Source organism: Amblyomma mixtum, chromosome 3 (genome assembly GCF_055824585.1).
Source record: "Amblyomma mixtum isolate Tamu chromosome 3, ASM5582458v1, whole genome shotgun sequence".
Classification (NCBI taxonomy): Eukaryota; Metazoa; Arthropoda; class Arachnida; order Ixodida; family Ixodidae; genus Amblyomma; species Amblyomma mixtum.
Genome location: NC_143014.1, coordinates 88,944,650 through 89,088,377, shown reverse-complemented (window position 1 = coordinate 89,088,377; position 143,728 = coordinate 88,944,650). Strand labels below are relative to the sequence as shown.

At 46.3% G+C, this 143,728-nt stretch overlaps 2 protein-coding genes, 1 long non-coding RNA gene, 9 other non-coding genes and 3 pseudogenes across 13 annotated transcripts; 3 read left to right on the top strand and 12 right to left on the bottom strand.

Annotated features, from left to right (window-relative positions):
* Nucleotides 1–41,372: 41,372 nt before the first annotated feature.
* On the top strand, nt 41,373–62,931 carry Rpi (Ribose-5-phosphate isomerase). 2 transcript variants are annotated; one of them, XM_089580053.1, is made up of 8 exons: nt 41,373–41,576; nt 42,608–42,668; nt 44,179–44,234; nt 46,686–46,745; nt 50,985–51,118; nt 53,648–53,789; nt 61,744–61,843; nt 62,604–62,931. In XM_089580053.1, exons 1-8 carry the CDS (start codon nt 41,373–41,375, stop codon nt 62,693–62,695), a joined length of 849 nt encoding a protein of 282 aa, XP_089436179.1. In that variant the 3' UTR covers nt 62,696–62,931. The 2 variants fall into 2 exon arrangements, with proteins under 2 accessions (XP_089436179.1, XP_089436181.1); XM_089580055.1 differs by lacking the exon at nt 62,604–62,931 and adding an exon at nt 62,147–62,436.
* A 6,532-nt stretch (nt 62,932–69,463) lies between these two features.
* LOC149350904 (uncharacterized) lies at nt 69,464–70,334 on the bottom strand. Its single transcript, XM_089576945.1, has one exon. The coding sequence runs from the start codon at nt 70,332–70,334 to the stop codon at nt 69,498–69,500; it is 837 nt and encodes a 278-aa protein (XP_089433071.1). The 3' UTR covers nt 69,464–69,497.
* A 3,602-nt stretch (nt 70,335–73,936) lies between these two features.
* On the bottom strand, nt 73,937–74,008 carry TRNAQ-UUG (transfer RNA glutamine (anticodon UUG)). The gene has a single exon. It is a non-coding gene; the product is annotated as a tRNA-Gln (tRNA).
* Nucleotides 74,009–74,013: 5 nt separating this feature from the next.
* TRNAE-UUC (transfer RNA glutamic acid (anticodon UUC)) lies at nt 74,014–74,085 on the bottom strand. The gene has a single exon. It is a non-coding gene; the product is annotated as a tRNA-Glu (tRNA).
* A 6,637-nt stretch (nt 74,086–80,722) lies between these two features.
* Nucleotides 80,723–81,562, bottom strand: LOC149350901 (uncharacterized; annotated as a pseudogene).
* A 3,336-nt stretch (nt 81,563–84,898) lies between these two features.
* On the bottom strand, nt 84,899–84,970 carry TRNAQ-UUG (transfer RNA glutamine (anticodon UUG)). The gene has a single exon. It is a non-coding gene; the product is annotated as a tRNA-Gln (tRNA).
* Nucleotides 84,971–84,975: 5 nt separating this feature from the next.
* Nucleotides 84,976–85,047, bottom strand: TRNAE-UUC (transfer RNA glutamic acid (anticodon UUC)). The gene has a single exon. It is a non-coding gene; the product is annotated as a tRNA-Glu (tRNA).
* Nucleotides 85,048–91,690: 6,643 nt separating this feature from the next.
* On the bottom strand, nt 91,691–92,530 carry LOC149350898 (uncharacterized; annotated as a pseudogene).
* A 4,530-nt stretch (nt 92,531–97,060) lies between these two features.
* On the bottom strand, nt 97,061–97,132 carry TRNAQ-UUG (transfer RNA glutamine (anticodon UUG)). The gene has a single exon. It is a non-coding gene; the product is annotated as a tRNA-Gln (tRNA).
* Nucleotides 97,133–97,137: 5 nt separating this feature from the next.
* TRNAE-UUC (transfer RNA glutamic acid (anticodon UUC)) lies at nt 97,138–97,209 on the bottom strand. Its single transcript has one exon. It is a non-coding gene; the product is annotated as a tRNA-Glu (tRNA).
* A 7,243-nt stretch (nt 97,210–104,452) lies between these two features.
* LOC149350895 (uncharacterized) lies at nt 104,453–111,341 on the bottom strand (annotated as a pseudogene).
* A 1,126-nt stretch (nt 111,342–112,467) lies between these two features.
* TRNAQ-UUG (transfer RNA glutamine (anticodon UUG)) lies at nt 112,468–112,539 on the bottom strand. Its single transcript has one exon. It is a non-coding gene; the product is annotated as a tRNA-Gln (tRNA).
* A 489-nt stretch (nt 112,540–113,028) lies between these two features.
* Nucleotides 113,029–118,855, bottom strand: LOC149350893 (uncharacterized). The gene is made up of 3 exons (XR_016289475.1): nt 118,507–118,855; nt 117,316–117,389; nt 113,029–113,157 (listed from the first exon to the last, which is right to left on the bottom strand). It is a non-coding gene; the product is annotated as an uncharacterized LOC149350893 (long non-coding RNA).
* Nucleotides 118,856–137,331: 18,476 nt separating this feature from the next.
* On the top strand, nt 137,332–137,403 carry TRNAE-UUC (transfer RNA glutamic acid (anticodon UUC)). The gene has a single exon. It is a non-coding gene; the product is annotated as a tRNA-Glu (tRNA).
* A 5-nt stretch (nt 137,404–137,408) lies between these two features.
* On the top strand, nt 137,409–137,480 carry TRNAQ-UUG (transfer RNA glutamine (anticodon UUG)). The gene has a single exon. It is a non-coding gene; the product is annotated as a tRNA-Gln (tRNA).
* The last annotated feature ends 6,248 nt before the right edge of the window (nt 137,481–143,728 follow it).

Genomic DNA, 143,728 nt, shown 5'->3' with positions numbered 1-143,728 from the left:
TATTTGCAACTGGTCCTGATGGATGAAAGCTCCGTTTTTTTTTTGAAATTTGACTCTGCATAAGCACACACGCTCAGAATAAAAATGCGGTTCTTGGGGCCAGTGAATAAAACGCCCGCTGGTGTCCCGCTTCTCTTTCAGTGCACTACCTTGGCAATGCTTGTACAAAAATTCAGTCCGGTGGTGTCTTGCAAGAGAAGGTGACAATATCAGTAAATGAATAAAAATATATCGTAATTCTGCGAAATTTCTTAAAACGGTGGTATTTTGTGAGGTAATAGCTGTGTTTCAACTAGCAGGGAGATTCATGTTGCACGATCATTGCCATTTCATGAACAGCACAGCCTAGAACTGTTAGAAGCATATAATGCATAAACAGAATGTAATTAACCCGATATTAATTTTATTTTGCGAGAAATAGCTTCTCTCCGCCTACTCCCCCCCCCCCCCCCCCCCCCCGCCCCCTCCCAGATCAACCTTTTGAAAGCTCCCGGCTTGATGAGTGTTCGTTTTCAAGCGAACTAAAATTTAATAATGAAATTTTTGTCGCTGCAATTGCGTATACTAAGCTTATATTTAATGATCAGAGGCGGCCGTGTTTTAAGGCTCTTTCATTTTGTAGAATTGTCGCAGCGGGTGTTCATTACTTCTTTTAGAAAATCCGGAGCGACGGGTTCAGTATACCGGTCACGACAGTTGCATTTGAACGGTGGCGAAACGCGAACACTCCCATCGTTCGCAATTTCGGTGCATCCTAAAGAATCTAAGGTGGTCTAAATAAATTCCGGAGCATCCCACCATGGTCTACGTGCTGCTTTGGTACGTATTAAGTCCATTACTGTGTTTAATCCCACAGGCTTGCAAAAGGTCGAATGTGTGCGCAGAGTCCCTTCCACCTGAAATCGACAGATGAAGTCAATTGCGGGGTTAAACGTCCCGAAGCGGCACTTGGGCTATCAAGGACTGCGTAGTGGAGGGCTCTGGATTAATCTAGACCCTCTGGGGTTCTTCAACGTGCGCTGACACTTGTCGCGCAGCACTCAGGTGCATTTTGCGTTTAACCTCTATCGAGAAGCGGCCGTCGTGGCCGGGGTTGAACCCGGTTCCTCCGACTCTGTAGTCGAGCGCTCTAACCACTGAGCCACCGAGGAGGGGTCGACGGAGTAAGTGCTTTCAGCTGCGGCGTATAGACCAGATTTTTTTACCCTCGCACGCAGGCTGCGGACGCGCGCCTACTCTCGACGCCAGTCGCCATCTGTCGGCGCGCACGGCCCGAGGGACTGCGGGTCGCGCCGGCGCCGCGCATAGAACGCGTGTTTACGTGTTCGCTTCTGCCGTTTTGTGCTCCATCAGCTAACGTATGAGGGTGTGTGCTGTGCGTCACTACTCACATTTGCCCTCTTCCAGACAGTGCTGCGGTTATCTTGTGCGCAGTTACTCGTTAACGTGACATCCGAGGGTAGTCGACCAGGTAGTGTACGGACTGGAAACCGGCACTTCGAAGCAGATTTCTGCGCTGTCGTGTCGTTTGTTGTCGCCTTTTACGTGCGATATCATCTATGATAATATTATGCATTAGAATGTAGATCTATTGACTTGACTCAGTGGAGTAGTAACTGGATAGGCGAGCTGCAGACTGAAGGTTGTCCCGACGGAGCGCGTGTTTTCGATCACCAGTACGTGTTCAGCATCCTTGCGCTGAGCTTGCTCTTGTTCCCATTCAGAACATTTCATGCACAGGATTGTAAGCACGACCGCTACCGATTTCAGCTGCTTTTTCCGCACGCATGTCAGAGGTATCTGGGGGGTAAAGGTTTATCTATAGTATCTTTCTGCTGTTGGTATCTACCTTAGCTTGGTTTGGTTTATTAAGGTTTTACGTTCCAAAGCGACTCAGGCTATGAGGGACGCCGTAGTGAAGGGCTCCGGAAATTTCGACCACCTGGGGTTCTTTAACGTGCGCTGACATCGCACAGTACACGGGCCTCTAGAATTTCGCCTCCTTCGAAATTCGGCCGCCGCGGCCGGGATCGAACCCGCGTCTTTTGGGCCAGAGCAGAGAGCCGTAACCACTGAGCCACCGCAGCGGTGCGGTATCTACATTATTCATAGGAAAATATGCGCGATTTCATTACATTTTCCACACTTAGCCAAACGCCTACGCAACGCTCTCACACGCGGCGAGAGCTCCTGAATAACATAACGCGACTTCGGACCTCAGAATTAGTGAAAGCTGGATTAGCTGCTCATATCTATTCAAGCTTTTATAAATTAAGCGAAAGTACGTTTTTATGCACAAGGTTGCATAAACCATGACAAAATTTGTTTTCTGTTGGCGCTGCGACTCAGTTGAGCTCACAGCGGTAATTTGTTGATAAACTGGCGCGGCGACAAAGCCGTTTGTGGAAGGGGGGGGGGGGGCTTTATGGCCGGCAGGAAGGAATAAGAGTGCATGGGAATTGGAACTGCATACTAGCCGCACACCTAATTCTTGATATTGAATAAAAAGTTTCTTTGCGGTGGAGCACCAAGACGGAATTCGATATAAGCACGAGCGCGTTCTAAGCGCCGGCACAATTAACCTGAATGTCAAACTAAATGTCATTAAAACGCGTCAATGTTATCTCTTTGATAACGTAAATACTTCCTGCAACACAGCCACGCAGCGGAAGTATGCTCGACAATGTTTTTTTAGCGCCCGAAGCGCGCCTATATGCAGGCGCGGCCGCGGAACTGCCGCAGCCCCGCAGTCCCCAAAGAAACGCCCGCACCGCGGCGCGCCAGTCGGTGCAAAATGGCCGCGCCCAGGAGAGGCTCAAAAATCTGGTCTATACGCTCGAATACCAGTCACCCCGACGACAAGCTTCCCGTCGGGCATTGCGCTTCGGCATGCATCTTCAGCACGAGTTTCGCTCTATTAAGGCGGAAGCCTTTAATGTCTCATCGTTGTAAGCAGCAGTTGTCGACAGAAAATGTCACGCTTTTCATTTGGTGGAAACGGTCGTGACGTCACAGTGCGCGAATTTCAAACGGGGCCAATTGTACTTTGGCTAGTAACCATGCAACCACTTGAAGGGATCGTATAGTGATGCTCCAATTAAGTGGGACTGAGCTTAGTTAATTGCTTAATTACTTAATTAGCCTAATTAGCTTTACTAGTCAGGCCATATAAATAAATAAAACCGATTAAGAAATTGGTCGAGCTCAGGAATCGAACCCCGGTCTTCGGCGTGAGAGACGAGCATGCTATCCACTCCGCCAAGCCAGCTCGATGGTTTGGAATGAACAAAGGCGCGTCTAGTGAATACGGTGTCTTCACTCACTCTCATCCTCCTCCATTCCCTTCCCGCGAGGTTTAGGTGCCCACCGACAATTGAGAGACAGATACATTTCCTTTCCTCAAAAACCAATTTACTGACGAGCGAGGCGTAGAACCGAATGGGCGATGGCGTGCTATGGACTCCTTGGCAGCGTTGCAAGACGCTGTCGTGTTCCACTCTTAGGGGCATCAGTGACCAGACTTTAGGTCAAAAAAGTGCCCCCCCCCCCCCTGAATTTTGTGAGACAGTTACTGCGTAATTTCCTTTCCTCAAATACAATTTTCATTTTCTTCAGTACGGCTCCTCTTTATCTATCTTCTTTCACTCCCACTTCCTCCCTTCCTATACGGTGCGGTTCAGGTGTCCACCGAGATGACAGAGAATTACTGCGACATTTCCTTTCCTCAAAAAGCGTTGCGTTCAAAGGGCAAGGCATCGCGCTGAAGGGGTGGTGTTCCGTGGACTCCCTGGCAGCGCTACAACGCGCTGTCGCGTTCCACTCCTAAAGGCGAAGCTTAAGCGTAATTAATTAGCAGTTAATTAATATTCAGGCATAAATCAGTAATTAACCATTAATAAGTGATTTGTCATCACTTAGTAATTAGTAGTCAATTATATGTGACGCCACCGGTGCCACAGAAACAGCGAAGGTGGTGCGGAAAAGGATTCCGCCTCTACCCACTTTAGACAGTCAAAGTGCCCCCTGAATTTTTACAACTGCCGCATATGATAACAGTACCTGTGGTCGCTATACCAAGGCAAATTTAAGGGGAGGGGTGGCCCCAAACGAGAAATTTTACGTAGGAAAACCATGCTGGACTCCATTTTTTTAGGAAAAAAAAGTTCAGGTACTATATGGTACAAGTGACACCGCCTCCTCTAAAAGTAACCTATAAATCCGCGCCAGGCTGCGCCATAGCTTGGATCTTGAAAGACAAATATGAGCGGAAATGTTGAAGACCGAGGTGCGGTAGCTTCACAACTGGAGTCGTATTACAAGTATAATTGAGAGCATATAAAATTTTAACTCTAACTGAGAGCGTATCAAATTTTTTGCTGAATCCATTGCGTGTAGGATTTTACTGCGACTGCCGTACAGGGCACTTTCTTCATTGTAGCACTTCATTGCGTGAAACTTTCCCTTTCATACACTGTCCCATACTCTGTAAGCCTCGGACATAAAAGACCATGTAAGCTGTGGTCTAGCTCTCTGAAGAAGGCTCCATATGTGACCACGTAATCCAGGTAAGTCTGGGAAAGGGGGAGGGGAAGTGGCGGGTCAGATATTCATTTCACATTGCCGGGAGAGGGCGAAATGTCCGCAAGTTGCCCTTCATTTTATTGAAGGAGAAAAGCAGCACCTAGGACGCGTATTTTGCATATTTCTTGAAAAGCAGCGCTCCAAATGCGCTTCATAGCATGCGCACCAGAAAAAATACGAAAGAGTGCAAACTCAGCACTGTGGTTAAACTCGGCACTCGTCTCTAGGTTGCCATGACTGCAGGCACATCGGTGACACAGCAGTCTAAAATTTAGCGACACATAACACCGTTCGGTTTCTTTCCACCATCATCAGAACGTTTCTACAAGGTCCACGTCGATATACTGGGCCCATGGCTACCATCCCAACCTGCCTCGATCGTTTCAGCCTCAGTACATAAGGGTCTGCCTAACGCCACCAGCGAAACCATCGCGACGACCTTCGTAGCAGGCTGGGTGTCCAGATACTGGGCTTCCTCGGTTGTCGCCACTGGCCGTGGTCCACAGTTAGAGTCCTGAACTGTATACTCTGATTAGGAAATGCTACAAGGTGGCACTGGGGCTACTAAACTCCACGCCTATGGCAATTGCATATAGCTCTATACGAGTGCATGTACCTTAAAGAGATGTGGGAACCACAATGGCTCTCGCAACTCCACAGGCTCGCCCTCAAGCTGTAGAAAGCCAACATTAGTATGCCCTATACGGACGGCCAGAGCAGCGCCTCCTCTATATTTACAATGTCTGCCGAGTAGGGCCGATCCAATAGTCCTAGGCCCTCTTCTATCCACCTTTCCTACTTTCCCCGTCGGCTGGCCTTCGCGCCTGCTCTACGTCTGTATAGTCTTCCTGTATATGTTCCCGCAGGGAGGGAGCATAGTTGCGCGTCTGTTTGCCCTCGCCGCTCCGAGCACCATTCGCCGAGAGGCGATCACATGATTTTCGTGACTGTCAAGTGTTCAACGCTCCGCGGAGAAGCTGACTTCCCAGGTGCGGGGCCGAGCGAATTCTTGTCAGCTCGACGCCTGATGTGAGCCCGCGCTGTCGGCCTATACAGCCGGCGCGGTGGCTCATTGATTGCGGTGCTGGGCTGCTGACCCGAAAGTCCCGGGTTCGATCCCGGCCTCGGCGGTCAAATTTCGATGGAGGCGAAATTCTAGAGGCCCCTGTACTGTGCGCTGCCAGTGCACGTGAAAGAACCCCAGATGGTCGAAATTTCCGCAGCCCTTCACTACGGCGTCTCTCATAGTCTGAGTCGCTTTGTGACGTTAAACCCCCCTAAACCATTTGTTTGCCTATGCTATAAAGTATTGTTCTTAGTAAAAATGCCCTTAAGAACCCTCTGACAAGGATTACGTGAGAGATGTGAAGATAGGATAGGCAAAAATCGCATGTAAACAAGTTACGCAAATCTTGATGCCGCGAATAATTTCAGCTATAAGGCAGCAAATCAGCCTGTAACATCTGCTTCAAAAAAATCCAGGAGTCACGAAATGTTTTTATACTGCGACCTAAGTCGAATCTACGAAGAAGGAGTACAAGAATGCAAAGCGGACCGTTAAATTATTTTTTTCCGAACAATAAGGATGAAGCCGGCAGGAAAACTCACTACAGTAATCAACAACTATTATAATATAATAGCTAAGGTGAAAAGATAATGCTTTTTAATAAAAATGAGGAAAGTTAATGATATCAACGTGTAAGAGTACTTTTAAGGTCCTTTAGAGATTCGTCATTTCACTGCATTTAGCAACGGGATACATTTTGTGAAATGCTGTTGGGCAAGCAGTTGAGTTTTAAATTTTTTCGTTATGTCAGACTCGCCTGTTCAATGCATTGGCGTTGCTTTAGTCTGCTTGCCTGCAACAAGCTGCAGAATTATTTTAAGGGGGTCCTATCTGTTTTCGTATTTTCCGGGCATAAATCGCACAGAACACGCAGCGGTGCTAGTAGTGAAAAAGGTAATTCATCGCTATGCTCGTTTTGTTCTTAAGACGAGCACACAGGAAGACAGGACGGGACAGACGCTGTCTCATCCGGAACGGGACTGCTTGTTCATCTGAAATTACTTGTTCCAGAAAGAAAAAAAAACTCGCACGACGTTTCCAGTCTTTTTTCGTCAGTCTGTCATGATTACGATTTGCTGTTAACCTTTGGCGGTTTTTTTTTTCATGCTGTATGCAAACCGTCGGCAAATCACAGATTAGTTTTCAGCGTTACGTTTAGAAACTTGCCATCCAGTACAATTTTTACGCAATAGACGATATGCGAAATTGCTTGGTGGTCTAGCAACACCGCGCCCACAACTTCCGGTTTCCATCTTGGTTCGGGCGAGCTCGTCGAGCTGGTGCATCGTTTGCTATGCGTACTATCTTGATATCGGTATAGCTGTCATGAATCTTGCGTGTGAAATTTCAACAGGCAAGCTTCAGCTGCTGCGTTGTTTTCACTGCTGATCTTTTACCAAATGTAGGTGCTTTCAGTAAGCGCCAACTTCCTCCTACCGCGTCCTGAGCTTCGCATGAAGTCTGGCGCTGATGATAGCCAGAATCGGCACTGGGAAGTGTGTTGGCAAGTCGAACTCTGCGCCACTGTCATTTTAATTCGCACATTACAGCACCGGTTCAAGCATCACGCATTATCATGGCTATTTTATTCCCAGGTGGACGCGATTTCATCTGGTGGGGTAGCGAGCGGTTATTTTGCGCTTAGTGCACAGATGTCCTGACAAAATTCTGTGACAGTGTGAACTTTCGTTCGCGCCAACGCCAGGAGTTTCGTGCATTGCAGTATATTCACACTGGACCCTCGACCAGCTGCGTAATGTGATTCATTTAGTGCAATGTACTTACAATGCACATCCGCGGTTTTCAACGTCACCGTTTCAGAGCCCGGCGCCGGCTGGTTTTCGCCGCAATTTGTTGAAACCGCGTCTTGCTTAAGACGCAGTCGAAGCGAGTATTGCGATGTTGTCAGTCGATATTAACGAGAGAAAAGTGGGCACATATAATTCAAAATATTGTAAGCAAAGACGCAGTTTTTTTTTTTCTTCAGATAAGCACTCAGATTCGACCCCCTGAGGTTCTTTGACAATTACAATGACATCGTAGAGTACACGCCTCTAGCATTTCGCCTTCATCGAAAAGCGACCACCACGACCGGGATCGAACCCGCGTCTTCAGGGTCTGCACCGGAGCACCCTAACCACTGTGCCTGACGAGGAAACTGTTGAAGGATCAGGTTGACAAACTTAGTTTTACTCGACGTGACAAAACTTTTCAAGGTTTCCTGCCACACCTTCTGAGGAGAGTAGACAGACTCACTCAGGCACTATATATTGTTGTCATGAACACCTGAGCTAAATAATGCCCTTCTACACGCAGCAAAGAATCCTCAATAACTCGCAGAAGTAGGCGAGCCCTTTCCGGCGATTTTTCATACCCGCGCGCTCCCCCGTTTCACGTTCCTCCTGCGTATGTCGGTTAAGGGTAGGTTATAAGTTAGATCTTTTCAGACGTCACGCACCTACCATGGCCGCGGCCAGTCAAATCTATGACTGTGGCTAGTTATTTTTGATTATTATAAGTTTTACTCTTTTTTTTCTGAAATTTCGCGAACTTGGTGCACCAAGATTTTTTTTTGCTAAACTGGAGGTTTTTATCTAAAACAATAAATAAGCAAGAACCACAAACTTTTCACACTGCATTCTAAAAACTAGCAGCAGCTACAAAATTCATCGACTTAGCTTTCAGAGATACAGAAATATTTTTGCGCAGACGTCAAGGAAACATAGAACCAGAAGAAATTCGGATGGCGGTTATAAAAATATTTTGATATTCTGTCCAGCTAGAGTATACATTATATGAACACTTGTAAGCATTAAAAACATGTTGCATAACATCCTCTAAATAGAGACTTTTTTAATCCATACTGTTGCATTTGCCCTCTTTGGTTACGCTTAACTTGCAAAATGTTGCAAGGACATGCCTGAAAACTCACAGTGGACATTTATGATCACCATAGAGAGCGCCCAGTTATTCTTGTTGCCTTGAAATAATCATTTTTTTTTTTCAAAACGTTTGCGAACTCGGCGCACAGGAACTTTCTTCGTTAACTTTGGAGGCCCTTATCTCGGAAAAGAAATAAACTAAGACAATAAGCAATTAATACTGCGTTCTATACGAACCTGTCTAATGAGCGATATGATATTCACTTATATATCTTTTGCGGATAAGGGAATATTATTCTTCAAAATTTAAGAAAGCGCTGAAAAGAGACTTGGCACTAAAAATAAAAAAAGATTGCTTGTTATTATTTCTCTATTCTGTGTAGGCATTATTCATTAAATGAGCATTCATGAGCTTCAAAAAAACAAGTTGATTGTTGCCGCTTCGTTGCTGCGCAGAAATTCATGCTTTATTGAATACCAGCTGGTTTTTCAGCCTCACTTGTTGAAAAACGATTTATCACATGCTGCTCGTGTCTGGTGCACGCTTCCAAGGAGGCGACCATCTACAGGGGCTGTAGTAAAGCCATATCCTTCCCGTCATCACGCCGCACTACACCATTCGGTGGTGATGAATAACACAGCCAGCGTAGAACCTGTACGACACGACACGACACGACACGACTGTGATTTGGTATCGCCATTTCAAGGTTATGTTATGTACCAACTGGCCCAGCTGGTTCGTCTCTTGGATTTTTATATTACTTTTCGGCTGACCCCTGTACAGGGATATTTCTCTTCTCTGCGCTGCGCGCAGATTGTTTAAACCTGTACAATATGCAGTCCTGTCCATTACAGTCAAGAACGCACTACAGTTCCGTCAACGACACGGTTTCTTAGCTGGTCGGTCCATACTACCGTCAACTTAAGCATCCCTTATGTTCGAAGTATTTGAGGCAATGCATGCAGGGGAGCAACTCGACGTCGTGTACTGTCATCTATCTCAGCAAGGCGTTTTATGTTGTCAACCATCCACTAATCCAGAAACTGTCCTTGACGGATATCGTGGAGTGTTTCGTCTAGTTGCTCAAAACTAATCGTCAAGATCACTGTTGTTATCCTGGCATCAGTGATAAGAAAAACTTCTCTTAGTACTTTTCAGCTAGTAGCCTTCTTTAAGGATCCTTCTCGCAACACTCCTCCATTTTTTTAACATTTGTTATGATGCCGCAACTGCAATAAAGGGAAGGTGAAATGTTTTTTTTTTTAAATTAGAAGTTTTTCAAGAATTCTTATCTACGAAGCTTCTTGGTAAAGCGTGCAAAGTAGTTTTGCGCTAGCATTTAAAACAGCGACATAATCACAGATTAAAACCGCGGCGATATTCAGGCTTCTCCTCACTGCGGTGGAGGTATGCCGGGAAACTCGTGGGGGCGTAAAAGTTACCGAAATTTCAGATGTTCACTACCTTCGTCTACATGCTGCCTTGCGTTTTCTGATGGCGCCAAACAATGCTTCGTGAGCTTCACCTTCGACGGCATTGGTTTTCTTTTTCGAAACAACCGCTTCTTCGCTGGAAACATAGCGCCGCAGTTCGTGACGTCATCATTGCTTCCTCTGCCTGTCATTGTGCGCTGCAGAGAAGACTGAACACTAACGCTCGTTTAGTCCGCGATTACGTCACCATTTCAAATCCTAGCGCAAAAATATTTCGCATGGTTTACCTGCAAGTTTCACACATTCGGCTGGATTAAACTCCGCGAATTCTAATACCTCTTCAGTTGACTTTTAACTCAGTCCTTATTTCTTCCTTGTGCTCAGGGTGTCAAAATATTCAAGGAGATTACCGTTGCTAGTTACTGCTCTTCAGGAAGATGTAAGCACTTTCAGAAAATGATGAGCAAAAACAACCTTCTCTTGAGCACCGCCAAAACAAAGGTGCTATCCTGCACCCGCAAACCTTTTGATCTGCCTCTACTTCATGCGTCTAAGTTTGAGGACATCGGGGCGACCTTCCATTGACCACTTAATTTCTCTGCCCATGTTCCTTCTCTTAAACAACGTGCTTTTCATTGATTGGATATTGTTTGTAGTCTGTCAAAGGACTTAACTCGTATTCGTTCCTCTGTTGGAATATGTAAATGTTGTTTCAAACTTCACTCCCGTTCGAGGAGCGACGTGAACGAGCTCCACCTGCAACGCTTATCACCCTTCGTCTGGCTCTTCTACGTCTTTCCTTTCCCATATCTGAGCGCCAGACGCTCAAAAACCAACATCGCCTTTCTGTTTAAACTTGTGCATGGCTTTATATCTTGCCCGGAATTGTTGGTTGCTATATACCTGAGAACTCCGCCGAAAGCCACCAGAAGATGCCCCATTCTCTGCACCTCTTCTTGTAACAGGCATTGTACCTTCGTCGTCCTTCTTCTCTTCCCCTCTCCCATGCAGAATGAACGTTGCAGGACGGATAATCATCGCTCAGGGTGGCTTCTCTGTCTTGATCTATACGTGAACCTTTCTCAGCCCCCACTAGATTTAGGTCTATTTCAACGCTCGCTTTATTACTTTTAAGTCTGAAATTCGGAATGCTCTTGTTGGCCCTTTACGTTCACCACGTAATTTTTATTCCTGCGTAGTGGCGTAAGATACCGCTATGCATAGGTGAATGATATGTGCATATCTGGACAGCATGGCCTTCTCAGTACTTCAATTTTCAAATCATTATGCTTGCATATTTTTGCCAAGTTGCTTGTCCTCAATCCTGTTATCACTAGTCATAGAGATTTCGACGACCCACATGCGTTTTTTTCTCTATGATGGTAAAGTAGTATCTATTATGCTCCAATACCTTGTCCGTTTGAATACGAAAATCCGGAAACATTGTAACACTCACATTTTACATTTTTTTTGTTTTTTCAGGAATGACTCCACCACATTTATGCTGCACACGTCTTAGTGAATTATCTTAGCGGCTGTGTAGTGCTTCCGTCTATAATCAGTTCGATGCAATCGTCTTGCAAGAGCTGGGAGCATGATCGATGGCTTCTTCCGTTTCTTTGCATAGTGTACACATTTAACGTCTATTTAACTGCTTTTGTTTCAGTCGCTTGTTGCTCTGCGACTGGGGTAAAGTTCTTGATTTATTTTTCTAACTTTTTTACTGTTGCTGTTATTAACCAGAGCAGTCTTTGCTGTAAGTACCATTTCTTCGAGTTCCTCCAAAAACTGGCCATGCAATGCCTTATTATGCTAACTTTCTGTTCGAATTTGCAAATAATGCAATGTTCGAGTTGCAAAGATTCATAACTTTGGTACTTTCAGCACCTTTCTATTACCGACTTCAATAAAATTGTGATTCTGACTGCTTTTGACATAATCTGCCAGTGCGTTTTGCTCCTTTTCCACAACCTGCCTCACTTGCAGCATTTTTCTGCCTCCCGAATTTCGGGGCAGATCCGCGCGAGTAGAATGCGTGATGAATAGTCGGGAGTTTCCTTGCCCTTCGCCTCAGGTGATCTTGCTGAGCTCGAATCCAGTTTAGTATTCTAGCAGCAACATATATTACGACAGTTAACGACCATATGTTAATGACGCTGATTGCATTCCCGCCATTTAATTTGGCCTGTAGTATTTTTCTCTCACATTCTTGACGTACTCAGTGCATACCTACTTTTTTTACTTTCTCATGCTTGATGTTGTCGAGTTTAAGAACACCCAAGTATTTGTAGGCCTCTGGTTGGAGGAAATAATTGTTTTCACATTGGACATTGCAATATTATCACTATCTTCATTTTTTTCACTTTTCAGTGTGACTGTAGCACGCCAAACATCTATAGAGATACCTGTACTGGAGATGCGTACTGTATTCTTGAAATACTGAATTTACGTTTCTGATTTTACATTAATCTTCGAGTCGTCGTTGTCGAGGAAATGTGAAATTTTGTTTGCACGCTTTGATGTGTCGTCTCCGAGGTTCAGGCTCGTACAAGAATTACGGACAACGAAGTTTTTTTTTTTTATTTCAAACGAAAATCTATTTACAAGGGTACAATACGCACAATGCTCTACGGGGACGGCAAATAGAGATGACAGTAACCACCTGGAAAATCACCACGGATTATGCCTTCCATTCTATAAACTTCAGTAGCCCCGTGCCCGGTACCCACGTGGCCACAAGGGTTCGCACAACAAAACATATTTCTCCTTTCATGAAATGCAGAAAGGGCGTTGTGTACAGGTAACCTTTATATTGCGGCCATACCAACCGATGTCTGAACGTGCGGCTACTTGACTCGCTTGACCGCCTACCAGTACGCTGCCGCAAATGTAAACGTACGCTATTATGTCCGAACACTACGGTTTGGTTCCGACGTCTGGTCCAGGTGACCCGTGAGGTAACGGAAGGCTTTTGTTGCGAAAGGAACACTACGCGAGCCGCCAAGCCATTTCGCGGAGCTGAAGAAAGGCCTTTCTGCGCATGCGCGAGGAACAGTGACGTCACACGGCGCGCCGCCCCCGTCGTTGCGCGGGTGACTCAGAGGTGCCGCCGCCGCGCTTGCCAGTTGCACATGCGCAGTAGCGGCGCATAGCTAGCGTGCCGGGGCCGCCGCTGCCGCGCGCTCTCCATCGCCTCTCTCTCTCTCTCCTCGCTGCTTTCGCAATCCTCCAGGTTTAACCAGAGCTAAACAACTGCCAATTTTTTCTATTAGGAAAGATGCCAACCGCTGCGGCACCCATCCTTCAGTGACCCAATTGGATGGGGAATTCGTGTACTTAGACAACCGGCTACCCTTTGCTCCTGATTAGTAACATTTCTGTGTGACCTATTGCTCTACGAGGTTAAAACTTTTTGCCTCGTGGTTGTTACCTGCGCAGCTTATGGTGGGCTTCCGTGTCTGTATACTTTCGCCTTCCATTAAATAGTTACTAGTCAGGGCGTGTGGTGGCTTCCTCTTTCTTTTGTGTCTCGCCCTGTTTGCACTGTTTTCCACCATTATTGACTAGTCTCACTGCATACCAGAATGGAAGTACGCAAGCTACCGGGACTCCGATATTTTTTTCTCATAATGCAGTTCGGATATTTTTGTTGAGGCTTCTTAGAAGTAGACACAACCTTCACTAAGGCATTTGCGCTCAGAAAGCTGCATATGTTAGCACCATGTGATGAAGTTAAGACTGGCTTGGTCACATGGATGGAATTTCTACAAATATTTCGCAATAATGAGATCAGGGAAATAAATGGGTCCATGCCTCGCTAACTAAACCTCTTCCTCCTGGTCCGAACACCCGATTGATATCTATACATCTCATGCTACTCAGTCGCTACTGCATGCCAATTTTCTTCCACGAGAAAAGTGAAATCAGAGACACTGCCAGTGTGAAAAGGGAATTTTAAGGCATTTCGAGCTTGCACGCGGGGGACTTTCAGATCAAATGTGTAGTAATTCTCACCTGAAGACGATTCTTCACGCATTGCAAGCATGATTCGTGTGTGCGAACCGGAAGGAATTTAAATTTTACTCTAGATTTCGCTGCGGCTGCAACTCACTTTTCAGAGCTGATTCGTATCACGAACTTTCCCACCCGAGGAGTTTCGATTAAATGCTCGGGTTAATATTTCGGCCTTTTAGCGCGCTAGCACTACAGCTTTCACTCCTCCGCTTGGCCGTTGTCTGTGCGATCCCTCTGTGACCTTGAAGAGCTGGGTGGTTGGGTGCCACCCTCCTGGGTGGCAGGTGGGCCACCGCGGTCACGTGACCTACCTTGCGACGCCATCACAACCTGCCAACCTGGCTGTGAGCAAGCTGCCCACCGTGGCAGGTGGCAGTTAAATTAACGATTGGTCGCGAGAGGTTGCTCGGGAAGAGCAAACTGGGTCTTCTCACAAGCCCAACCGGTGGCCGCATCTGCCCTCACAGGGCAGTGACACATGGCTTAACTGCTGAGCCACTGCTCCATGAGTGGTGTGAGCACTCTCAGCGATCTATGAATGCAAACAATGACCAATTCCGTATATATGGTCATTAGCCCATTAACTCTATCGCGTCATAGCGGATCCGCTCGCCGCAAAAACGAGGACCTGTTCTCACTTGTTCACGCGCGGGCGAGGCGGATCCGTCGCGCCGCTGCTGTTTCTCGCTTCTCCACACCACGGCGCTGCTAGCGGCATACACAGATATAGTGAGAAAAGAGCATACATTTACGCTGTCTACATGCCATAAGCGTATGCATGCTTACGTACGTTAAACGCAGGCACATTCTCACTTTTAGTTCAGTGTATGCTAGCACAGACGCAAAATTAAACTCTGCGTGTAGTGGCGCCATCTGGTTGTCAGGGCGGGAACCATTACTGTCAACAAACCGACTCTGCTGTTAAGCCTAGAAGCGGCGGAATCGTCACTCTGAATAAAAAGAGAAAGCAAATTTATCACTTTTACGTTTTCTTGGAGTCGAGGTGAGAGGAAGCGAAAGACCTGTGCCGCATTTCTGGCCAGTGAACGCACTGAAAAAGGCAGCAACAACGAGAATTCAATCCGTAGCGGGGGGTCCGGCTTCGAAGGGCGCCGCCATGTTTGTCGCCGCGCAGCGGAAATGAGTCCAGCCCGATCGTCCTCGCCGCGCCGCTTTCCACGTCGCTCGGCGTCAAAAGCGGCCGAATCCGCTTCGCTCGCCGGATTTTTGGGCAAGTGTGAACGGGCCTTAAGTGTCTGCGGTAGCACGAAGGCCGCCACTAGAGGATTTGGCCGGTCTTTGTCTGACGCCTGGTTGGCCTTGAAAACCGAGGCTCGACTTGAAACCGAAGTGAATACCGAAGTGCTAGCACGCCTAATTCGCATTTGGCCTAACCACTCTAAATCATCCGTCGCTTATTTAATCGCATTCGTCATCCTTGGTATTGTGTTTGATCTCTGGCTTACCTTTACGGTCTCACAGTAGATAGCCTTGGTGTTCTTCGGCGAGGTTGGATATCAAGCTTTCATGACATTGTTGGAAATGATTACGTGGGAATTTTGCTTTATGCTTCCAAAATTTAGGACCAAATCCATTCCATTAATCGACTATCTTGGATGGTGCCTTTCGAATTCAAAGCGTAGTTCCCTTTGGCGTCTCTGCGTGTTTATGGTGCGCGCGTCGCTTGTTTCAGTTGTCAATGAAAATAAAACAAGCTTTCATGTAGGGCGATCTTGCTTAAAACGTCGACAGGTCCTTTTGATCCCCGTTCGTCGAGTCAAGCAACATGAATGAAGCAAAAAACAGGGTGTGTTCCACTCTTTTATTGAACCTCTTACACATCGAGCAGAAATAAAGATTACATATGGAAAACAAGAAAGTATCAATATTATGATACCTAAACTAAGTTTTCTAGAAGAAAAAAGCATTATACATACTGCCTGTCTTTTCTACTCTAAAAATATAATGGCATATATATGCGCCCACTTCGCGGATCAGCGCTCAAAATAAGCGACAAACGACTACATGAGCTACACGAGCATACAGAGGTTGTACCAAAGTACACTTGAGCTTCTCGAAGAACACCGCCAGAGTATAACTGGGAGGCGAGTTTCAGTGGGAGAAGCTAAAAGGCAAACTTATTGAGAAGGAGGACAAGGCCCGACACAACGATCAGAACCATGCAAACCACCGCCGCTATGCGCCTCCACGAGATCTTGCTCTCGTCGGTGTCCTCACCCACGTACAGAGCAACCTGCCCCGAGCGCTCCTCACCGTCGAGCCTGTCGTGCGTTTTGCTAACCGCCAAGCTCCCACCGCTGCTGGTTGCGCGCGTTGCGTCAACGTCCCGTCCCTGTCCTCCAGAAGCCGCGGCCCAGTCCGGAGCATCCGCGCGCTGGCGGCGTGGCATCATTATCACGAAGTCCTGTCTGATCTCGTTGATGATCTTACGGAGACGATCCGTGGATGTCGTCCTCCATGTAGACTGCGCGGCGGCTGGAGTTTCGCGCGCATCTCGACCGGCAGCAGCAGTAGACGACTCGGAGCTGCTGGTGCCCGGAGCTGAGTGTACGGCTGCCGGCTCCGATTCCTCGCCTTGATTCGTGCCACGCTTGGCGCTTGCCGCGTCGAGTGAGGACCCCTCTCTCGGCTTGGATGGTCCGGGAAGTTCGGCAGACCCAAAGTTGTAGCAAGCACCGCTGGTGGAAGGCTCATCTGCCGGTCGCCTTCTGGACCACATCGACATGGCGAGTGAAACCTTGGCGCTTCTCGGAGCGATGGCCTGGCGCGGCTCGATCCACGATCTCTTGGTGTCGAAGACGAGAGTCTTCACTGCGTGCTGTTCTGCTACGACCGCGAACACGCAGAAAGGCCAGATGATAAATTCCTTGCACTTCGGGAAGGCAGAGTACATGCTTACGTCTCTGATGAGTGGTGCCGGAATGTCCAACAATACCAGCACATACAATCGGTTGCCAAACTTTAGGGCTTGATGAAGGTACGCAGTGGCAGAGAGGAACTGGACAAAAGGCACTTTATTCTTCCTGTTGACCGGGAATCTCGGATCTGCTCGGTACACCTGGGAGATGTGATAAGGAGGCAAGTAGTCGAACGCCTTGATGAGGAAGAAAAACAGGCTCTTCAATGGAAAACATCGCCAACTGTCATCGGTTGGCAATGCGGAGCGGCACCATTCGTTGAAGAAGGTGCTGATGTTTGGCCTCTTGAGCATGTAACACATAATGGCCACGAAGTACTCCTTCTTCATCAGATACCATGGATGCGAAGGGTGTTGTTCGCGTCTCTGCTGGTAGAGGAACTCGGCCTCCGCCCATGCCTCTTCGTAGAGTGCGTTCGCTGCGCATTCATATTTCAGAATCCTACTGACATCGCTGCGGCTCAGCGTGCATGCCACTTCGTAGTAGTAGCGCAGACCCTCGTGCTCTACTGAACTGCTGAGCCGGAACATGGCGTTCGATCCTCGCTGCCTCTCGGAGCTTCTGCTGCAGACTGCGAGCTCAGCGCGCGTCTCACTGCGGCCTCCCGTTGTGGCTGCGTCCCACAGTCTTCCCTCGTCCTCTGCGCGCATCCCTCTCCTCCGCTGCCTGCCCAGCCATTCGCGTAGGCCGATCGGCCACCGCAGCGCCACCGAGGCGCTGCCGTCATCCCGGTGTACAGTTGCCCGTCCACGAGGACTGTCAGTCGACAACGCTTCGCGCCTTCCCTTTGCGAGCAAAGAACCTACTAACTCAAGGCGCGCGACAGAGTAAAAAGACAAAAGAGCCTTTAAATATGCCTCCCCAGCCACGTTTTCATTGGTGTTACTGCAGATCAAATGACAACTGACTCAGTGGCCATGAGGCATTCGGCTGCTGAGCCCAAGGTCGCGGGTTCGCTCCCGGCACAGCGGCTGCGTTCCGATGGAGGCGAAAGGCAGAAGCTTCTGGGTACAATTAAGTCGTACAATTTTTTTTTTAGCGTAAACAGCTGGAAGGGTTCGCGAATAGTGTTTTCGCACCCAAAATGAAGGGTGAATAGAGCGATGCCTCCCGCCACCTCACCTCCCTCTTCCAAAAATGTCAGGATAGGTTTTTCTTTATTTATATGATGACGATTTTTTACGTAGCGATTTTATGTGTTTTAGGAAATCCGCGAAGAAGGTAAAGGCAACATTAGTCTCGTCTGGAGAACCGGCGGCCACTGTTTTCCCTTTATACCCCCCAATTCATGCGTAGTGGCGGAGCAGCGCAATATGAGCCCAGAGATTCGCTGCGGTTCTCGCGTGCGCTGCCCATGGCAGCTGAAAAGGGTCAGCAAGAGCGCGAGTGATGCGTCAAATTTGTTCTACAAAATCGCACGCATTGCACATTTCCATTGTAAACGAATTCCAGCTATGAGGTGGGTCCTGCCATGCATATTTGCAACTGGTCCTGATGGATGAAAGCTCCGTTTTTTTTTTTTTGAAGTTTGACTCTGCAGAAGCACACACGCTCAGAATAAAAATGCGGTTCTTGGGGCCAGTGAATAAAACGCCCGCTGGTGTCCCGCTTCTCTTTCAGTGCACTACCTTGGCAATGCTTGTACAAAAATTCAGTCCGGTGGTGTCTTGCAAGAGAAGGTGACAATATCAGTAAATGAATAAAAATTTATCGTAATTCTGCGAAATTTCTTAAAACGGTGGTATTTTGTGAGGTAATAGCTGTGTTTCAACCAGCAGGGAGATTCATGTTGCACGATCACTGTCATTTCATGAACAGCACAGCCTAGAACTATTAGAAGCTTATGAATGCACAAACAGAATGTAATTATCCCGATCTTAATTTTATTTTGCGAGAAATATCTTCTCGCCGCCTACTACCCCCCCCCCCCTCTTCCTAGATCAACCTCTTGAAACCCCCGGGTTGATGAGTGTTAGTTTTCATGCGAACTAAAATTTAATAATGAAACTTTTGTCGCTGTAATTACGTATACTAAGCTTATATTTAAAGATCAGAGGCGGCCGTGTTCTAAGGCTCTTTCATTTTGTAGAATTGTCGCAGCGGGTGTTCATTACTTCTTTTAGAAAATCCGGAGCGACGGGTTCAGTATACCGGTCACGGCAGTCGCATTTGAACGGTGCCGAAACGCGAACACTCCCATCGTTCGAAATTTCGGTGCATGCTAAAGAATCTAAGGTGGTCTAAATAAATTCCGGAGCATCCCACCATGGTCTACGTGCTGCTTTGGTACATATTAAGTCCATTACTGTGTTTAATCCCACAGGCTTGCAAAAGGTCGAATGTGTGCGCAGAGTCCCTTCCACCTGAAATCGACAGATGAAGTCAATTGCGGGGTTAAACGTCCCGAAGCGGCATTTGGGCTATCAGGGACTTGATAGTGGAGGGCTCTGGATTAATCTAGACCCTCTGGGGTTCTTAAACGTGCGCTGACAGTTGTCGCGCAGCACTCAGGTGCATTTTGCGTTTAACCTTTATCGAGAAGCGGCCGTTGTGGCCGGGGTTCAACCCGGTTCCTCCGACTCTGTAGTCGAGCGCTCTAACCACTGAGCCACCGAGGAGGGGTCGACGGAGTAAGTGCTTTCAGCTGCGGCGTATACGCTCGAATACCAGTCACCCCGACGACAAGCTTCCCGTCGGGCATTGCGCTTCGGCATGCATCTTCAGCACGGGTTTCCCTGTATTACAACTGCCACATATGATAACAGTACCTGTGGTCGCTATACCAAGGCAAATTTAAGGGTAGGGGTGGCCCCAAACTAGAAATTTTACGTAGGAAAGCCATGCTGGACTCCATTTTTTTAGGAAAAAAAAGTTCAGGTAGTATATGGTTCAAGTGACACCGCCTCCTCCAAAAGTGACCTATATATACGCTCCAGGCTGCGCCATAGCTTGGATCTTGAAAGACATATATGAGCGGAAATGTTGAAGACCGAGGTGCGGTAGCTTGACAACTGGAGTCGTATTGCAAGTATAATTGAGAGCATATAAAATTTCAAGTCTAACTGAGAGCGTATCAAATTTTTTGCTGAATCCATTGCGTGTAGGATTTTACTGCGACTGCCGTACAGGGCACTTTCTTCATTGTAGCACTTCATTGCGTGAAACTTTCCCTTTCATACACTGTCCCACACTCTGTAGGCCTCGGACATAAAAGACCATGTAAGCTGTGGTCTAGCTCTTTCAAGAAGGCGTCTTATGTGACCACGTAATCCAGGTAAGTTTGGGATAGGGGGAGGGGAAGTGGCGGGTCAGATATTCATTTCACATTGCCGGGAGAGGGCGAAATGTCCGCAAGTTGTCCTTCATTTTATCGAAGGAGAAAAGCAGCACCTAGGACGCGTATTTTGCATATTTCTTGAAAAGCAGCGCTCCAAATGCACCTCATAGCATGCGCGCCAGAAAAAATACGAAAGAGTGCAAAGTCAGCACTGTAGTTAAACTCGGCACTCGTCTCTAGGTTGCCATGACTGCAGGCACATCGGTGACTCAGCGGTCTAAAATTCAGCGACACATAACACCGTTCGGTTTCTTTCCACCATCATCAGAACGTTTCTACAAGGTCCACGTTGATATACTGGGCCCATGGCTACCATCCCAACCTGCCTCGATCGTTTCAGCCTCAGTACATAAGGGTCTGCCTAACGCCACCAGCGAAACCATCGCGAGGACCTTCGTAGCAGGCTGGGTGTCCAGATACTGGGCTCCCTCGGTTGTCGCCACTGGCCGTGGTCCACAGTTAGAGTCCTGAACTGTATACCCTGCAGAAGGGTTGAAATGCGGGCCAGTTGGTACATTGTAAACTGAGAAAAAACCAGTCACACAAGACGACGGACAAGAAGAGAGTACACACCACAACGACTGGTCGAGTCGTTGCGGTGTGTACTCTCTTCTTGTCCGTCGTCTTGTGTGACTGGTTTTTTCTCAGTTTACAATGTATACCCTGATTAGGAAATCCCACAAGGTGGCACTGGGGCTACCAAACTCCTCGCCTATGGCAAAGCATATAGCTCTATACGAGTGCATGTACCTTAAAGAGATGTGGGAAGCACAATTGCTCTCGCAACTCCACAGGCTCGCCCTCAAGCTGTAGAAAGTCAACATTAGTATGCCCTGTACGGACAGCCAGAGCAGCGCCTCCTCTATTTTTACAATGTCTGCCGAGTAGGGCCGATCCGATAGTCCTAGGCCCTCTTCTATCCACCTTTCCTACTTTCCCCGTCGGCTGGCCTTCGCGCCTGCTCTACGTCTGTATAGTCTTCCTGTATATGTTCCCGCAGGGAGGGAGCATAGTTGCGCGTCTGTTTTTTCTCGCCGCTCTGAGCACCATTCGCCGAGAGGCGATCACATGATTTTCGTGACGTCAAGTGCTCAACACTCCGCGGAGAAGCTGACTTCCCAGGCGCGGGGCCGAGCGAATTCTTGTCAGCTCGACGCCTCATGTGCGCCCGCGCTGTCGGCCTATGCAGCCGCCGCGGTGGCTCATTGATTGCGGTGCTGGGCTGCTGACCCGAAAGACCCGGGCTCGATCCCGGCCGCGGCGGTCAAATTTCGATGGAGGCGAAATTCTAGAGGCCCCTTTACTGTGCGCTGTCAGCGCACGTGAAAGAACCCCAGATGGTCGAAATTTCCGCAGCCCTTCACTACGGCGTCTCTCATAGTCTGAGTCGCTTTGTGACGTTAAACCCCCCTAAACCATTTGTTTGCCTATGCTATAAAGTATTGTTCTTAGTAAAAATGTCCTTAAGAACACTCTGACAAGGATTACATGAGAGATGTGAAGATAGGATAGGCAAAAATCGCATGTAAATAAGTTACGCAAATCTTGATGCCGCGAATAATTTCAGCTAGAAGGCAGCAAATCAGCCTGTAACATCAGCTTCAAAAAAATAAAGGAGTCACGAAATGTTTTTTTACTGCGACCTAAGCCGAATCTACGAAGAAGGAGTACAAGAATGCAAAGCGGACCGTTAAATTATTTTTTCCGAACAATAAGGATGAAGCCGGCAGGAAAACCCATTACAGTAATCAACAACTATTATAATATAATAGCTAAGGTGAAAAGATAATGCTTTTTAATAAAAATGAGGAAAGTTAATGATATCAACGTGTAAGAGTACTTTCAAGGTCCTTTAGAGATTTGTCATTTCACTGCATTTCAAAAAGCCTTCGTCATGAGCCTTTGTCATTTCAAAAAGCCTTCGATAAAGTCAGTCATTCTCTTTTACTTTTAAAACTGAGCCAACTTAACATTGACCCTAATGTACTCAATTGGATTCGTGCCTTTCTTAGTAACCGTACTCAGTTCGTCTTCGCCAATAACCACGACTCATCACCAGTGCCAGTACATTCAGGTGTGCCCCAGGGGTCGGTTCTTGGCCCGTTATTATTTCTAATATACATCAATGACTTACCTTTAAAGATTTCATCTAACATGTGCTTGTTTGCTGACGACTGCGTAATTTACAGAGTAATTAATAACACTGATGATATTATTCAGCTACAGACAGACTTAAATAAAACTTATGACTGGTGTCAATCGTGGAAAATGGAATTAAACATATCTAAATGCAAATGCATGCGCGTAACCCGTAACCAGCAAACGAGCCCAGATTATTTTATTAACGACACTCAGCTGAATCCAGTCTCGTCTTACAAGTATCTTGGCGTTAATGTTTGTTCTAACCTTTCTTGGAAAGCTCATATCAGGTTCATTACTTCAAAGGCTAACCGCATGCTAGGGTACGTCCGCAGGAATTTTTCATCCTCTCCACCTTCATTGAAAATGCTATTATATACTACACTCATTCGTCCGAAACTAGAGTACGCATGTTCAATTTGGGATCCTGACACCATCACATTAACAAATGAACTCGAGGCCGTGCAGATTCGAAGCGTCCGTTTCATCGTTGGAAACTACCATCGCACTGCCAGTGTAACAAAAATGAAATCTAATCTTAAACTCCCCTTACTCTCCACTCGCCGTAAGCTATCACGCATTTGCCTCTTCCATAAAATTTACTATCACAATCCTTGCCTGAAAGCCATCTGTGTAAAGGCACCATCTTTCATCTCGCCTCGCATAGACCACAATCAAAAAGTAGCTGTTCCACACTGCCGCACAGTGACCTGCTCTAATTCCTTCCTCCCTAAAACATGTCGTGACTGGAATAATCTTTCACCCACAGCCACCTGTGTTAGCGACACTGCGCGTTTTAAAAGCAAATTACTCGCACTGTTAGAATCAGACCAATTGTGATATGTTGTTTACTCATATATAGACTACATAAGGTTTCTTTTTTGTAACCCTTTTATTTATTTCTTTTTACTCCTGTACTTTTGTTCTCAATGTTTTCGTCCTATGTCTCTAGGATCTTTCAATATTGTTCGTATATATAGCCCTGTTTTTGATCTATGTATTGTTTTCTTCACTGTCCCACCCCCTCTGTAATGTGAAAGCCCTGAGGGTAAAATAAATGAAATGAAATGAAATGAAATTTAGCAACGGGATACATTTTGTGAAATGTTGGGCAAGCAGTTGAGTTTTAAATTTTTTCGTTATGTCAGACTCGCCTGTTCAATGCATTGGCGTTGCTTTAGTCTGCTTGCCTGCAACAAGCTGCAGAATTATTTTAAGGGGGTCCTATGCGTTTTCGTATTTTCCGGGCATAACTCGCACAGAACACGCAGCGGTGCTAGTTGTGAAAAAGGTAATTCATCGCTATGCTCGTTTTGTTCTTAAGACGAGCACACAGGAAGACAGGACGGGACAGACGCTGTCTCATCCGGAACGGGACTGCTTGTTCATCTGAAATTACTTGTTCCAGAAAGAAAAAAAAAAACTCGCACGACGTTTCCAGTCTTTTTTCGTCAGTCTGTCATGATTACGATTTGCTGTTAACCTTTGGCGGTTTTTTTTTCATGCTGTATGCACACCGTCGGCAAATTACAGATTAGTTTTCAGCGTTACGTTTAGAAACTTGACATCCAGTACAATTTTTACGCAATATACGATATGCAAAATTGCTTGGTGGTCTGGCAACACCGCGCCCACAACTTCCGGTTTCCATCTTGGTTCGGGCGAGCTCGTCGAGCTGGTGCATCGTTTGCTATGCGTACTATCTTGATATCGGTATAGCTGTCACGAATTTTGCGTGTGAAATTTCAACAGGCAAGCTTCAGCTGCTGCGTTGTTTTCACTGCTGATCTTTTACCAAATGTAGGTGCTTTGAGTAAGCGCCAACTTCCTCCTACCGCGTCCTGAGCTTCGCATGAAGTCTGGCGCTGATGATAGCCAGAATCGGCACTGGGAAGTGTGTTGGCAAGTCGAACTGTGCCCCACTGTCATTTTAATTCGCGCATTACAGCACCGGTTCAAGCATCACGCATTATCATGGCTATTTTATTCCGAGGTGGACTCGATTTCATCTGGTGGGGTAGCGAGCGGTTATTTTGCGCTGAGTGCACAGATGTCTTGACAAACTTCTGTGACAGTGTGAACTTTCGTTCGCGCCAACGCCAGGAGCTTCGTGCATTGCAGGAACTTGCCACAACGATAATAAAATCTGATGGCCTGAAGCGTTTTCAGAACAATGTTGCACGTACTTTCCAGCTTGGAAATGCGTCCCGCCTTCACAATAATGTAGCTAAATTTTTTTTTCACACTTTCGCCGCCGCAGATATCGAATGTATAGGAATCCTCAAAAAATAAAGCATTTGCACCTCAGTTTTTATTGGTAGGATGTATTGCTTCACAAAGAGCGCATAACAAATGCGGGCGCGATCACGTACGACATTATAAGAAAACATTGTGTGGGATCTTGCAACATTAACCCCATGGTCCAGAGAGATTGCTAGCCCTTCCAGAACTAATCGAACACGGGAAAAACTTAACTGAATAACAAACTAAGCAGTAATGTGCGCATGGTTCTTCGAGTGCGCTTAGTACACCATGGCATGAGCAATCGAGGTTTTTAGATGGACCGCACTGAGTGCCCATGGCCGCGATTCACCTGCACATTAATGAACGTGCTTCTTCGCGACTGGAATACATGCTTGAGGAACACAGGCGTAGGCTCGCTCAAAAAAAAAAATTACCTTCTCTATTACGTTGCTCAAGTATGCGTCTACATATATTCACGCCCGACCGGAGAGTTAATAAATGCACTAAATCGTCTTCTAATTATGATCAGAGGCAACAAAGGCTGTGGTCCGTATCTTAATGTAAACGCAAATCACCTAGAAAGCTTTGTGAAAAATCAGCGCAGAAAGCGCAAGCTGTGCACTGAATGGCGTGCTGACACACGATACCTCACATGGCATTTGCTGTTACTAAAACGGTGGGACAGAGTAAAGAAAAAATAGAAAAGCGAAAAGCTGGAACGCACTTAGTTCTGGCACGCATCGTAGTTTCTTTGCATAGTGGACAAAGCGCATCGTCATTCCACTTTTCAAACGAAGCGCAGCCGTTTTAACCCAACGCAGGGCCGCGGTTTCGTTTTCTGTACCGAACCAACATGGAGGACTTAGTTGTCGGAGCGCCGAGAGATGACGCTGCGCATTTCGAATATCGTCTATTAAACGAAAAAAAAAAAAAGCCCTAGCGTACTACACAGCGAGCTCATGAATGCAGCCCCTGTACGCACGAGAAGTGGCTTTCCCGCACAGCTTGGAACATGCCGGCGGACCTTCGAGCAACTCTGCCGACCATGCTGTTTACGCCTGTAGGGGAGAGTGCCATCTGGCGCTTGACGACGGAAAGCGGACGAAGACTTTTTGAAACGTTCTCTCTTTCTTCGTGAGGCGGCGCTCCGCGTGCCTCGATGCCAGCGCCTAATGATCACCATGCTAATGATCATCAGGCTGCCTGTTAGCCATAGTGTTAATGCTTTCAAGTATGGAAGCGTCATAGAGCGCGCCGTTCGTGACGCTGCTCTCAGTGGCGCTGCTCATCGTGGAGCCGCTGCAGGCGCTAGTTTTAAAGGGAGCCGAGAGAGAGAGAGAGAGAAACTTTTAATTAGAGGAGATTAATTCGCAGGGGCCGGGTGGTCGGGACCCCTAGTCCAGGGCTCCGCTGACGGCAGCTGATTTGCGGACTAGCTGGAGGAGCCACAGAGAGTGCGGTGTAGCGGTGTTGGCACTGAACAAAATGCTGTGGCTGCTTGTTCGAATCGTGTTTGTTCTTTAGCTTCAACGCTGAAATATTCCCGGAAAGGCACTGAAACTGCTTGACGGAAATATGAAATCATAGGGTAAAGGTAGTTAGTAATAATTCTTGCCATATTGGTTTGCAATTCAATCATTTTCAGTAAGGAAAATGGGAGAACGAAATAAAGAAGGCATGGTAAATTTTCACGAGAAGGCATTTTTCGAAACTACCAGGTAGCAATAGCTTTCAAGTCGTAGCTCTACGTTTTGGAGGATAAGCTGTCATCGTTAAGGCAACTAGACAAAAAATTTTCTCTGTCCGTGGCAGCCTGCAGCTGCGATTTTGTTAAGAAGTGAAAAGTGAACTCCATTCACGAATGCATGGCGCAGCAGCTGATGCCAAAGCATTTTGGACGTTCTGCCTGGTCCTGACTATAACCAGGCGCTAATAAAACGATCAAAAACAAAAAAAGGGCTTGAAGAAAAGGAGGCAGATAAAATCGAAATCAAGTCCGCTTCAGGACGTGTTCAGGCGCAGTCACCGTAAAGGCCGAATCACAAGGCGTCTCTTCTGCCTGCGTTGTCGCTCGGCGCCGCAGGAGAGAGCGATCAAACACATGAGGGCGCACGAACTGGCGTCTCAAGGCGGGCGTTAGTTGTGTTCTGTTTCGTTCGCTGTTGTATTCCGCTCTCTATTCCGCTCGCGCACGAGATGTTTTGTCCTCCTCGCGCTTACAAATGTGATTCAAATTTCTTATAACTGTAAATACATCTAAACGCAAGCAAATCGACACAAATTTTATAAATGTAAATAACTATAAATACAGAGAGTTGTAACGTATATAGCAGCAGATGCATACAAAGCATTGTATATGCTATCACTGTATATACCCAGCAAACCACAAACCTCTCAGAGACGTCTAGCTAGTCGTCTAGCTAGACGTCTCTGAGAGGTTCGTGGCTTGCAGGGTAGCTGTAAATATATGTAAATAAATGCACGTAAACATCCCCTTCTTTCCTACTGTCTGTGCAGCGAAGTTCCTCAGCTCCACACAAACGAGCTTAAGATCTCCCACACTTCAAACAAAACTAAAGGCAGCAGTCGTGCTGAACATAATTAACCGGTGCCATTTTACTTCTGCTGCGAGGACACCTCGTCTGCGTTGCGGACCACACCATTTACCCGCGCAAAACAACTTTCGTTAACCATGGTGCCACGAAACGATCGAACGAACGTAACAACTTTCAATGCTAATTCGTCTGGCAAGGAACAGCAATAAGCGGCGCAAACACCTGAAGCAGCGCCTCAAGTATGCCAGCCACCATCCTCAAGTAATAGCCAAAGCGAACGCCTCAGTTCACCTGTGCAAACGGCGAGCAAAGCTACCTCTCCAGCCGATTGGCGTTGGAAAAAGCGCCGCGCCGCGGATGAAGCGAGAGCTGCACAAGAAGGGGTAGAAAGCAAGAATCTGACAGACGCGTGGTGTAGGAGTAGGACAGAGCTATCACCAGAACGATTGCACAGCTACTATAGTTCTCCATAAAGTCAGCAATAAAATTCCAATACGGAAAGGTGTCAGGCAGGGAGACACGATCTCGCCAATGCTCTTCACTGCCTGCTTACAGGAGGTATTCCGAGGACTGGAATGGGAAGAGTTGGGGATAAGAGTTAATGGAGAATACTTGAGTAATTTGCGATTCGCTGATGACATTGTCTTGCTAAGCCACTCAGGACAATAACTGCAAAGCATGATCAATCAGCTAGACAGGCAGAGTAGAACGGTGGGGCTAAGAATTAACATGCAGAAAACCAAAGTAATGTTCAATAGCCTTGCAAGGGAACAGCAGTTCGCAATTGGTAGCGAGGTGCTAGAAGTAGTAAGAGAATATGTCTACTTAGGGCAGGTAGTGACCGCAGATCCGGATCATGAGAGGGAAATAACTAGAAGAATAAGAATGGGGTGGAGCGCGTATGGCAGGTTCTCTCAGGTCATGAATGGTAGCTTACCAATATCCATGAAGAGAAAAGTATATAAGTACTTCGATTCATTTTTAACGCTTACCATAGAAGTATCTCTGTTTCAGACCTGAGAACACGAGCTGGGCTCCCGTCGCTAGAAATGCGCCGCAAACTACACCGCCTACAAATGATGTACAGTATTGTCAACCACCATGTCAAAATAAATTTTCATAATTACATGCACTTCAACGAATCCAGGAAAACGAGAGGCAAGCACAGCAGAACAATTGTAATGCCGCAGGTTAAAACTAACGCCTACCGTTCATCATTCTTTCCTCGAACCACAGCTGAGTGGAACGCCTTACCCTATGAAGTAGCTGACATGCCCTCAGTTGAATCTTTTGTTACAGCCGTGTCATCTTATCTATGATGCTGCAAGTATTTCTTTACAACGCTTCTTGCTTTGCCGTCCGCCTTTCAAAGTGTATTCCTTCTTTCTTTTTTTGTGTGTTTTTTGATTGTGCACATTCCTTCATGGCTGATTGTCAATAGCATGTTTTCTTTCTTTGCCGCTGTTAAACTCACCTTAGCAATTGTTCAAGAACAATGTATCCACTCCTGCTTTGACTGCCAAGAGGCAGTTGGCAGTATTTGACAAATAAATAAATAAATAAATAAAATAACAGCTGTATCCTACCGGTACTCACCTATGGGGCAGAAACGTGGAGGCTAACAAAGAGGGTTCAGCTTAAGTTAAGAACAACGCAGCGAGCTATGGAAAGGAAAATGATAGGTGTAACGTTAAGAGATCGGAAGAGGGCGGAGTGGGTGAGGGAACAAACGCGGGTTAATGACATCCTAGTTGAAATCAAGAGGAAGAAGTGGGCTTGGGCAGGACATGTAATGCGAAGGCAAGATAACCGCTGGTCCTTAAGGGTAACGGAGTGGATTCCAAGAGAAAGCAAACGTAGCAGGGGACGGCAGAAAGTTAGGTGGGCGGATGAGATTAAGAAGTTTGCGGGGATACAGTGGCGGCAACTAGCAAAGGACAGGGTTAAATGGAGAGACATGGGAGAGGCCTTTGCCCTGCAGTGGGTGTAGTCAGGCTGATGATGATGATCACCAGAACGCCAGCACAACGCGACCATGCACAAGCATGACGCAAGCAGTCCTACACTGTAATCAAAAATATACCCAAAAGGGAATAAAAATGGTGGCGGCCACCCTTTTTACTCCATTTGCGAAAACATTTACTCCATGAGTGGGGACTAAAAAGGTGGACTGTCCTCCGTTTTACTCCCATGAGGGAATAATGGAGTTAAAATGAGGATTTACCAGCATTTACTCCAGTCTAGAAAGGGAGTTAATTGTGCCAGATACTCCACCAGTGCCGAAATGGAGTAAAAAAACACCATTTTGTGCAATCCGCCCCGCAACCTAGCGTCTCGTCTGCTTCTGGCCAGTCGTCTGATAATGGCGGTGAGTGAAGACCGCTTGGTTACCATCGTCGCTGGATCTCCGTTCACTTCTACTCCTTCACGGGCGCCTGCCGCGGTACAAGATATCGGCTTGTCGCCGTTTTCCGCTACAGTACGGTACATAATTGAATTGCTCCTGTGAAGCCTCCAGTGCTCTCACCATACCTAACTTTCCTTTGTTTGTGTCGCCACCCCGTTACAGACCCCGCTTAGGCCTAATTCTCACAGGCTTTTTTCAGTGTGGTCCTCGCAATGTATTGCAGCAGATTATGTGTTTCATGAACATAGAACTGTGATAGAACATAATGTCAACCCTGAGCTCTTGATTGAGCTCATGAGACTACATTTTTCCTCAGTCATATTGAAAAGCCAAGCCTTAATGAAGTGAATATGGAAGCAAACACTGCCATTCCAAACTACCATCAGGGGTGTTTTCAACTTTTCTGCTCTAATTTTTAGTCAAATATAGCGTGGTGCATGACCGTGAAAACTACTCAGCGACTCCTTCTGAGTTTTGAACTATGGATTATAATGTTACACCCCTTTATCTACAAACACGGCCAACCAAACGAGCTCGTACAGCAAAGGGAGACGACAAGCAGACGACTCCCACCGCCTACGCCGCCGCTGGGCTTGCAGACGGCGAATAGAATGCGGGGCGCGGAGTTACATTAGGGCAGCGCAGTTTCCCAAGTTGGGTTGCCGGCGGCCCGCAGAGCTACTGCCTGTTTCCACCGCTGTCACTGTAAGAATGAGCCTGAATGAGGATAAATAAACTATAAACATCACGCCATTTTCGGGCTCCATTTCTACCGCCTGTTCCATATTTATCTGTCCGTGTTAGAAAAAAATCTCCTGCGAAAACTAGTGGACTATAGGGCTCAAACGCCGACTACAATGTAGCTAATGATAGTCTTCGTCTTTCGATATTTACTTTAAGATCTAAACTTGCCTGCATTTTCAGGAATCAACGAAAAACTTCATTCGGCTGCGGCAGAACTTTTCGCCCAGGCGAGCAAAGAAGCCACTTTGACAGGCTGCGCCATCTGGCGAGCGGTGAGGCAACCAATGTCACGACTTGGGGCTGGAATGCGCACTTCGCCCGGCTTCTTGGGATGTGCGTGTCGTCTGCTCCTTGAAATTAACACCGCTCGCCAGATGGCGCAGTCTGTCTCACTGGCTTCTTTGCTCGCCTGGACGAAAAGTTCTACCGCAGCTGAATGCAGTTTTTTGCTGATTCCTGAAAATGCAGGCAATTTTAGACGTTAAATTACTTATCGAAAGACGAAGACCATTATAAGGTACTTTGTAGCCGGCGTTTTGAGCCCATATAGTTCAGTAGATTGCGCAGAGGAATTTTTCGTAACAGGGACAGATAAATACGGAACACGCGGTATAAGGGAGTAAAATATTTACTCCCTTTTCACTCCTTAATAACTACCTTATAAAGGAAGTAAATAAAAACACCATACATGTGGAGTAAAAAAACCTCCTTTTGGGTGTGCGTTAGAGGACAAGCCATTTACTCCCTTTTGGGTGTTTTTTTGCTAACAGTGTACCGTCTGGGTAGCGCCGCAGCGTGATAACTAACTGAAATGGGGCGTACCGATGGCTCCCGTTGCGAAGAGGGCGATGTGGCTGGCATTGTAAAAAATAGAGGCGCTGACCAAGGGAAGGAGATACCACGTGATGTCAGGAGGCGCATCAACGTGCACCCAATTCCAAGGAATATGCATCCTTCATATAACATTGAAAGAAGAAAAGGAAGAGGAGCGGCCCCACCGAAGGCATGCGACGAGAAACCTAACACTGGACGCAGTAGGACAAAATAAGGGTGTGATGGCCATCGTGGTCTCAATACCTTCAAGATCGCTGGTCAACAGCGCCTCGAGGAAAACGTCTAACCCGACTCAAGCAAAGGAAACAGCTATTAGCTTCGAATCACAAAGCCGTCGTCCTCACGGACTCAAAGCACGCCTGCCGTAACTTCAATAAGGGGTTGATTCACAAGCTAGGGTTAATTGTCATTGCTTGCTGAGCATCCACCCAGCCAGGCCTCAATCATTTGGCTCCCCGGTCACCTGGAACCACCAGGAGGAAACTAATCCGCTCATAGGCACGCCCGAGCTCATCAGGGGCGTAGCCAGGGGGGGGGGGGGGGGGGGTCTTATGGGGCTTCAGTACCCCCTACCTCCCTCCCCCCCCCCCCCCGAATTTTTTTCAAACTGTCACGTACCGCTGACCAAAACAACCACCGGCGCATGAAGTCATTCTGGATTTTGTCACCTACAATGTGTTTTTCAGACTAGAAAAGACATTTTGGCGCCAACATTGCTAACTCGGGTTGGATTTCGTGGCAACGCCCATGCACCTGGATTCACGTAACGCAAGGAGCCTCATCCTTGCACAAACTTTCAAGGGGCTATCGATGACAAGCGGGCTCGCCGCGGCATCTTGCAGTGGCCGCAGTGTCTACGGAGCCAAGCATTTCAATTCCGAAACTTAACGGGTATAAAGTTCCCATAAACTTTTCACGCGAAAGCTGCACTGAGATTTCAAAAGTCGTGCTTTAGCTTTTCAAATCGGGAACTTAAATTAATTTATCATTTCTATATTTTACACATTTTTGCATATTTCGCAGAACTCCTCGTTTATACATGTGCTCGCTGCTGCGACTAAAATTTCGGTGCAATTACTCGCAATACATGACCGGTGACAGCTGCTGCTGCGCAGTACACTGGAACGAAGGACAGCGTCACTGAGATTTTTTTCCTGGCCGTAGAATATGTACAAAAAAGTAAAGGCTCTTGAACATCAAAGATGCATTAAAATGTTTGTCCTCTACTTGCTCATTTCATGGCCATTACGTTTTTCATATCAGCGGCATGCACTGCTTTGCTGGTTTCGGACTGATATAGTTCTATACTTCGAGTGATTCTTTCTTTACTAATTAAATACGCAAAAACATGGAAGCATTGGTATTAGTTATGTCTGCCACGATTTTTAAAAGATACGAATACATTCTTTTATGTAAAAAAATGCATATTTCACTTGTCCAGACAGTGCATGGCGTCATCTAAAAGACAATGGCATTGTCAATGGCAATGCGGTTATTATACTTGCGTTTGATCCCTCTACAAATTCTATGAGGAGGCCGCGCTTCAACATGAGCCCCCCCCCCCCGAACAAAATTTCTGGCTACGCCAGTGGCGCTCATCTATACCAAAAGTCTACCCCCCCCCCCCCCTTCCGATAACTATCCAGGGCACTATGGCTTAGTAGCTACAACAACGTATGCCGACTGTCTCGCGCCACACAGAACAGCCAGGCAAACGTAATCAACGCCACATAAATTCCTTAATAAGATTAAAAACACATCTCCAACACTAGCTAGGTTACACCAGTGATATCCCACACTATACTCTTCGCAGTGCTGGCACTGAGGAGAGGTAGATAACCTATATCACATGGTGCGGGCATGCCGTTTCAATTCCATAGCTGATCCTATTCCAAACCCCTCGGAGGAGTAGTGAGTAGTGGGAGGCAGTTCTGCTCAGCGATGACCCTAACCGCCATCCTGGTGGGGAGGGCCAACGCGGCAGCGATAACCAGTGGACTGCCGGACAAGGCGGCTCATCCACATGCTCTAAGAAGATTCTGCGCCTATAAAGATGTTTTCAGTCAATAAATCAATTCCCCTTCAAAAACCTTTTGGACATGCTCGGCAATTCGCCGAGCAGGGAGGAGGGCAATTTGTCGAACGCGGTGGCGTTCATAAGAGTCACTAACGAACGTATTGCTAGCAAGAGTTAACCGCCAGATGTTAACCACTACACTTACTCGCTATGACATGTATGGCTGAAGTTAGCGTGGTGAGCTGTCAGAAGGTGGAGTTTCGAATTCCCCCCGAATCTTGAAGGTTTTTCGTTTTTTTTAATCTTTTTTTTGTTTTCGCTTCCCTTTTTTTATTTTGGCCCTCATTTTGCAGTAATGAACTGATTTTTGCATCGGGTTTTGCTACGGCCTGTAAGACATCAGAGAGTCAAGAACCAGTCATCGGAAGAGGAGGAGGAGGAGGTAGAAGAGGAAAGGCGGGGAGGTTAATCGGAAGAATAAGAAGAATAATCGGTTTGCTACCCTACACAGGGGGAAAGGGGTGAGGGGATAAAAAAAATTGGCAGTGACTTAGCTCTGCTATGCCAGGATATACGTAGCGTGAGGTGAGGGCGAGTTGCCCACATCTCGGTGGACACCTGAACCAGAGGGAATGCGCATAACTGCCCTCTTGGAACAGTGGACACCTCAACCGTGCTTTAAGCTAAGTGGCGGTAGTGACAGGTGTGCGCTGCCTGCGTTGACATTGACAACGTTGTGCCAGAAACGCGGCGCTGAAGCCATAGGCCGCAGGCGTTCGTTATGTTCATTGGCATTGGCGTTGACAACGTTTTACACTCCGATCATTTTAAGTAAAGGAAGTGCGCATAATGGCTCCCTGGGTCAGTGGACGCCTGAATCGTGCTTGTAGGTACGTGGGGGGATGAGAGAGAGATGTGGGCTGCAGGCATTGCCAAGGTTGTGCCAGAAACGCCGCGCTGAAGCCATAGGCCGTCGGAGTTCATTGTGTCCATTGGCGTTGGCGTTGTGAATGTTTTACAGTCCGATCATTTTAAGGAAAGGAAGGCGAGCGCGCGCGGCGAGGCACGCCAACTGTGCGTAGTGACGGCACTTGCTCCACACGCATGCGCAGCATGGCACTTCAGGAGCCACGCGAAACTGTTCAACCTCTGCCAGTGTAGCTCACGCTACAAAAATGAAAGAGAAAAGAGAGTAGCAGAAAATTGAAGTCACTACTCAACGTTCGTCAAAGTCACAGTCGATCATGCAGGCCAGAAGTTCGCAACAAGCGGAGCAGTGCCTTGAAGGCCTTCATCGCCGACAATCGCCGCGGCCAGTGGCCGAGAATCTTCATTTCCGTCAGTGGGCGTGGATCTAGACGCTCCAGCGCACGGCTGAGAGACTGCCTTTCGGCGCTGTAGGCAGGGCAGTCACAAAGAATGTGGGATATAGTCTCGTCATACCCGCAGATGGCACGTGCACTGCTATCAGCCATACCGATTAAGAAAGAGTAATGGTTGGTGAAAGTTACTCCAAGCCAGAGGCGACACAGGAAAGTTTTTTCACTTCTTGGTAGGCCGGATAGAAGCCGGATCTTCAGATCTGAGTCCAAGGATTTTAATTAGAATTAGAAAATTGGCCGGAATTCCACGCGGCAAGCGTGGTGTCCCGTGCAAATGCGCGAAGCCTGCCCGCTGCGTCTGATCTCGAAATGGGGATCGACATAAATCGCCGTCGTGGCGAGCAGTCCGCGCGACCTCATCCGCGTGGTGATTGCCTGCTATGCCGCTGTGCCCCGGTAGCCATTGACAGATAATGTCATAACCTTTGTTGATGGCAGAGTGATGTAGTTGTCGAATTTCCGCGACCAGTTGTTCATGGGTTCCACGGCGAAGAGCAGCTTGTAAGCCTTGGAGGGCAGCTTTGGAATCGGTGAAAATAGACCACTGCTGAGCTAGGGCGCCGCTGATTGATATGTGTTCAATGGCGACACGAAGAGCGGTGATTTCTGCACCCGTCGAAGTCTGGTGAGACATCATAACTTTAATTTCTGTAGTCCTTGCGGGGATGACCACGTAGCCCGGAGAACTCATATAGGGTTCACTGAGCCGTCGATGTAGACATGCACCCGGTTTTAATGGGGCTCATGGAAATATTCAAAAGTGACTTGTTTTAGTTCTATCGGCGATAAGTCGATCTTCTTCCTGATGCCAGGTACTGAAAGAAGCACACGGGGATTGTGCAGGCTCCAAAGTGGCGAGGACGGTCTAGAGGCGGTTGTAAACTGGGACGGCAGAATACCGCGATGTGCGTCAATGATGTCTGTAAACGATGTGCGCGGCCTGGTAATAGGAAGACTGGCAAGATGGTGAGAGGGAACCCGGTATATGTGTCGGAAATGTGCCCTCAGTGCGTCGACTGTTAGGTAGGTAGGGACTGGATGCTCCTGGGCGATGAGTACAGATGCGGCCGTAGAGGAACATTTCGGCAATCCTAGGCAGGTCCTGAGAGCTTGAGCTTGAACGCTTTGCAGACTCCGTACGTTTGTTTTTCGAATGTTTCCAAGTGCAGGGAGGCTGTAGCGAAGAAATCCCACGAATAAGGCGTTGTATAGCTGCATCATCGACCGCACCGACGCTCCCCACGACTTTCCCCCAAGAAAGGCGAGAACGTGAGAAATCGCTGTCAGTCTCTTTTTCATGCATGAGATATGGGGGGGGGGGGGGGGGTCCATGATAGATTTCGGTCGATGATTACTCCCAGAAACCGATGGCTCTTTACGTAGAAGAGCATTCATTAGGAATAGACTATAACCACGGTGGCCAATTTGTTTGGAAAAGCCATTAAAAATGCATCAGGAAAAAGCACCAAAAAGTCACGAGAAAGGCAAATGAGCCTAATGTCAGAACTCAATAAAGTTTCTAAAAAACAGTGAATAGATTTTTTCTAAAGGGCAGTGACCAGGTCCTTCCAATAACGGGCAATCGAAAATAGGAACATGCTGTGAAAGGTGGCAATTAAATGACGATTAACACAAAAGCAGTTACTATGACAATAACTCGAAAACTAAAAAGACAGTTTTCGTATTCCTTTAATGGCTGCCCTCTATCAGGAGTTGATAGCTATAAATACCTTGGTATCATAATCACTTCCGACCCGGGAAGGAATCACCACATCTCCAACATTGAAAAAAGGACTGTGCGGAAACTTGGACACTTAAGGTGAAATTCGCCGCAAGATATAAAATTACTTGTTTATAAATTATTCGTTCGCCCAACCGTCGATTACGCGTCCATTGTATGGTATCCTGACAAACAATAGTGCACACGCCACCGTGATGTACGGTTCAGCGCACATAATCTCGAGTAGCTTTGTAGTAGGCGCCATGCGGAACTCCTGGCCGACGACTTTCGAAGGATTCGATCCAGAATTAAGGGTACAACTGATACGAGACAAATCGGAGTTCATGTGTGCGCAGGGGGGCCGCGTATCTGTTGAGTTATGTTACATATAAGTCCATACAAAACACATCACATTTGTGGTCCCTGTGAACTCTTATGCAGCACATATGTGTTCATCCGTGAGATTCGTGACGCGTATGTACTCGTTTACAGCTCATATGAGTTCATACGAGACACGTTTTAACATAGATGAACATATGAACTCGTATGAAGCATCCCAGACAACACCAAACGTCCTGAGGACATCCTCAAATGGTCAGAACGTCCTCATCCCGACCGGGACATTCTGAGTATTTTTGAGTGCATCATGGCTAAATGTGTTCTCACTTTGTACTTTGTTGGACGACTAAAGAATGAAAATTCCTCAAATATCCAACAGTAGTCCTACTGTAGGACATTGGCGTGGAATCGAACGGAGATCAGACCAGCTTTATCTCTCGCACTCGGCTCTCAAGATACCTGTCTACAATAGTGCTTTAATGAAGGAAACCATTGGCACCCAAAAAATTATATGTCTTGAGGAGATACCTTAAGATATTTTTGCTTAAGCCTGTTCTCATTTAACACATGCTTCTGATGGGGCTGAACTGTTTAGATTTTTGAACCATTCGTCTTTTCCATTCAGACAGCGAAATTCAACTCCAGAGAGAGCTATAGCTGTTTCGGCCCTGGACATGGTAAATCCATGCTATGCCTCTTCTTTTTGTTTATTTTAGTTTGCGTCTCTTGCACTAGCTTTGAATACGGCACTCCTATGAAAAGAAGAGCTCTTGATACAAATCCTGAAGTATAGTACTGAAAGCGTCCACGAACATGATCCTCAAGACATCCTAAGTATGAGCAACGGACGGACAAATGGATTCCAGTTGGACTGCTTGAGGACTAGTTGGCGACAACCTGAGGACCTCTGAACATCCTGACGTGGGCATCCTGAGGTCACACTCAGGACGTCTTTGAGTTGGCTGGGCCTATTCTGGCTGCCCCGGCGGTACTCGATGGCGTACGCGTAACGATGCAACGTCAGCGCCCATCTCGCGAGTCTTTCCTGTAAGGTTTTCAGCCTCTTCAGCTGTGTCAGTGCACGGCGCGCTACTTCAGTATGCAGGGCGCGGCCCCCACAAGCGCCAAATACGGTTTGGTTTCGGTGTATTAGGGTTTAACGTCCCAAAGCGACTCATGCTATGTATGAGGGACGCCGTAGTGAAGGGCTCCGGAAATTTCGACCACCTGGGGCTCTTTAACCTGCACTGACATCGCACAGCACACGGGCCTCTAGAATTTCGCCTCTATCGGAATTCGGCCGCCGCGGCCGCGATCGAACCCGCGTCTTTCGGGTCAGCAGCCGAGCGCCGTAACCACTAAGCCACCGCGGTGGGTCAAGCGCCAAATACGGTTTTCGTGACGCTATATAGAACATCTAGCTTGAATGCGCAAAACAAGAACTTCCAGAGGGTACGCAGATGCTGCAGCGGCGGAGTGAGATACTCACGATGAACGGAGATTTCGAACAGGGATTTATGACAAGGATTGGGCGAGGGTGGTTGAATGTGTGCAGTCCTAGAATGTATGCTGTTATCATCATCATCATCATCATCATGAGCCTAATAACGTCCACTGCAGGACAAAGTCCACTCATATTCCTCCAATTAATCTTGTCCTGTGCCATCGATGACCACCTTATCGTCGCAAACTTCGTAATCTCATCCTCCTACCTGTATCTCTGCCGCCCTTTGCTGCGTTTGCCTTTTCTTGGAATCCATTCCATAACGCTGAGGCACGATATATCGGCTATCTTGCCGTCGTCTTGCATGCCCTGCTCATGTGCATTTCAAATAGCTGACATCATTAACTCGCATTTGTTCCCTTACCCACTTGGCCCTCTGCCTGTGCGTCGCATAACGTTACCTCTCTTATTTTTGTTTCGATTGTTGGCAGCGCTGTCCTCAATTTGATTTCAAGCTTTTTCGTTAGCTTCTAACTTTCTGCCCCACAGATGAATACTGGCAAGGTACAGCTATATGCACTTTCTTCTTGAAGGACACTGGTAAGTGTTAGTCGTGACCTGAGAGTACCTGTCAAACACACTGCACCTCATTCTTATTCCCTTAGCTATTTTCCTCACATGGTCTGGATCTGCGGCTACTACTTGGCCCATGTAGATGTGTCCCCTTACCACTTCCCCCTGAACTATTGTTCCCTTCCCAGACTGCTGAACAGAACTTTAGTTTGTTGCCTGTTAATACTTAGTTCCATCGTTCTACTTTGTCTGTTTAGGTCCTCAATCGCGCGCTGAAATTTCCCCCGTTGAGTAACTTGGCTGGTTAATGTCGTCAGTAGATCAAAGAATTTATTCCTAGGTCCTCCCAACTCAACCCTCTGAATAGCTCTGGTAAGCACACAGTGGATGGCATTGGAGATATTGTGTCTCCTGCCTGACACCCTACCTGGACTCTGCAGCGAAACATGAAGACATGGAACTGGCTTTTCCCAGCAGGGCTCGCGTCTGCTGGACATGGCCTTCGTGGGCTCCGCTGCGTAGCCTCGGCATTTGGCTCAGCACATTTGCACGAAACTTGGCTGCGTCCCTGGCTGCAAGGAGGCAATTACATAAAGCACATCTCCCGTGTGAGTGCCCTGCTTCTGCGACCGAAAGACATACGCTGCGTTGTGCTCTGGACTGCCTCAATATTCGCCCTTTAACAGAGGATAAGATCCTGGGACCGTGGCCACTCAATTGCCCTCAAGGCCTGCAACTGAGGCACTGTTTTGCTTCCTAAAAGCGACTGGCTTGGGGGAGAAATTGTGACTGTGTTCCTCGCCCCTTCTCTCTTTCCCTTCTCAATCCCGTCACCCCTCTTCCCCAGTGCACGGTAGGCAACCAGAACACCCTTCTGGTTAATCTCCCTGCCCTCCATCTCCCTCTTTATCTCTCTCTGTCTCTCGGCTGCGTCGTGAGCTCGATTAGTGAAAGGTGACTATAGCGAATCGGCGACGACTATCCATCCGGAAGAAGACGCAGGTTTAGATACATCGGCAAGCATTTTTATTTTATTTTACTCAAAGTACCTTCAGTCCTCTCATATTGCAGAGCTAGGTGCATATTATCATATAACCATATTACGCGCAGTAAATTTTTCGTCCTTAGCTCTCTTCCATACATTTGCTGAACTTTGGTTACGCTTAACTTTGAATGTGCAACAACTGGTCATATATCACCCCAGCATTTCATTTACTGTTCTCCAAGCTGTGCTTCTGGAACAGCCTGTGAAAGACTACTCGATATTATCTCTTTACAGAGCTTTTCATAAGCATAAACATACTGATTGCCCGACATTAGACATTCAGTTTGGAAAAAAAAACATTTCGTTTCTAGAACGAAACAGCCGCCTCGATGGCTCAGTGGTTATGGCGCTTGGCTGCTGACCCGAAAGACACGGGTTCGACCCCGGCCGCGGCGGTCGAATTTCGATGGAGGCGAAATTCTAGAGGCCCGTGTACTGTGCGATGTCAGTGCACATTAACGAACCCCAGGTGGTCGAAATTTCCGAAGCCCTTCACTACGGCGTCCCTCATAGCCTGAGTCGTTTTGGGACGTTAAACCCCAATAAATCAATAAACCTAAACCAAACCGAACCGAAGATACGTAAGTTTTTCAAACATGCTAGCACAAAGACAACAGGTCAGAGGAAGGAATCGCTTATTGCGACATTGGCGCTTTCTAGCGACTGGAAGATTTATTGGAAAACATGAGGTATGAACAGCAACAGCAACAACAAAACAAGGCAGTCTTAGTGCCACTAGTACAGGGGATCTATATAGATAGGCGGTTTCGCCCGGAAACACGGATATCGATGGTTTGCTCGTACAGTCATGCTCTTTCTTGAAAATAGGGAAGCCTTCTATATTCTCCCGTTCTTCTTTTTTTTTTTTCCGTCGCGGTGGTGTTTTATGATTTGACACTGCTCGAAAAGTGGCTTACTATCGCGTTTTCACATTTTCCACAATCCGTACAACGCGCACATGCCCCCCCAAGCCGATAATTTACTCATCTGCCAGTATGACCCACGTACGGTCGTCTGAGACACGTACTATGGCGATCAGAAGTTTAAGGGACGCATGTTCTTGGAAAAAAAAAAAAAGTTAATTGTAGCTCTGCCGCGCAAACCATGTCGCGTGGCATTGTTACTAGCAGACGGAGCACGCACGTACCTTCATACCTTGACACATTGCATGCTACTGGATTCTGTGACTACGCCGAAATAAAATTTGCCCGACCACTCCCGTCCCGCAATATTTCGATCGACATGGTACGTTGCTAGAAGAGCCAGTGTCTTCTTGTCATTGCGCAAATAACCTCTTTGAAGTAGAATTCAACTATTTCATTTTAGTACCCTGATGCAAAGATACGTGTTTGCACATAGCCGAAAAACTTACATGCCACGCTGTTCCGGGGATTTGTTTTGCCACAGAAATTGCAGGTACAAGCCCAGCAGAACACGCAAGCAAGGTCGTCCCCGTTTCATTATTACGGGCTCTGAAAGAGGTGGTGGACGACGGACATACACGTCTCAGCAGGGCAATGGTCGTTCCTCTAAACACAACTCTTATAGGATTTAATATTTTTGTCTGCCAAGAAACGAGCAACATAAATATAATTCAACAATGATGCACGGTGATTTCAAAGTGCGCGCCTGTTTGCAATTGTTGACGTTGTCATCAGGAGAGGGCGCCAGGGATAATGGGGGTTCTCTTAGCAGATAAAGTTGTCCGAGGGTTAGGATTTCTAACAAATGCAAGCCGTCCTCATACCCACGTGTCTCACTCACGGCTAGCATTCCGCCTGTCGGCCCTGTTCACTCGGCGCTCAATTTCGGCTGGTATGGATCTCGTGGAGAAGGCAAAGGAAGCCGCTGCCCAGAGAGCAGTCGACAACCACGTCAAGGTGAACGGCCGCTCTACGCTGCACTTTGCTGAAGTGGCGAAGTTTGTTTCACGAAGTGATTTTGGTAATTAACGCGCAAAGTGTTTCTGAGTGTCTTTGACGTGATTTGTGGCTAACTACTGCATCCATATCATTGCACGGTGTCTATCTTTTGTCGCGTAAATGTGTGAAACGTTCGCTGAATGACAACTACAGGGCATAGTCAGAAGTTAATTCGGCGCGAACATCTTATTTTGTGTGTGTTTTAGAATGTGCTACCATGTAGTGTACCGTCATGTTTATTGCTTGAAATTTCCGCTGGCCGTTGTTCGGGTTCAGTGCACCCGAGATTGAGACGCGCCATTGAAAACTGATAGTGATTTATCGGATGCTCAAGTGGCTTCAGAACTAGCAAAGACGCCAAGTGGCATGTTTTTTTATGATTAGAGTACGTTCCTCTTTAGTTTCATAGTTTGCCTTGGAACTTGCGAAAATCCAGCCAGTCAGATGGCGTAATCCGTCGTTTACAGGGGAATATGGATGCATGGATTTCTTCCTTGCTAGCGTGACGAGTATCTATTTCGCCGAAACGTTGTTTTGCGGTTGTCGATTTTGGCTGCGCGCATGTAGTCGCTGCTGATTGATTCATTTGGGTAGTCGGGGAAAAAGACAAGGAAGCGAACTGAATACTTATGTTTACTGAGGTAAACAACAACAACAACAGAACACAATACTCCATGTAACATGCAATGAACGTAGAATCGTTGTATGTGACATGAAGAGACTCAAACCTCGATATGCTGGAGTTGGCTGTTATCCAGTGCACGTCTTGTGTATGTGCCCGTCATCATTTCAGCGTCTGTTCCACTTAGAATTCTTGGATTTGTAGAGCATACGAACACAATGCGCTGTTGCAGCATTCGGGGGCATATTTAGTTTCATTCGTTAGTTTGCAGCTATGAGTCAGCAAGATTGTTTCTATGTTTACTGCTGAAATATGCATAATGTTGCTTGTGCTTGGAGCTGATCTTATGCGGATTTGCACTTTGCAGAATAACTACATTGTGGGCATTGGAAGTGGAAGTACTGTAGTCTACGCTGTTGAGCATCTGGGTATGAAAAAATTTACTTTTTTGGTTCCTTCGTGCACTCACAGTTTAATGCAAAGATTTATTTTGGACTGAAGCAATTTAATTGCTTACTGCTGCTTCCAGGCAACCAGGTGTCTAGACCTTTGCCTAGGGTTTACCTGGCCATTACTGAATGAAAAATCACTGCATTATTAATAACTTGGTTGTGCCTAAATTGTGAATGAATCAGCAAAGAAAAAAATGGACACTGGGCACTCTGTCCATTTTGTGCAACTAGCACGAGTTCTAAAAACGAGAGAGTGGTTGTTCTGAAGAAAACTGTGCAAGCGGTGGTTCTTGCTTCAACTGAGATGCATGTTGCATTTGTAGCAACAGAAAACTATTTTGCCCTGTTGCATAGGCAGCACAACATTTTTTGGAACAGTTTGTTCTTGTTCACTTCAGACTGTCATTAACTGTTGTCTCTGTCCTTATACTCGCTGATTCTGCTAATATCCAATAATAATCATTAATGGAGTCCTTTCGAGAGTGCTACTGCTGCTGTTATGTAAGTTGTCTTTTTAAAAGTCTCAACTCCACAAGCCTAGGATATCGAAGCAGAACAAGAGCAGAAACTTTGGAAAAATGAAAAAAAAAAAAAAGCTGCAGGCCTTAATGTATGTTCAAAGGCTTTGAATGCCAATTGGTGATTAATTAACCCTTTCAGACACCATTTATTATTTTGATTGAATGACTGAAAATAAATATTTTTTAGCTCAAATATCGTATCTAGGCCTCAAAAATTCCAAATTGTTAGTTTTCCAATGGAAGTCACCTGTGATTATTTTTTTTGCATCCACTTACAAAATTTCTTAGAAACTGTCATAATACCTGGAAACTGTAATATTAAAACACCAAGATTTTTGAAATCAACGCTTTAGGGATAGTGGCATAATTTTGCACTTCGAAGGTGCATATACGGCAGAATTCCAGAAAAAAAATAGACATTAGTACTAATCTGTCAGCAAGAAAACGATGGTAGATGTGTTACCAAGCTCACTGTTTTTTTAATATATTTTGATGCGTGAGCTATTTGGCATAAGAAAGCACCCATTTACAAGGTGAAGAATTCTGGATTTGCCTTAAAACAACGAAATTAGTGCTGGCACATTTACGATGAAATTATTGCTAGCAAGGTGGACATTCTAGAAAAAGCTGCGAGTTTGCAACAAAACGTGTAGTTACGCCAAATAGTGTTTTTCAGAATATTTTGTGGCAGCTTACTTGTAAGGCCTTAACTGTGTACGAACTTTACAGTTGCAATTGGAAGTTTGCATGCTCTTCTAAACTGACTTGACTGCACTATTTTTCTGTTTAGATGTAGTTTACATGCCGAATGGGCACTTAGTAGTGGAAAAGCTTTGCTATGTCAACTATTAATGAATAGAATAAAAGTTCTTTCTCATTTTCATGTTCATGATTCATGCATTTTGCTCGCATCTTTGTGCCTTTAGTTTTCTTTTCCTCACATGTGAAATTCTTTCCTAAATCAGCTCGCAGGGTAAAAGAACACGGATGGAAGATATCTTGTGTTCCTACGTCATTCCAAGTGAGTAGTACATAATTTAAGGTTTCCTAATTAGATTTCTAAGTGTGGAGCTTGCAGTGCAGGGAATTGCAAGTTTACAATATTTATGCTCTCTAAGTATCTTGTCTCTATGACTTGTCTCTGTGAGTTATCTTTAGTCGCACTTGATTCTACGATGCAAATAGTGTTATCTTTAGAGGAACCATTTTTACACTGTAGCGCTTATGTACTTATCTCGAGGCTTATTAAATTGGCCCGCGTGACTTATCTGCAGGCATCAGTTTTAATGCTGTATTCTTGAATGTGCACTTCCTGAGAGCTTTACTTGGGCACAGTGTGCATCTTTTCATAGGCGAGTGCCTATGGAGTGCAGTGATCAAGTACAAAAAGTTTTGATCGCAATTTTTTTTTTAGCATCTGATTAAATGCTGTATTGTTAGGTGCTCATTCTTACTTGTAATGAACAGTAGATGTAGTTCTTTGTGGCATAATAACCCTTTAATGGCCAAATTATGAAGGAATCAAGGTAAATATTCCTAATTCCTATACTATGTGAGCTAATGCCTTGACATTGAAAAACTAACATCGTAAACTTGTTAGCGCTGCAGTAATTCAGAAAATAAATTTGTTGCTAGTTAACAACACTGGGCGTTCAGTTAGTCATTTTGCACAGCTGGCGCAAGTTCTAAAGACCATATCTGGGGGCTGTATTCTTGGTGCATACCATACAAAAAGTGAATTTACTTGTGAAAAATAGTTGGCAGAAGCGTTTTTAGAGTTTTTCTAGCTTATAATAACTCCACTTTCAGTGAAAGTAGCGCTCTTCTCATTAGAATGTGGTAATGTATTGATGCTGGCCAACCTCAATTTGTCCTCAGTGTCCCTTTAAGAGTTCGAATGGTGCGTTGATCTAGTGGCTATAGGTTGCATGCTACATCTGGAGGCATAAACAGAAGCTTAGCAGTCCACAAGGGTAGGGGAGAGTCTCGGAGAATGCGCGGAACAACAGTCAAGCAGTAGGAGGATATACCTTTTGTTTACTCCAAACTCGAAGTCCCATATGAAGAAAAATTCGTGAAACATTGTCCACACATTTGGCGAGCTGTTGTACTAGTGCAGAATAAGGGGCGGGACCCTGTCCCTGTCATCATAATTGCAGCATGTCAAGAGAATGAATCTTTATTTACTGTTTTTTTTCTTCAATGTATACATTTTTTACTTTGGAAGTTGTAGGTCTTGTTGGCCAGCTGTTTAGAAAACACAAGCACTTTGTCACAGTTAAACACATCTTCAGAGTCAAAGCTTTTTAAGATGGCAGGAAGGCCAGCATTTTTATGTTGAGCAATTGCATCGTCCACTGCCTTATTTTCACCGCCTTCTGTGGACCTGCTGTGGGGTCTCAATGGCTCCTAATCCCAGGGTCATGAGTTCGATCCTGGCTGCAGCAGCCACGTTTCGGTGGAAGTGAAATGCAGAAGCGCTTGTGTGCTGTGCAATGTCAGTGCATGTTAAAGAACTCCAGGCGGTCTAAATTAATCTGAAGCCTTCCATTACAGCGTCCTTCGTATCCAATACGTCGCTTCAGGACGTTAAAACCCGCAGTTCATAACTGACGACATTTTGCATGGAACGCAATCCTGTTGCGCTCTTCAAACAATCAAACCGAATGTTAGCAGCGAAACCATCATGTCTAAGTCTCAAAGCAAACTCTAGCACCTTGTTCTTGATAAGCGAACCTAATACTGAAATGCTTGGTGTGCAACTTCGAATGGAGCCACTTTACAAGCAACGATGTCTTCAAGTGTGTGCTCTTAGCTTCTGTCTCTTCAGACTACTTTCATCCGTGATTCTAACTTTGTCTTTTTACTTCTGTTTATCTTTAGTACACGTAACTGTTTCGAAAACACTAAGCATTTTCCCAGTTTTCTTGTGTTTCCTGTTGGTGTTAACTTTGTGAAGTGGCTTTTGCTTTTCTGATGGCGTCAGCGGCTCTCAGTTTCTGTGCGGAGTTGAATGCAGCAAACAAAGCTAACTCTGACAACTGCAAAAGATCACTTGCAGAGCACCACATTATAAACTAGAGAAAATGAAGCTGACACTTGTGTGGCAGCTTCAACGCCTAGTTTTGTGCTTAGTTTTGCCTTTTGTAATTTCAATTTCAGTTTTCTTGCTTTACTGCAGTTTCTCTGGTTTTGAAGCTGGATATAATAAAGACTCATGCGCTGTTCACTGTATTTATGGTTTTATTAAAGCTGTACGTACTGCATAAGGAAAAAAAAAATTACGTATGACATCAAAGTAAGGGCCATAGTTTTTGCTTTACTGTATCCATATCTTCACTCTACACAATGTCATTATATCAATATTGCTGTATAATAAAGGTTCAACCGGGGTGGTTAGCTTAATTTTTTCTTGTTACTGATGGCTTGAATTTGTGTTCAGCGTGCTACATACCAACTTCTTGTGTTTTAGGCAAAAGAATTGATCCGGAAACATGGTCTTGTGATGACAGATTTGGAAGAAAGCCCTGAAGTAAGTTCACACCAAGAGTGTTATGGAGTTTGTTTGTCTGGTTTTGTGGCAGAGCCTATTATGAAGGTTGTAAGCCTTTGAGGGTCACTTTACAAGTAATTTCCCCAATTTTTTTCTCGTTGATAACTACAGTAAGTACAAACAGCTTGACAACACCTTTTTGTAGGCATATTGACAGCTACTACATCTGTCTTCTGATGTAGTGCCCATTAATGGCTGTGCATTTTTACCTATAACTTACGGTTGTGATGTGTTCAGAACTTGCATTTTTTTTTTTTTCAGGGTTCTCAGAAATTCAGAGGAATGAATCCTTTTGTCTGTGCAAAATCGTGCAAATTGTTTTACGTGCTTGGGGATGTGTCTTGATCCCTTGTTGTGGCTACGAATCTAGATGGTACTGCATGAACTGCCACATTGACTTGTGGTGACACAGTGTTTTATCAGCAATGATGATGCTATCCAGCAGACCATCACCATTAGTTGTGTATTGGCTCATTGGAGCCTGGCAAGCTTGGACACAGTATTTTTTCTGTTCCTTGTGAGCGTACAAGGCTTGCACAGATGTTGCAGTAATGCAGAGTTGCCAATATTGTTGCAAATGCATTGAAGCTGATGTCCAGATTCATACTGAGTTCTCTTGCCATGACTGGCCGATTTATGTTTCGTTCACTATGTCTAAAGCACACAGCATGCCTGACAGAGGCTGCAACACTTAAAGCAACTATACCCCGCAATGTACCTGCCGTGGTGGCTTGGTGGTTATGGCACTCAGCTGCTGACCTGAAAGATGCTGTCTTGATCCCAGCCGCGGCAGTCGCATTTCGATGGAGGCAAAGTGCAGACAGTACACTAATACATTGCTGTGCCCGGCAGCACTAAAACATTTTGACCCCTTCTTTAATGCCAGCTGCCCGCTCTGTAGAGCTGTTCCTTCTGACACCAATCACATGGTGTGGCCTACCCCTCCAACCCGGCTATTTCCCCCAACCGCAACCCAACCCGGGAGGACAGGGAGGCGATCCTCTTCGGCTGCCACGACTTACAGGCCCAACAAGCCTTAGTTGGGCGCGCCTGGGCGGCGGCCACCGCCACTGGGGTCCCCAACTAGGGACCTCCACCTAGTGCCTGTAAGGATCTGTCCCTGACAGGCTGATCCAAACATACCTCCTGTCCCTTCCTAATAAATGTCTTCACCACCACCACACGAAAGACGCGGGTTCGATCCCGGCCGTGGTGGTTGAATTTCAGTGGAGGTGAAATTCTAGAGGCCCGTGTACTGTGCGATGTCAGTGCACATTAAAGAACCCCAGGTGGTCGAAATTTCCGGAGCCCTTCAATACGGCGTCCTTCATAGCCTGAGTCGCTTGAGACTTCAAACTCCCATAAACCATGTACCGCACAATGCAGGGAACAAAAAGCAGCAATTACAATACAGCCAATAAGCTTCTTTACCTTTCCACAAAATCAATCCAGCAGCACACACTTCTTGCATTACAACATAAAGGGAAATCTAATACCTGTGCTACACGGGTACCTTCGAATGACATCTGAGTCGAATGGCATTAGGACTTGACGGACTCCCGCGATGCTACACAACACTTTCCAAACGCATTCGAAAGCTTCAGCTTGCTTTCAGTGTACAACGACGTCGACTACGGCGGTCACTGCGGGCACACTAGTCTGACAGCGACGCTATTGCTGTCAACAGCAGCATGTGATTGTATTGAACTATTGAGTTCTCTACAATATTGTTGTAGGACAAGTTTTTTAGGCCAACGACACCGACGAATCCGATCGGCGGTGGCCTTCATGTCCTCGGCAGGTCGGCGGCTGAGCAAAAACACGTATGCTGATGAGGCGACGGTGTGAATATATTCGCGCTTCTGCATTATCCATATTGAAAATAAACGAAACGAACGGCTACATCACTTGTGCACACTTGAACACTCACTAGCGATCAGCGCTTGCCAAATTAGTTTTATTCGACGACTCCCTTCCTTTCCGTAACGACTAGACCTAGTCAGTCTGCAGGGCTGGCCTGTGATTGTGGCTGTTGGGAAGAGCGAATTCACAAGTTCCAGAGAATGGAAATGGTCAACGAGTGTAGTTTTGACAACAGTGATCTGAAATCAACTATTGATTACATCACAGGCCGCGCACACGAACGGGAAGTGTCAGTGTGAACCAGACTGCCGAACAGTACTCCACGGCCAGTAGTAGTTGTCGCTGTCGCTAGCTTGTGGATAAAAAGTTGGGTCGTTTCAGTTAACGCGAACGCTCACCAAACATACTTCCAGATAAAGTAGTTTAAAATAAAGTACGGGTCACGTCGGAGGAAGCCAGGACAGTTAGCGAGAAATGCTGTTCCTATGCGATATCAACAACCCGGCTGTCAAGGGTTTTCAGGCGAGATATCGCATCAGCACTTCCCACATATTGTTGCACTGCGTAAACAAGCACAGGTACAACCGGTACAAAAGAAAAGAGATTATTTAATAGAACTGAAGTGCAGATTGCATTTTATGTCATGAAAACGAGCACTAGCTGTTCGTATGCAGCGATGTAAACAACAGTGTGAATGCAGTTGGTGCAGTCGTCCTCATCTGCGCACTCCTGGGGAAATGTCATGCTCATGCGGTAAATTTTCGTTGGTGTACTATTATCTTCAAGCACTCACTTATACAGAACACGAGCAAAAACAGCAGGAAAAGTGAGCAGCGGGTATCGAAGTGAATGGCCACAGAGCCAAAAGCAGTTGCGTAGCTGTGGGTGGAGTGAAGCGACAGCGGCGGCAATGGCTATTGATCGATTCAGGCTATATTTATGCTTCGAAGGCATTCCAAAATCTGGAATATCTCCACGGAGCTCTGTCCGGAGCTCGGTCGACTCGAATGTCATCTGAACTGAATGCCATTCAAAAACTTCGTGTAGCAGCATAAATTCGGCAGTCAAGTCGAATGACATTTGGTTCGAAGGCATTTGAAACGCCCGTGTAGCAGGGGTATAAAGAAGGTGAAATACGGGTAACTGTTAAAAACGATTAAAAAGATCTGTAGCTTTTCTGCTTTTTAAACTCGGTTGCAGTGTATTGGATCTTTTTCTATGCTACTAATCATCTCATTTAGTCAACAACATATCTGAAAGGTGAAATTCTGGGAACCGTAATTTATTTTTATTATAAATTGTTCTTAATAAATTACGGTTATACTATATATCTTTTAGATTAAAGATGTGTTCAACCATTGTTGGCACCTCTGACTTCTGATAAATTATCATTCCACTGAGGATTACTGTGTTTGTGTGCACAATGACCGCACTTCTTTTTCAAAAAATTGTCAAAATTTGGGGGATGCATTCATTACGCAGGGTAAAAAATTTAAGCGGTAAAAGCCAGACAGAAAATAGGCTGCATGAATAAATATTTTATCTGATACGGCTCACCTTCAGTGTAATACAAAACACACTGACCAGCCTAAGAGCACTTGCTGTTGGGCTAGTTGGTTTTGGTTCATATTTGAATAGGTTTTAGGCACAAAAAACAGACGAGACACATAGGAAGGTAACAGGACGAAGCGCCATGCCTAAAACCTATTCAAATATGGACACTCTCCAGCCCGGTTTCCGGGCTTGAGAACATAGTCCATAACTTTTGTCTTAAACCAGCACTTATAACTCATGTAGCAGGTCCATGATGCTATGTAAAGAGAGCAGAAGTAGAAGTCGCTCTAGCAAAATCTGCAGCGTTCAGCACGAAGACCAACCGCAACAAGTTGCTATTGCTATTACCCTTGTTGCAGCAGGCCGAATAGAGAAACCGTTGTGACTAGCCGTGGTTTCTATTCGTTCTCAGATTCCTCACTCAACGTTTTTATTGGCTGTTCATCCTGGAGGGTGAGGTGTAGTTGTTCCGGTGGTCACAAAAAGGCACCTGCTAGCATGCACTACCATCAGGAGTGGGCTGTGTGTAAAAGGAATTTGGTATGATTATTACATGAGGGAAAAAAAGAGCACTTTTTAACAGCCAAAGTTAGGGGTGCATTTAGTATGTGAGCATGTTCATTACGTGAGTAAACATGGTACATGTTACTGTACATTGGTGCAAGAGGAAGTCTAGCAGTGTGAAAGCTGTACATGGCTATTTTGGATGCATCTCATGGTTTTGCTTGGGCCAGTGTAGTTTTCCTTGTGTCAATGTCAGGCCCGATTTTCTTGAATGTTTATTTTGGGTTTTGCTTTCAGCTGAATGTGGCAATTGACGGTGCTGATGAAATTGATGCAAAGCTGACACTGATTAAAGGAGGTGGCGGATGCCTCACTCAGGAGAAGATTATTGCATCTTGTGCGAAGGAATTTGTGGTGGTGGCTGACTATAGGTGAGGAAGGTTTATATTTGAGTCTAATAACCGTCTCAATCTTTTCATAGCCATTTGTCTTTTGGACTTCAAGGATAGTTGTCTCTGCCTTAGAGGTTTCATTGTTTCAGGAATAAATTTGTTTCACTTAAATTTCACCTGTTGTTCGGATGAGTTCTTTTATTATTTTGGAGTCATTTGTTCATGCCTAAGTTTGAGTTCAGAATAGCAGCTGCTGGCACGAAGTCTGGACACAAAAATATATGGGAGAACCTATGCCCCTTTGCATTTATTTCACTATTTTGTGGCTGATTTTTTGTATTGGTGGTACTAGGTTAGGTCTTGCAAGATTTAGTACTAATTTCAGTTTTTTGGTGCATTGTCAATCAGTGCCAACTACAAGTGACTGCTGCTCAAAGGAAGACTTAGTAGCTATCAAGCTGGAAGGAATATAGGTTAATAGAGAAGCTTTGAATAGTTTTGAAAGTTGCAAAATGGAGCAGCGTAGTTCATGCTTGGCCACTGTGTTGACAAGCATTTTCTGTTCAGCAACTTCACTTTTTCATAGAACACCAATGATGCAAATGATGCAATGATACAAATCAGTGAAAGCGTGTGTAGCGCTGCAGTCATAAAGACTGGAGACATTTTTGTTGGAGTTTCTCGCTGCTGTCCGTGCCATAGTACTTGCATTTTTACGGTGTGCTTGTCGTAACTTATTTTATGCACCATGAAGAATTCCTATACCTGCTTTTTGACGTCGCAGTGTGGTTGATTACACTCCAGAAAAGGGTTCACCACTTGTCAAGCGCCAGTGCAACTAACTGTCAAAAACACTGGTTTTGGCAATTGGTTACCTGGGCTTGGTAATATCAGAAGTTTAAACCACATTTTAAGAAACTCTGTTTACACTGTTGAACCTTCATAGTTTCTGTGTTGTGATTTGTGATAGCAACTGCATAAGAAGTATATTTAAAAAAAAAATGAAGCTAAGTGTGTAATTTATTTTGGCATTCCTTTAACAATGAAGGTGGTGCCTAGCTATAAGAAATATCTTAGCCCCAGTTCTTGCAAAATATTAATTTGGTCCAAATGACTCGTATGTGACTTTGGACTTGCTACACAAATTTCAGAGTATAGAAGTGGAATTTGACATATTCTTTTTTACCTTTCGACGAGTATATAGAGAGGCCTTAAGGGGCGGAGACATCAAATTTTTCATTGTGTGTTGTTTTTGAGTGACATGTAAGACATAGTAATTTATAACTGAATTTATTCTCTCGCATAGTTTCAGTTTCAGCAGTTGAACATTGAGTGTGACATCACATGTACAGGTCCCTCAATATGTAAGGGAAGAAAATCTGAGCATTCAATAATGATTACTGCATAATTATATGAGACAAGCACACTTTTTGTTTTCTAACTAGTTTTCCTCTTGGCATATAATATTAAAAAGTAATTCTCAACTTTAGTTGAGAAACAGAAAAATTCTTCTTGTGCAGACCGATTGTTCTCTTTCATATTGGAGGGACCTGTATGTTTGGGATCGTGTGAGGCATACAGGTACTGCATTATAAAACCCTTTTAGTCATTTGTTGTCATTGCGACTTCTGGGACAGGCTACTAGCATAAGAGTTGGAGGGAATTAGAATAACAAAATAGCAATTATATTGCAGCCCTTCTATGCCTCACATGATCTCAAACCTACTTGTGACATCGCAGCAGCTGTTTGGCTGCTGAAACTGAAATCGAAATGCATGGAAGAAAAAATTCAATTTAAAATTGTTTACTTGGCATAGGCTAATTCTACCAAAGAAAGAGAACAGAATGAAAAATTTGGTGTGTCTACCCGTTTAAGAAGTTGGAATGTGCATATGGTGATATTTTTAGGCTCTGCACATGATGTGCACAGTTTTCTCTCTCTTTTTTTTTTTTTTTGAGGGAGGAATTGAGTTTTGAGACGAAATAACTGGTAGCTTGGGTGTTCTGTGTAACTTGTTGACATAACTGTTATATATGTTACTGTTATAACATAAGTGTTACATGTGAATTGCTAGTACATTTAAGCAAAAAATGAGCCTTTGAAGCCTCTTTCAGCTTGTTATTTTACTCAAGCACATTTGCTCTCATAATGACTTGTTTCCACTGTTGCTAGTGTGGATAATTCAGGAACCCTCAGCTGTGTGTTTGGTAGAATAAGAGTGGCTTTGAATTAGAAGTGGCAAGCACTAGAAGTTTCATGTGCATGGCAAGCAATCAGGAATACAGCAAGCGGGGTACAATTCCATGCATGTTTGCACCTCATTCGTGAACAGGCTACTACACTTCACCCAGTGGTAATCGTTTTCTGACTTTTGCATGGTGTGTTGATAACAGCCTGCTCTCTTTCTCTTCTGCATTTTAATTCTTTCTGTTTGAATTTGCACAACACACAAGTGCTGGCTGTCCATTCACAAAGAGCCAGTGAACCGCTCCTTTCATTTTCAGCGCACTGTAGCATTGCTGTGAGAAAAGTTTATATCTACCACATCCATTGTTATCTTCCTGCAGGAAGGACTCCTCTACACTTGGTGAAAACTGGAAGAAGGGCATTCCTGTTGAAGTGATACCTATGTCCTATGTCCCTGTGCAAAGAAAAATTGAAAAACTGCTTGGACATAAGGCAGAGTTACGGCAGGCAGCTAAGAAATGTGTAAGAAAATTCTGGCAAATTTGTAAAAAATGCTCTTAGTATATTCTGCTAAAACAGACCACTGCTGTCAGGGCAGAGTTACTTTGGGGACTGGTGTGTATAAGCTGGAGCCTTATCAAAGAAGGGCAAGTGTATCCCAATATCAGCACCTTAATCCATATCATATATAAATTGATCTGCCAGTACTGTGCGCTGCTGAGCGACTAACCCCATCTAGGAGGTGCAGCTGAGAAGGCATAATGGTTTGAGGGGTAGGTGTCAGATAGGGAGAAAAGGATGGGAGTAGCATGTACGAATGTACACCACAACTCCAGCTTCATCAGACACACAGACTTAGTTTGCTGCGTGCTGTTCTACTAGAGAAAGTTGGTGCAAAGGTTTAGAGTATAGGCACCTAATTTTGGTGGCATGTTTTATTATCTGCAATGAGGCAGAATGCACTACTATGCATGAATCACCATGTGGTATTCGCCTAAGACCAGTAAATAATTTATAATCTAATTTTTCTGTCATGCTGTTTCGGTTTATGTTGCAACAGCCAAACGATAACTGTGACATCAGAGTGTGGTTATGCGTCTCGGGAGGCATGGAAAAACTTCAATATAATTGCTATATTGCTATATTGCTATTGCTGTAATTGCTATTGCTATTTGATATACAGTGCTGAAGCCAGCCTTCCTCAAGAACCGGAATGACAGTGAATGTAGAAGCAGCTATTATATTGCAGTTCTTTTCATGCCTCACGTGACCTCTAACCACACTTTGATGTCACAGTCATCGGTCGGCTGCTGGAACAGAGACCGAAACAGCACGAAAACGAAATTTGATTGTCAATTATTTAGCGGTCGTAGGAGAATACCAGGTGGTAATCCATGTATAATAATGCCTTACGTATCATTACAAAAAAGAAAACAGGCGCCCAAAAGTTAGGTGTCTATACTCCTCTAAAGTCGTGAACGCTTTATGAAATATGCAATTGAACACAGATGTTTATGAAGTTGCAACCAATTAAAATAAACCATTGGCATTGTTGAACTGGAGCAGGACTTCTTTGAGCAACTGTCCTCCATAGTTTGAAAGAGATGCCTGCAAATTACTCAAACTGAAGAATTTCCTTATAGTCTGAACTTAGCCCCTGTAACTACCAACTACACTTGCTTGTGCTAACAAATGCTCACCTTGGCTAGCAGCAGTTCATAACAAAACAATGTCAGTCACACGTGCCTCTTGTACAGCACTGCGAAAGAAGTTTGTGCTGCAGACAGTGATGTCAGCAGAAAATTTTTTTGGGTGGCGCTCAGATCAAATGGCTGATAGTGGGTTATACAGATGGGGCATCACTGGAAAAGAAACAAACACAAAACTAGAAAAATAAAAGCAAGAAGGCTCTCTGGTGCAAGGCAGAGCAAGCAGGCACTTGGAGGACTTTCCTTTTTGCACCTTTCTGAGAAAACTAGGGGTCCGGCTTACTAGCTGTGTGATTGTGCGAAAGCAGGAGCTAACAGAGAGAGCAGTGCAGAGATGTCCCATCCCTAACAAATGGGAATTTCACTAATGCTTCACTACAAAAGGATGAAAGATATTTCATTAACACCTCTTTTTGGGATAGTTGGTGCATACTTGAATTAGTTAAAAAATAGCGCAAACCATGCACACCACAAGAAAGGAACTAGGACGAGACACAAGCGCTCAGTTGTGAGTTAGCGCTTGTGTCTTGTCCTCGTTCCTTTCTTGTGGTGTGCATGGTCTTGCGTTATTTTTTCACTAATTCAAAAGGGTGAAAGTGATGGCCACTCTCTGCTTCCAAACAGTGTGACGTCAGGGGTCATCTTGAGCATGCCAGAAATATGACTTGGTCGGCAGAAGTGTCCTTTCCAATTGGGTCTCTCTACAGAGTCGAACACCATAAAGCTTTCTGATCTTGAACATTTGTTGCTTGAGATTGAGCATTGGGGATGCTTTGGGAAAAATCACCATCTGGTCCACTAAATGCCATGATTGCGGTCTGATTTGTTCGGAGCTTGTGGAAAGCAGGGAAAGCTACCGGCTTGTTCTCAGAAATTGTGGGTAAACACAAGTATGCACTGCAAAAGTGCTATGCTTGCCAGTAATGAAGTGCACGCCACAAATTCTGTCAGGTCTTTATGGCTGTCGTTTTGCTCTTTGTATGGCTTGTAAATTCAGTTTTCACCCTTTTTATTATTCGAAATGCTGGCAGAACTTAGGTTGCTGCTTAATTCTGCGTACATTTGTGCATTTCACTGTGCAACAATGTGGCAGCACCATGAAAAGTGCAGCTGTCGCTAAACAAGGTCCATGCAGCCTGCATCCAAATTTTTTCTGCAACCAAGCCATACCATGTCAGTCGCATGTGCACCAATACGTTGGCCCAGATCACGTAGGCCAACAAAGATTTCCAGGTTCTGAGACCGGTTTGGTTTCTTCTGCAGCTGAAAGTTTTAAGCATGGTGGTCCATTGCTGCACCCGGTAACTTGGCATAGCCTGAGTATGTGTGAAACACAGCATTTCGAATCCTTATTCAGTTTCTTCGTCGAGGTGCGACTGTGGGCGAGGTGCAGCTTTGCTTTTAAACACACATAGTTGACTGCCAGCTCACTGAACTTAAACTGCGAATCTAGGAAGAGGGAAGGGTCCCGAGGGAGCGATTAATATTTCGCAGTGTCTGCTGAATGTGCCGTGACTGAAGCAGCAGCCTTGTGCATGGATTTGGCTTGGTCTCCATCACAATAGTTCCGTCAAAGTCCATCCTGTGGTCACATGCCTCGCAGTGCTCGGCCACTACACTTCGCTCACTTCGACATCAGTCAGTTCATCTTTTTCGTGAAATAATTTGTTTCCTCAACGTACAGTCAAGCCCACTTATAACAATGTTCAAGTGCCATGTAAATACCATTGTTATAACCAATAATTGTTATAACAGGGTTGTGCCGAAAAAAAGAAAAGATGACAAACTTCAGAGCATTTTATTGACAGTAAATTTCCGGAGGGGATTGACTGTTCTAATGCCTGTAAAAGCTCGTTAATTCGAACTTCAGGGAACCGGAACAATGTTCACCGTTTACCGATGACCAAAGCACCGCCATCACTGTGCCAACGGGCGCTTCGCGCACCTCCACGTCACAGGAATGAAGCCGTTTTCCGGAAGTGATTCTTATGGGAAATTCAAGAAACATGCAGAACTAAGGGTGTGGTGACAGCTGACAAGAGAAAGACCGCGCTGGCTGCATGCATGCGCACTGCACCGTCTGATTGGGGGTATGCATGGCACGCGTAACCAGTGCAGCAATGCAGCAGCTCTCCTGACGCGATGACACCTGGCTCTTTTGCTTTCGTGGCATTGCTGCGCCAGCTTAGTGCATTGGTCGGCCCCACACGTGCGCGCTTTTGTGTTATAAGTATGGTTTTGCTGGTGTGGTTGTAGCATTTCCTTCTTTTTTTTTCTATAATGGTTGACACTCAATTACCAGATTTAATTGTTATAACCAATGATGTGCCTTGACAGCATTGCTATAAGCAGTTTATTTTACCATAGAACACATGGCAAAGCTGATGGTGCCATGATTGACCATTGTTATATCCGATATATTGTTATAACCAGTATTGTTATAAGTGGACTTGACTGTACAATGGCAGGCACCCGGAGCAGTGTATTTTGTATGCAACGACTTGGGTCTTTCCTTTAGAATGGTGGTCTGGTCTTTCGGGCAGGGCAGGAGGTGTCCGATGGTGGTAATCAGCTTGCGCACCCCTTGCTTTCCATGAATACGAAATGAGGTATTGCTGACACCATTTATGCATAGAATGCATATGCGTCTTTCCTGCTGGTGTATGCTTGGGCTAGGCATAGTATTGTTTTGGTTTCAGATGATACTTGGTATGAACGAATGGTGGTATTTTTTTCATTGAAGGTCACTGAAAAAGTAGTCGCTGTAATCATTTTTACAACACCGTGGAAAGCTGCAGTCTGCACCCAATGTAGTGCCTGTTTTCCAGTCCTCAGTATGTTGTCACGACCTATTCACCAATTGCAGGCAGTGGCACAACCTACGGTGTACCCCACAGTGCCGGCTCTATATTTCTGCTAAGAGAGACAATTAGCACCTGTTTTTGCTCAATTTAGGTTCAGTATTCGAGTTCGCAGCATGAAAAACTGTAGTGCGCCACTGCTATCCAGATTTTCATAAAAAGTGCCTCAGTGTCTCTTTACTGTATACAATGAATAACCAGACACAGATTGGGGGAAGACTGTTTTGATGCCTATAAGAAGGGAGGAGAGGGGAGAAGGGGGACTGAAGAAAAAAAAAGCAAAAATGTTTCCAAAGAGGGCGAGCCTACAGGATCTGTCACATGGTTAATCGGCTAATGGGAACCTGTGCTGAAGTTTGTCATATCGATTGCAGCACCATAACACTCAGCCTAGCGAGAGGACTAACCAGTTTTTGGTGCACTCGTAGTGCTTTTCCATGCTGCCTTCATGTGCTTATTGGCATGAGCTTCCGCACTCTGTCAAAGCCGCACGAGAGAAGCTAGGCAGTGAATACTATCAGCCAAGCGCGGGCATCTAATCGTTCAGAATGTACTCTCGCATTTGGTGCTGCCTGCCCAAGGGGCTGACAGCAGCAGTTTTTATTCGCCGAATGGAACAGCTGCAGTGCCACATGGGCAGCGCAGGTTCACCTATAAGGCTGGTGGTGCAGCCATTCTGCTTGGAGTTCTGCAAATTGAGCATGACTTTTTTCTCTTTTTGTTTTGTTCTTCTTCTATAATGCAGATGTCACTTGCAGTGGGTAGAAGTGCAATAACTAATAAACCATTGAAGATACTAGAAAGCTCTTTCTGTTTGAAAACAGTGCAATGTTGGGAGGCGTTGCCTGGTGGGCAAAAACTCCCATTTTTGCCTCTGCACATGTTGTTGTGCGCTTCCCCTGTGACTTTCGTGTCGTGATTAGAGCCATCTCGGTATGTGTTACATACGGCTGTTATGCCATGCTATCAGCAGCCAAATATTTTGCCCACCACACCAGCTACAGCTGGTAGGAGGACCTAGGTCAGGAGAAATCCATCAACCAGAATCGATTTTGCTTTTTGTGCTGCTGAGTCTTGCCTGGCCAGGCAAATTAGTACTATTGAAGATGTATACCTTCAGGAATTTTTGTGGCTCATGCATTCGGGCATCCGATAAGGCGAGTAGGGCAAGGGCACTTTGTTGCGCTGTGGCGACGGGCATGGCCGCAGGCATCATTTCTCTGGGTACCACTCTCTCTGCCTTCCTTTTTTAAATTTCTTGTTTGCTTTCAAAATTTATCTCAAGGGTGTTTTACTCTTTTTCCGCCTTCCAGGTTTTTAGAATTATGAGCCTTGCTATTTCTTCCTTGACACCTACGGCTATGTTAGTCAACCTACCAATATAATCTGCTTTCCTTTGAGCAGCCATTAGTAAGCACCTTAGCATCAGTTCTGTTTCAGATGGGGTGGGAGGCTCAAACCCCAAGTGGTTTCGCCACTGACTGTAGGCATAGGCCATAAAAAATAAAAGATTCTAAATATAGGAAAATGGGCATTTCTGCATAGCTTCTGCATGCAGCAATGGTTTTTTTTTTAATTACTGCATTAGCATTTAGGTTGTCATCACACAAAAATTTCCGGCTTCACCGTCGCGAAATCCCTTGATTAGTCGAGAGGGTTGTGACATGAGCACCACGTGACCATCAGTGGACCAATCATAGGCCACCGCCAAATTTGAAAATCTGAAGACTCCCAGAATTTGGAAGTTGGCCCACCCCCAAAAATTGCAAAGGACCCTCAAAATTTTGGAAGTAGGCCCACTCCAGATTATGTATTAAACTGGATTAATGGGTGGATTGAGGGGGATTATGGGTCAGGTTAGTATAACCTCGTGTGAATTTCTTTGGAGGAGAAATTCTAGAGGCCCGTGTACTGTGCGATGTCAGTGCACATTAAAGAACCCCAGGTGGTCGAAATTTCCGGAGCCCTCCTCTACGGCGTCTGTCATAGTCTTAGTCACTTTGGGACGTTAAAACCCATAAACCAAACCAAACCATAATCTAATGGAAGTTACTGGAGCGTTCTAGAAGGTGATGACTCATGCATACCTTATAAGGGCAGTGGGATTGGTTCCAACGGGAGTTTTAGCAGGAAAATTGCGAGAGCATTACGCACTCATTGTGGACACCATAGCTGGCAGCCTAAATGCTATTGCATTTTCTTCTTTAAGAATGTGTTTAAGAAGGCATCCAAGCTTTTTTTAATATGAATACTCGAATGAAGTTGCATGGTTAAGAGTGTCACTGTTGACATTGCGCTGGCATATTTGCCATCAAAGAGCCTAAATGGCAGTCTTTTTATGGTAGGCCTCTAAGAAAGGTGTGGCGGCGAGTACAGCAGTGCAATCTTGGCAACATGCCCTCACTTCTCTTTGAGAGCATTAGAAGTACCGCATGGAGGTTTTCTTACTGCTGTACTTATGTTGATGCCTGGCACAGATGTGAATCGGGGCATACAAGATGGATCTTTTACATTAACTTGCCTTCTCTGCTACCAGTTGACAGGTTGTTAACATCCCGGTGCGAAAATTATGATCAAGAAATTGCACCAATCCCTGAACTAACTGGCAGCGCAAGCGGCAAAGCCTCAAAGCCTTCAAGTTTGAAGAAACGTGTGATCTATTTTGAGCTCACTCGGTCATAGTAACCATACTCACGTAAAACGTCATCAGTGGCATCACTTGGGAACTGGGTTTGCGAGTGTTCACGCAGTTTTGAGCTTAAACCACATTTTCTAGCAGCCTGCTGCAGCATTTTCTTCACATGAACTTAGACTGCGTGCACAAGCATGAGGTTGTCTACTAGGAGGAAGTAGCAAAAGTGGTGCTGATAACATGAAGCCAGTGCTTGTTCATGGTGTAGAAATGGAAGCCCTGTTCGTGTATTTTGGTTGGTGGTCCGGAGCAGAGCCCTGAATTCACAAAGTAGCACAAAATCCATCTTGGCCAATAAGAACTTGGGCTATGAATCCAAATTACCCATTGTAGCAAAAGTTTGGGGAGCAAAAAAATGTTGATCCGAATCGCTGATTGGAATATGCCGTTAAACAACAGTGGTGAAGCGGCATTTGTGACAAATGAAGTGCATGCTGGCTTATGATGTGCATGAAATTTGTGGGTGATTTTACTCTGCATATCAAACTATACATTGTATGTGTTTTAGTTACAGTTGACTTTTTTCTTTGCCACTGCCAAACATGTAGGTCAGATGTTTAGGGGAATCCCCTAAGGTGGAGTAGATTTGTAATAAGGGAGTAATTACTCATTGACATCCACCTGAGCGCAGCCATACGGCTACAAAGGAAAGCTATACAGCTTTTTCAGCTGTATAGCTGTATAGAAAGCTGTATAGCTTTCCTTTGTAGCCGTATGGCTGCGCTCGGGTGGATGTCAATGAGTAATTACTCCCTTATTACAAATCTACTCCACCTTGGGGGATTCCCCTAAACATTTGACCAACACAGTTCCCACTTCGAGTTATTGATCAATTCACTCTCGTCCTACCATAAGCTTGCCGTCCTGGTTAGCTCAATTGGTAGAGCGACTGCTCCGGTGTAGCGGTGGTCCTGGGTTCGAACCCCGGACCAGGACGAATTTTTCTTTAACTACGAAGTTTCTGAGAAAGCTGTACAGCTTTCCTTTGTAGCCGTATGGCTGTGCTCGGGTGGATGTCAATGAGTAATTACTCCCTTATTGCCAAACATGTAGTGCACCATTATTGTGCAGTTATTGATGTGTACAAATGGTTTTTCTTTTTTTATTTTGTGTAAACAAGTGCATTGGCTTGTACGCTTGTTTACCACTTGGTCATTGTGGTCAAGGTTTCAGTTCTTTATTTGAATTCTTCCTTTTCCCTGTTTGAATTCAAGGGACCAGTTGTAACTGACAACGGAAATTTCATACTTGACTGCAAGTTCACACCACAGAAAGATTGGTCAGCTGTTAACACTGCCCTGAAAATGATTCCTGGTGAGTAGGCATTGCTATACAATTTGTGCAGGTTATTTGTCTTTCGTTTAAAACAACTATGGTAACCTGTAAAGTTGCAAACACAATTGAACTTTATTATATCTCATTCAGAATTAAAAAAAAGAAGAAAAAGCCTTCATCTGTGGCATAAATGTAATTCTTGCTTCATTGTATCAGGGTTCGGCTTAGTATTGTTGTCCAATTATATGCATGACGTGCTTTAATTGTAGTGAGGAATATATTGTCTGTGACTGGCAGGGAACTTGTGGCAGCCTATTTTATTCTGCTGTTTTTTTTTTTCAGTTATAAACAACATTCACCTTAGTGCTTGAACTGGCCCTTCTTTTTAAATTTTTTGTATAACCTGGTCATCTGAAGCCTTGCACTGTATGTGTTTTTACTGACCTTTTTCTGGATTACTGACATACTGCCGATAAGTTGCTGTTGTAGCTGTTTTAAGCCTTCCTGTGTGGCAAGTTAACATGCAATAATGTTCTATACCTGCCGAATGCAAGGTAGAAACCTGATAGCTTCACTAGCTACATTTATTATGTCTTTTACTGCTCCATCCTCGTCAGTCATTGAAGACATAACTGTTATCCATTGTGTTGGATACTACTTTTGGATAGCCTATCTCTGACATTTATGTGATTTTTATTTTGTGATGGCATCTTTGAAAGGGTACTTCTAGGACTTTCTAAAAGTTTGGCTGGACTTGAATATTTTTAACTGAATACAGCACATTTATTCTTTCTTTCAGGTGTTGTGGAAACAGGTCTTTTTGTTGGAATGGCTCACAAGGCATACTATGGCCTGAATGATGGCTCAGTGAATGAGAAGAAAGCTGTATGAGCGAGTGGTTCCTATGTTTACTCTATTTTTTTGTTCATATACAAAACAAAATAATGTACAATACTTGAACTATGTTTTAAACTGACTTCAGCGGTGCAAACCTATATTGGCCGGCTAGTCAGCATATATGAAGAATTTGTAGTTGCTGTTATTTGCAAGTTAGCAGGTGGCGAAAGCCATGCATCATTTTTTATGTTCTGCAATGTAGAATAAATGCGGGTTTTTCTATTTTGGCATTGCACTTCTTCCTCTTGACCGTGATCATTATTAGCAGAGCTCACTGCAGGACAGACATCTCTCAATAGTGCCCAACTATTCCTGTTTTCTGCTTACCATGGCCATCCTGTCCCAGCAAATTTCCCAAGCTTTGAATTCTTTGCAATTCTCTGCTACCTGTAGTAATGCTTCCTTAGCATCCACTGTGTGGCATAACAGACCACCAGTCATCTGTTCTGCACATTATACATCCTGAAGTTGCCGCAAAAGTTTTCAGAACACAAAAATTGCAACAAAGTATAATCCCTAGGCAATATAAGCATGCAGCCATAAACTGAAGCCTTGCACTTCTCTGCTTGACACGCACAGCGTACCTCACAATGTCTGGCTGTGCCTTTAGGCTGCGAGGAAATTAAAGGTTTTCGTGATTTCGCCGTTCCGAAAACTTGTGAGCACTTGCACGTTTTGGCTTCTTAGTTTCAGCGAGAATATCCTCAATGTGTTTTTGTTCTCTAATCTATGCTTCTGTGTCTTTATCTGTTAATGCTCTACCTACCATTTCCCTTGTCATGGTTCATAGTGCTGTTCGTAACCTTATTTCAAGTGGTTTTGTAATCCTCTGAATTCGGACACCATTATGTGAATACTGGTGGTATTCAATAATTATACACTTCTCTTTTCGTGGATAGCAATAAGCAGCTGTTCATAATTTGAGAGAGAAGAGAAAGGCCTGCCATGACAGCACAGTGACTGACTTTCAGCTGCTGATTCCAGGGTAGCGGGATCGAATCCTGGTTGCGATGGCCGGATTTTGGTGGAGACGAAATGCAAAAGCGCCCATGTGCTGTGCGATGTCAGCACATGCTAAAGGATAGATGAAATCACTGATTCCGACCGTGGACAGAGCACCATGTGACCCGATGTCACTGGCTTTGCCTCGTCCGTGCACGACGCAGGTTTCGCTAGCAAGGAACGGTCATGCAGGTTCCGCACTGTCGCCTAAGCTGCAGTCTTCTGCGCTTTCAAAAGTGCAACTCTTGAGGGTGTGCCTGCATCCCCTAGGAGGCTCCCTGAATAACCTCAATTACTGGCATTTTCGCTTATTTCCTCTCTCACTTGGATGGGGGTGCTTTTATGCGATTAGGTAAATTGGTATGGCCGGCGTGGTTTCGTTGTGTCCCTATTTCCTTTGTTTTGTGGTTTTATGGGGGTTTAACATCCCAGAGCGACTCAGGCTATGAGCGAGGCCGTAATGAAGGCCTCCAGAAATTTTGGCCACCTAGGGTTCTTTAACATGCACTGATATCGCGCAGCACACGGGCCTCTAGAATTTTGCCACCATTGAAATTCGACCGCCGTGTCCAGGATCGAACCCACGTCTTTTGGGTCAGCAGCTTGAAAGACGTGGGTTCGATCCTGGCCGCGCGGGTCAAATTTCATTTCCTTTGTGCTGGTACAGTTGCGGGGGGCGTCATTTCCCTCGCTCTTGGAAGGGAAGTTGAAGTAAGTCAAGGGGGAGTGTGGAAAGCAACGAGAGGCAGACGGCGTGGGAGGGAGAGGCTTACCACAACTGGTTTTCCCATCTGTCTTTGCCGTCGTCGTACTGCACGCTCTGACAAAAAAGGCCAAGGCCAACTCAGAAGTTTCTTTTGTCTGCACAGGAATATGATATGTTGCTGAAAAAAAAAAAATTCACCTGTCTAAAATATTTGCAAAAAAAAAGTTAGAACCGTTTTCTGAATAAGCACCGAAAAAACTCGAATGGGTTTCCAAAAAGTAACAGCCGAAAACTCTCTATGCATACTGGATAACTTGAGAGTAAGAGCCAAATGCACTCCAGGTCATTGTCATTCTTCTGCTAATTGCTCTCTTGTGATCAGAATATGTAATTGGTTGGTCGAAGTACCTGGATGTAGTCAGTAACTACCTGCACTGGCCTTATCATCTATTGTCAACTGTGGCTGCTTTGCCCAACTGTTGATATTACTTTCGTTTCCTTGTTAATCAAATGCTCTTATTTCGAACTTCCAGTTTATTCTAATTGACCCTTTGGTACTGTCAACATTGGGGCATCCCGAAGGCTGCTGTGAACTCTGCTTAATTCGGACAGGTATTCAGTTCCCCTCGAATCCGAATTACCCGAGGATCAAGTGATTTCGTATTTTAACTTGACGTTGTGGTTTGCCTGTCCAAGCCCTCGATAATTTACTATAGTTCATCTGAAGCTGTTTAGTAGGACAGTTTCCACTGAAATGAAATTCCCCATTACTGTGAACATATTTCTTTGCAATTTAATGCTTTGAATGCCTCTTGCATACATGCAGTAAATTAGCAAAGAATAGATTGTATTTCTATGCCTCACACCTTTTTTGAACAAGTGTAGACAGTTGGGCTAGTTGGATGTGAATTCATGTTAAGAAACAACACGAAAGACGAGACAAAATCGTTCGTGTTGTCAGTCTTCCTTTTATCTAGTCTTTTACGCTGTTTAGAGAGATGGAGCCTTTTTCATTTATATTTTCTCACTTCTTTTTTTGAGGACTGAAGCCATTGAGGATTTCTGTTATATTTAGCAATTTACAGTACACTCCCGTTAAAACAAACTTGATTAAGAGGAATTCTTGAATGTAACAAATGTAAGCGCATTTGATTGGTTTTACGTAGACAAAATTAGCTTAGACAAACTGTTGCATATGTACCTTGGTTAAGACTACCTAACTTTCACATAGACCGTGAACCACGGACTTAGTGCTGCAGTCCTTGTGGAGCGTTTGCGTGGTACTCTCGATTCAAACGAGAAAGAAACTTCAAAATAATGTTTCCCCCCACAGGAATGCATATGCATGTTGTACTAAATCAGGAGTCCCGCAAGGAAGTATCTTGGGGCCATTTTTATTTAATATATACTTAAATGACATTGTGAACGTGGATATGCAGACTAAGTTCGTCATCTATGCCGATGACACTAGCATTTTTTGTGCTTCCGATAAATGTACAGAATTGTTTAGCACTGCAAATTCCGTGTTAGCTAAAGTAAGTGATTGGGCAAAACACAATGGACTAATAATTAATAGCTCGAAATCAAAAGCGATCGTTTTCCGCGCGAAATCAAGACTAGTTCCGTCTGAGTTAAGACTTAAGTTAAATGGTTCGGAGATAGATGTTGTCGACGAATTTAAAACACTAGGGGTTATTTTTACAGAAACGATGTTCTGGAACAGGCACACAGAATATATAGCCTCAAAAATCGCGAGTGTAGTTGGGATTCTCCACAGAAACAAATATTTTCTACCGAAAAATGTCATGATGCTTCTATACAACTCTCTTTTTCTGTCTTACTTAAATTACTGCATACTCGTGTGGGGAACGACCACAATGACCGGTATCCAGAAACTTAGCAGACTACAGAGTAAGGCAGTTAGAATCATTACACACTCTGCACATGATTCTAATGTACAGCCATTATTCCACAAGCTGGGCCTATTACACATTAAAGAGATGTACACGTACAACTTATGTCTCGCATTAATTCGAGAAAGGAGGCAAAATAGCAAAATCCTAACAAAATTAGCACAACTAGCCGTTAAAAGTTCGTCAGGTCACTTCACAAGAAAACCAGAATACTGGAAAGTTGGCTCCTGCAGAACAAATTACGCTGCACAAACCCTAAAACACCGCATTCCTTCGGTCTTAAACTCCTATTTGTCTGAAGATATAGACATTTTAGCGCTGAATTCTACGCAGCTTAAGAATATTTTTCTTCAATAAAACGCAAATTGTATGTAACCGCTATTAGTATTGTATAATTCATAGAGATGTTCTGTTATTAGTCCTGAAATCTGATGTATCACTTTTTCGGTAACCATGTTCAAATTCCATGTTCAATTAACCATGTTCAATGTACCTTCCTGAGATTTTTTTTTTTTCAGTATCATGTTTTGTTGCCATGTATTGTTACAATAGGCATTTCTTCATTTAGTCGTGTCAAAACGACTGTTTTTCTGACATGCTTTTTGTTGTTAAATGTTTGTCAAGTGCCACCTGTCGTTTCCATATAGGGGGGCGGGGACCAGTCAAGCTGCGGTTGCAGCTTTTAGCCCCGTCTCCCTCCATCTTTTTTTTGATGGAAAATAAAGTTTATCTTATCTTATCTTATATCCCACCTACCAGAGGACTTCCCTGCACCTTTGCTCAAAACTGTGGGAAAGGTTCCTTGCAGGGGCTCATTTTAGTGAGTGCGGGGAAGGCCAAGCACCTTCGTGCCTGCATGGATGGGCCGCAGAATTCTGACATGATCAGATCTCGGCATCGCACTCGTCTTTTTTTGGAATTAAGATGGGACGGAATTCTCAACTGACACGGGTTGCAACACGCGTTATCTCGGCACAGATACATGTCGCCTGTGGGGACAGAGATGAGTAGTTCACTGACCTGAGTGTGCACTGAACTGAGTGTGCACTGAACTGAGTGTGCACTGAACTGAGTGTGCACTCAAATGTGCACGCAAATAAGTGTGCACTCAACTAAATGAACAAAAGGGAAATAACTCGGTGTTCCTTAATGTGATTCGCTTTGTGTGCAGTGTGAGGTGCTCATACAAGGCCTTCAGTTATCGCGCTGAACGTGTATTGATCAGCAGTGTGGATGTAGCATGCCCAGCTTCTGGCCTAGGCGACAGTGGTTCGGTACCGCTTGACCACCTTCCGTCTTTTCAGGAAACTGCTTTTCTACTCCTTAAAGGGACGGTGAGGAGAGCTCTATTAATATTTTTTTAATAGCGAAATCCGATAGTTCGGCATTTCATGGCTTTGTTGCCATTTGGCTGGCAGCGAAAGATGCCTTTATTTCTAAGAAATTTCGATTCGAAACTGAAAAAGTTTTTCTCGCCACTCTGATTCAAACTTGGGATTCTCTTATGACGACACAGGACTAAGTGACGTGAAACATGACGTGAACATGACGTAACACAGACTCCGTGATTTCTGGCCGCCAGCAGTGCGGCCTAGCAGCAGCCGAAAAGAAAGCTACTGCCGGCCGCACATTGAAGGCATCTATCGGTTATTGCCGCCGTCGCTACCGTCACTTCGTTTACGTTTGCACCGGCATTTTGCCTGCGTTAGGATGTTCCTGCTCTCGAAGTCATCAACGAAGTTCTCGCAGACACCTTTAGCATACTGTGTACCTTGTTACCGTTAGTGGAATACCGGGAGCCCGCCTACCGCCGGTGAGCAGGCGCTGATTGGTCCCGATGCTGCAGGCACACGCGTAGCTGCCGAGTACGTGGTGCCATCTGGCGAAGTCAAGGAAATTTGCGCTTGCATTGGCTACGCCTCAGAGATTCGTGCCTTCTCGTGTCCCAGTGTTACTAGAACTATTGGTTCTAGCAACACTGTTTTGTCCTATGACGTCATCACGCTTGTACTTGCGAGTTTGGCCTGTGGCGGCGATACCTGTACTTTGGTTCTTGCTCTTTTCTACGTTACAAGAGCTTTGTTGTCAGTATGAGTGGCGTTTTTGTAATCAGGAGCTGGTATTCTGTCGATACAAACCACCTTCAATTTCTCCTCAGTGTCCCTTTAAAAGCTTTTATATGATCTTTTTTTTTTTCGTTTTTTTTTCTAAGAGCCCATGTGGTCTTCCACTTCTTCGTCTCTTGTTTAGTATGCGCTGTTTTCTACCGTTATGAATCTGCACCGACTAGACCCAAGTTCAGTTCTGCTGCACTTAATTTTTGTGCAGTGGGCTCTTTATGCTTCTTTTCTAAAAATCAATGCGTGTGGTGTCCTCATCCTTCTTTTGTGTCTCGTCCAGTTTCCGCTGTTTTCCACCATTACTTCAATGGCCTCTGACACGCCCGGTACAAGTAGTTTTTGCACCTCTAAGTATATCCCTTAGTGCAAGATGCATTTGTGGGAGACTCTTCGGGATTTTTAGAACGCACAGGCTTTCGTTAGGAAAGATGCCATTATACTGCACGGAAACAGGCGAAAGCTGGCTTCACGTCAACAGAAATAGGCTACACAATCCCTAACGCCTCAGAGTGCAAATGACCAGGGATAATTGGCGAGTTGTACCCGGTTGAGCTTTAGAACGGAACTGTACCAGGCAGTGCAGACGTCCGCACACCTGTCTGCGGAAACGGAGCACATAGGCAGGTGATTTACGGAGGCTGATTGCCCAATCTATCTCTCTCCCCCCTTGGATCCTCCACTGAAAAAATTTGAGAGTGCAAACAAATGCGAGTGAAATCGGCATTTTGGCGTCTGTTTCGACAATGGAATTCCCAGAATTCCCAAGCCAACAATCAAAAACAAATAGGAAGAAAAGAATCTAGTGCCACAGCAAATGAACCGAATTTAATATCATCTCAGGATTATCACTATCAAATTTTGGTTTCGTTTCGCCACTACTGAGATGCAGACAAGCTTTTTTTTCGCCGGCAGCGTGCATCCTTGGCCAAGTTCCTGATTTAAAAAACATCATTTTTTAACACAAGGAATCCATGGGTCCTTCCTCGGTTCTCGAAGCAACCTGTACTAGTCTGAATCGGTTTCCACGTCGCATCTAGAATCAGTAACATCCTCGTCTAATCTTTGCTGGCCCCATGCTTCTTCCGGGCGCTTGAGGAAGACCGTGAACGTCGGATTTTTTGGCTTTTCTTCGCAGCTCCGCTGTGCGACGGCCCGCTCGTAGAACGGTTGTGACGTCTGCCTCTGCGCTTAGGACCGGCGCTGCGTTTTGAAGACTTCGAACTTGAATGGCGGCGCTTCCTGGGCGCTTGTGTGCCCGAGTCGCTGCGGCCAGACGAGCTGGCCCTAGACCGGCGACGGGATCGCACGCGACGCCGTCCGCCACCGCTGCTTCGAGAATGGTGACGCCTGCTTCGGTGCCGCTTCTCACCTCCGACACTGCGAGATTTGCTTCCCGGTCGCCGGCGGGTACCGCGCGTACGTGCGCCCCCGTCGGTGTTGTCTGATGGCGGCTCCGTTGCCTTGCCTGGAGAACGGCCCCTCCGGCGGAGGATCTTCATCTTCACTTTATCTATGGAGGGTCCAGTGGCCTCGCTTCCCGGCACATCGGCCGCCTTTTTTAAAAAATGATTCTTGGCGGTGGCAGACGTCTCCCGCAATGCTGATTTCCCTGATGTGCTAGCAGCGGCTTTCGGTACGACACGCTTGAGTGCCATGGGTTCCTTCGGAGAAAGGAGTGCAGCCCTGCGGCGGCTTGTGCTGGGTTTCGCTGTCGACAAGTCAACCGCGCCCGCGGCCGCCGTTGCCTTCTTGCGGGTTCCCCTGGGCTTCGGCTTCTCGGGGTTTTCCTTTTTCTGGGTCCCTGTTAGCTTCGAATCGTCGGGGTCGCTTTCGTTGGGGGTCAACTTTCGCTTTGGAGCTTTCCTAGTACGCCTGGAGCCGTCGCTCTCCATGATCCGTTCAGGTCAGCCTCCGTGGGCAACTTGGGGTTCCACCAGCTGGCGCGATGATTGCGTGGGCCGCCGTCGAAGGCGCAGGCAACCCAGGGGCTGGACTCAGCTTCGCGAGGCACGGGAAGCGACTCCACCGCAGGGGCCTTCCTCCGTCGGGGCAAGGGCTTTGGGAGCCGGCCTGGACCGGCAAAGCCCAGGACAACTGTCGGTCCGCGGGGCGACTAGGGGCGGTACTGCGCGTGGCACGCGCGCGCGGCTGCCTCCTTCTCCTTGTCTTCGTCTGGTCGCACTGCGGTTGCAGCGCATGCCCATGTGGCGTGGCCGATAGGTACAAGAGCACAGACCATGGTGTTTAAAGAAAAACTTTTGGAATCACGAAAATGAAAGAAAAGCACCTTCAAGTAGACTATATTGCAAGAGCACCCGTCCACCTCCTCCGAGAGAGAAAATTATCAAAAGCGAATAGCATCATTCTTGTTTACCTCAGTAAACATAGTTTTGTTTGTTTTGGTTTATTCGGGTTTAACGTCCCAAAGCAACTCGGGCTATGAGAGACGCCGTAGTGAAGGTTTGGTTGGTTTGGTTTATGGGGTTTAACGTCCCAAAGCGACTGAGGCTATGAGAGACGCCGTAGTGGAGGGCTCCGGAAATTTCGACCACCTGGGGTTCTTTAACGTGCACTGACATCGCACAGTACACGGGCCTCTAGAATTTCTCCTCCAAAGAAATTCCAGCCGCCGCGGCCGGGATCGAACCCACGTCTTTCGGGTTAGTAGCCGAGCACCATAGCCACTGAGCCACCGCGGCGGCCCGTAGTGAAGGGATCCGGAAATTTCGACCACCTGGGATTCTTTAACATGCACTGACATCGCACAGTACACGGACCTCTAGAATTTCGCCTTCATCTAAATTGAGCCGCCGCGGCCCGGATCGAACCCGCGTCTTTCGGATCAGCAGCCGAGTACCGTAACCACTGAGCCACAGCGGCGAGTCCAGTAAACATGGATGATTCCGGATCCATATCGTTTTTTTTTTCGCCGCAAGGAGTTAGAGAAATGCATTGTGTAAATAGTACCGCCCCTTCTGAGTGTTGTTCGTAAATATTCCTTGCCCTGCCACACCGTAGAGCTGTCAGCTACCTAGCCGTAACGGGACACCGAAGGCGAACTGAAGTCGACCAGTAGGGATCCAATAGTGCGTTCGAAAGACAGAGAGTACACTTCCGGTAAAAAACTTAGCTTTTTAAAGTTGAAAAAGTAGAAAATAAAGAGAAAAAAGGTATCGCCGTTTTGTAGTCGCTTTTCCAAGTGAAGTATTGCGAAGTAAAGGCAGCCTTTCGAGCGCAATTCGGTGAAGCTAGGTTACATCGTCACTGATTCCACCTGTTATTGCCGAGCCGTCTCCTGTCTTGATTTCACGTGTTTCACTCAAGGGTCGCGAAAATTTTTAATTCTTTTTTTTTTTGTCAGCTATGCCCATTTTGTTGCCGAAGAAACGTCAGTGTGTCCAGAAAGAGCTGTAGAATCGATTATCACTCTGAATTAAAATTGTATGAAGTTGTCGTTCGCGTTCATTTAAATTCCGAAAGGCCCATCCGCATAACCCCAACCAGACTTTCCTGGCTCGACATTAAGTCCAGCAGGCACCGAAACCCAAGCTGGCATGCTGAAAAGTTAGTGTCTGACCTCATTGTTCATCACCAACCTTGGTGACAAGACCGGAACGTCACCCTTCAGAGCGCGACAAAAAGTAGAAGCACTAACAAACCACGAGAAAGCCAACTCTGGGGCCGCGCTCATCGCCGCAGAAAACGGTGCTTCGGACGCCTAGTCGAAAGCTGCCGGTGGGTGGCTATGTAGGCAAGAAACCGCCTTGTGAGGAAGGCGAACCAGCTTCCCAAGCGTATAGGCGGTCTCTACCGCATCCGTCCATCCACCGTGTACAGTGAACTCGCCAAAGTTCATTACGCAACACCCATCGGGTACACGAGCCAAACACACAAGGCGCTTCGATCCTTAGCTGGCCGCCCGCACGAAGACTGCCACCTAATTTCTCTATGAGGATAAACACCGCCTTACCGTAGAGTGGTGGAGGAAAACCGAGACAAATTTTCTCAGGTATAAAGGCAACCAAAGTTGTCACTCAGCATGGCGTATGATACTGTAAAGCCCCATCGACTGGGCATCCGCGGATTCGGAAAGTATAATTGAATGGTAACGCCTTTCAAGATGAACGAATAGTGGAGTTACGGTTGAACGAATGTATTAACATATTGCACCATACCATGCTGGCCACGCCTCCTCGCAGCTTCTATGGGAGCGGCTTTCGTCCTGCAGTGGTAGTCGTCAGGTCGATGATGGTAATTAGAATTCTGATCACTGAAGAAAACACCTCGTCTTAGTGATAAAATTCGCCGATTGGTAGTAGCAGTTATGACCTCACAGGATCACGTGACATAGCCGAGCGCTGACATGGCCAAATTTGCGGCACTCCGAACATTTAGGAATACGGCATTCTTTCGTAGGCATAGCGGCGATCTTCCAGGAACGATAACAAGGGCGTTAGCTGCTCTGAATGCGCAACTGATTCGGCAACGTCTGGGCGGTAAACCCATCTTGCATGGTCAACACCACTGACCTGGTCGAAGTCTGTGCGACCTTGAACTTGCTTGCACGCCAAGAATCCCTGGGCAGTCATTCAACATTTCCGAAGGGCTCCAGTACTTTCCGCGCGGCGTCGTCGCTGATATTATTTGGAATCCAGTGCAGCTTGATTCATATTTTACTGTGATGATGGCCGATAACGATGTATTTTTTTTGCCTTTTATAAACAATGTCTTCGCGGCGACCACCGCTTGTTTAGCAGCCATTGAATGCGTCGTTACAGCGCAGACGTGATTCACCTGGTAGGCGCCTATCTACGCCACGCCTATCTTGAGCCACTCTATCTTTTCTCCGAATTCACCGATGTGATAAGGCCAGCCGGACACAACGCACTGAATAAGAACAGTGTTCAGGGATGGATTTCCGGTTGGCAGCTGAGGCAAAATAATTTTGTAATCTTCAGAGGAAACAGTATAATCACGGCCAGCATCCGCAAATACAGCTCTAACCAATCATCATAAAACTGCGCGAAAAGAGATCAAGAAAAGGCATGAACAGGAAAACACAAAGCTGCGCTTTGTGTGTTGTTCGCGCAGTTTTATTACTACTGATTCCAACAACCAACTAGCGCTACTTCATGACTTACAGCTCTCATGGCGCTCATGCTTCGTGCGTCTTCGCAGCTTTCCAGCCGGAAGCAGTATCTAACTGCACAGTACGAGGGGGGAAGAAGGCGTTCTAAGCATTAATAATAATAATAATAATAATAATAATAATAATAATAATAATAATAATAATAATAATAATAATAATAATAATAATAATAATAATAATAATAATAATAATAATAATAATAATAATAATAATAATGCTTAATTCAGCACCAAAATGTTAATGGGGGTAGGGCGCCCATAGTAAACGCTGCCTCTTGGACAGCTTGACTCGGCCATGGACACCCAGGCTCACTTTGGCAGCAAAATAGTAGGTTAAAAAAATAAAGGGTCTCACCGAGATTCGAACTCGGATTGCTGGATTCAAAGTCCAGAGTGCTAACCCTTACACCATGAGACCACACATTCCGACGCCGGGAATCGAACCCCGGCCTCCTGGGTGAAAGCCAGGTATCCTAGCCACTAGACCACGCCGGAACACGTCCAGGTGGAGCAAGAGGACACTCTAGGCATTGTTCGCTTGCACAAAACCCTTAATTTCCAGGCTCAATGGAATCTCATGTCTTAATATTCCCTAGTCGATAAGCCGCTTCCACGAAAGGAACTAGACTAGAACAGGACAGGAAGTCAAAATCTGAAAGGCAGGAAACAAGGCTGCATCGAGCAGTCTTATCCCAGTATCCCAGAGGGAGGAGGAAGAAGAAGAAGACTGCAGCTTCTCTTGATCGAGCTCCTGTTTATGCAAAATATTTTGTCCTTCAGTGGCCTTCAAGGCGACGTCGCCGTCCCAGGCGATGGCGGATGACCCGCCGCGTCTGCGGCCTTCTGTGGTTTGCAATGTAGACCGCACATATCAACCTGGATGCAGTGTGGATCTCCCCTCAGAGCTCCGGGGATCATGCAATTTTTCTGACTCGGATGGCATAGAGTTCGACGGTGGCTACATCGAGATTGTGAGTGGCGCCTGAATAGGAAGCTCTCCAAAACCCCGACGGAGTGTGGGCCCAGTGTATGTATGAAGCGGGCTAACCAGTCCAGTGTGAGCACGAAGGGGCTTAACAGCCCAATGTGACCAAGCAAACAGTTAACCAGGCCAATGTAAGTGCGCAATCTCTCACTTACACGATTTCATGCATGCCTGTCGAGGATTTAGAAAATCTCAACTCCATCAACAAGCAGACTGACTCTTCTTGAACGACTGGTTCCGGGCCAAGTCAAAGAAGTGCGTGATTCATATACACTGCTAGGAATCGCACGTCCACTAAGACTGCTTAATTACTGAGTGGTGTGCGCACGAATTAACTCAACAAACTGCCCCACATTTGAAGGACAGTGCCTATCCGTACTTCGGCTACAGTCCGACGCCCGCGAAGAGCACGACTCGCACATCCGAGTACATAAGCTCCGCCATCTTTAGATAGGAAGTTAGCCTGCATCGATGTTGACTTCAGCGAAGCAGCCATCTTGGAAGGCTTCCTGAGAAATGGAACGCGTCCAGAGATGGCGGCTGTCCGGCTAGACGTCTAAGTAGCCGTCTACTAGGAGGTATTCAAACGCACCCCAAGTGTCACGCGTCCCCAAATGCAAGCAAGTTTGCAGCGCTCAGTTTCCATTACTTCTGCGTACTTGTGCCGTGAGGGGCTTGAACTTTCGCCAACTAAAAGCTTAATCTTGGCCTGCACACGGAAGTTAATGTTTTGGCCTCCGGACACAATCGGCGGACAAATTGTTATATACGTAACACATCACAAATTCTTAGGTGTTACGATAGACCGTGAACTGTCCTGGACGAAGCACATTTCTTTGCTCAAGCAAAAAGCTTGACAGCTGTGTGAGCATTGTGCGGTGCATAGCAGGGAAATCCTGGGGTCCCACTGAGCGATCTTTACTTCACGTGTACCAGGTGCTGCTAGTCGGTCTTCTCAGATACAGTGCACCCATTCTCTCGGGGGTCTAACTATCAGGCCTGCCTGCGCTTGAAACCGCTTAGGCTCGCGCTTTAAGAGTATGCTTGGGTTTGCCACTCAAAATTTCTACATGGGGCACATTTTACGAGGCCCGCGCCCGCCGAGCACGAATTTATTTTCAAGAGGAGCCTCTTCGTGTGAATTTGTGACATCTGACCAGGCAACGTCATCACCCCCTGACCAAAATTAGTGCTGTGCGCCCAGATTTAGCCTTTTCTAAAACCCTTTGGATGCAGTGTAGTGCGGTGCCTTCGAACTACATGCCACACCAGATTGCGGAGGAGCCACTTTGGGCAGTACCGAAAACATATATACGTACAACCATTCCAGGGATTACAAATAAGACACACATTCCAACAGTCGGTCTGAAACAACTGCGCTGTCATACATTGTTCTATGTGTGTTGACTCCCAGAACGTTTTTGTGGACGGATCCGTGACGACCCCCTCTTCAGCTGCAGCGGTGATAGTGCCAGGAAATGCCTTATGTCACAGTTTCAGGCTGATGCATAAAACGTCATCTATACGACAACCCAATTGGCAGCCATACGAGAGGCCGTCCGTTATGTTATTGGTCACCAGTCCGCGCACCAATGGAGTATATTCTGCGACTCGAGATCGGCATTGCAGGTCATACAAACTTATGTAAATCCAAGGACAAGCGAGCAGCTGGTTCCATTCAGTTTATGCAGCCATAAACTGTACGGAACGCCTTGCACTTCTGTTCTTGACATGCCCAGCGTACCTCACAATGTCTGGCTGTGCCTTTAGGCTGCGAGGAAATTAAGGGTTTTCGTGATTCCGCCTTTGCGAAAATTTGTGATTACCTTTTCGTTTTATCTTCTTAATTTCAGCGAGAATATCCTCAATGAGTTTTTGTTCTCTAATCTATGCTTTTGTGCCTTTATCTGTTAATGCCGTACCTACTATTTCCATTGTCATGCTTCAGAGTGCTGTTCTTAACCTTATTTCAAGTGCTTTTGTAATCCTTTGAATTTGGACATCATATGTGAATAATGGCGGTATTCATTAATTATACACTTCTCTTTTCGTGGATATCGATAAGCAGCTGTTCATAATTTGAGAGAAAAAAGAAAGGCCTGCCATGACAGCACAGTGACTGACGTTCAGCTGCTGATTCGAGGCTATAGCGGGATCGAATCCTGATTGCGAAGGCGGGATTTTCGCGGAGACGAAAGGCAAAAGCGCCCATGTGCTATGCGATGTCAGCACACGCTAAAGGATGGACGAAATCACTGATTCCGATCGAGGACAGAGCACCATGTGACCCGATGTCACTGGCTCCGCCTCGTCCGTGCACGACGCAGGTTTCGCTAGCAAAGAACGGTCATGCGGGTTCCACACTGTCGCCTAAGCTGCAGTCTTCTGCACTTTCAAAAGTACAACTCTTGAGAGTGTGCCAGGCTCCCTGAATAACCTCAATTACTTTCGTTTTCGCTTATTTTCTCTTTGGCTTTGATGGGGGTGCTTTTATGCGATTAAATTGGTGTGGCTTGCGTGGTTCCGTCGTGTGCCTATTTCCTTTGTTTTATGGTTTTGTGGGGGTTTAACATCCCAGAGGGACTCAGGCTATGAGGGACGCCGTATTGAAGGGCTCCGGAAATTTCGGCCTCCTGGGGTTCCTTAACGTGCACTGGTATCGCACAGCACACGAGCCTCTAGAATTTTCAACCATCGAAATTCGACCGCCACGTCCGGGATCGAACCCGCGTCTTTCAGGTCAGCAGTCGGAAAGACGCGGGTTCGATCCCGGCCGCGCAGGTCAAAGTTCATTTCCTTTGTGCTGGTACAGTTGTTGGGGTGCCTCACTCTTGGGAGGGAAGTTGGAGTAAGGCAAGGGGGAGAGTGGAAAGCAACGAGAAGCCAACAGAACGGGAGGGAGGGGCTTACCACAACTGGTTTTCTCATCCGTCCTTGCCGTCCTCGTACTGCGTGCTCTGACAAAAAAGGCCAAGGTAAACTCAGACGTTACTCAGAAGTTACTTTTGTCGGCAAAGGAATATGACATGTCGCAGCAAAAAAAAGGGAATTCACCTGTCGAAAATGATATTCGAAAAATATTTTGAAGTATGTTTTGAAATAAACACCCAAAAAATGTCCACTGGCTCCCCAAAAAGTAAAAGCCTAAAACTCTCTACGCATACTGCATAACTTCGGAGTAAGAGCCAAATGCACTCCAGGTCATTGTCATTCTTCCGCTAATTGCTCTCCTGTGATCAGAATGTGTAATTGGTTGGTCGAAGTACCTGGATGTAGTCAGTAACTACCTGCAGTTGCCTTATCATCTATTGTCAACTGCGGCTGTTTTGCCCAACTGTACATATTACTTTGGTTTCCTTGCACTCGTTTCCTTCGTTTCCTTGTAATGCACTTATTTTGTACTTCCTATTTATTCCAATAGACCCTTTGCTACTGTCCGCATCGGGGCATCCAAAAGGCTGCGCTGAACTCTGCTTAATTCGGACAAATTTTCAGTTCCCTTTGAATCCGAATTACCTGAGGGTCAAGTGATTTTATATTTTAACTTGACGGTGTGGTTTGCCTGTCCAAGCACTCGGTAATTTGCTATAGTTCATCTCGTGTTGTTTAACAGGACAGCATTCACTCTGAAATTTCTGAAGTATTCCCCATTACTGCGTACATATTTCTTCGCAATTTAATGATCTGTGTGCCTCTTGCGTGCATGTAGTAAATAACATTACAGAGATTAAGCAGACAAGGAAAGGGGAATGAGGGGCTCGTTATAAATATGAAGCCAACAGCCACAGAAACCAAGGGGCATAGGGGAATTTTAATTAATTTATTTATTTTGTGGTGTTGATCAATTTATAATATTACTGAATATGTTATCGCTTAAAGCTAATGAACAAGCGTAGACAGTTGGGCTAGTTGGGTGTGATTTCAGCTTGAGAAACAACGCGAAAGACGAGACAAAAGTGTTCGTGTTGTCAGTCTTCCTTTTAACCAGTCTTTAACGCTGTTTGTCAAGATGGAACATTTTTATTTATATTTTCTCTTTTTTTCGTGGATTTAGGCCATCTGTTCATATTTTTAGCAGTTTCTTGTAGAGTTCCGTTAAGACAAACAGGATTACGAGGAATTCCCGAGTATGACAAATGCAAGCGCATTTGATTGGTTTTACATAGACAAAATTAGCTTAGGCAAAGTGTTGATTATGTACATTGGTTAAGACTAACTAACTTTCAGAGGATCAATGAACCACACACTCAGCATTGCAGTCCTCGTGGATCGCTCGCATGGCATTCTCGATACAAACGAGAACGAAGCTTGAAAAGAACGTTTCCCCCGCTGGAAAGCATATCCCGCCTACTAGAGGACTTCCCTGCACCTTTGCTTAAAACTGCGGGAAAGGTTCTTTGAAGGGCGCATTTAAGTGCGTGCGGGGAAGGCCAAGCACCTTCGCCCCTGCATGGATGGGGCGCAGAATTCTGACATCATGATATCTCGGCATCGCACTCCTGTTTTGTGGAGTTAAGATGGGAGCCTAATTCTCAGCTCCCACGGCGTCGCAAGATGCGTTATCGCGGCACAGGTACCTGTCGCCTGCGGGGACCGACATTAGTGGTGCACTGAACTGAGTGTGCACTGAACTGAGTGTGCACTCAAATAAGTGTGCACGCGAATAAGTGTGCACGCAAATAAGTGGGCACTCAAATATGTGCGCCATGAACAAAAGTGAAACTAACTTGGTGTTCCTTAATGTGATTCGCTTTGTGTGCAGTGTGAGGTGCTCATACAAGGCCTTCAGTTATCGCGCTGAACGTGTATTGCTCAGCAGTGTGGATGTAGCATGCCCAGCTCCTGGCCTAGGCGACAGTGGTTCGATGCCGCTTGACCACATTCTGTCTTTTCAGGAAACTGCTTTCCTATGGTTGAGCGGGCCGAGGAGGCAGCAAGAACCAATGGGATCCTGTACCAAGGAACACCGCCTGCAGCCCAAGCACAGAAACCCCTAAACCCGGTCCCATTTTTCGGAATAAAGTTTGATACTACTACTACTACTACTACTACTGCCATAACGACCGATGTGTATTTTGCACTCGCAACGACGCCAACGCCGCGTTTTAGACCGAACGGCACCATTAACTTCACGTAAAAAAAAAGTTTTTACATTGTCTTTTTTTTTTGTTTCCTAAGAGCACATGTGGTCTTCCACTTCTTCCTTTGTGTCTTGTCCAGTATGTGCTTTTTTGCAGCATTAAAAATGTGCACTCACTAGCCCTCACTTCAGCTCTGCTGCGCTTAATTTTTGTGCAGTGGGCTCTTTTTTCTTCTATTCCAACAACTGGTGCGTGTGGCATCTTCATCGTCCACTTTCCGCTGTTTTCCACCATTACTTAAATGGCCTGTAACACACCCTGGACAAGTAGTTGTTTTTGCGCCTCTAAGTGTATCCCTTTGTGGAAGATGCATTTGTGCCACTTTCTTCGGGAAATGGAGAACGCACATGCATTCGTTAGGAAAGATGACATTATATTGCACGGAAACTGGGGAAAGCTGGCTTCACGTTAAGAGAAATAGGCTACACAATCCTTAACGCCTCATAGTGCGAGTGAGCAGAGATAACTGGTGACTTGTGCTCACTTGAGGTTTAGAATGGAACTGTACCAGGGAGCACAGACGTCCACAAATCTGTCTGCAGAACTCGAACGGAGCACATAGGCAGCAAGCAGGTTTATGGAGGCTCATTGCCGAATCAATCTCTCCCCCCTTGGATCTGGCACTGAAAAAATTTATGACTGCAAACAAATGCGACTGAAATCGGCGTTTTCGCGTCAATTTCGAGAATGGAATTCCCAAAATTTCGAAGCCAACAATCAAAACAAATATCAAGAAAAGAAACTAGTGCCACAGCAAATAAAATTTAATATCATCTCAGGATAATCACTATCAAATTTTGGTCTTGTTTCGCCACTGCTGAGCTGCACACGTGTTGTGTTTTTTTTTCGGAGACGGCGTGCATCCTGGCCAAGTTCCTGATTTAAAAAAAAATTCAGAAATTTTTTAACACAAGGAATCCACGGGTCCATCCTTGGTTCTCGAAGCAAGTTGTGCTTGTCTCAGTTGGTTTCCACATCGCATCTAGAATCACTCCGACATCCTCGTCTAGTCTTTGCTGGCCCCACGCTTGCTCCGGGAGCTTGAGGGGGACCTCGAACTTCAGATTTTCTTTTCGCTTCTCTCCGCAGATCCGCTGTCCGACGACACGCTTCTAGAGCGGTGGTGGCGGCCGCCTCTGCGCTTACGACCGGCGCTGCCTTTTGAAAGCTTCGAGTGGGAATGACGGCGCTTCCTAGGCGCTCGTTTGCCCGAGTCGCTGCGGTCAGACGAGCTGGCCCGAGACCGGCGATGGGATCGGACGCGACGCCGTCCGCCACCGCTGTTTCGAGAGTGATGACGCCTGCTTCGGTGCCGCTTCTCACCTCCGACACTGCGAGATTTGCTTCCCGGTCGCCGGCGGGTACCACGCGTACGTGCGCCCCCGTCGGTGTTGTCTGATGGCGGCTCCGTTGCCTTGCCTGGAGAACGGCCCCTCCGGCGGAGGATCTTCATCTTCACTTTATCTATGGAGGGTCCAGTGGCCTCGCTTCCCGGCACATCGGCCGCCTTTTTTACAGACTGATTCTTGGCGGTGGCAGACGTCTCCCGCAATGCTGATTTCCCTGATGTGCTAGCAGCGGCTTTCGGTACGACACGCTTGAGTGCCATGGGTTCCTTCGGAGAAAGGAGTTCAGCCCTGCGGCGGCTTGTGCTGGGTTTCGCTGTCGACAAGTCAACCGCGCCCGCGGCCGCCGTTGCCTTCTTGCGGGTTCCCCTGGGCTTCGGCTTCTCGGGGTTTTCCTTTTCCTGGGTCCCTGTTAGCTTCGAATCGTCGGGGTCGCTTTCGTTGGGGGTCAACTTTCGCTTTGGGGCTTTCCTAGTACGCCTGGAACCGTCGCTCTCCATGATCCGTTCAGGTCGGCCTCCGTGGGCAACTTAGGGTTCCACCAGCTGGCGCGATGATTGCGTGGGCCGCCGTCGAAGGCGCAGGCAACCCAGGGGCTGGACTCAGCTTCGCGAGGCACGGGAAGCGACTCCACCGCAGGGGCCTTCCTCCGTCGGGGCAAGGGCCTTGGGAACCGGCCTGGACCGGCAAAGCCCAGGACAACTGTCGGTCCGCGGGGCGACTAGGGGCGGTACTGCGCGTGGCACGCGCGCGCGGCTGCCTCCTTCTCCTTGTCTTCGTCTGCTCGCACTGCGGTTGCAGCGCATGCCCATGTGGCGTGGCCGATAGGTACAAGAGCACAGATCATGGTGTTTAAAGAAACACTTTTGGAATCACGAAAATGAAAGAAAAGCACCTTCAAGTAGACTATATTGCAAGAGCACCCGTTCACCTCCTCCGAGAGAGAGAATTATCAAAAGCGAAGAGCATCATTCTTGTTTACCTCAGTAAACATGGTTTTGTTTGTTTTGGTTTATTCGGGTTTAACGCCCCAAAGCAACTCGGGCTATGAGAGACGCCGTAGTGAAGGGATCCGGATATTTCGACCACCTGGGGTTCTTTAACGTGCACTGACATCGCACAGTACACGGACCTCTAGAATTTCGCCTTCATCTAAATTCAGCCGCCGCGGCCGGGATCGAAGCCGCGTCTTTCGGATCAGCAGCCGAGTACCGTAACCACTGAGCCACAGCGGCGAGTCCAGTAAACATGGGTGATTCCGGATCCATATCGTTTTTTTTCGCCGCAAAGAGTTAGAGGAATGCATTGTGTAAATAGTACCGCCCCCTCTGAGTGTTGTTCGTAAATATTCCTTGCCCTGCCACACCGTAGAGCTGTCAGCTACCTAGCCGTAACGGGACACCGAAGGCGAACTGAAGTCGACCAGTAGGGATCCCATAGTGCGTTCGAAAGACAGAGAGTACACTTCCGGTAAAAAAACTTAGCTTTTTAAAGTTGAAAAGGTAGAAAATAAAGAGAAAAAAGGTATCGCCGTTTTGTAGTCGCTTTTGCAAGTGAAGTATTGCGACGTAAAGACAGCCTTTCGAGCGCAATGCGGTGAAGCTAGGTTACATCGTCACTGATTCCACCTGTTATTGCCGAGTCGTCTCTTGTCTTGACTTCACGAGTTTCACTCAAGGGGCGCGAAACTTCTTAATTCTTGTTTTGTCAGCTATACGCATATTGTTGCGGAAGAAACGTCAGTGTGTCCAGAAAGAGCTGTAGAATCGATTTTCGCTCTGAATTAAAATTGTATAAAGTTGTCGTTTGCGTTCATTTAAATTCCGAAAGGCCCATCCGCATAACCCCAACCAGACTTTCCTGGCTCGACATTAAGTCCAGCAGGCACCGAAACCCAAGCTGGCATGCTGAAAAGTTAGTGTCTGACCTCATTGTTCATCACCAACCTTGGTGACAAGACCGGAACGTCACCCTTCAGAGCGCGACAAAAAGTAGAAGCACTAACAAACCACGAGAAAGCCAACTCTGGGGCCGCGCTCATCGCCGCAGAAAACGGTGCTTCGGACGCCTAGTCGAAAGCTGCCGGTGGGTGGCTATGTAGGCAAGAAACCGCCTTAGAGGAAGGCGAACCAGCTTCCGAAGCGTATAGGCGGTCTCTACCGCATCCGTCCATCCACCGTGTACAGTGAACTAGCCAAAGTTCATTACGCAACACCCATCGGGTACACGAGCCAAACACACAAGGCGCTTCGATCCTTAGCTGGCCGCCCGCACGAAGACTGCCACCTAATTTCTCTATGAGGATAAACACCGCCTTACCATAGAGTGGTGGAGGAAAACCGAGACAAATTTTCTCAGGTATAAAGGCAACCAAAGTTGTCACTCAGCATGGCGTATGATACTGTAGAAGCCCCATCGACTGGGCATCCGCGGATTCGGAAAGTATAATTGAATGGTAACGCCTTTCAAGATGAACGAATAGTGGAGTTACGGGTGAACGAATGTATTAACATATCACCATATCATGCTGGCCACGCCTCCTCGCAGCTTCTATGGGAGCGGCTTTCGTCCTGCAGTGGTAGTCGTCAGGTCGATGATGGTAATTAGAATTCTGATCACTGAAGAAAACACCTCGTCTTAGTGATAAAATTCGCCGATTGTTAGTAGCAGTTATGACCTCACAGGATCACGTGACATAGCCGAGCGCTGACATGGCCGAATTTGCGGCACTCCGAACATTTACGAATACGCGATTCTTTCGTAGGCATAGCGGCGATCTTCCAGGAACGATAACAAGGGCGTTAGCTGCTCTGAATGCGCAACTGATTCGGCAACGTCTGGGCGGTAAACCCATCTTTCATGGTCAACACCACTGACCTGGTCGAAGTCTGTGCGACCTTGAACTTGCTTGCACGCCAAGAATCCCTGGTCAGTCATTCAACATTTCCGAAGGGCTCCAGTACTTTCCGCGCGGCGTCGTCGCTGATATTATTTGGAATCCAGTGCAGCTTGATTCATATTTTACTGTGATGATGGCCGATAACGATGTATTTTTTTTGCCTTTTATAAACAACGTCTTCGCGGCGACCACCGCTTGTTTAGCAGCCATTGAATGCGTCGTTACAGCGCAGACGTGATTCAGCGCAGACGCCACGTCTGCTACGACCTTGAGCCACTCTATCTTTTCTCCGAATTCACCGATGTGATAAGGCCAGCCGGACACAACGCACTGCATAAGAACAGTGTTCAGGGATGGATTTCCGGTTGGCAGCTGAGGCAAAATAATTTTGTAATCTTCAGAGGAAACAGTATAATCACGGCCAGCATCCGCAAATACAGCTCTAACCAATCATCATAAAACTGCGCGAAGAGAGATCAAGAAAAAGCATGAACAGGAAAACACAAAGCTGCGCTTTGTGTGTTGTTCGCGCAGTTTTATTACTACTGATTCCAACAACCAACTAGCGCGACTTCATGACTTACAGCTCTCATGGCGCTCATGCTTCGTGCGTCTTCGCAGCTTTCCAGCCGGAAGCAGTATCTAACTGCACAGTACGAGGGGGGAAGAAGGCGTTCTAAGCATTAATAATAATAATAATAATAATAATAATAATAATAATAATAATAATAATAATAATAATAATAATAATAATAATAATAATAATAATAATAATAATAATAATAATAATAATAATAATAATAATAATGCTTAATTCAGCACCAAAATGTACATGGGGGTAGGGCGCCCACAGTAAACGCTGCCTCTTGGACAGCTTGACTCGGCCATGGACACCCAGGCTCACCTTGGCAGCAAAATAGTAGGTTAAAAAAATAAAGGGTCTCACCGAGATTCGAACTCGGATTGCTGGATTCAAAGTCCAGAGTGCTAACCCTTACACCATGAGACCACACATTCCGACGCCGGGAATCGAACCCGGGCCTCCTGGGTGAAAGCCAGGTATCCTATCCACTAGACCACGCCGGAACACGACCAGGTGGAGCAAGAGGACACTCTAGGCATTGTTCGCTTGCACAAAACCCTTAATTTCCAGGCTCAGTGGCATCTCATGTCTTAATATTCCCTAGTCGATAAGCCGCTTCCACGAAAGGAACTAGACTAGAACAGGACAGGAAGTCAAAATCTGAAAGGCAGGAAACAAGGCTGCATCGAGCAGTCTTATCCCAGTATCCCAGAGGGAGGAGGAAGAAGAAGAAGACGGCAGCTTCTCTTGATCGAGCTCCTGTTTTTGCAAAATATTTTGTCCTTCAGTGGCCTTCAAGGCGACGTCGCCGTCCCAGGCGATGGCGGATGACCCGCCGCATCTGCGGCCTTCTGTGGTTTGCAATGTAGACCGCACATATCAACCTGGATGCAGTGTGGATCTCCCCTCAGAGCTCCGGGGATCATGCAATTTTTCTGACTCGGATGGCACGGAGTTCGACGGTGGCTACATCGAGATTGTGAGTGGCGCCTGAATAGGAAGCTCTCCAAAACCCCGACGGAGTGTGGGCCCAGTGTATGTATGAAGCGGGCTAACCAGTCCAGTGTGAGCACGAAGGGGCTTAACCAGCCCAATGTGACCAATCAAACAGTTAACCAGGCCAATGTAAGTGCGGAATCTCTCACACGATTTCATGCATGCCTGTCGAGGATTTAGAAAATCTCAACAACATCAACAGGCAGACTGACTCTTCTTGAACGACTGGTTCCGGGCCAAGTCAAAGAAGTGCGTGATTCATATACACTGCTAGGAATCGCACGTCCACTAAGACTGCTTAATTACTGAGCGGTGTGCGCACAAATTAACTCAAACTGCCCCACATTTGAAGGACAGTGCCTATGCGTACTCCGGCTACAGTCCGACGCCCGCGAAGAGCACGACTCGCTCATCCGAGTACATCAGCTCCGCCATCTTTAGACAGAAAGTTAGCCTGCATCGTTGTTGACTTCAGCGAAGCAGCCATCTTGGAAGGCTTCCTGAGAAATGGAACGCGTCCCAAGATGGCGGCTGTCCGGCTAGACGTCTAAGTAGCCGTCTACTAGGAGGTATTCAAACGCACCCCAAGTGTCACGCGTCCCCAAATGCAAGCAAGTTTGCAGCGCTCAGTTTCCATTACTTCTGCGTACTTGCGCCGTGAGGGGCTTGAACTTTCGCCAACTAAAAGCTTAATCTTGGCCTTCACACGGAAGTTAATGTTTTGGTCTCCGGACACAATCGGCGGACAAATTGTTATATACGTAACACATCACAAATTCTTAGGTGTTACGATGAACCGTGAACTGTCCTGGACGAAGCACATTTCTTTGCTCAAGAAAAAAGCTTGACAGCTGTGTGAGCATTGTGCGGTGCATAGCAGGGAAATCTGGGGTCCCACTGAGCGATCTTTACTTCACGTGTACCAGGTGCTGCTAGTCGGTCTTCTCAGATACAGTGCACCCATTCTCTCGGGGGTCAGACTATCATGCCTGCCTGCGCTTGAAACCGCGTAGGCTCGCGCTTTAAGAGTATGCTTGGGTTTGCCACTCAAAATTTCTACATGGGGCACATTTTACGAGGCCCGCGCCCGCCGAGCACGAATTTATTTTCAAGAGGAGCCTCTTCGTGTGAATTTGTGACATCTGACCAGGCAACGTCATCACCCCCTGACCAAAATTAGTGCTGTGCGCCCAGATTTAGCCTTTTCTAAAACCCTTTGGATGCATTGTAGTGCGGTGCCTTCGAACTACATGCCACACCAGATTGCGGAGGAGCCACTTTGGGCAGTACCGAAACCATATATACGTACAACCATTCCAGGGATTGCAAATAAGACACACATTCCAACAGTCGGTCTGAAACAACTGCGCTGTCATACTTTGTTCTATGTGTGTTGACTCCCAGAACGTTTTTGTGGATGGATCCGTGACGACCCCCTCTTCAGCTGCAGCGGTGATAGTGCCAGGAAAGGCCTTATGTCACAGTTTCAGGCTGATGCATAAAACGTCATCTATACGACAACCAAATTGGCAGCCATACGAGAGGCCGTCCGTTATGTTATTGGTCACCAGTCCGCGCACCAATGGACTATATTCTGCGACTCGAGATCGGCATTGCAGGTCATACAAACTTATGTAAATCCAAGGACAAGTGAGCAGCTGGTTCCATTCAGTTTATGCAGCCATAAACTGTACGGAACGCCTTGCACTTCTGTTCTTGACATGCCCAGCGTACCTCACAATGTCTGGCTGTGCCTTTAGGCTTCGAGGAAATTAAGGGTTTTCGTGATTTCGCCTTTTCGAAAATTTGTGATTACCTTTTCGTTTTATCTTCTTAATTTCAGCGAGAATATCCTCAATGTGTTTTTGTTCTCTAATCTATGCTTTTGTGCCTTTATCTGTTAATGCCGTACCTACTATTTCCATTGTCATGCTTCATAGTGCTGTTCTTAACCTTATTTCAAGTGCTTTTGTAATCCTTTGAATTTGGACATCATATGTGAATAATGGCGGTATTCATTAATTATACACTTCTCTTTTCGTGGATATCGATAAGCAGCTGTTCATAATTTGAGAGAAAAAAGAAAGGCCTGCCATGACAGCACAGTGACTGACGTTCAGCTGCTGATTCGAGGCTAGCGGGATCGAATCCTGATTGCGAAGGCGGGATTTTCGCGGAGACGAAAGGCAAAAGCGCCCATGTGCTATGCGGGGTCAGCACACGCTAAAGGATGGACGAAATCACTGATTCCGATCGAGGACAGAGCACCATGTGACCCGATGTCACTGGCTCCGCCTCGTCCGTGCACGACGCAGGTTTCGCTAGCAAAGAACGGTCATGCGGGTTCCACACTGTCGCCTAAGCTGCTGTCTTCTGCACTTTCAAAAGTACAACTCTTGAGAGTGTGCCAGGCTCCCTGAATAACCTCAATTACTTTCGTTTTCACTTATTTTCTCTTTGGCTTTGATGGGGGTGCTTCTGTGCGATTAAATTGGTGTGGCTTGCGTGGTTCCGTCGTGTGCCTATTTCCTTTGTTTTATGGTTTTGTGGGGGTTTAACATCCCAGAGGGACTCAGGCTATGAGGGACGCCGTATTGAAGGGCTCCGGAAATTTCGGCCTCCTGGGGTTCCTTAACGTGCACTGGTATCGCACAGCACACGAGACTCTAGAATTTTCAACCATCGAAATTCGACCGCCACGTCCGGGATCGAACCCGCGTCTTTCAGGTCAGCAGTCTGAAAGACGCGGGTTCGATCCGGGCCGCGCAGGTCAAGGTTCATTTCCTTTGTGCTGGTACAGTTGTTGGGGTGCCTCACTCTTGGGAGGGAAGTTGGAGTAAGGCAAGGGGGAGAGTGGAAAGCAACGAGAAGCCAACAGAACGGGAGGGAGGGGCTTACCACAACTGGTTTTCTCATCCGTCCTTGCCGTCCCCGTACTGCGTGCTCTGACAAAAAAGGCCAAGGTAAACTCAGACGTTACCCAGAAGTTACTTTTGTCGGCAAAGGAATATGACATGTCGCAGCAAAAAAAAAAAGGGAATTCACCTGTCGAAAATGATATTCGAAAAATATTTTGAAGTATGTTTTGAAATAAACACCCAAAAAATGTCCACTGGCTCCCCAAAAAGTAAAAGCCTAAAACTCTCTACGCATACTGCATAACTTCGGAGTAAGAGCCAAATCCACTCCAGGTCATTCTCATTCTTCCGCTAATTGCTCTCCTGTGATCAGAATGTGTAATTGGTTGGTCGAAGTACCTGGATGTAGTCAGTAACTACCTGCAGTTGCCTTATCATCTATTGTCAACTGCGGCTGTTTTGCCCAACTGTACATATTACTTTCGTTTCCTTGCACTCGTGTCCTTCGTTTCTTTGTAATGCACTTATTTTGTACTTCCTATTTATTCCAATAGACCCTTTGCTACTGTCCGCATCGGGGCATCCAAAAGGCTGCGCTGAACTCTGCTTAATTCGGACAAATTTTCAGTTCCCTTTGAATCCGAATTACCTGAGGGTCAAGTGATTTTATATTTTAACTTGACGGTGTGGTTTGCCTGTCCAAGCACTCGGTAATTTGCTATAGTTCATCTCATGTTGTTTAACAGGACAGCATTCACTCTGAAATTTCTGAAGTATTCCCCATTACTGCGTACATATTTCTTCGCAATTTAATGATCTGTGTGCCTCTTGCGTGCATGTAGTAAATAACATTACAGAGATTAAGCAGACAAGGAAAGGGGAATGAGGGGCTCGTTATAAATATGAAGCCAACAGCCACAGAAACCAAGGGGCATAGGGGAATTTTAATTAATTTATTTATTTTGTGGTGTTGATCAATTTATAATATTACTGAATATGTTATCGCTTAAAGCTAATGAACAAGCGTAGACAGTTGGGCTAGTTGGGTGTGATTTCAGCTTGAGAAACAACGCGAAAGACGAGACAAAAGTGTTCGTGTTGTCAGTCTTCCTTTTAACCAGTCTTTAACGCTGTTTGTCAAGATGGAACATTTTTATTTATATTTTCTCTTTTTTTCGTGGATTTAGGCCATCTGTTCATATTTTTAGCAATTTCTTGTAGAGTTCCGTTAAGACAAACAGGATTACGAGGAATTCCCGAGTATGACAAATGCAAGCGCATTTGATTGGTTTTACATAGACAAAATTAGCTTAGGCAAAGTGTTGATTATGTACATTGGTTAAGACTAACCAACTTTCAGAGGATCAATGAACCACACACTCAGCATTGCAGTCCTCGTGGATCGCTCGCATGGCATTCTCGATACAAACGAGAACGAAGCTTGAAAAGAACGTTTCCCCCGCTGGAAAGCATATCCCGCCTACTAGAGGACTTCCCTGCACCTTTGCTTAAAACTGCGGGAAAGGTTCTTTGAAGGGCGCATTTAAGTGCGTGCGGGGAAGGCCAAGCACCTTCGCCCCTGCATGGATGGGGCGCAGAATTCTGACATCATGATATCTCGGCATCGCACTCCTGTTTTGTGGAGTTAAGATGGGAGCCTAATTCTCAGCTCCCACGGCGTCGCAAGATGCGTTATCGCGGCACAGGTACCTGTCGCCTGCGGGGACAGACATTAGTGGTGCACTGAACTGAGTGTGCACTGAACTGAGTGTGCACTCAAATAAGTGTGCACGCGAATAAGTGTGCACGCAAATAAGTGGGCACTCAAATATGTGCGCCATGAACAAAAGTGAAACTAGCTTGGTGTTCCTTAATGTGATTCGCTTTGTGTGCAGTGTGAGGTGCTCATACAAGGCCTTCAGTTATCGCGCTGAACGTGTATTGCTCAGCAGTGTGGATGTAGCATGCCCAGCTCCTGGCCTAGGCGACAGTGGTTCGATGCCGCTTGACCACCTTCTGTCTTTTCAGGAAACTGCTTTCCTATGGTTGAGCGGGCCGAGGAGGCAGCAAGAACCAATGGGATCCTGTACCAAGGAACACCGCCTGCAGCCCAAGCACAGAAACCCCTAAACCCGGTCCCATTTTTCGGAATAAAGTTTGATACTACTACTACTACTACTACTACTACTACTGCCATAACGACCGATGTGTATTTTGCACTCGCAACGACGCCAACGCCGCGTTTTAGACCGAACGGCACCATTAACTTCACGTAAAAAAAAAAGTTTTTACATTGTCTTTTTTTTTGTTTCCTAAGAGCACATGTGGTCTTCCACTTCTTCCTTTGTGTCTTGTCCAGTATGTGCTTTTTTGCAACATTAAAAATGTGCACTCACTAGCCCCCACTTCAGCTCTGCTGCGCTTAATTTTTGTGCAGTGGGCTCTTTTTTCTTCTATTCCAACAACTGGTGCGTGTGGCATCTTCATCGTCCACTTTCCGCTGTTTTCCACCATTACTTAAATGGCCTGTAACACACCCTGGACAAGTAGTTGTTTTTGCGCCTCTAAGTATATCCCTTTGTGGAAGATGCATTTGTGCCACTTTCTTCGGGAAATGGAGAACGCGCATGCATTCGTTAGGAAAGATGACATTATATTGCACGGAAACTGGGGAAAGCTGGCTTCACGTTAAGAGAAATAGGCTACACAATCCTTAACGCCTCATAGTGCGAGTGAGCAGAGATAACTGGTGACTTGTGCTCACTTGAGGTTTAGAATGGAACTGTACCAGGGAGCACAGACGTCCACAAATCTGTCTGCAGAACTCGAACGGAGCACATAGGCAGCAAGCAGGTTTATGGAGGCTCATTGCCGAATCAATCTCTCCCCCCTTGGATCTGGCACTGATAAAATTTATGACTGCAAACAAATGCGAGTGAAATCGGCGTTTTCGCGTCAATTTCGAGAATGGAATTCCCAAAATTTCGAAGCCAACAATCAAAACAAATATCAAGAAAAGAAACTAGTGCCACAGCAAATGAATAAAATTTAATATCATCTCAGAATAATCACTATCAAATTTTGGTCTTGTTTCGCCACTGCTGAGCTGCACACGTGTTGTGTTTCTTTTTTTCGGAGACGGCGTGCATCCTGGCCAAGTTCCTGATTTAAAAAAAAATTCAGAAATTTTTTAACACAAGGAATCCACGGGTCCATCCTTGGTTCTCGAAGCAACTTGTGCTTGTCTCAGTTGGTTTCCACATCGCATCTAGAATCACTCCGACATCCTCGTCTAGTCTTTGCTGGCCCCACGCTTGCTCCGGGAGCTTGAGGGGGACCTCGAACTTCAGATTTTCTTTTCGCTTCTCTCCGCAGATCCGCTGTCCGACGACACGCTTCTAGAGCGGTGGTGGCGGCCGCCTCTGCGCTTACGACCGGCGCTGCCTTTTGAAAGCTTCGAGTGGGAATGACGGCGCTTCCTAGGCGCTCGTTTGCCCGAGTCGCTGCGGCCAGACGAGCTGGCCCGAGACCGGCGATGGGATCGGACGCGACGCCGTCCGCCACCGCTGCTTCGAGAGTGATGACGCCTGCTTCGGTGCCGCTTCTCACCTCCGACACTGCGAGATTTGCTTCCCGGTCGCCGGCGGGTACCACGCGTACGTGCGCCCCCGTCGGTGTTGTCTGATGGCGGCTCCGTTGCCTTGAGTGGAGAACGGCCCCTCCGGCGGAGGATCTTCATCTTCACTTTATCTATGGAGGGTCCAGTGGCCTCGCTTCCCGGCACATCGGCCGCTTTTTTTACATACTGATTCTTAGCGGTGGCAGACGTCTCCCGCAATGCTGATTTCCCTGATGTGCTAGCAGCGGCTTTCGGTACGACACCCTTGAGTGCCATGGGTTCCTTTGGAGAAAGGAGTGCAGCCCTGCGGCGGCTTGTGCTGGGTTTCGCTGTCGACAAGTCAACCGCGCCCGCGGCCGCCGTTGCCTTCTTGCGGGTTCCCCTGGGCTTCGGCTTCTCGGGGTTTTCCTTTTTCTGGGTCCCTGTCAGCTTCGAATCGTCGGGGTCGCTTTCGTTGGGGGTCAACTTTCGCTTTGGGGCTTTCCTAGTACGCCTGGTACCGTCGCTCTCCATGATCCGTTCAGGTCAGCCTCCGTGGGCAACTTGGTGTTGCACCTGGTGCGATGATTGCGTCGGCCGCCGTCGAAGGCGCAGGCAACCCAGGGGCTGGACTCAGCTTCGCGAGGCACGGGAAGCGACTCCACCGCAGGGGCCTTCCTCCGTCGGGGCAAGGGCCTTGGGAACCGGCCTGGACCGGCAAAGCCCAGGACAACTGTCGGTCCGCGGGGCGACTAGGGGCGGTACTGCGCGTGGCACGCGCGCGCGGCTGCCTCCTTCTCCTTGTCTTCGTCTGCTCGCACTGCGGTTGCAGCGCATGCCCATGTGGCGTGGCCGAAAGGTACAAGAGCTCAGATCATGGTGTTTAAACAAACACTTTTGGAATCACGAAAATGAAAGAAAAGCACCTTCAAGTAGACTATATTGAAAGAGCATCCCTTCACCTCCTCCGAGAGAGAAAATTATCAAAAGCGAAGAGCATCATTCTTGATTACCTCAGTAAACATGGTTTGGTTTGTTTTGGTTTATTCGGGTTTAACGTCCCAAAGCATCTTAGGCTATGAGGAACGCCGTAGTGAAGGGATCCGGAAATTTCGACCACCTGGGATTCTTTAACATGCACTGACATCGCACAGTACACGGGCCTCTAGAATTTCGCCTTCATCTAAATTCAGCCGCCGCGGCCCGGATCGAACCCGCGTCTTTCGGATCAGCAGCCGAGTACCGTAACCATTGGGCTACCGCGGCGGGTCCAGCAAACATGGATGATTCTGGATCCATGTCATTTTTTTTTCGCCGCAAGGAGTTAGAGAAATGCATTGTGTAAATAGTACCGCCCCCTCTGAGTCTTGTTCGTAAATATTCCTTGCCCTGCCACACCGTAGAGCTGTCAGCTACCTAGCCGTAACGGGACACCGAAGGCGAACTGAAGTCGACCAGTATGAATCCAATAGTGCGTTCGAAAGACAGAGAGTACACTTCCGGTAAAAAAAACTTAGCTTTTTAAAGTTGAAAAGGTAGAAAATAAAGAGAAAAAAGGTATCGCCGTTTTGTAGTCGCTTTTGCAAGTGAAGTATTGCGACGTAAAGACAGCCTTTCGAGCGCAATGCGGTGAAGCTAGGTTACATCGTCACTGATTCCACCTGTTATTGCCGAGTCGTCTTTTGTCTTGACTTCACGAGTTTCACTCAAGGGGCGCGAAACTTCTTAATTCTTGTTTTGTCAGCTATACGCATATTGTTGCCGAAGAAACGACAGTGTATCCAGAAAGAGCTGTAGAATCGAGTTTCACTCTGAATTAAAATTCTATGAAGTTGTCGTTTGCGTTCATTTAAATTCCGAAATGCGCATCCTGATAGCCCGAACCAGACTTTCCTGGCTCGACATTAAGTCCAGCAGGCACCGAAACCCAAGCTGGTATGCTGACAAGTTAGTGTCTGACCTCATTGTTCATCACCAACCTTGGTGACAAGACCGGAACGTCACCCTTCAGAGCGCGATAAAAAGTAGAAGCACTAACGAACCACGAGAAAGCCAACTCTGGGGCCGCGCTCATCGCCGCAGAAAACGGTGCTTCCGACGCCTAGTCGAAAGCTGCCGGTGAGTGGCTATGTAGGCAAGAAACCGCCTTGTGAGGAAGGCGAAGCAGCTTCCCAAGCGTATAGGCGGTCTCTACCGCATCCGTCCATCCACCGTGCACAGTGAACTCGCCAAAGTTCATTACGCAACACCCATCGGGTACACGAGCCAAACACACAAGGCGCTTCGATCCTTAGCTGGCCGCCCGCACGAAGACTGCCACCTAATTTCTCTATGAGGATAAACACCGCCTTACCATAGAGTGGTGGAGGAAAACCGAGACAAATTTTCTCAGGTATTAAGGCAACCAAAGTTGTCACTCAGCATGGCGTATGATACTGTAGAAGCCTTCTGTACGATACTGTAGAAGCCCCTATAAACTGGGCGTCCGGATTCGGAAAGTATAATTGAATGGTAACGCCTTTCAAGATGAACGAGTAGTGGAGGTACGGGTGAACGAATGTATTAACATATTGCAGCATACCATGCTGACCACGCCTCCTCCCAGCTTCTATGGGAGCGGCTTTCGTCCTGCAGTGGGTGTCGTCAGGTCGATGATGGCAATTAGAATTATCACTGAAGAAAACACCTCGTCTTAGCGATAAAATTCGCCGATTGGTAGTAGCACTTATGACCTCACAGGATCACGTGACATAGCCGAGCGCTGACATGGCCGGATTTGCTGCACTCCGAACATTTACGAATACGCGATTCTTTCGCAGGCATAGCGGCGATCTTCCAGGAACGATAACAAGGGCGTTAGCTGCTCTGAATGCGCAACTGATGCGGCAACGTCTGGGAGGTAAATCCATCTTTCATGGTCAACACCACTGACCTGGTCGAAGTCTGTGCTACCTTGAACTTGCTTGCACGCCAAGATTCCCTGGAAAGTCTTTCAACTTTTCCGAAGGGCTCCTGTACTTTCCGCGCGGCGTCGTTGCTGATATTATTTGAAATCCAGGGCAGCTTCATTCATATTTTACTGTGATTATGGCCGATAACGATGTATTTTTTTTACCTTTTATAAACAACGTCTTCGCGGCGACCACCACTTGTTTAGCAGCCATTGAATGCGTCGTTACAGCGCAGGCGTGATTCATCTGGTACACGCCTGTCGACGCCACGTCTGCGACGACCTTGAGCCACTCCATCTTTTCTTCGATTTCATCGATGTGATAAGGCCGGCTGGACACAACGCAGTGCATAATAAGAGTGTTCAGGGATGCAGTTCCAGTTGGCAGCTGAGGCAAAATAATTTTGTAATATTCAGACGAAACAGTATAATCACGGCCAGCATCCGCAAATACAGCTCTAACCAGTCATAATAAAACTGCGCGAAGAGGACAGAACAAGAAAAGGCACAAACAGGAACACACAAAGCGCAGTTTTGTGTCTTCTTCGCGCAGTTTTATTATGACTGATTCCAAGAACCAACTAGCCCAACCTCACGCCTGACAGCTCTAACGGAGCTCATGCTTCGTGCGTCTTCGCAGCTTTCCAGCCGGAAGCACTATCGAACTGCATAATACGAGCGGGGCAAGAAGGCGTTCTAAGCATTAATAATAATAATAATAATAATAATAATAATAATAATAATAATAATAATAATAATAATAATAATAATAATAATAATAATAATAATAATAATAATAATAATAATAATAATAATAATAATTTTTATTGCCACAACACATTGTGATACATACAGACTCGGGCCTGTCAAAGCCAAGAGGAGGCTTGCAGGACTAGGCCGGGCAAAAGCGGCGAGCGAAAAGTAAAGGCAATAAAAAATCAGAGTAAGTGCACAAACACTGAAATACAAATACTACGGAAGATACATTGTATAAAAAAGAAAAAAAGTCACATTGGAACTTACAACTTTCTTGCATCATTTAGAATTAAGACTTCACAGATTTGAGCATTTGTTTTAAGGTGTCTGTAGAAGTAGCGGACAACACCTGATCAGGAAGCGTATTGAATATTGTAGGGAATTATACACATCGTCTTGCTTTGCCGTACCTGGTTGCGTATCTGGCGACCGTGTAGCGTTGACAATTAAGTAGTGTTCTGGCAGAAACTGCTCTCGTCTTGAAAGTAGGATTCCAAAAGTGCCGAAGAATAACCGTGTGCTTATATAAAGTTTCAAAGAACGGAAGACCAAGAAAATTATACAAGTTTACTTGAGGGGGAAAGGAATGTTCACAGGCGGTACTTTTCAACATATATTTTAGAAGAGCGTCTACCCGATCATGATACCTTTGCGAAGAGTGCGCATACACTGTGATGCCATATCTTATAACACTGTATGCAAGTGCGTGCATGATTGTCTTTTTTACCGATAAAGGAAGGAAAGATTTAATTGTAAACAGTAACCATGCCGTTCTACGCAATCTGCCACAAACGTAAGCCATGTGACTATGCCATGAGAGGTCGCTATCAAAGTAAATCCCCAGATATTTTATACAATCAACATTTTCAACTACAGTACAATGGCAGTCTTTATCATTGTGGGAGTGCAAAAAAACTGATTCACTCAGTACTGTTGTCTTTAATGGGTTTGTAAAACAAATCAGTTTTGTGTTTTGTTGGTTTACCAAAGACCATTGATGGAAAACCAGTTCATTGCGATACTGATATTTTCTTGCAGTAAAGCAACAGCACTTTTGTAGGAAATATGCTTCGTAAGTAAAACCGTATCGTCGGCGTACTGAAAGACCAAGGCATTTGTTGCTGCTGAGGCGAAGTCATTGATAAATAAATTGAAAAGCAATGGTGATAATAATAATAATAATAATAATAATAATAATAATAATAATAATAATAATAATAATAATAATAATAATAATAATAATAATAATAATAATAATAATAATAATAATAATATACGCTGCCTCTTGGACAGCTTGACTCGGCCATGGACACCCAGGCGCTAACTTTGGCACCAAAATAGTAGGTTAAAAAAATAAAGGGTCTCACCGAGATTCGAACTCGGATTGCTGGATTCAAAGTCCAGAGTGCTAACCCTTACACCATGAGACCACACATTCCGACGCCGGGAATCGAACCCGGGCCTCCTGGGTGAAAGCCAGGTATCCTAGCCACTAGACCACGCCGGAACACGACGAGGTGGAGCAGGAGGACACTCTAGGCATTGTTCGCTTGCACAAAGCCCTTAATTTCCAGGCTCAATGGAATCTCATGTCTTAATATTCCCTAGTCGATAAGCAGCTTGCACGTAAGAAACTAAACTAGAACAGGACAGAAAGTCAAAATCTGAAAGGCAGGAACCAAGGCTGCATCGAGCACTCTTATCCCAGTATCCCAGAGGGAGGAGGAGGAAGAAGAAGACTGCATCTTCTCTTGATCGAGCTCCTGTTTCTGCAAAATATTTTGTCCTTCAGTGGCCTTCAAGGCGACGTCGCCGTCCCAGGGGTTGGCGGATGACCCGCCGCCTCAGCGGCCTTCTGTGGTTTGCAATGTAGACCACATATATCAACCTGGATGCAGTGTGGATCTCTCCGCAGAGCTCCGGGGATCGTGTAGTTTTTCTGACTCGGATGGCACGGAGTTCGACGGTGGCGACATCGAGATTGTGAGTGGCGCCTGAAAAGGAAGCTGTCCAAAACCCCGACAGAGTGTGGGCCCAATGTACGTATGAAGCGGGCTAACCAGTCCAGTGTGAGCACGAAGGGGCTTAACCAGCCCAATGTGACCAAGAAAACAGTTAACCAGGCCAATGTAAGTGCGCAATCTCTCACTTACACGATTTTACGCATGCCTCTCGAGGATTTAGAAAATCTCAACTGCATCAACAATCAGACTGACTCTTCTTCTTGAACGACTGGTACCGGGCCAAGTCAAAGAAGTGCGTGATTCACGAATATACACTGCTAGGAATCGCACGTCCACTAAGACTGCTTAATTACTGACTGGTGTGCGTACAAATTAACTCCACGGAATGACCCACATTTAAGTACGGTGCCTATCCGTACTCCGGCTACAGTTCCACGCCCGCGAAGAGCACGACGCGCTCATCCGAGTACATCAGCTCCGCCATCTTTAGACAGGAAGTTAGCCTGCATCGATGTTGATTTCGGCGAAGCAGTCATCTTGGACGGCTTCCTGAGAAATATAAAGACTCCCAAGATGGCGGCTGTTCGTAGCCGTCTACTCGGAGGTATTGAAACGCAACCCAAGTGTCACACTCCCCCAAGTGCAAGCAAGGTTGCAGCGCTCAGTTTCCATTACGTCTGCGTACTTGCGCCGTGATGGGCTTGAACTTTCGCCAACTAAAAGCTTAATCTTGGCTTGCACACGCAAGTTAATGGCTTGGTATCCAGTCACAGTCTGGGGACAAATTGTTGCGTACGTAACACTTCACAAATTCTTGGGTGTTACGACAGACCGTGCCCTGTCCTGGAGGAAGCTCATTTCTTTGCTCTAGAAAAAAGCAGGGAAATCCTGGGCTCCCACTGAGCGATCTTTACTTCACGTGTGCCAGGCGCTGGTAGTCGGTCTTCTCAGATACAGTGGACCCATTCTCTCGGGGGTCAGACTACCAGGCCTGCGTGCGCTTGAAACCGCGTAGGCTCGCGCTTGAAGAGCATGCTTGGGTTTGCCGCTCAAAATTTCTACATGGGGCACATTTTATGAGGCCCGCTCCTGCCCAGCACGAATTTATTTTCGACAGGATCCTCTTCGTGTGAATTTGCAACATTTGACCAGGCAACGTCATCACCCCCTGACCATAATTAGTGCTGTGCGCCCAGATTTAGCCTTTTCTAAAACCCCTTGGAAGCAGTGTATTGCGGTGCCTTCCAACTACATGCCACACCAGATAGCGGAGGTGCCAATTTGGGCAGTACCGAAACCATATATACGTACAACCATTCCAGGATACTTGCTCCTCCCTTGCCTTGGAGCTTCAGGCGATACACAATGCCATTGCTTCCCTTCCACTCGTACCCACTTTCGATATAGTTCACATTAACACCGACGTCCCTTGCCGCCCTTAAGCAGCTTAAGGCTGTCCGGCGCACATTCCAAGTTACACAATCAATTCACCAACTTTGCACAAAGTACCCCTGTCTTGTGCGTATACATTGGATTCGCGGGCATGCCCAGTTTCCGCATAATATTCATGTGGATGAAATGACACACCTTGACACATCCGATATCCCGCCACCTTCCTCTCTTCCCTCAGATCCGTTCCTGTCCCAAGTTTCCGAGAAACAGGCTTTGTGTCAGCGAACACGCGCTCTAATTCCTCCGTGTTCGTATCCTCTCCCCCGGAGTCTCATTGAGTCTCACTCGGGATGAGGAGGTATCTTTGCGCCGGATTCGGCCAGGAGCGGCTCTGACTCCTTCTGTGCGTCATCGGTGGTATGACAAACGTTACGAAGTGACTGACAAGTGTCCCCATTGTGGTGCTGCGCCCAACCAGTGTGACGAAAAACACTTGCTGTGGACTTGCCCGGCTATAGCTTCTGTGAGACGACGCTTCCTAAGAAAGGTTGGCCTGCGATGGGACGTTGCAGACGACTATCGCAAGTGGACTCAAGATAATCGCTTTATCGCGAACTTTTGCCGCATTTTAAGCGAGGCTTGTTTGCACTCCTTTTTATAACTTTCCTTCCCTTTTTCATTATGCCTAATGGCAAACAGCTCGAATAAAAAAAAATTCCAGGGATTGCAAAGAAGACACATAATCCAACAGTCGGTCTGATACAGCTGCGCTGTTCTACATTGTTCTATGTGTGTTGACTTCATGAATTTTTTTTTGAAGGATCCGTGATGACCCCTCTTCAGCTGCAGCGGTGATAGTGCCAGGAAATGCCTTATGTCACCGTTTCAGGCTGATGCATAAAACGTCATCTGTACGACAACCGAATTGGTAGGCATACGAGAGGCCGTCCGTTATATTATTGGTCACCGGTCCGCGCACCAGTGGACTATATTCTGCGACTCGAAATCGGCATTGCAGGTCATACAAACTTATGTAAAACCAAGAACAAGCGAGCAGCTGGTTCCCTTCAGTTTATGCAGCCATAAACTGTTGGGAACGCCTTGCACTTCTCTGCTTGACACGCACAGCGTACCTCACAATGTCTGGCTGTGCCTTTAGGCTGCGAGGAAATTAAAGGTTTTCGTGATTTCGCCGTTCCGAAAACTTGTGAGCACTTGCACGTTTTGGTTTCTTAATTTCAGCGAGAATATCCTCAATGTGTTTTTGTTCTGTAATCTATGCTTTTGTGCCTTTATCTGTTAATGCTGTACCTACCATTTCCCTTGTCATGCTTCATAGCGCTGTTCTTAACCTTATTTCAAGTCGTTTTGTAATCCACTGAATTTGGACATCATATGTGAATACTGGCGGTATTCATTAATTATACACTTCTCTTTTCGTGCATATCGATAAGCAGCTGTTCATAATTTGAGAGAAACGAGAAAGGCCTGCCATGGCAGCATAGTGACTGGCGTTCAGCTGCTGATTCCAGGATAGCGGGATCGAATCCTGGTTGCGAAGGCGGGATTTTGGTGGAGACGAAATGCAAAAGCGTCCATGTGCTATGCGATGTCAGCACACGCTAAAGGATGGACGAAATCACTGATTCCGATCGAGGACAGAGCACTATGTGACCCGATGTCACTGGCTCCGCCTCGTCCGTGCACGACGCAGGTTTCGCTAGCAAAGAACGGTCATGCGGGTTCCACACTGTCGCCTAAGCTGCAGTCTTCTGCACTTTCAAAAGTACAACTCTTGAGAGTGTGCCAGGCTCCCTGAATAACCTCAATTACTTTCGTTTTCGCTTATTTTCTCTTTGGCTTTGATGGGGGTGCTTTTATGCGATTAAATTGGTGTGTCTTGCGTGGTTCCGTCGTGTGCCTATTTCCTTTGTTTTATGGTTTTGTGGGGGTTTAACATCCCAGAGGGACTCAGGCTATGAGGGACGCCGTATTGAAGGGCTCTGGAAATTTCGGCCTCCTGGGGTTCTTTAACGTGCACTGGTATCGCACAGCACACGGGCCTCTAGAATTTTCCGGCATCGAAATTCGACCGCTGCGTCCGGGATCGACCCCGCGTCTTTAGGGTCAGCAGTCTGAAAGACGCGGGTTCGATCCGGGCCGCGCAGGTCAAAGTTCATTTCCTTTGTGCTGGTACAGTTGTTGGGGTGCCTCACTCTTGGGAGGGAAGTTGGAGTAAGGCAAGGGGGAGGGTGGAAAGCAACGAGAAGCCAACAGAACGGGAGGGAGGGGCTTACCACAACTGGTTTTCCCATCCGTCCTTGCCGTCCTCGTACTGCGTGCTCTGACAAAAAAGGCCAAGGTAAACTCAGACGTTACTCAGAAGTTACTTTTGTCGGCAAAGGAATATGACATGTCGCAGCAAAAAAAAAAAAGGGGAATTCACCTGTCGAAAATGATATTCCAAAAATATTTTGAAGTATGTTTTGAAATAAACACCCAAAAAATGTCCACTGGCTCCTCAAAAAGTAAAAGCCTAAAACTCTCTACGCATACTGCATAACTTCGGAGTAAGAGCCAAATCCACTCCAGGTCATTCTCATTCTTCCGCTAATTGCTCTCCTGTGATCAGAATGTGTAATTGGTTGGTCGAAGTACATCGATGTAGTCAACAACTACCTGCACTTGCTTTATCATCTATTGTCAACTGCGGCTGTTTTGCCCAACTGCTCATATTACTTTCGTTTCCTTGCACTCGTTTCCTTCGTTTCCTTGTAATGCACTTATTCTGAACTTCCAGTTTATTCCAATAGACCGTTTGCTACTGTCAACATCGGGGCATCCAAAAGGCTGCCCTGAACTGTGCTTAATTCGTACAAATTTTCAGTTCCCTTCGAATCCGAATTACCTGAGGGTCAAGGGATTTCATATTTTAACTTGACGGTGTGGTTTGCCTGTCCAAGCACTCGGTAATTTGCTATAGTTCATCTCATGTTGTTTAATAGGACAGCATTCACTCTGAAATTTCTGAAGTATTCCCCATTACTGCGTACATATTTCTTCGCAATTTAATGATATGTGTGCCTCTTGCGCGCATGTAGTAAATAACATTACAGAGATTGTGTGTCTGTGTCTCACACCCTTTTTGAACAAGCGGAGACAGTTGGGCTAGTTGGGTGTGATTTCAGCTTGAGAAACAACGCGAAAGACGAGACAAAAGTGTTCGTGTTGTCAGTCTTCCTTTTAACCAGTCTTTAACGCTGTTTGTCAAGATGGAGCATTTTTATTTATATTTTCTCTTTTTTTTTGTGGATTTAGGCCATCTGTTCATATTTTTGGCAATTTCTTGTAGAGTGCCGTTAAGACAAACAGGATTACGAGGAATTCTCAAGTATGACAAATGCAAGCGCATTTGATTGGTTTTACATAGACAAAATTAGCTTAGGCAAAGTGTTGATTATGTACATTGGCTAAGACTAACTAACTTTCAGAGGATCAATGAACCACACACTCAGCATTGCAGTCCTCGTGGATCGCTCGCATGGCATTCTCGATACAAACGAGAACGAAGCTTGAAAAGAGCGTTTCCCCCGCTGGAAAGCATATCCCGCCTACAAGAGGACTTTTCTGCACCTTTGCTTAGAACTGCGGGAAAGGTTCTTTGAAGGGCGCATTTAAGTGCGTGCGGGGAAGGCCCAGCACCTTCGCCCCTGCATGGATGGGGCGCAGAATTCTGACATCATGATATCTCGGCATCGCACTCCTCTTTTGTGGAGTTAAGATGTTAGCCTAATTCTCAGCTCCCACGGCGTCGCAAGACGCGTTATCGCGGCACAGGTACCTGTCGCCTGCGGGGACAGACATGAGTGGTGCACTGAACTGAGTGTGCACTCAAATAAGTGTGCACGCGAATAAGTGTGCACGCAAATAAGTGGGCACTCAAATATGTGCGCCATGAACAAAAGTGAAACTAACTCGGTGTTCCTTAATGTGATTCGCTTTGTGTGCAGTGTGAGGTGCTCATACAAGGCCTTCAGTTATCGCGCTGAACGTGCATTGCTCAGCAGTGTGGATGTAGCATGCCCAGCTCCTGGCCTAGGCGACAGTGGTTCGATGCCGCTTGACCACCTTCCGTCTTTTCAGGAAACTGCTTTTCTATGGTTGAGCGGGCCGAGGAGGCAGCAAGAACCAATGGGATCCTGTACCTAGGAACACCGCCTGCAGCCCAAGCACAGAAACCCCTAAACCCGGTCCCATTTTTCGGAATAAAGTTTGATACTACTACTACTACTACTGCCATAACGACCGATGTGTATTTTGCACTCGCAACGACGCCAACGCCACGTTTTAGACCGAACGGCACCATTAACTTCACGTAAAAAAAAGTTTTTACATTGTCTTTTTTGTTTTTGTTTCCTAAGAGCACATGTGGTCTTCCACTTCTTCCTTTGTGTCTTGTCCAGTATGTGCTTTTTTGCAACATTACAAATGTGCACTCACTAGCCCTCACTTCAGCTCTGCTGCGCTTAATTTTTGTGCAGTGGGCTCTTTTTTCTTCTATTCCAACAACTGGTGCGTGTGGCATCTTCATCGTCCACTTTCCGCTGTTTTCCACCATTACTTCAACGGCCTGTAACACACCCTGGACAAGTAGTTGTTTTTGCGCCTCTAAGTATATCCCTTTGTGGAAGATGCATTTGTGCCACTTTCTTCGGGAAATGGAGAACGCGCATGCATTCGTTAGGAAAGATGACATTATATTGCACGGAAACTGGGGAAAGCTGGCTTCACGTTAAGAGAAATAGGCTACACAATCCTTAACGCCTCAGAGTGCGAGTGAGCAGAGATAACTGGTGACTTGTGCTCACTTGAGGTTTAGAATGGAACAGTAGCAGGGAGCACAGACGTTCACACACCTGTCTACAGAACTCGAACGGAGCACATAGGCAGCAAGCAGGTTTATGAAGGTGATTGCCGAATCGATCTCTCCCCCCTTGGATCTGGCACTGAAAAAATTTATGACTGCAAACAAATGCGAGTGAAATCGGCGTTTTCGCGTCAATTTCGAGAATGGAATTCCCAAAATTTTGAAGCCAACAATCAAAACAAATATCAAGAAAAGAAACTAGTGCCACAGCAAATGAATAAAATTTAATACCATCTCAGGATAATCACTATCAAATTTTGGTCTTGTTTCGCCACCGCTGAGCTGCACACGTGTTGTGTTTTTTTTTTCGGAGACGGCGTGCATCCTGGCCAAGTTCCTGATTTCAAAAAAAATTCAGAAATTTTTTAACACAAGGAATCCACGGGTCCATCCTTGGTTCTCGAAGCAACTTGTGCTTGTCTCAATTGGTTTCCACATCGCATCTAGAATCACTCCGACATCCTCGTCTAGTCTTTGCTGGCCCCACGCTTGCTCCGGGAGCTTGAGGGGTACCTCGAACTTCAGATTTTCTTTTCGCTTCTCTCCGCAGATTCGCTGTCCGACGACACGCTTCTAGAGCGGTGGTGGCGGCCGCCTCTGCGCTTACGACCGGCGCTGCCTTTTGAAAGCTTCGAGTTGGAATGGCGGCGCTTCCTAGGCGCTCGTTTGCCCGAGTCGCTGCGGTCAGACGAGCTGGCCCGAGACCGGCGATTGGATCGGACGCGACGCCGTCCGCCACCGCTGCTTCGAGAGTGATGACGCCTGCTTCGGTGCCGCTTCTCACCTCCGACACTGCGAGATTTGCTTCCCGGTCGCCGGCGGGTACCACGCGTACGTGCGCCCCCGTCGGTGTTGTCTGATGGCGGCTCCGTTGCCTTGCCTGGAGAACGGCCCCTCCGGCGCAGGATCTTCATCTTCACTTTATCTATGGAGGGTCCAGTGGCCTCGCTTCCGGGCACATCGGCCGCCTTTTTTAAAGAATGAATCTTGGGGGTGGCAGACGTCTCCCGCAATGCTGATTTCCCTGATGTGCTTGCAGCGGCTTTCGGTACGACACGCTCGAATGCCGTGGGTTCCTTCGGAGAAAGGAGTGCAGCCCTGCGGCGGCTTGTGCTGGGTTTCGCAGTCGACAAGTCAACCGCGCCTGCGGCCGCCGTTGCCTTCTTGAGCGTTCCCCTGGGCTTCGGCTTCTCGGGGATTTCCTTTTTCTGGGTCTCTGTTAGCTTCGAATCGTCGGGATCGCTTTCGTTGGGGGTCAACTTTCGCTTTGGGGCTTTCCTAGTACGCCTGGATCCGTCGCTCTCAATGATCCGTTCAGGTCAGCCTCCGTGGGCAACTTGGGGTTTCCCCTGGTGCGATGATTGCGTCGGCCGCCGTCGAAGGCGCAGGCAACCCAGGGGCTGGACTCAGCTTCGCGAGGCACGGGAAGCGACTCCACCGCAGGGGCCTTATTCCGTCGGGGCAAGGGCCTTGGGAACCGGCCTGGACCGGCAAAGCCCAGGACAACCGTCGGTCCGCGGGGCGACTAGGGGCGGTACTGCGCGTGGCACGCGAGCGTGGCTGCCTCCTCCTTCTCTTCCTCTGCTCGCACTGCCGTTGTAGCGGATGCCCATGAGGCATGGCCGAAAGGTCCAAGAGCTCAAATCATGGTATTTAAAGACACACTTTGGAATCACGAAAATGAAAGAAGAGCACCTTCTTGTAGGCTATATTGAAAGAGCATTCCCTTCACCTTTTCTGAGAGAGGTAATTTTCAAAAGTGAATCGCATCATTCTTGTTGGTTGGTTGGTTGGCCTCAAGTGGAATGGCACATACCCACAACGGGGAGTGGCCAAGACACAGGCGGTGAACTGTTGTAATGATTAAGAGTTTTAGAGGAAAAGGAGTATTAATAGGGTATAGGCTGACAGATTGGACGACGCAACGAAAGGGGTCCTGTTAGCAGGGAGATCGAAGATGGGACGACGGCTTTATGTGCAAATTTGAATGCAACATATGGAATGGTTCAATTTTGTATTGACTGAAAGGGAGACAGAAAATAATAATATTAAATTAAAAGTTTGATAATCAGAAAAATGAGAACAAATAAGAAAATTAATAAATAAAATTAATATTAGCATGGGAGTCGCTGTGTTTCGAGAAGAAATTTTTGAACTGCACAGCGCGCACTCCTGTTGCTTCGTCCAAGCGAAGTAGCGCCAAAGGAAAGAACAACCTCAGTGGACACAGGCAGACCCAGCTGATGAAACGGAATTTCTAATAGGCGCCTCCTCAAAGAAGAGAATCGGCGGCAGAACAGCAGGAAGTGATCCACTGTCTCAGGCTCGGCACAAAATGGGCACAGTGGAGAAACCGCCAGACCAGATCTGTGAAGGTAGAAATTTAGCAGAGGAACTCGGCATCGCAAACGCGTGAAAGAGACCTCCAGTCTGCGCGAACTCCAGTCTTTGCTGCTCCAAGGGTGCAGAAGATGCTTGTATTCGGGGGATGAAGTAAGCGCCGAGGCTGAAAATTCCTGAAATATTGTGTAACTGCGAAACCTCACCGCAGCTGTATATGCGCAGGTTGGCAGGACAGCAATTATTGGGCCACAGAGAGAGGCCCTTGCTAATGAATCAGCAACCTCATTTAATTGAATGCCCTACCTCAGTAAACATGGATGTTTTCAGATCCTTATCTTTTTTTTTTCGCCGTAAGGAGTTAGAGAAATGCAATGTTCAAACAGTACCGCCCCCTCTAAGAGTTGTCCATAAATACTCCTTGGCCTGCCACATCGTAGGGCTGTCAGCTACATAGCCGTAACGGGACACCGAAGGCAAACTGAAGTCGACCAGTATCAACCCAATAGTACATTCGATCGAAAGAAAAAGAGTACACTTCCAGTGGTTAAAAAGGTAAAAAATAAAATGAAACTTGGTACCGCGGTTTTGTAGTCGCTTTTGCAAGTGAAGTATTGCGACGTAAAGACAGCCTTTTGAGCAAAAATCGGTGAAACTAGGTTACATCGTCACTGATTCCACCTGTGTTTGCCGAGTTTTCTCCGGTCTTGACTTCACGAGTTTCAGTCAAGGTGCACGAAAATTTTTAACTCTTATTTTGATAGCTATACCCCTTTTTGTTGCTCAAGAAACGACACCTTATTAGGAAAGAGCTGTTGAATAGATTTTTACACTGACTTAAAATTGTATGATGTCGTTTGCTTTTATTTGTATTCGGAAAGGCCCATCCGCATAACCCGAACCAGACTTTCCTGGCTCGACATAAGTCCAGCAGGCACCGAAACCCAAGCTGGCATGCTGAAAAGTTAGTGTCTGACCTCGTTGTTCATCACCAACCTTGGTGACGACAGCGGACCGTCACACTTGATAGCGCGAGAAAAACTAGAAGCACTAGCGAACCATGAGAAAAGGCAACTCTGGGGTCGCGCTCATCGCCGCAGAAGAGTAATGGAGGAAAGCCGAGACAAACTTCCTAAGGTACAAAGGCAACCAAAATTTTCACTCAGCATGGCGTATGATTCCGCGCATTCCCTTCCTGAGAGACATCGGAGATGGGCGAGTGATCAATTCAACAGAGAAAAGGCGCACGCCTCGTTGCTGGCAGATCCTTGTCTACGTCTCTGTACTGACTCAATGCAAACGGACATTTTCGAAACTTCTTGGAACGCATTAATTGACCATGAAAACGAAGAAAAGCAGTAGGTGACAAACTCAAAGACGAATAAATAATAAATTGACATTTCGCTCTTACCCTAATAGTGCTGCGCAAGACAAGTATTAAAATTCCTATCCCGGTACTGAACACCAACGAACTTCTCTTTACCAGTAGGAAACGCTGGGACGTCGTGTGTTGGCAAAATGAAGATGGTTTTGAATTCTGGACGATGCCACCTAGACTCAAGACTAAAGCTCCTTAGCGTACACCTGACGCCGTTTGAAACTTCATGTCAGAGCTAATGATCTAATTCTTCGCATCTGCGGAGATAACACCAGCGCTCTTGTTCTACACAACAGTGCACTATTTCCACCGTCGACATAGAGAAGAGAATGTTCAACGTGGTGCATCGCACAATACTGAAGAAGCCCCCATAGACTGGGCATCCGGATTCGAAAGTATAATTCAATGGTAACGCTTTTTTAGATGAACGAATAGTGCAGGTACGGGTGAACGAATGTATTAACATACTGCAGCATACCATGCTGACTGCGCCTCCTCCAGACCTCTATGGGAGCGGGTTTCGTCCTGCAGTGGGTGTAGTCAGGTCGATGATGGTAATTAGAATTCTGATCACTAAAGAAAAAACCTCGTCTTAGTCATAAAATTTGCTGATTGGTAGTAGCAGTTATGACCTCAAAGGATAATGTGACATGGCCGAGCGCTGAAGACCACATGACGGGGCCACGTTGGCAAGTGCGCAGGCAGGGGACCGGAGAGATCGTCATCATCATCAACCTCACAACGCCCATTGCAGGACAAAGGCCTCTCCGGCATTTCAGGAATCATCCCTGTCCTGTGCGGGCTGCAGCTACATTATCTCTGCAAATTTCTTGCTCTCATCAGCCCAGCTAACTTTCTGCTGCCCCCGTTTGACTTCTCTTGGAATCCAGTCTGTTGCCCTTAACGACCGTCGGTTATCTTGCCTTTGCATTACATGCCCTGCCCAAGCCCATTTCTTTTTGATTGTGACAAGGATGTCATTCACACGCGTAGGCTCCCTGACCAACTCTACCCTCTTCCTGTTGCTTAAAGGGACACTGCAGCATTATTTGAAAAAATCGGGCTTGCAACGGTGTCGTATACCGTTTTTTCATGTTGCATACTCAAATATCAAACCCAATTTAGGCATAAACAAGGAATCATTCTCAGTTTTAGCAGAAACATGTAGGCGACGTCGCTGCCCGGGGCACAACGTGGGTCGCGCCGCCGCCTGTGATTGGGCAAGATTTCGTGACGGTATATTGAGAACCGGAGAAGCTGCCGGTAATGATCCGGCGCTATGTTGAATGCAGATCGCAGCTTTCTGCGGTGTTTTGAAGCGCTTATGGAGGCTATTTATTCACTGACCTCCAAAGAAAAGGATACTCCAGCTCTTTCATTCCTGGTATCGCCTGAAAGGAAACGAGACGCAACAAAAACAATTAATTCTACGCCTAGCCTAAGCATAGACCGGCGGGAAAGACGCGTATGCATTCCATGCATATAAGGTGTCAGTGAAACCTCGGCTCGCATTCTCGGAAAGAATGGCGCGAGAGCAATACTGAAGCCGATTACCATTAATTGATGGAGGCCTCCTGCTCCGCCCGAAAGACCGTCATTATAAAGGGAAAACCGAACGGGTTGTGTACAAAATATCCTGCTCTGAGTGCCCGGCATTGCACGTTGGGAAAAAAAAGTATTTCACTGAAAGAATGAAGCAGGAGAAGGGCGACGTCAAAGTGAGCGAAGCGTAGTGGCCGAGCACAGTGAGACATGTGAGTAGAGAATAGACTTTGCCAGTACTATTGGGCCGCAGACAAAGTGCAAGTCTGCTGCTTAAGTCATGACATGTTCAGCAGACGCCGGAAGATAGTAATCGCTAGCTCATAACCTTTCACTCTATATAGATCCACAGTTTAAGTTCAGTGGCCTGGCGCACAACTCCCTCTGTGTTTAAAAGCGGAGCTGGAACTCGCCCGCAGTCACACGTTCATGAAGAAACCGAGCAAGGTTTGGGAACGTCGTGTTTTGAAGTTGGTTGGAGTTCATTTCTCAGGTATACTTGGATCCGAAACAACACAGACATTTTTCGAACATTTTCATTGTAATCAGGTATGCATGATTTGCCAACAGGCAGGAATGCGTGGGAAAACAAGATTCCGCATATGCGTGCACAGCTTCGATGCTTGCTCGCTTGCTTGAACGCGTCGAACCGAACCTCCTTCGCCTAGCTCAGGAGAGCGGCGCATGCGTTACGCTCCATAAATTTATGCACGGGCTCACAAAAAGAGACCTCAACTGTCGCAAAGTAATTCAAGTAGAATCGGAAGTCGAAGCCTCATGTTTCTTTTTTAGCAGAAGCGATTCTTGGCGATGGCGACACGCATTGCATGACCGAGAAAATCGAACGAACTGTGTCGTGGCTCAGCCGTGCCCTCTTGACAGAAAGCACTATAGGTCGCAATAGGGACAAGCTCTACATGCAGACGCTCTGACGAAAGTGATTCGAACAGAGTACGCTTGCTTTGGTCGGCTTGACGATCTCTTTCTTCCAGCAACGACCCCCTGCATTGCGAGGTTTTAATCTTCCGGAAACAGTGGAAGGCGACACAGCAGGGGCCGAAGTTGTTCGTGCACGTGTTGAACCTGATTCTCAAACTCAGCTGAGACATTTTGTACGTCCAAAACTCACGCAACACCTACATCATGCAGGTAAAATCTCGTGCAAAAATAATTCGACAAGGAGTAATCCAGATACTGCCTAAGGTTAGTAAAGAATTCCTTTCGCGGCAGCATACCGTTCGGTGCGGGAATGGAAACTAGCTTATACTGCTCGTTGCGAAAAAACGCATCAAAACTAAAAAAAATTTGCACCCTTAAACGCGTAACGCTTAAGACTGCACCCTTTCCACACCCTTATTTTCTCTTGTTTTTTTTTTTAAAGGGTGCGCCACGTTAGCACCTTTAATTCACCCATGCGCCCCTCAAAGGTGCACGGGTGCAAGGGTATTGCAGCTCCTTCAGGTGCAAGGATGCGTAACGATGTTCGGGTGTTCATTGATCTGTGGAACGACATTGCAGTAGATCAATCAAGCGTGCTTTCAAAATGATGCGTGCTGTTCGGTCTTTTCATTAAATGACAGCTGCAGCCTTGATGCGAGCATCTATGACTGCGCTTTGCGCCGCCATAATGTGATGATTAAGTGAATTATTTTAGCTGGAGTGCTAAGCATCACTGACTCCAAGTAGGGGCACGCTGAAATCTCAGTTCCGTGTCGCTTGCAGCTTGGGGTATCTGTTGTTTCAGCCAGCGTTGTCGCTTCGGTGGACGCAGTTGTTGCGACGCGCGTCTCTTCTTCCAGTCTTTCCTCCTATCTTTTAACTCTCCTTTATCTGCATGTGGCAGCGGTGGTGGCTCAGCTCGAGCCTGTCGGCAGGCCCGTGCACTTTCCTTTTAATCCTTCTCTCAGTCACAACAATAACAACATCAAGGTCCCTGGATGCACGGCCTCTGTCTTCTGTTGCTCTCGAGTCGCTGAAGCCTCTGGCTCCGGCAGAACCGGAAACCCTGGCGCTTCTTTCAGTTTGTCGCCGGGGTTCACAGAAGCGTTGGACGATATACTCCTCAGCTGCGTGCTCGTCGTTATCTGCGATGTCATTTTCGCCCAGAACTGGCGTAACTGCACCGAATGTCTTCGTGCAGACTTCTGCTCTGTGGCCGAATTTGTGGCACTCGAACATTTAGGAATACGGCATTCTTTCGAGCATACCGGCGATCTTCCAGGAACGATAACAAGGGCGTTAGCTGCTCTGAATGCGCAACTGATGCGGCAACGTCTGGGCGGTAAACCCATCTTACATGGTCAACACCACTGACCCGCTCGAAGTTTGTGTGACCTTGAACTTGCTTGCACGGCAAGATTTCCTGGACAGTCTTTCAACTTTTCCGAAGGGCTTCAGTACTTCCCGCACGCCGTCGTCGCTGATATTATTTGGAATCCAGTGCAGCTTGATTCATATTTTACTGTGATTGCGGCCCATAACGATGCATTATTTTTTACCTTTTATAAACAGCGTCTTCGCGGCGACCACCACTTGTTTAGCAGCCATTGAATGCGCCGGTACAGCGCAGACGTGATTCATCTGGTAGGCGCATATCGACGCCACGTCTGCGACGAATTTGAGTTGCCCAATTTTTTCTTCAAATTCACCGATGTGATAAAGCCGGCCGGACACAACGCAGTGGATAAGAATAGCATTCAGGGATGCATTTACGGTTGGCAGCTGAGGCAAAATAATTTCGTAATATTCAGACGAAACAGTATAATCACGGGGAGCATGCGCAAATACAGCTCTAACCAGTCATAATAAGACTGCGCGAAGAGGACAGGACAAGAAGAGGCACGAACCGGAACTGTGCTTTGTGTGTTCTTCGCGCAGTTTTATTACGACTGATTCCAAGAACCAACTAGCCCAACTTCATGCCTTAAAGCTCTAATGGAGCTCATGCTTCGAGCGCCTTCGCAGCTTTCCAGCCGGAAGCACTATATAACTGCACAATACGAGCGGGGCAAGAAGGCGTTCTAAGCATTAATAATAATAATAATAATAATAATAATAATAATAATAACAATAATAATAATAATAATAATAATAATAATAATAATAATAATAATAATAATAATAATAATAATAATAATAAACGCTGCCTCTTGGACAGCTTAACTCGGCCATGGACACCCAGGTACTAACTTTGGCAGCAAAATAGTGGGTTAAAAAAATAAAGGGTCTCACCGAGATTCGAACTCGGATTGCTGGATTCAAAGTCCAGAGTGCTAACCCTTACACCATGAGACCACACATTCCGACGCCGGGAATCGAACCCGGGCCTCCTGGGTGAAAGCCAGGTATCCTAGCCACTACACAGTAAAAAATTTTACACCCCTATGGGTGTAAATGGCTTGTCGCATGGGGAGCACCCTAGGGATGAGTATATTGACACCCCTTTGATTGGGGTGTTGCATCTGCACCCTTCCAAGTGGGGTGCTGGGACCACACCCTATTGCTAGGGGTGCTGAACCTGCACCCTCCAAAGAAGGGTATGGCTGGGACCACACCCTTTTGCTAGGCACGCTGAACCTGGACCCTTCAAGGAAGGATGTTTCCCATATGGCAGGTGTGTTCCTGTGACCGTTCGCAACCCTATTGGAAATGGTAATGAAAAACATGGTGGACTGCTGGCGACATTTGGACGGCTGGGAGATGTTGGGGCAGGGGCCATGCGGCCACGTTACATCTGTCACAATGAGACATTCAAAAATTTCGAAAAAGCTGAAGCTTGTAGAGCCAGATTTATTTTGTCTTCATGCTCCTCTTGCTCTTCTTTACCACTTGCCAATGCAGCTGGGCCCCATGAAAGAGCCTTGTTGATGTACTGCCGGTGCATGAGGGCATTGGAAAACTGGGCGATGCACTCTGCAGAAAAGATTCAAGTGAAAAAATTAGGATCCACAAGTTTTTTTCCTTGCCTGTATTATAGTGTGCTAAAAGAGTAAGCACTGTATTGTGGCCACAGGAATAAAGTGAGCCTAAATCAAGAACCACTGAAGCTATCCACACTCAAAAAGAAAAATAATTTGAGGTTCATACTCCATATATCATACGCTCATCATTAAATATCAACATCAACAGCATAACTAGCACCACCGCAAGACAAAGGTCTCGTCTATGTCCCTACAAATAAGCGTGATGTGCGCCATAATGAGCAAAATACAAAAAAGTCATACTTTTATTGTTCTCTGATGGCTTTTAGTGGGGTATTAATAAGAGGGACAACATAAAGGTAACATCATAAAGGTGAGAGCACTAGCACAGCTGAGACGTCGCCGACGATACATTAAGACAGAAAAGAGGCATACACTTCATGATATATCAGTTGCGAAAAAATAAAAACAGCAGCAAACAAAACGTAAAACAAACCAGTATCAATGCTCCAAGTGACATCACTTATTTCCTGCATTTTGAGGGACCACATGGAATGAAAATGTGGTGAGGTAGCCCATTTATTCTTCAATGGGAACAGGAAAAAATTCTTGAATTAGTGGTGGTGGCGTCCTGGTTTGGGGCAGGGCAGCAAAAGTTAACAAAGTTGTGGAAAAGTATTGCAGAGTATATGGAATACACCTAAACGAGCGATTTCCCCTTTTATGCAGTAATATCTGGTGGTCAAGTGAGATGACTGATAACACATAATCTGTACCGAGTGTCGCAGTTGGATTAAGGGAGTTGGTGGCATAGCTTCAAACAGTTTGGCGCAAATTTGGAAGAGCTAAAAATTACTTCAGTTTAGAGTCAAAATTTTTGTGCATAAACTGCACAGCACGGCAAGAGCACACAGGCCTAGGCATCTCCTGATGAACCCGAGTACCTTTGCAGTGCCAGCAGCATGCATTGTGACATGCTCCAAGCATGTGGAGCTGCATTTGGTTAAGGTTTCTCCATACCATTAACCCTAGAGCTGGAAAAGGAGGTCAATACGTTGTGACAAAAAACGCAGACAAGACAAGGACGAGGAAGAAATAGATACGACGGCATGAGTGCTGACTTTCAACAAGGTGTATTGGAAAGCACGTCAAAATATAAACACTGCGGCCTAAAGAAACAACGAACAAAGGGCACCTTGTGTCAACCACATTGCATGTGCTGAAAACAAAACAAAAACTGATTAAGAAGCATTTAAGAACATGAACTCTTCCTTAGCGAGCGATAAAGAAGGTGCGCTAACACAGTGATTGAGGTTTTTTGAAATTTCAGCGGCCTCGATTATCTCATGCACAAGCTTTTCTGTGTCTGTCAGGCACAATGCAGCACGTGAATTCTGGTTCACAGCGTTCAGGATCTGGCAAACGATCGCAATCGCGAAAATAGTGAATCATGAAATTTCTCCCCCAAGCTCTGTTCACATCGTCATGGTGGTCTTTTGACCTCTCAGTGGCACACCTGTCTGTCTGCCCAATGTAAACATAGCCGCATTTCAAGAGGTTTGAACACACTATGTCTTCTGTGCAGTGTACGAAGGGACTCTGATAGCTGATCTCAGTTGACTGCTTACACACGTACTGAAGCTTCATAGGTGTGGAGAAAACATCAATGCCAACACGACTGCCTATTTCCTTTAGCCAGTGCGATGAATTGTGAATAAAGTGAGCAGGTTCTTTTGGGATTTACAATCTCGACGAGGGCACAACAGGAATGTTTCAACTTCTGCTTAAAGCAATCGGCTACAGACACTAACAAAGGTTCTGAATATTCAGTGCAGGCATTCTTTATCGCTCCCTAAGAAAAGAGTTCATGCTCTTAAATGCTTCATATTCAATTTTTGTTTTGTTTTCAACAGATCCAATGTGAATGTTACAAGGCGCCCTTTCATCACTCTTTTTTTTAGGCCACAATGTATATATTTTGACGTGCTTTCCAAAAAACCTCGTTGAAAGTCAGCGCTCGTGCCGTCGCATTTCTTCCTCATCATTGTCTTCTTTGCACTGTTTTGTCACAACGAATTACCAACAAGCCCATTCATCTGTCTTGCAAAGTCAATATAGTCAGGGTAGCTGAGATAGTTGGGGCATTCTTCTGAATAATGCAGTCATAATAACATGGTTGGGACATAAAGACAGGGACTGTTATTGAATGGCTAATGTTAGTGTACTTTGGTAATATGCTTGGTTTGGTTTATGGGGGTTTAACATCCCAAAGTGACTCAGGATATGAGGGATGCCATATGATTTTGCATATTGATATACTGGGCTTCATAAGAAAAACAGTACAACAGGAAGCAATGAATCTACGCTAATATCAAAGAATGAAGGCTCAGGGATGAGAGTGTAGCTAAAAGGTTATATTGAGAAATTCAAGTCGATGACACTCGCCTAAAATAATCTAAATTTGGGTGAAAATCTGTTGTAAATTCAAAAAGTTGGATTCCACATAAGTAAAGAGAATGGGAGCTCTGATGACTGGTATACAAAAATTAGTTTGAATTATGGTGGCAAGTAATATGCAGACTCATTTCGTGCTCTAACAGTTTATGTGAAATGCACATCAATAAAATAGGAGAACAGTTTGAGGGGTCAGAACGGTTTCCATTCTTAATAGTTGACAGGTTGGCTTCAGGTTGTCAGGGATAAAACCAAGAGGTTTGGATTGGCTAAAATTTATTCGTAAAATGTGGTACCACACATCCTTAGTAGTTTAAAGTATGTCAGAAGGCTTCTGACCCACAACTGAGGTACTCGAAAGCTTGTGATTATCAATGAGTTCTGAGACATGATGAGGAGTAATGATTAATGCAGTAAAATGGGCAACAAATAGCTGATTTTCTCAAGAAAGCTCCCATGGGACATGCTGTCAGACATAAATTCCCAAGGATTCTTCAATTAAGCCCGAAATGTCAGTTTATGAGCAGCCACTTTGTTATAATCATCACACACAAAAAAGAGAGACACCAGAGGCCCTCCTTATTCACTCAAAACAAGGGAGAATCATGAGACATCATTCCAGCACACAAAATTACACGGATGAAGATAACTCCATGGACGCCGGATTTCAACTGAGGCTTATTCCACACAACACAGGCTTTTTATGTGCAAAGGTGTACTAGTGATCCCTGGGGCTGAGAAGTATATCCGCGACCAGATAATTATTCATGGTGGCAAAAACTGAAACACACACAAAAAAAACATAGGGACAAAGGTACCTTGCCACACACATTCAACACATCGGCACGCCTATGCATCACCTCCCTGGCTGACCCAACAAACACATTTGCCTTGAGATAATCTAGTTCCTTTTTCCGGAGTACTACAGAAGGGCTGCTGACATATTTCTCTTTTTCAGCAGAGATACAAAAGGCTTCAAAAATTTCCCAGCTCTTCCAAGTGCTAAACTTGCACGCTTGGCATGCATGCAGGCCGATGCGTTCAGCTTGAGTGGCAAGATACCCTTCCACCTAACCTTGAATAATTGTTACCTGGTCGAGGAAATACTTTTCAGCTCAAGGGATCATTAGTACCACTTTGCATGTAAAAAGCCCATGTTATGGAATGAACCTCAGCTGAAGTCCGGGGTTCGTGGTGTCTACTCTTTTTGTTTATGTGTTTTTGTACACTTGAATGATGTCTCATAATTCTACCCAGAACCAAATAGCCCACCTCTCCATGCTTACAAGAAACAAGACAGCAGTAATAAAACCAGTTATCTCATGTGTCCACTTTGTTTTTACATCTGTGACCTGCGATGAGTGGCACAACAACGCATATTAAAGTTAACACGCATGCGTCATAATGTTAATATTCATAGTCGAAAAAGTATCACACAATGTAGCCGAAAACATGCACACATTTCGCACTTCATGCATAGAATGCAGCATTTAAAAGAAGACCAATTTTGGATGTAAAACTTCAAATGGCCTGCAACAGGCCTATTCTAACGACCAACTAATATTACTCATATAAACATATGAGGCCAGAGCTATCCAAACTGTTCCAAGCAGTACCATTAAGGAAAAGAGCAATGAAAGTAAAAGAACACTTCATGACAACCACAAAAACAAAGCACAATGCAGTAACAACTTACAACACAGCTTTTGACTCCATATGGTGGCCACAAAATCCATGCCATTGACTCGTACTGGAAGACAGATGTGCCACCTGCAGATAGATACCAATTTCCCATTATCAGTGTGACAGGAATACAGAAACACGCATGCGAACTCGGTCCGACAGTGAATATCGCATGAATGTAAAAAGATCAGGAAAAATATACTTGCCCAAGTATACGCCTCAACACAAAGGAAAACTATCCTGTTTAAAATGCATCAGTTCCCCTAGCAATAATAAAGGATTCTTGCTATGAGGAAAATAAATCTGCAAACGGCCGTTCGAACACGTAGATATAAACATCGTAATAACTGAAACAATTATTGCGCCACTTCCTTTTCTCAAAAAACAATTTTCAACTAAAGCAGAGTGATCAAAATGCAAGATCCTATACTCTGGGTAACCAGAAACGCGATCAGCATCACAGAAAAAAAGATGTTCACATACTGATTTAAAAATTAAATCCTGAGGGCCGGAAATTAACTTTAGTTGGTAACTGCAACCTGAGACAGTGCTTTGGATATTGTGGGGCTTGAATTCAGACGCAAAAAATGGGCACTGATAGTATTGGAGGGCTCCAGATTAATTTAGACGACCTAGAATTTCTTAACGTGAGCTGACAGCGGCATTCTTTTTTTCATTTCACCTCAATCGAAATGCGGTTACTGCGATGAGGATCGACCCCACGACGTAAGGTTCAACAGCCTAGCACCAAGCAAAAACCGCGGCGCATAGAAAGTGTTTGAATCCCCGCGTCCTCAAAGTGCTAACGCTATCTCGAAAGACAATCATACATTTTACGCGCAGCCAAAGTGCCGATCCTTGAAACGTGCGTGGTGGTGTGAACAAGCATGGGCAGAAACGCGTATAACGAGTCATATACGTTGAAAAACCTGTGCTCAACAAGAAAAAAAAAACGCGCAAACAGGCTCATGCGCATACTAAAATCATGCAAAGCTAGCGCACGTACGGTAGCATCCCCTTTGCCAAAACAAGTACCGACAATTCCTGGCAGAGCAACTCACCGCGGCGACATTTGGCCAGCCAGCGACAAACAAGCGCCTTAAACGCTTTTTAGAGCATTGAACACGAATAATGCAGCAGTACGACAGGTCACCGTTCGAGCATTATATGCTTCGGATAATGCACAAGCTAGAGTACTGCTTACCTTTTCAGACGATTGCGTAGTCGTGCAGAACGCTGTTAGCCTTCGTGTCACGGGCACTACACCAACCAGCGCGAGTTCAGCACGAGTGCTGCGTAGCCGGCACACTCTACCACGTAGTCACACAGAAGAAAATATTCCAGGCCTCATTTCGAACCTTTCAACCGCGACACTCCACGCATCTTTGTGCCTGGACACCCATCTTGCACTGCACAAAGCGCACAGACTGAAAAGTTAGAGACCAGAAAAATGACCCTTTGCCTCGACTAGGGTATGTCGACAGCACTACGCGATTGTGCACCCTTGCGCAAGGAGAAACACACGCAAACCACAACACATTTCACAACGGCTCAGAATCCAAGTAGCGAATTTTAACAAACGTCGAAGCGTGTCACAGCGTCCGAACCGCCATGAGGGTTATACAGAAAAACTGCTACCGGCAGCCACCTGGCGGTGACAACCAGTTTCTGTTTCGGTTTCGATGTGAAAAAGTTTTTTTTCCTACTATTTTTTATTTTTGGTATTGTAATTGGGTATTCTGCCGTCTCGGTGCCTGAAGAAATACAGAAAAAAACACTTTTCGAGCTTGCACCACAAAAGCATGCTTGCAGGTCCAGGACAAAGCAATTCTTAGGCTTTCATCATATGACATTCTAAATTGCTTGCTGCGAGCTTCTACAAATGCATTGCACTTACTGAACTCTTTTCATTATCACATGTTCCTCAATTAAAAAGTGATAATTTTTCTGTGAATGCTTGGAGTGTAATATGCTGCATTTAGTCTTGTTTCCACTTTTTATGCTTCACTTTTCTGGTGATTAAAATCATTTTTTATCGAAATAGATTTCAGCCATTTTCATCTATAGTGTTAGATGAGGTCCTCAGATTATATTGCTTTTTACAATAATGCCTGAAGATAAATGCAAGGCACTTAAATATGGCACAGCGCTGAAGAGATGTAATGAAGAGCAAATTGTTCCATGAGTTGTTCAGCGTAAGTGATTCTGACAGACTGGTAGTGCGCATATGTGTTACACAATTCTAAAAACTGCTTGAGGAAAACACTTGTGTTTAGTTGGCAGTTTTTTGCCAACTAGATGTAAAGATATGCGCATCTGTTCGAAGTAATGTTAAATGGCGAATCTTTATGCGTGGCCACCACTTTTTTAGTTGTATCTCTGGTACACACGAGCCTTGAAAGGCAGTATATACTTAAATATATGGTCATTAAAAGTAGCCTCCTTACACCCTTTCTACACCCCACGCAAAATGAAGGGTGCTTGGAGGAAGCACCCTTTCAGACAGTGATGAAGGGTGTATAGGGCAAAATAAGGGTGTTATAAAGGTGCACCAAAGGGTGCACATTGCCGGAGCACCTTTTTAGCACCCTTATGGGTGTAAATATTTTTACTGTGTAGACCACGCCGGAACACGACGAGGTGGAGCAAGAGGACACTCCAGGCATTGTTCGCTTGCACAAAACCCTTAATTTCCAGGCTCAATGGAATCTCATGTCTTAATATTCCCTAGTCGATAAGCCGCTTGCACGAAAGAAACTAGACTAGAACAGGACAGAAAGTCAAAATCTGAAAGGCAGGAACCAAGGCTGCATCGAGCAGTCTTACCCCAGTATCCCAGAGGGTGGAGGAAGAAGAAGAAGACTGCATCTTCTCTTGATCGAGCTCCTGTTCTTGCAAAATATTTTGTGCTTCTGTGGCCTTCAAGGCGACCTCGCCGTCCCCGGCGATGGCGGATGACCCGCCGCCTTTGCGGCCTTCTGTGGTTTGCAATGTAGACCACACATATCAACCTGGATGCAGTGTGGATCTCCCCGCAGAGCTCCGGGGATCGTGTAGTTTTTCTGACCCGGATGGCATGGAGTTCGACGGTGGCTACATCGAGATTGTGAGTCGCGCCTGAAAAGGAAGCTGTCCAAAACCCCGACAGAGTGTGGGCCCACTGTACGTACGAAGCGGTCTAACCAGTCCAGTGTGAGGACGAAGGGGCTTAACCAGCCCAATGTGAGCAAGAAAACAGTTAACCAGGCCAATGTAAGTGCGCAATCTCTCACTTACAAGATTTCATGCATGCCTGTCGAGGATTTAGAAAATCTCAACTGCATCAACAGGCAGACTGACTCTTCTTCTTGAACGACTGGTTCCGGGCCAAGTCAAAGAAGTGTGTGATTCACGAATATACACTGCTAGGAATCGCACATCCACTAAGACTGCTTAATTAGTGACTGGTGTGCGGACAAATTAACTCAACGGAATGACCCACATTTGAAGAACGGTGCCTATCCGTACTCCGGCTACAGCCGACGCCCGCGAAAAGCACGACTCTCTCATCCGAGTACATCAGCTCCGCCATCTTTAGACAAGAAGTTAGCCTGCATCGATGTTGACTTCGGCGGAGCAGTCATCTTGGACGGCTTCCTGAGAAATGGAACGCGTCCCAAGATGGAGGCTGTCCGGCTAGACGTCTAAGTAGCCGTCTACTCAAGTATTGAAACTTACCCCAAGTGTCACGCGGCCCCAAGTGGAATCAAGGTTGCAGTGTTCAGTTTCCATTACGTCTGCGTACTACCGCCGGGAGGGGCTTGAACTTTCACCAACTAAAAGCGTAATCTTGGCTTTCACACTCAAGTTAATGGTTTGGTATCCAGGCACAGTCTGCGCACAAATTGTTGCGTACGTAACACTTCACAAATTCTTAGGTGTTCCGGTAGACCGTGACCTGTCCTAGACGACGCACATTTCTTTGCTCAAGAAAAATGCTTGACAGCTTTGCAAGCATTGTGCGGTGCATGGCAGGGAAATCCTGGGGTCCCAATGAGCGATCTTTAGTTCACTTGTACCAGGCGCCGGCAGTCGGTCTTCTCAAAAACAGTGCACCCGTTCTCTCTGGGGTCAGACTATCAGGCCTACGTGCGCTCGAAAGCGCCTAGGCTCGTGCTTTAAGAGTATGCTTGGGTTTGCCACGCAAAACTTCTAGACGGGGCACATTTTACGAGGCCCGTGCCTGCCCAGCACAAATTTATTTTCAACAGGAGCCTCTTGGTGTGAATTTGCGACATCTGACCATTGTCGAGATCGGCGTCAGCCAGTGTCGCTTGGAAGCAGCCATCACACATGTGTCTCCTGGGTCGCTCCGAGTACCTGCTGTCTACTCGGAGACGGTTGCTTCAAGGCCTGCCTTAATGGGCCACGAGGAGATGGTCGGGTCCTCATGTGGCTTCAATCAACGGGCTTTGCTGTGTCGGAGAGCGGCCGTCTCGAGAGACTCTCTTGTTGACTCTCCCATTTGCTCTTACGCTTGTAAAAGTGTAAATAAACCCACTCGTAATCTTCCTCCCATCATTGACTCGACGGTACTCATGTACTGATGGTGAGAACGGGTGACGACTTGACCGCGGTTCCGTCAAGCAGCAGGAACGGCAGCAGCTAGCAGCGACTACGGACACCCATCATAGCCCTGACCCCCTGACCAATATTAGTGCTGTGCGTCCAGATTAAGCCTTTTGCAAAGCCCTCTGGATGCAGTGCAATGCGGGGCCTTCGAACTACACATGCCACACCAGATTTCGGAGGTGTCACTTTGGGGCTGTTCCGAAACCATATACAGGGTGTCCAGGCTAACTTCAGGCAAGAGTTAAAATTTAAGTTATTTGAGGTAGGCCAGGGAAACCACTTACATACAGCTACCAGCCGGCTTGCGCATCTAGGCAATTTTCTGTATTGATATTAATTAATTAGCAATTTAATTTTCCTAAATGCGTAAATATTGACTTTAGGCAGCAAATATGAATAGCAAAGTTGGAGAGCACCTTCAGAAACCCCCATTCCATTTATTTGCGATAAATCCTCACGCGTATCTTTTTTTCGACCTCAAAAGAAAGCCCGCGAAATACAAAAAAAAAACATGTGACTAGCGCATTCGCGCGCCACGATTGGGCTGCTCTCAATCATGGCTTGAGTTAACGAAATCAGCTGCTGGTATGGCGCGAAGACGACATTGCTCCGCCAGGCCGATATGTCGACGGTGGTTGCGATGCCCGCGCGAGCTAGTCTGCTAGCGTGACGCGTCGATATTTCTGCGTGCCGGGGCAATGTGGTCATATATAATATCTTTCTCTATGATGTGGTCGTCGCGCCATACCAGAAGCTGATTTCGTTTACTAAAGCCAGGATAGAGAGCAGCACAATCGTGGCGCGCGAATGCGCTAGTCATGTGATTTTTATTTTGTATTTTGCGGGCTCTCTTTAGAGTTCGGAAAAAAGATACACGTGAGGTTTTCTTTATCGCAAATAAATGGAATAGAGTTTTCTGAAGGTGCTGTCCAACTTTGCTATTCACATTTTCTGCCTAAAGTCAATATTTACGCATTCAGGAAAATTATCTTAATTGCTCATTAATTAATTGCAAAAGAAAAAAATTGCCTATGATGCGCAAGCCATTTGGTAGGTGTATGTAAGTGGTTTCCCTGCCCTACCTCCAATATTTTATCTCTTAACCCATGGCTAAAGTTAGCCTGGACACCCTGTGTACGTACAACCATTCAAGGGATAACAAAGAAGACGCACATCCCAAAAGTCGGTCTGAAACAGCTCCGCTGTCACACATTGCATCTATCTGTGGTGACTCCCAGAATGTTTTTGTGGACGGATCCGTGACGACCCCCTCTTCAGCTGCCGCGGTGATAGTGCGAGGAAATTCCTTATGTCACCGTTTCAGGCTGATGCATAAAACGTGATCTCTACGACAACCGAATTGGCAGCCATACGAGAGGCCGTCCGTTATATTGGCCACCAGTCAGCGCACCAATGGACTATATTCTGCGACTCGAGATTGGTATTGCTGGTCATACAATCTTATTTAAAGCCAAGGACAAGCGAGCAGCTGGTTCCCTTCAGTTTATGCAGCCATAAACTGTAGGGAACGCCCTGCACTTCTCTGCTTGACATGCTCAGCGTACCTCACAATGTCTGGCTGTGCCTTTAGGCTGCGAGGAAATTAAGGGTTTTCGTGATTTCGCCGTTCTGAAAACATGTGAGCACCTGTACGTTTTGGCTTCCTCTTTCGCTACGGTGCCATAGGCCATCTTTCGCATATGAACAATTCAAATCGCCCGCAGAAAAAGGCTCATTTCGGAGCGTCGTGGACGTGCTTCACCATCTAGTTTGCGAGCTCAACAACTGCTCTTTCGATTGCAGGATTGGTTGATTGCAGGGGGCGCCGTGAAAAATAAAACTTTGAACGGCAACAGCAGCGTCATCCGGAGACAATGGCGACCGCATCGCCGCGCGCTCCTCGAAAGCGAAAGCTGACACCGAACACGTCGGCCAGTTGCGATTTCGTTTTTTTTTTTTTTGCGACGAAAGCAGCGGTTATTAGTCGGGCAACGATGTACAAGCGTCGGATTTCGGTTTCGACAGTGAGACTTCGCCTCAGGCGCCTGGAACGTCAGCACGTACTTGTATGTAAGTTTTGTATTCGTTCGCTGTGTGTTTTCTGCGCTGCATGCGGTTTGTAATTGACGTTAGTGGTTGATTTTTGTGCTTCCGTGTCTGCACAACGTTTGGCGAAGACAGTTTGCAAAATGCTCGAGGTCGTGTCGGGTTTTTCAACCAAGACGACAGCCAGATGTCCATATTGGCACATCGCTGCTGAGCGGCGCTCGGAGATTCACTCAACCTCTCGACTTTTTTTTTGGTGCTCTTCATGGCGGAAGTGATGAAGACCGTGCGCGAAAACACTAATAAGTATGCATGTATGAAGATTTTGGACAAGCAAACATACGCTCGGCGTGACGGCTCATGGGAAGACGTGAATCCGTTGGAGATGGTGAAGTTCATTGGAATCATCATATGCATTGGAATTGTTGGCCTGCCGCGACATATCTCTACTGAAACACCGGAATAATCTATTCTGGCCTTCTGCCATCAAAATGTATTTCCCAAAATTGGTTTTTCGCTTTTTCCTATTTGTTTTTTTCCACGTAACGGACCCGGATGTTTGAGTGGCGGCAGCATCTATTGGCAGCACTTGGAAAGTGTTCTGGCTTTTGAACCGCATCGATAAAACTTACTTCATCCATCCTGATGTTTTAGAGCTTGCCTAAATGCCAAATTTTATCAGCTGGCTTTCAGGGAGGAGTTCATCCAAGGGGTCTCGCGGCCACGATTGGCATCGGCATAATCTGTACCCTTCTGCTGTTATAGATCAACGTGTCTTGCATCAAGCCAGTCAAGCGCCGCTGCTTCGTCGCTGCATCGCACCGAGGAACAAGCGCGCCTACTCATCTGGCTTCCAAACGTGTCAGCTGAAGACCGGGCGATCATCCCGCACCGTCACAAGCGGACACAGACCGGCTACGACAAGACGCAGCGCCACCACAGCCCCATAAAAAGGACGGCCTGGCATCACCCCTGGAACTCGCGGCCACGATTGGCGTCGGCATAATCTGTACCGTTCTGCTGTTATAGATCAACGTGTTTTTCATCAAGCCAGTCAAGCGCCGCTGCTTCGTCGCTGCATCGCACCGAGGAACAAGCGCGCCTAATCATCTGGCTTCCAAACGTGTCAGCTGAGGACCGGGCGATCATCCCGCACCGTCACAAGCGGACACAGACCGGCTATTACAAGACGCAGCGCCACCACAGCCCCATAAAAAGGACGGCCTGGCATCACTTCCCTGGAACTCGCGGCCACGATTGGCATCGGCATAAACTGTACCGTTCTGCTGTTATAGATCAACGTGTCTTGCATCAAGCCAGTCAAGCGCAGCTGCTTCGTCGCTGCATCGCACCGAGGAACAAGCGCGCCTACTCATCTGGCTTCCAAACGTGTCAGCTGAGGACCGGGCGATCATCCCGCACCGTCACAAGCGGACACAGACCGGCTACGACAGGACGCAGCGCCACCACAGCCCCATAAAAAGGACGGCCTGGAATCACTTCCCTGGAACTCGCGGCCACGATTGGCATCGGCATAATCTGTACCCTTCTGCTGTTATAGGTAGGCATTCTTTGCTCATGCAACGTTTTTGAACCCTTTGGCCGCTAGTCCCAATTGTTGTGCCTTCACCTCTGCTCAAGTGGGTATCGACGTGTGGACGTACCGTGCGCGCATCGGTTCCTTCTTTGCTTGCCGATTACATGACTGCTCCCATAATGACCGTTTCAGTGTAGCAGCCGGATTTTTACGCGAGCTCTGCCCCAGACCCTCCTCACTTTTGCTGTCTGTGTGCGTTTCCATGCTCTTACTCTGTGCGGGCGACGTGGAAGCAAATCCCGGTGTTAAGGTGGATGACGTATTGACGCTACTAAAAGAGTGCCATGCTGAAACCACAGAGACTGACCAAAATCAGTCGGAAAATCAACAACATCAATGCCCGAGTGCCCTCTATTGAATAAAGCCTAACCAGTATACTGGGGCTCAAGAACGGCTTTGACGCCGTTACCGACACCGTACAGGAATTTAAGGTGAACATCCGAAAAACAAACAGTGAGCTAATAGATGTGGTAGAAGACATGAGCAACCGCATGCGAAGAAATAATCTGATTATCAAAGGCCTTCCTGAAACTGACAACGAGGGATATGCGGAATCCGAGCGCATTGTTAGGGAATATTTAGACACTCATCATGGTATTCACGCTGGCAATATTGAAAGAGCCCATCGCTTAGGCCAACGCCGACCTGACAGCCATCGACCGATTATCGTCAAATTTCTTGACTTCAAATGCAAAACGGAAGTTCTCAGCAATGCATCCAAGTAAAAGGACCTCGAATCGCCTAAAGTCTGCTTGGACGAGAATTTCTCTCCTAAAGTGCCAAGGAGCATCGTAAGGAAAAAGAGCGCTATACGGTGCGATACAACAAGTTGCGTATGAAGAGCGGGGTTTATCGCTACGATTCGGCCTCTGATCGCGTTATCCGAATTTCTGCTCCACCAGAGCAGACCATGGAATGACGGCATGAAATACAACGAAAGAAAACTGCCTCACCCGCTCCGATTTGCTTGCTCTTGGCGAACTTCCGCAGCTCATTTCATAAACTTGATGTCTTAAAAACAATAATGCACACGTGTTCCACCGACATCCTTGTTGGCACCAAAACCTGGCTTTCCGACGACATTGCCAATAGTGAGCTGATGTTCCCCCCGACTTTCATACTCTTCCGTCAATATAGAATCGGGTCTAGAGGAGGAGGAGTACTCATCGCGGTAAATCAGCAATTCCAGCCATCGCTATTAGCTATTGAATCACCTCTCGAAATAATCTGGGTTTCAGTTCATTTTTTCCACGTTCATTGCGTCATGGGTGCAAGCTACCGGCCTCCAGATAGCCGTTCCGATTTCACTGATCTTTTCAATTATGCAACTGATCAAATCATGAAGAGATTTTAACTATCGAGCCATTGATTGAAACACTGCTTCAATTAACACCCATAGAAACCGCGCTGAGCATCTACATTTTCTGCAGTGTCTTCACTATCATCATCTCACCCAGGTAGCGCATGAACCCATTCGCGGTAATCACACATTAGACCTTATCCTGACAAATAATCCGGATCTTGCACATACTCAAGTTCTGGAAGAAACCAGTGATCACAAGGCTGTGCATTGTTCATTCACCCTACCTCGCGCTGGCGCGAGAAAAATAACAAAGGAAATATTGAACTATGCGCGCGCAGATACTGAAAAAATGAATCGCATGCTAGGAGGTTTTTTAGTTCAGTTCCAACCAAGCTTTCAGAGCCGTACGACTAACGAGAACTGGTGCTTATTTCGCGATCATCTGAAATATATTGACGACTCATGTGTGCCAAAATACACTTTAACATCACGTATAAGCGACCCATGGTTCACCCACGATGTCAAGAAATCCATAAACAGGAAGAAGATAGCGTACAGGAAGGCGAGTCGGTCAAATGTTCCCGAAGACTGGCAGAATTACAAGGCAATCTCGAAACAAACCGAAAGAGCAGTTATTGACGCAAAACACAAATATTTCAATTGCACTCTGCCCAATCTCTTAAAAACAGACCCGAAAAAGTTCTGGAATGTAGTTAATCCCAAACAAAATCAGTCGGTACCATCTATGTTAGGTACAGATGGCAACGTGCTAACACCAGTCGAGTGTGCCGAGCAATTTAATGCATACTTCGCTGGGGTGTTCACAGATGAGCATCCTATTAATTCCGTAACGCCGCCGCCGCAGAGTATCCCGTTTCACTTTCCTTCTATTATCATCACCGCACACGGCGTAAAATGCGCCATTGACCGTTTGCCGTTCAAGACCAGTCCAGGGCCCGATGTCATCAGTGCTAAACTTTTAAAACTAAGCAGTCATTTCTCAGCACAGATACTTTCACTAATATTCCAACAATCACTCGATTCTGGATGTATACCCGAAGGCTGGAAAACAGTTCATGTTCTGCCAGTACTTAATTCTGGTGAAAACACTGTCTTCAGTAACTACCGACCTATCTCGCTAACATCAGTTAGTTGCAAACTTCTTAAACATGTTCTATACACTCACATTATGGCCCATCTCAATCGAAATAATTTACTTGCAAACAACCAGCATGGTTTTCGCCCAAAGCTTTCATGCCAAACACAGCTTTATGAGTTGGTAACTGACCTTCATAATTCATTGCACCTTTCTCATTATGTAGGTGGTATTTTTATTATTTTTCATAAGCCTTCGATCGTGTACCTCATAAACGACTAACACTGAAAATACGCAGCATCGAACTCGACGGCAATACAACTCGATGGCTTGAACAATTTTTAACAAATCGTTCTCAAGCGGTTAAATTAAATGATGATATTTCCAGCCTAACCCTTGTCAAGTCTGTCGTCCCTCAAGGCTCAGTAATAGGACCGCTGTTATTTTTAATACATATTAATGATATAGCACTAAATATCAATTCGACAGTTCGCCTTTTTGCCGACGACTGTGTAATTTACAGAGATATATCTAGTCCTAACGACGTCATAGCTTTGCAATCTGACCTGAACAAGCTAACAGAGTGGTGCGGCAAATGGCAGATGGAAATAAATAGTGAAAAGAATAAACATTTGAAATTCACTTCTGTTTCAAAATCGCAACCAAGCACTTACCTAATAAATGACAGCATAGTAGACTCGGTTTCATCGGTTAAATACCTAGGCATTCAGTTAAATTCTAGCTTAACATGGACTGACCACATCGAAAATATTACATCTAAAGGACAAAGAAAACTTGGCTTTCTGAAGCGGCGCCTATACCTAGCCGACAGGGACACCAGGCTTGAAGCATTCAATTCTCTTGTTCGCCATTCACTGGAATATGTGGAATATGCGTCAATCATTTGGCATCCCTACCAAACCACCCTCACCAAAATACTTGAAGCCGTCCAGAATAAAGCCGCGCGATTCATCTTATCATCGTACTCGAGATTTCAAAGCGTTTCATCTTTGAAGCAAGAGCTCAACATGCCGCCCCTCGCAATGCGCAGAAAATTTGCCAGATTATCTTCTTTTCCCACTCTCTTTCACAGCCGTACATCATTTGCCCGGTCGCACATCTTACCGCCACCTCATACTTCACGCCGCACCGATCATATATACAAAGTTAACCCCATCTTCGCTCGTACGGAAAAGTACAAGAATTCGCCTTTAACCTTGTCAATAAAAGAATGGAATGAGTTGCCCTCCAGTATCGCTACCATAACCCAGTTTTCCTTATTTCAGTCGGAATTGCTAACATATCTGGAATCCCAGCGCGTTCAGTAACCAGATTTGCTTTTATATCACTTACTTGCAAACTATGTCTCTTTCTTTGTTATTTGTGCATTTTTTGTAACAGCTTTTACGTTGTTATTCCATGACTACAGCGCAAAGAACGGGACAAGAAGAAGGACACAGGCAGAGACACAACACAGCGCTGTGTTGTGTCTCTGCCTGTGTCCTTCTTGTCCCGTTCTTTGCGCTGTAGTCATGGAATATCGGAACCAACTCGCCCAGCAACTTACCTTGTCAAATTACGTTATGTTCTTTCTCAACCTGACGTATTAACCACCTAACGTGCTTTTTTGCCTTCGAAAATTGTGCTCTGATTTGTCCCCCCCCCCCCTATGTAATGCCCCCAGTGGGCCCTTAGGGTATTTGAATAAATAAATAAATAAAATAAATAAATCTTCAGATATGATGAGGTCCCCCGATCATCCCGTAGAATGCATTCATCACCAACCGAAAAAGATGAAAAAAGAAAAAACTGCAAGCTAAGCTATCAGAGAACAAGAGAGGACCAAAGATAAAACTTTATGTGAAGCACCTGTCAGTCTACCTCTGCTTCACGTCTTCACCCCTGACTGCTCTTCACAGTGGCACCGCTGTCATGGCCCCTGACTTGACCGGCCATGGAAAGTGCAATAATTTTTTCTCATAGCTGAAACTGAGAAGAATGACAGCTATAAATATGTGCAACAGTTTGTATATTCCAGTTTTCCTCTAATCATGTTTTGGCTTAGTGCAGCCGGTAATTTTTGTTTTTGCTATATACCGTATTTTCCGGTGTACAAGACGCACCCTTGTATAAGACGCACCCGCCATATATGCAGGCTGTCATTGAAAAATTTGGTATATAAGACGCACCCGTGTATAAGACGCACCCCAATTTACCCAGTTAGGCTAGTGAGGCTTAATTAAACATGCTTATGCGACCATCGCAAAATGCACCGTGCGTGTGAGAAGTTCTTAAGCAACGCTGAGTGATCGAAAAAGGCAACACTCACGCCATACCAGCCCACGTCTTAGCACAAAAGAAAAAAAGCGAAAGAACTCTCTTTATGTCCATAACAATTTATTTTTACATAAAACCTTCAATGTCTTCATCTTCGGATGCGCTATCGAAAAGGCAACACGTCTGAAGCATTCTCTTCGCACTTCGTACTTGCAAAGGGTGACTAAAAAAAAAATATCGGCTTCTCTTGGCTTGTCTTGACAATGGCGAGAAGCGCGACTGTCGCCATCTTTTGGCACTTCACATTACCTTTGCTTGGGGCCTCCGAAACAGCCGCGTGTTTAAGATCCCGGAAGTGGTCAACCCCGCCGTTTCATGATAAAGTTCACCTAAAAAAGTTGCGCACGGCGGTCTCCGTATTGAAGTATTAACCATGTTACAACCGCGTTATTGGTAGTAATATTTTTTCGGTGAAAAAAGCTTGAACATGAACCTGAGTAATTTCTGAACTCGCAAAAAAAAAACGGAAAATTCGCATATAAGACGCACCCTTGTATAGGACGCACCAGCAAGATTTTTGAAAAAAAACCGCGTCTTATACACCGGAAAATACGGTACTTTTTTCGTGTTTTTGGCAAATCTCAAATAAATGTTTACATAATTTTGCACACACGACTGTGGTGTTTGTTTCATTCAGAAGTGTAAATAATAAGCTACAATTTCATGCATTGCAATATGCGCTGGGTGTGTTAGTTCTCCTGAAGAAAAAAAAAACAGTCTTTCAGTACACTCCAAATCGTCCATTTTTCCGCGGTAGCGAAAGAGTTAATTTCAGCGAGAATATCCTCAATGTGTTTTTGTTCTCTAATCTGTGCTTTTGTGCCTTTATCTGTTAGTGCTGTACCTACCATTTCCCTTTCATGGTTCATGGTGCTGTTCTTAACATTACTATCACTTATTCCTACCGTGGACCGAGCACCATGTGACCCGATGTCAATGGCTCCGCCTCGTCCGTGCACGACGCAGGTTTCGCTAGCAAACAACGGTCGTACAGGTTCCGCACTGTCGCCTAAGCTGCAGTCTTCTGCGCTTTCAAAAGTGCAACTCTTGAGGGTGTGCCTGCATCCTTGAGCAGGCTCCCTCAGTATCCTCAATTGCTGGCATTTTCGCTTATTTTCTCTTTCACTTGGATACTGGTGCTTTTATGCGATTAAATTGGTGTGGCCGGCGTGGTTTCGTCGTGTGCCTATTTCCTTGGTTTTATGGTTTGGGGGGGTGTGGGGGGGGGGTCAACATTTTAGAGCGACTCAAGCTATAAGGGACGCTGTATTGATGGGCTCCGGAAATTTCGGCCTCCTGGGGTTCCTTAACGTGCACTGGCATCGCACAGAACACGGGCCTCTAGAATTTTGCCGCCATCGAAATTCGACAGCCGCGGCCGGGATCGAACCCGCGTCTTTCGGGTCAGGAGCCTGAAAGACGCGGGTTCGATCCCGGTCGCGCCGGTCGAATTTCATTTCCTTTGATCTGGTACAGTTGTGTGAGTGTGTGTGTGTGTGTCGGGGGGGAGGCGACATCTGCCTCACTCTTGGGAGGGAAGTTGGAGTAAGACAAGGGGAGTGTGGAAAGCAACGAGAGGTCGACGGAACGGGAGGGGCAGGGGCTTACCACAACTGGTTTTCCCATTTGTCCTTGCCTCGTACTGCGTGCTCTCACAAAAAAGGCTGAGGCAAACTCAGAAGTTGCTTTTGCCTGCATAAGAATATGATATGTCGCCGAAAAAAAAACGCAATTCACCTGTCGAAAATGATATTCGTAAAAAAATTTGAGCTATGTTCTGAAATAAAGAGCCAAAAATGTCCACTGGGTTTCCAAAAAGTAAAAGCCGAAAACTCTCTATGCATACTGCATAACTTGAGATAAGAGCCAAATCCACTCCAGGTCATTCTCATTCTTCTGCTAATTGCTCTCCTGTGATCAGAATGTGTAATTGGTTGGTCGAAGTACCTGGATGTAATCAGTAACTACCTGCAGTTGCCTTATCATCTATTGTCAACTGTGGCTGTTTTTCCGTACTGTTGACATCACTTTCGTTTACTTGCAATCTTTTCCTTCGTTTCCTTGTAATGCACTTATTTTGAACTTCCAGCTTATTGCAATCGACCCTTTGGTACTGTCAACATCGGGGAATCCAAAAGGCTGCCCTGAACTCTGCTTAATTCGCACAAATTTTCAGTTTTCTTCGAATCCGAATTACCTGAGAATCAAGTGATTTCATATTTTAACTTCACGTGCTGGTTTGCCTGTCCAAGCCTTCGATAATTTACTATTGTTCAATAATTTTTGATGGCAGAAGGCCAGAATACATTATTCCGGTACTTCAGTGGAGAAATAGTCGCGGCAGGTCAACAATTCCAATGCATATGATGATTCCAATGCGTATGATGATTCCAATGAACTTCAGCATCTCCAACGGATTTCCGTCTTCCCATGAGCCGTCACGCTGAGCGTAGGTTTGCTTGTCCAAAATCTTCATCCACGCATACTTATTAGTGTTTTCGCACACGGTCTTCATCACTTCCGCCGTGAAGAGCATCAAAAAATGTCGAGAGGTTGAGCGAATCTCCGAGCGCCGCTCAGCAACGATGTGCCAATATAGACGTCTAGTTGTCGCCTTGGTTGAAAAATGCGACGCGACCTTGAGCATTTGGCAAACTGTCTTCGCGCCCCGCCGAGGTGGCTCAGTGGTTACGGCGCTCGGCTGCTGACCCGAAAGACGCGGGTTCGATCCCGGCCGCGGTGGCTGAATTTCGATGGAGGCGAAATCCTACAGGCCCGTGTGCTGTGCGATGTCAGAGCACGTTAAAGAACCCCAGGTGGTCGAAATTCCCGGAGCCCTTCACTACGGCGTCTCTCATAGCCGGAGTTGCTTCGGGACGTTAAACCTCAATAAACCAAACCAAACCAAACTATCTTCGCCATACGTTGTGAAGACCCTGAAGCACAAAAATAAACCACTGACATCAATTACAAACCGCATGCACCCAGAAAACATACAGCGAACGAAAACAGAACTTACATACAAGTACGTGCTGACGTTCCAGGCGCCTGAGGCGAAGTCTCGCGGTCGGACCCGAAATCCGACGTTTGTACATTGTTGCCCGACTAATAACCGCTGCTTTCGTCGCAAAGAACGAAACCGGCACCAGCCGACGTGCTCGGTGTCAGCTTTCGCTTCAAAGGAGTGCGCAGCAATGCGGGCGCCATTTTCTTCGGCTGACGCTTCTGCGGCCATTCCAAGTTTTATTTTTCACGGCGCCCCCTCATGTCAGAACACTGAAACCAAGACTGCAATCGAAAGAGCAGTTGTTGAGCTCGCGGACTAGATGGTGAAGCACGTCCACGACGCTCCGAAATGAGCTTTTTACCGCGGGCGATTTGAATTGTTCATATGCGAACGATGGCCTAAGGCGCGGTAGCGAAACAGGAAGCCAAAACGTAAAGGTGCTCACATGTTTTCGGAACGGCGAAATCACGAAAACCCTTAATTTTCTCGCAGCCTAAACGCACAGCCAGGCATTGTGAGGTACGCTGTGCATGTCAAGCAGAGAAGTGCAAGGCGTTCCCAACAGTTTATGGCTGCATAAACTGAAGGGAACCAGCTGCTCGCTTGACCTTGGTTTTACATAAGTTTGTATGACCTGCGATGCCGATCTCGAGTCGCAGAATATAGTCCTTTGGTGCGCTGACTGGTGACCAATATTATAACGGACGGTCTCTCGTATGGCTGAAAATTATGTTGTCGTATAGATGACGTTTTATGCATCAGCCTGGAACGGTGACATAAGGCATTTCCTGGCACTATCACCGCTGCAGCTGAAGAGGGGGTCGTGACGGATCCGTCCACAAAAACATTCTGGGAGTCACCACAGATAGATGCAATGTGTGACAGCGCAGCTGTTTCATACCGACTGTTGGGATGTGTGTCTTCTTTGTAACCCTTCAATAGTTGTACATATACAGGGTGTCCAGGCTAACTTTAGCCGTCGGTTAAGAGATAAAAGAATTGAGGTAGGCCAGGGAAACCATTTACATACACCTACCAAATGGCTTGCGCATCATAGGCGATTTTTTGTTTTGCAATTAATTAATAAGCATTTAAGATAATTTTCCTGAATGCGTAAATATTGACTTTAGGCAGCAAATGTGAATAGCAAAATTGAAGATCACCTTCAGACACCCCCATTCCATTTATTCGCGATAAAGGAAACCTCACCTGTATCTTTTTTCCGAACTCCGAACAGAGCCCGCGAAATACAAAAAAAAATCACGTGAGTAGCGCATTCGCGCGCCACGATTGTGCTGCTCTCTATCCTGGCTTGAGTGAACGAAATCAGCTGCTGGTATGGCGCGACGACCACATTGCTCCGGCAGGCAGAAATGTCGATGGTGGTTGCACCGTCACGCTTGCAGACTAGCTCGCGCGGGCGTCGCAACCACCGTCGACATATCGGCCTGGCGGAGGAATGTGGTCGTCGCGCCATACCAGCAGCTGATTACGCTAACTCAAGCCAGGATTGAGAACAGCACAATCGTGGCGCGCGAATGCGCTAGTCACATGATCTTTTTCGTATTTCTCGGGCTTTTTTTTTGAGGTCGGAAAAAAAGTACGCGTGAGGCTTTATCGCAAATAAATGAAATGGGGGTTTCTGAAGGTGCTCTCCAACTTTGCTATTCACATTTTCTGCCTAAAGTCAATATTTACGCATTTAGGAAAATTATTTTAATTGCTAATTATTTAATAGCAATACAGAAAATTGCCTAGATGGGCAAGCAGGCTGCTAGCTGTATGTAAGTGGTTTCCCTGGCCTACCTCAAATAACTTAAATTTTAACTCTTGCCTGAAGTTAGCCTGCACACCCTGTATATGGTTTCGGTACTGAACAAAGTGGCACCTCCGCAATCTGGTGTGGCATGTGTAGTTCGAAGGCACCGCATTACACTGCATCCAGAGGGCTTTGGAAAAGGCTGAATCTGGACGCACAGAACTAATATTGGTCAGGGGGTGATGACGACGCCTGGTGTTGGCTATGATGGGTGTTCATAGTCGGTGCTAGCTGCTTTCGCTGCTGCTGCTTGACGGAACCGCGGTCAAGTCGACACCCGTTCCCACCATCAGTACATGAGTACCGTCGAGTAAATGATGGGAGGAAGATTACGAGTGGGTTTATTTGCACTTTTACAAGCGTAAGAGCAAATGGGAGAGTCAACAAGATTGTCTCTCGAGACGGCCGCTCTCCGACACAGCAAAGCCCGTTGATTGAAGCCACATGAGGACCCGACCATCTCCTCGTGGCCCATTAAGGCAGGCCTTGAAGCAACCGTCTCCGAGTAAACAGCAGGTACTCGGAGCGATCCAGGAGACACATGTGTGATGGCTGCTTCCAAGCGACACTGGCTGACGCCGATCTCGACAATGGTCAGATGTCGCAAATTCACACCAAGAGGCTCCTGTTGAAAATAAATTTGTGCTGGGCAGGCACGGGCCTCGTAAAATGTGCCCCGTCTAGAAGTTTTGCGTGGCAAACCCAAGCATACTCTTAAAGCACGAGCCTAGGCGCTTTCGAGCGCACGTAGGCCTGATAGTCTGACCCCAGAGAGAACGGGTGCACTGTTTTTGAGAAGACCGACTACCAGCGCCTGGTACACGTGAAGTAAAGATCGCTCAGTGGGACCCCAGGATTTCCCTGCAATGCACCGCACAATGCTTGCAAAGCTGTCAAGCATATTTCTTGAGCAAAGAAATGTGCTTCGTCCAGGACAGGTCACGGTCTATCGTAACACCTAAGATTTTGTGATGTGTTACATACGCAACAATTTGTCCGCAGATTGTGACCAGATACCAAGTCATTAACTTGCGTGTGAAAGCTAAGCTTACGTTTTCAGTTGTTGAAAGTTCAAGCCCCTCACGGCGCAAGTACGTAGACGTAATGGAAACTAAACGCTGCAACCTTGATTGCACTTAAGGCCGCGTGACACTAGGGGCGCGTTTCAATACTTGCGAGTAGACGGCTACTTAGACGTCTAGCCGGACAGCCGCCATCTTCGGACGCGTTCCATTCCTCAGGAAGCCGTCCAAGATGACTTCTTCGCCGAAGTCAACATCGATGCAGGCTAACTTCCTGTCTAAAGATGGCGGAGCTGATGTACTCGGATGAGCGAGTCGTGCTCTTCGCGGGCGTCGGCCTGTAGACGGAGTACTGATAGTCACCGTCCTTCAAATGTAGGTCATTCCGTAGAGTTAATTTGTGCGCACACCAGTCACTAATTAAGCAGTCTTAGTGGACGTGTGATTTCTAGCAGTGTATATTCGTGAGTCACGCACTTCTTTGATTAGGCCTGGAACCACTCATTCAAGAAGAGTCAGTCTGCCTATTGATGGAGTTGAGATTCTGTAAATCCTCGACAGGCATGTATGAAATCATATAGGTGAGAGATTGCTCACTTACATTGACCTGGTTAACTGTTTTCTTGCTCATACTGGGCTGGTTAAGCCCCTTCGTGCTCACACTGGACTGGTTAGCCGGCTTCATACGCACACTGGGCCCACACTCTGTCGAGGTTTTGGACAGCTTCCTTTTCAGGCGCCTACTCACAATCTCAATGTAGCCACCGTCGAACTCCATGTCATACGAGTCAGAAAAACTAGATGACGCCGGGAGCTCTGAGGGGAGATCCTGAGGGGAGAAGGCCGCAGAGGCGGCAGGTCATCCGCCATCGCCTGGGACGGCGAGGTCGCCTTGAAGACCACAGAAGGACAAAATATTTTGCGAAACAGGGGCTCGATCAAGAGAAGCTGCCGTCTTCTTCTTCTTCTTCCTCCTTCCTTTGGGATACTGGGATAAGACTGCTCGATGCAGCCGTTGGTTCCTGCCTTTCAAATTTTGACTTCCCTGTCCTGTTCTAGTCTAGTTTCTTTCGTGTAAACAGTTTATCGGCTTGGGAATATTAAAACATGAGATTCCATTGAGCCTGGAAATTAAGGGTTTTGTGCAAGCGCATAATGCCTAGAATGTCCTGTTGCTCCACATCGTCGTGTTCCGGCGTGGTCTAGTGGCTAGGATACCTGGCTTTCACCCAGGAGGCCCGGGTTCGATTCCCGGCGTCGGAATGTGTGGTCTCATGGTGTAAGGGTTAGCACTCTGGACTTTGAATCCAGCAATCCGAGTTCGAATCTCGGTGAGACCCTTTATTTTTTTAACCTACTATTTTGCTGCCAAAGTTAGCGCCTGTGTGTCCATGGCCGAGTCAAGCTGTCCAAGAGGCAGCTTTTACTATGGGCATGTACATTTTGGTGGTGAAATAAGCGTTATTATTATTTTTTTATTATTGTTAATAATATTATTATTATTACTAGTACTAATGCTTAGAACGCGCTCTTTCTCCGCTCGTATTGTGCAGTTAGATAGTACTTCCGGCTGGAAAGCTGCGAAGGCGCACGAAGCATGAGCTCCGTTAGAGCTGTAAGGCATGAAGTTGGCCTAGTTGGATCTTGGAATAAGTCGTAATAAATCTGCGCGAAGAACACAGAAAGCTGCGCTTTGTGTGTTCCTGTTCGTGCCTCTTCGCGCAGTATTATTATGACTGGTTAAAGCTGTATTTGCGGATGCTGGCCGTGATTACGCTGTTTCGTCTGAATATTACAAAATTATTTTGCCTCAGCTGCCAAGTGTAAATGCATCCCTGAGTACTGTTGTTATGCACGGTGTTGTGTCCGGCCGGCCTTATCACATCGGTGAATTCGAAGAAAAAATGGAGCGGCTCAAGGTGGTCGCAGACGTGGCGTCGATCGACGCCTACCAGATGAATCACGTCTACGCTGTACCGGCTCATTGAATGGCTGCTAAACAAGTGGTGGTCGCCGCGAAGACGTTGTTTATAAAAGGTAAAAAGAAATGCACCGTTATCGGCCGTAGTCACAGTAAAATATGAATCAAGCTGCACTGGATTCCAAACAATATCAGCGACGACGCCGTGTGGAAGGTACTGGAGCCCTTCGGAAAAGTTGAAAGACTGTCCAGGGAATCTTGGCGTGCAAGCAAGTTCAAGGTCGCACAGTCTTCGACCGGGTCAGTAGTGTTGACCATGAAAGATGGGTTTACCGCCCAGACGTAGCCGCATCAGTTGCGCATTCAGAGCAGCTAACGCCCTTGTTATCTTTACTGGAAGATCGCCAGCATGCCTACGAAAGAATGCCGTATTACTAAATGTTCGAGTGCCACAAATTCGGCCACAGAGCAGAAGTTGGCACGGAGACATTCGGTGCAGTCACGCCAGTTCTGGGCGAGAACAACATCGCAGATGCGATAACTAGGAGAATGAAGCTGAGGAATATATCGTCCAACGGTCCTGTGAACCTCGGCGACAAACTGAAAGAAGTGCCAGGGTTTCTTGTTCTGCCGGAGCCAGAGGCTTCAGCTACTCGAGAGCAACAGAAAACAGAGGCTGCGCATCCAGGGAGTGCTATTGTGTGCACAGCCCTTCTGAGGTGTCTACGCCTTCCTTTGCGCAGGGAAATCATGGAGAGCCGAACGATAAGCTCGGCACTGAGGAAAAAAATCGGACAAGGTCACTGTGTCGAGCAGAATCGGGCGCAGAATATAACCTGGAAGGCTCAATGGAGCTAGGCCAGCCTCGATCAAAGAGAAATCCCATTTCTGAAAACCTCCATCCACTACAAAGACCTCGATGTTGTTGTTGTTGCGACTGAGAGAAGGGTGAAAGGAAAGTGCATGGACCGGCCGACTGGCTCGAGCTGAGCCACCACCGCTGCCACGTGCAGATAGAGGGGAGTTAAAAGATAAGAGGAAAGAGTGAAAGAAGAGACGCGCGTCGCAACAACCGCGTCCGCCGAAGCGACAACGCTGGCTGAAACAACAGATACCCCAAGATGCAATCGGCACGAAACTGCCATTTCAGCGAGCCCCTACTTGGAGTCAGTGATGCTTAGCAGTTCAGCTAAAATAATTCAGTTAATCATCACATTATGGGGGCACAAAGCGTAGTCATAGATGATCCCATCAAGGCTGCAGCTGTCATTTAATGAAAAGCTCGAATAGCTCACATGATTTTAAAAGCACGCTTGATTGATCTACTGCAATGTCGTTCCACAAATCAATGAAGACCTGAACACCGTTACGCACCCTTGCACCTGAAGGAGCTGCAATACCCTTGCTCCCGTGCACCTTTGAGGGGTGCATGGGTGAATTAAAGGTGCTAACGTGCTAAGCGCACCTTAAAAAATAAACAATAGACCATAAGGGTGTGAAAAGGGTGCAGTCTTAAGCGTTACGCCTTTAAGGGTGAAAATTTTTTTTCGTTTCGATGCGTTTTTTCGCAACGAGCAGTATAAACTAGCTTCCATTCCCGCACCGAACGGTATGCTGCCGTGAAAGAAATTCTTTACTAACCTTAGGGAGTATCTGGATTACGCGTTGTCGAATTATTTTTGCACGAGATTTTAACTGCATGGTGTAGGTGTTGCATGAGTTTTGGACGTACATAATGTCTCAGCTTAGTTTGAGCATGAGGTTCAACACGTATACGAACTACTTCGGCCCCGGCTTTGTCGTCTTCCACTGTTTCCGCACGATTAAAGCTTCGCACTGCTGGAAGAAAGAGATCGTCAAGCCGACCAAAGCAAGCGTACTCTGATCGGAGCACTTTCGTCAGAGCGTCTTCATGTAAAGCTTGTCCCTATTGCGAACTGTAGTGCTTTCTGTCAATAAGGCACGGCTGACCCACGACACAGTTCGTTCAGTTTTCTCGGGCATGAAATGCGTGTCAGCATCGCCAAGAAGCGCTTCTGCTAAAAGAAGAAACAGGAGGCTTCGACTTCCGATTCTACTTTCAATACTTTGCGACAGTTGAGGTCTCTTTTTGTGAGTCCATGCAGAAATTTACGGAGCGTAACGCATCGCCGCTCTCCTGAGCACAGGCACGGCCAGACCTCCTGAGCGAGCCGAACTAGGTTCGGTTCGACGCGTCCAAGCTAGCAAACATCGAAGCTGTCCATATGCGCAATTTTGTTTTCCCACCCGCTGCTGCCTGTTCACTAATCTAATCATGCATATACGATTAAAATGAAAATCTTCGGAAAAGGTCTGTGTTGTTTCAGAACCAAGTATACCTGAGAAATGAACGCCAACCAACTTCTTGTCAGAAAACACGACGCTCGGAAATCTTACTCGGTTTCTTCCTGAATGTGTGACTGCGGGCGAGTTGCAGCTCGGCTTTTAACTACAGACGGAGTTGTCCGCCAGGCCACTGAACTTAAACTGTGGATCTATACAAGAGGGAATGGTTATCAGCTAGCAATTATTATTTTCCGACGTCTGCTGAACATGCCATGACTTAAGCAGCCGACGCGCGCTTTGTATGCGGCACAAAAGTACTGGCAAAGTATATCCTGTACTCATATGCCTCGCCGTGCTCGGCCACTGCGCTGCGCTCACTTTGACCTCGCCCTTCTCCTGCTTCATTCTTTCAGTGAAATACTTTTTTTCCCCAACGTGCTACGCCGGGCACTGAGAGTAGGGAATTTTTTACACAACGCGTTCGGTTTTTCCTTTATAATGATGGTCTTTCTGGCGAAGCCGGAGGCCTCAATCAATTAATGATAATCGGCTTGAGTATTGCTCTCGCACCATTTTTTCTGAGAATGCGAGCAGAGGTTTCGCTGACACCTTATATGCATGGAATGCATGCGCTTCTTTTCCGCCGTCCTATGCTTGGGCTAGGCGTAGAATTGTTTTGTTTGCGTCTTGTTTGCTTTCAGGCGATACCTAGAATGAAGAGATGGAGTATCCTTTTCTTTGGAGGTCAATAAATAAATAGCCTCCATAAGCGCTTCAAAATACCGCGGAAAACTGCGATCTACATTCAACATAGCGCCGGATCATTACCGGCAGCTTCTCCGGTTCTCTGTGCCGCCACGAACTCTTGACCAATCACAGGTGGCGGCGCGACCCACGGTGTGCCCCGGGCGCGTGTTCGCCAAATGCAGCCGGTACAGCCAGCGATGACAGCGCCGCCCACCGGCAGGTAGCAGCCACCATTAAGGCTGGTTATAAATATTCATTCACAACGACGGCTTGACATCGCCGCTATGGCGCAGTGGATTAGAGCCACGTGTTGCGTATGGAAGGTCGGCCGTTCGACTCCGCTCTCTGTACTGTAATTTTATTGTTTTTTTATTTTCATTTTTTTTTCCATTTTTTCCCTTTTAGGTCGCAAATCGTGATGCTTAGTGGCATATAACGCCGTTTAAGAGGATTTATTATCCCTTTTAGGTAAGCCGTTGTGACAATCTTCAGTCACCGTAATCAATTCACCGTGGTTTCAAGCCATGTGGCTGTACAGGCTGCAGTTGGCGAATACGCGCCCCGGGCCGTGACGTCGCCTGCATGTTTCTGCTAAAACGGACAGTTATCACTTGTTTATGCCTAAATTGGGTTTGATATTTGAGTACGCAACATGAAAAAACGGTATACGACACAGCTACAAGCCCGAGTTTTGCAAAGAATGCTGCAGTGTCCCTTTAAGCAACAGGAACAGCGCATAGTTGGTCAGGGAGCCAACGCGAGTGAATGACATCCTTGTCACAATCAAAAAGAAATGGGCTTGGGCAGGGCATGTAATGTAAAGGCAAGATAACTGACGGCCTTTAAGGGCAACAGACTGGATTCCAAGAGAAGGCAGACGGGGGAAGCAGAAAGTTAGCTGGGCGGATGAGAGCAAGAAGTTTGCAGGTATAAGGTAGCTGCAGCCTGAACAGGACAGGGATAATTGCAGAAATGCGTGAGAGGCCTTTGTCGTGCAATGGGCGTAGTCAGGTTGATGATGATGGCGATCCCACCTGTCCCCTGCCAGCGCACTTGCCGACTTGGCCTCGTCATGTGGTCTTCAGCGCTCGGTCATGTCACGTGACCCTGTGAGGTCATGACTGCTACTACCAATCAGCAAATTTTATGACTAAGACGAGATCTTTTCTTCAGTGATCAGAATTCTAATTACCATCATCGACCTGACAACACCCACAGCAGGACGAAAGCCGCTCCCATAGAGGCTTGGAGGAGTCGTAGTCAGCATGGTGAGCTGCAATACGTTAATACACTCGTTCAGCCGTACCTGCACTATTCGTTCATCTAGAAAGGCGTTACCATTGAATTATACTTTCCGAATCCGGATGTCCAGTCTATGGGGGCTTCTTCAGTATTGTGCAATGCACCACGTTGAACATTATCCTCTCTATGTCGGCGGTGGATATAGTGCACTGTTGTGTAGAACAAGCGCGCTGGTGTTATCTCCCCAGATGCGAAGAATTAGACCATTAGCTCTGACATGAAGTTTGAAACGGCCTAAGGTGTAGGCTAAGGAGCTTTAGTCTTGGGTCTAGGTGGCATCGTCCAGAATTCAAAACCATCTTCATTTTGCCAACACACGACGTTCCAGCGTTTCCTACTGGTAAAGAGAAGTTCGTTGGTGTTCTGTACCGGGATAGGAGTTTTAATACTTGTCTTGCGCAGCAGTATTAGGGTAATAGCGAAATGTCAATTTATTATTTATTCGTCTTTGAGTTTGTCACCGACAGCTTTTGGTCGTTTTCATGGTCAATTAATGCGTTCCAAGAAGTCTCGAAAATGTCCGTTTGCATTGAGTCAGTACAGAGTCGTAGACAAGGATCTGCCAGACACGAGACGTGCGACATTTTCCTGTTGAATTGATCACTCCCAAATATTCCAATGTCTCTCAGGAAGGGAGTGCGCGGAATCATAGGCCATGCTGAGTGACAACTTTGGTTGCCTTAATACCTGAGAAAATTTGTCTCGGTTTTCCTCCACCACTCTACGGTAAGGCGGTGTTTATCCTCATAGAGAAATTAGGTGGCAGTCTTCGTGCGGGCGGCCAGCAAACGAAGTGCCTTGTGTGTTTGGCTCGTGTACCCGATGGGTGTTGCATACTGAGCTTTGGCGAGTTCACTGTGCACGGTGGATGGACGGATGCCGTAGAGAGCGCCTATAAGCTTAGGAAGCTGGTTCGCCTTCCTCACAAGGCGGTTTCTTGCCTCCATGACCACTTATCGGCAGCTTTGGACTAGGCGTCGGAAGCGCCATTTTCTGCGGCGATGAGCGCGGCCGCAAAGTTTCCTTTTCTCATGGTTCGCTAGTGCTTCTAGTTTTTGTCGCGCTCTGAAGGGTGACGTTCAGGTCTTGTCACCAAGGTTGGTGATGAACAATGATGTCAGACACTAACTTTTCAGCATGCCAGCTTGGGTTTCAGTGTCTGCTGGACTTAATGTCGAGCCGGGAAAGTCTGGTTTGGGTTATGCGAAGGGCCTTTCGGAATTTAAATGAACGCAAACGACTTTATAAAATTTTATTTCAGAGTAAAAATTTGATTCAACAGCTCTTTCCAGATAAGGTGGCGTTTCTTGA

What these genes read in the sequence shown, in the direction of transcription:
- Rpi (XM_089580053.1), top strand. Translation starts at nt 41,373, where the DNA reads ATGGGGGTTCTCTTAGCAGATAAAGTTGTCCGAGGGTTAGGATTTCTA. An exon ending in GGCAGGCAGCTAAGAAATGT is followed by an intron (nt 53,790 to 61,743) that starts GTAAGAAAATTC and finishes TTTGAATTCAAG; the next exon opens with GGACCAGTTGTAACTGACAA. An exon ending in TGCCCTGAAAATGATTCCTG is followed by an intron (nt 61,844 to 62,603) that starts GTGAGTAGGCAT and finishes TCTTTCTTTCAG; the next exon opens with GTGTTGTGGAAACAGGTCTT.
- LOC149350904 (XM_089576945.1), bottom strand. Translation starts at nt 70,334, where the DNA reads ATGGAGAGCGACGGCTCCAGGCGTACTAGGAAAGCTCCAAAGCGAAAG.